This window comes from Wyeomyia smithii, chromosome 2 (assembly GCF_029784165.1).
Source record: "Wyeomyia smithii strain HCP4-BCI-WySm-NY-G18 chromosome 2, ASM2978416v1, whole genome shotgun sequence".
NCBI classification, from domain to species: Eukaryota; Metazoa; Arthropoda; class Insecta; order Diptera; family Culicidae; genus Wyeomyia; species Wyeomyia smithii.
The window spans coordinates 36,840,274-36,953,270 of NC_073695.1; the positions used below are offsets into that span (position 1 = coordinate 36,840,274).

At 38.5% G+C, this 112,997-nt stretch overlaps 3 protein-coding genes and 1 pseudogene across 12 annotated transcripts; 1 reads left to right on the forward strand and 3 right to left on the reverse strand.

Annotated features, from left to right (window-relative positions):
- The first annotated feature begins 6,496 nt into the window (after positions 1-6,496).
- Positions 6,497-8,141, forward strand: LOC129719562 (uncharacterized; annotated as a pseudogene).
- Positions 8,142-15,084: 6,943 nt separating this feature from the next.
- LOC129724695 (syntaxin-1A) lies at positions 15,085-103,991 on the reverse strand. 10 transcript variants are annotated; one of them, XR_008727943.1, is made up of 10 exons: positions 103,824-103,991; positions 102,641-103,323; positions 47,023-47,209; positions 46,858-46,931; positions 46,560-46,743; positions 46,400-46,473; positions 46,165-46,302; positions 41,433-41,543; positions 28,597-29,380; positions 15,085-17,757 (listed from the first exon to the last, which is right to left on the reverse strand). XR_008727943.1 is itself a non-coding variant. In XM_055679815.1 (9 exons), exons 2-9 carry the CDS (start codon positions 102,671-102,673, stop codon positions 32,054-32,056), a joined length of 879 nt encoding a protein of 292 aa, XP_055535790.1. In that variant the 5' UTR covers positions 102,674-103,323; positions 103,824-103,991; the 3' UTR covers positions 29,659-32,053. The 10 variants fall into 10 exon arrangements, 4 of the variants coding, with proteins under 4 accessions (XP_055535790.1, XP_055535787.1, XP_055535789.1 ...); XR_008727945.1 differs by lacking the exon at positions 41,433-41,543 and adding an exon at positions 42,723-42,833 and having other exon boundaries at positions 102,641-103,134; positions 103,824-103,990; XR_008727946.1 differs by lacking the exon at positions 41,433-41,543 and adding an exon at positions 42,723-42,833 and having other exon boundaries at positions 102,641-103,199; positions 103,824-103,990.
- A 3,530-nt stretch (positions 103,992-107,521) lies between these two features.
- On the reverse strand, positions 107,522-109,163 carry LOC129724805 (protein CLP1 homolog). Its single transcript, XM_055679974.1, has 2 exons — positions 108,800-109,163; positions 107,522-108,740 (listed from the first exon to the last, which is right to left on the reverse strand). The coding sequence occupies exons 1-2, from the start codon at positions 108,896-108,898 to the stop codon at positions 107,571-107,573; spliced, it is 1,269 nt and encodes a 422-aa protein (XP_055535949.1). The 5' UTR covers positions 108,899-109,163; the 3' UTR covers positions 107,522-107,570.
- A 1,739-nt stretch (positions 109,164-110,902) lies between these two features.
- On the reverse strand, positions 110,903-112,189 carry LOC129724806 (N-acetylneuraminate lyase-like). Its single transcript, XM_055679975.1, has 4 exons — positions 112,030-112,189; positions 111,577-111,968; positions 111,204-111,512; positions 110,903-111,145 (listed from the first exon to the last, which is right to left on the reverse strand). The coding sequence occupies exons 1-4, from the start codon at positions 112,089-112,091 to the stop codon at positions 111,054-111,056; spliced, it is 855 nt and encodes a 284-aa protein (XP_055535950.1). The 5' UTR covers positions 112,092-112,189; the 3' UTR covers positions 110,903-111,053.
- Positions 112,190-112,997: the final 808 nt, after the last annotated feature.

The window sequence follows — 112,997 nt, forward strand, 5'->3', positions numbered from 1 at the left end:
ATCATTCATTCGTAGTTCTACGATCCCTTTTTTGCCTAAAATTTTCTTGACAGAAAATAAATGAATTTTTTTTTCACGTTTGAAAAGCATAATGTTCGTTAGTTATATTTTATCGTCCATATTTGCTTATGAATGTCAGCGCAACTTCCTTCATTTCTTAGTTTCTCTTAATCGTACAAAAATTGTGACAAAACGTGAAGAAGAATGCTTGGCTATTGTAACATGTGGAGGTGATTTGGATTGCGAATTGATTGAAGAAAAGTAACTAAATATGGATTGTCTTTCAGAAATCTCCAATGATGTTGCAGTTACTGCTTCGGCTTTCTATGTCGTCGATATGCGACTCCAACAACAGAATCCTTGGACTAAGGATTGAACGCCTTTTCTAGTTATCTTTTGAAACCTTCTTTTCCTTTCAGTTAATTTTATTTTAAATTTGATTTCATCTTGTTCTTTGGAAAATTTCACATTAAAAACAACTATCATCCCGAGGTAATATAAGTCAATCTCAGGATATACCATTTTTCAAAACAAGTTTTGATTTTCTTCATATCATTAAAATTTTTCTGCTACTAGGCAAAACTGAAAATAATAATATTTTAATCTAATAATTGCATAATTGACCTGTTATCAGCGTTGTAAAGCGAGCGAGAAGCAAAACATTCCTTCCTGCTACGTTTCTCGAGTCTTTTACATACACGCTTTCGAGATACTCTTTATTCTTCATGCATTCCCCCGAGTAGCAACAAGCGCGCACCGACACACAAAAACTCTTTTGTATTGCTACTCAGCGACTGTAAAAGAGTACGCGAGGTCCTGCTTGCGAGTAAGAGTACTCGACTAAAATTGTTCGACCAGGAGGAGTGCTTGAAAAACTGTGCTCGAAAACGAAAATGCTTTCTTCCCGGGTTTGCTTCATGCACCGACAGCCGGCAGTGAGGCAACGTGTAGGGTATCGTACAGCAGTCTAATGCAAAACCAGCCGAATCAAACCGCTGCCGACGTAGTCCGATATCCTGTTATTATTTTTCCCTCTGCAACCATCGCAAGACATCTTGAAACAATTGTCTACGGCTGGTCGTTCTCGTGAGTAGGGGAGTAGGTACACACGAGGAGAGTAGACGGGGGGTGTGTACATATGATCTCGGGAGCAAATGCGAGCAAGAAAGTAAGCGAAACAGGACGAGCAATAGCTGGAATGGAGAATTCTCCAATGTGTGATATGGTCACATGAGGTGTTGCATGCTGTTCAACTGTGTATTATGATTTGTGCAAATTTCAAAAGTAACTATGAATTATGAGATGTGCAAGCTTTGAACGAAAACGACGATGTGCCAATTTTGTGACAATTTATTTGTATCTGTTTGGTAAAGTTACTGCGAACCAATCACGGGTGCTATATTTTCCTACTACACACTCAAAATTTATTGCCGTGTCTCGGTGATTTTTGCCGAGAGCGGCACCACTGAGTGCTCGGCTAAAAAATGCAAGGTAGCAAAAAATTCGAAACCGCTGCCTGAGCAATTCTTCTTGCTGCTAGTCGTCCATTTCGCAGTAAAACAAACTTTTGCAACGGATCGGATTTAACGCTTCTGCTATCCACTGCCATTGCCGCTACTGTTGCTACCCACTGCTACTTAGTTAGGACCGTCTTAGTGGCCATCCACTAGTAAACTGATTATTTTAAGCAGAAGCAGGCCTCTTCTAAAGTCTAGAGTGTCCTTTCGGTTAACTAGGTATAATATTCTGTCGACCGTGTTAGGGAGAGCGAGCATTCAACGATCAGTCAAATCAATCGAAATTGACGTTTCAGCAAAGCTTGATCATTTTCCATAGTACAGCGTTTGAATAATTAGGGCTTGAAAATTCAGTTTTAGCGTCATTGCTGTTGCATATTGCTGAAGCAAAAGAAAATTTAGTTCGTACTGAGACATAGAGATGAGGGCAAATTTCTCTCTTTCAAGGTGCTCTAACATTCTGAATGAAGTTTAATGAATGCACGAGAAAATATAGACTCTTTAATTAGGTTTTTAATTTGTCCTCAAAAGGACAATTTATTGTTTAAACTAATATCGGATATGATACTATAGTGGGAACTAGGCACTTTACTGCCAACAACCCCGTTTGTATGTTACTAAAATACGACAGCTTTTCACTTGAGAAGGTGCCTGCCAATGTAGCTACCACTCATGCAACCGCACCGCCATCTGGCTTTTTACGAGATGAAGTAGTTTCGCTGCACCTGCCCTTTGACGCTGTTACCAATACCCCAACTGGTATCCCCGCTGCTGATATGGTTAGAACCCGTGCTAGTGGCCATCCACAAGTAAATTGATAGGTTTGAGCAAAAGCAAGCTCTTATACATCCCGAATTGTGCATTCTCGGTTAACTAAGTATAAGCAAGCAAGCATTAAGCGACCAATCAGAGGTCGAATTTGGCGTTTCAATAAGGCTTGAAAATTTTCAATATTACAATTATTCTAATAATCAAACTACTTTTTATTTGCATTTGAACGAGTGCAAAGATGATTTTCTGAGAGATTGCTGTAAAAATTGAGGAAATCGGTTGGAAACTGACCGAGTTTTAAACATTTGAAAGTGGACAACATTTGGGACGCTCTCAATGTTTTCGGTTTTTCAATTTGTACTATATACGTATGTTGCCGTAAGATGTATTTCTACGCCAAAAATGCATTATACAAAAAAGAGGGAACCTAGATGAATAATTCCCTCAACTTTGAGCCTAATCCGCGATGGTCGTGTCCAAGTTGTTCGGACACTTCGTATGGAACGACCCATATACTGAAAATATTGAAGAACAAATGTAACAAAGTCTGTTTGATTCATGTTTTATTCTATAGCATCACTTCTCAAATCCTTCAAAAATTTTCACGCATTTCGAAATTTCCTACGCAAATAAAACTGGCCACGAGGGAAAGGTTGCTTCAGTTTATTTTCCCGTCCATGCAAAGCAATGCAAAATGATCGGAAGTTGGCTTTATAAGTGTAATTTATCAGCCCACCAGGCCACTCGCTTTCAATGGGCAGCAGCACATTTCCAGTCCCGAGATTTAACTTTGCATACATTATTGCGATCAGCTCACTTCGCTTGTTCGTTTCCGGTCTGCAAGCCTAGTTTGGGTTTGCTACCGACAATCATGGTCGGCATCGTTAAAATACAGGGTGACTATAGATTGGAGCAGTGCTGTCATTACTGAAAAGCAGACACTTTCTGCTTTTAGGGAGGAGAATCACCCTGTTTGATAATAGCATGTTATGGGCACATGAATAGGAGATGCAATAGTGTCCACAGCAGCGTGCTTTGGAGAGTTCATGATTTTTCTGTACTCCAACGGAAGTTGTACACTACAATGACTCAACTCCCGCCCTTCGCTGGTAATGTTACACTTAGACAAAGAGCACAAGGTTTATTTATATGCTAACGGTGACATTCTGATAGAAGCGTTTTCTCACACTTGGTATTATTACAGCTTTTTTCAGCATGAGCTACAGAAATAACTCATAACTGTATCAGTATAGAGCACATTTCCAACTAAATTGATGAACCACTTTGGTGATTCATTTCACCCCCCGTCCGAGGTAGAGAAAAAAAAACATTATGTATAATCAAACATACTCCAGTTGTCTCGGAATGTTGCATAGTTACCGGCAACGTACCATGACCAGCCACCAGCCAGCATTTCATAGGCAAAACTTAATTTTCTTCGGTGTAAGTTGAGGAACGTGAGTTTGCATTTAATGAAATTGAGCGAACGCCTGCCTGGTCAGGCCAAGAACCTCTGCACTCGGCTCTCGACTTCATGTTGTTTAAACCGCGAGCTGCGAAAACAAAAACACACCACCAGCGAATCGTATCGCATTGTACCTACAAGAACGGCTCCATCCCACTATGCGTTCGAGTTCAATATCTGGAGAGAGATTTGCAATTACACTTAATGTATGCGCATTATTTAACTCATCAAATCAAATCAGTTTGCCCGACAGGGAAACGTGGTTCATGGCCGCCAGTATGAGCAGGAATCTAAGCGCACACGCATCGCAGATTTACCTCTACTTGTATTTGCTCTACTAAACAGATTAGATTTAGAGGTTAAGGTGAATCGGGACGTGGTCGCGATCAACTCGAATTTTTCAATCTAATTTTTTCTTGATTTATGAAGACTACGTACATGAAACTTTGATCAATTGTTTTCACAACTGTTGCATGCCTGAAGTAGCAATTTGAGTGCTGTTTATTTAGTGGAAGCCGAATTTTTTACGATCAAAATACAAAAGTAAAAAGAACTCTAACCTCAAAATTGTGTAGGAAAAGGCCACAATCCCATTTCACCTTAAGCGGCAAATACATAAAAGAAATTATGCAAATCTAATGCTTGGAAAGTATCATCGCCAACTAGAGGCGTAAGTTCGTTTTAACAAAAAATATATCTGTACTCAGTTGCAGTTCTTAAATAGCTCGAAAATTATGGAAAACGTAACCTGAAAAAAATGAAAATTTAGCAGTTAGTTGGTGAAAGTTTTAACAAAAGTGTTCTTGGTGGTTTTGTCACATCGCAAGGCCAATAGAAAAAAGCAAGACAGGTAGAGACGAGTCTGAGCCGCCGCACTAATCCTCTTTTCATTTCAAACCATAAAAAATCAACATGTTACATACAGTATACCAATCTCTGAGCCTCATGTAGGCTACCGTGTATATCGGTGGTCGATAATTTTTTTTATATTCCAGTTCAAGTGCACTTGTGACCGCTTTAAACTATTTCCTCTCTTCACGTTCGCAGTCGAGCGGTTGGCATTCACGTTGCTTTCGACCTAATTAGCATACAAGCTGTGCTCAGCACGCACACGGCAAAAGCTCCGCATCGCAGCACGGTCATTTAGGGTGATTCATTGTTGCATTTGCGGTGGGGTATTTATGCTATGACAACAAAATGTTCAAACATAGACTCTAGGTGTACGCAATGCTTATGCTGCTCGGTTTAGAGGCAGTTCTTCGGTCAGTTCGCAACTTTCCAAAACAAACTACTTTTGGAGGAGACGCACCAATCAGTGCGGCAAGATGCCCGGGCAACTGTTTATTTGTTTCGTTCAAATATTTGCATTTCGTGCTAATTGTTTATCATTGCTCGATGGCTCAAGACAACCCAAAACGGCCCACCAGAGCGTATGAGTTATTGTTACCCTACCGCAAATGGATTTTGTGGCGACTTTTTTACATCACCTGTGTGACCTCCGATGATATGAATGCAAAATATTTAGATTACCGCAGCCTGTCCATAAACGCATGTCAGTCCCACTAGCAAATGCGCATCCGTGTATGCATCTTAACACTTGCAACATCTAATAAAATATACTTCTACAAAAAATCTTTTAAATCGTGTTTAAAAGAACATTCCCAACTTTGTGTAGGTATGCGTTTATTAGTGACCGTTTGAACAAGAATTAATGTATAAAAGTCACAGCTTGCTTGATGATTGACGATGTCAATGGTTCTGTATTTTACGGTCGAAGCAAAACAGTGTTTATTTGTTGTTTCAAGAATTCGCGTGCTCGGATAGTTTGTTGTGTGAAATGTTCTATACCTATGATAACAGTCATCTGTCGCAAAGAAAGTTGTATGATTTTCACTAAAAAGCAGCTAGATCAAATGGTGATATCTAACAGAATTGACCTTATAAACAGAAAAGATACGTTGTTGGATGTTATTCTACCAGTGACTGAGAACGAGAAAAGGGAATTCTGGAAAACTCGACGGAATCCGAGAATGTTGATGAAATTAAAGAAGACTACAAAATAATTATTTCATTTAAACAAATTGCATGCCTTTAATTATAGATTTTCTTTAAAATTAAATTGGGTAGAGAAGTAACTCATTAAACAGAACTAGAAGAACTTATTGCACAAGTAACTTTTAAGTTACTAATTACAAAATTTAATAATTAATTACTAGTAGTGATCTATTAATCAATGAAGTAAGTTATTCAGTTTTAAGATTATTTGATTGTTCTCAAGAATTACACTGGTCAACACAGGTACACTCCAGAAGCTTAAACCGAAAAAAAATGAAATTCAACCATTCCTGTGAATTTTGATGTCCCTAGCCACTAACTTTTTTCCAGAGACTTAAATGAGTTTTCTTGTGAACATAACGTTAAAGCGACGAACCCGGCGAGCAATTACTAAGCGATACTCTCACGTAAGTTGACGCGCTTTGGTAATCGCTAGGGGCAGGGCTGTTATTTGCACGAACTTTGTGCTCAGTGCGTTAATTGTCGGTCATGTCAAAACGAGAATGATACCTACATATTTTGACAACCAACAGGCGCATAGAGAAAGAGCGAAAACGGAGTGAGCGTAAATAACTTCACCAAGTGAGAAACACTGAAAGAGAGAGAGCATCAACAGCGCTTTGTGCTGCACTTTGAGAAACATTGTGTGAGAACAAAGTGTTTTAAATTGAGCAGTTTGCGTTGCAAAATGGCAGGTAAAAGGAATCAATTTACTATTGATTTCTCAAAATTTTTTAACCGGAAGAAGTGGATTTCGGAAGATGGGGTTGAGCAGAGTAAGGTTTATTGTGTGTTATGTGGCGATGCTAGTAAGACCTTCAAATGTGAATCAATCTTTAACCTGAGAAGGCACTTCATAACGAAGCATACGGAAAAAGCGAAAGAGCTTGGTTTGGATTGTGGAGAAAAAACCATACCGTTTGAGCGTAATGGATACATAAAATCCCTTGTGCAGTGGGTTACTGTATGCAATGTCCCGTTAAGTTTTTTTTTTTTTGAAAGAGGGTGTGTCCATGACGTTCTTCACCCGATCGAGGATGGGTTGAAACTGGGTCACACAAATCGCCACAACATCTTGCGGTATGTGGAATCCACTACATCTAAAGTGATCAAATTCATTTCATTAGAGCTGAAAGGGAAATTAGTTTGTATAAAGGCCGACATTGCCTCCCGTAAGGGTCGAAGTATCCTCGGTATCAATGTACAATTTATAACTAACGGAAGAATTGTCGTACGTACTCTGGTTATGCGTGAAACGGTGGAAAGAAATACTGCCGAAAACATTATGGAAGAGATTTTAAAAGCATTAAGTATCTTTAGCCTTGAACTTTCGCAAATTTACAGTATCACCACAGACAATGGCAAAAATATGCTCAAAGCTACTACACTTACTCGAAACCGCCAAGAAGCCACCGAAATTGCTCAAACCAAAGACAATGATGGCGAAGAAACTCAATCCGACATCGAAACGGATCAGGATGAAAATGATATTGAAATTGAGTGCTCTGAACAGTAAGTAGTTGTTAATCGCTTTTGAATTTTGGTAATATTTTTTAAATTTATTTGCAGAGAAAGTAATGAAGGGGATTGTTCTGAAACAGAGCTGCTTTGGGAAGACAGTTTTGAATTGTTATAGCCAAATGACGATTTACCGATAATTGAACGTGGAAAACTGATTGGAATCAGATGTGCGGCCCATACTGTTCAAAGATTCCTTGTGCAAATTTCTCAAGAAGACCAGACAGCTGGTGAAAATTTTGAGAGCGCAACCGTACGTCAACTCTTTCAAGCTTGATAAGACCAAAAGGTTACCTTTCTTCGATGGAGAGACTCGGTGGGGTTCTTCCTACTTAATGGTAGACTGTCTGCACCAACAGCATGATTTTATCATCAATTTGTTGGCACTAGATCAGCAGAAGCTTTAAAATATTAACTATTGGAAACGAGTCGAACAATTTGTTTCGGCAGCAAAGCAGCTTTTCATTTTAACAAAAAGAATACAAGAAGAAACGATAACATGTGGAACATTCTACCTCTATTGGAAAGAGTGTTGTTCAAAGTTGGAAGACAACAACGATACCCTTGCGAAACAACTACTGGAATCCCTTCTAAAGTGAAAACCATTGTGGTTTGATAATCCTGCCTTCTACGCTGCGCTGTATGTGGATCCTAGGTTAAACGAATTTGAGCCGCCTATCCTAACACTAGATCAAAAAGAGGAAGCTGTCGTAAGTACCCTTCAAACATACTTGGTTGAGTGGTATTTAATCAGGCAAGGTCGAAAAGTCTACAAAGAGGTAGCTCATTACCATACTAAAAAGCGAACTTTTTGAAAAAACTGCATTCAGTTATTCATATTTCACTTGTTTGAAAAACACTCTTACATAAGCGTAGATTATAAACAGATTCTGAAGGATAATTTAAGAGATTAAGTTCACTGGAGCCCTCCGAAAGTAGTCGATTATATTTTAGACATTCCAAATCATATTTTTCTGTTCATTTCCAGTGTAAAGCTGTTTGCATTTTTTGCAACAGACAAATATTGTATGCTTTTGTTGAGCTTCTATCTTGATTTCCTTAAAATATTTGTATCAGAATAATTTGCAAAGACAAACTTGAATAAGATATTTGACGAATATTAGGATGTAGGTGTAGGTTACTCCGTGTTTATAGTATTCTTCTCAACCTTTTTTCAGTAAAGCATAGATGGTACAGTAATCTGGTTTGTAGAGGTCCGAAATTCTTTTTTCTGGTTTGTAGAGGTCCGAGAGTTTACTGAATTCCTGGAACGAAAAACGCTACCTTGAGTGAAGTTTCGTAGCATATACCTACAGTACCGCACGAAGTTCTGGTTTAGTTTCTGCAAGCTTCCACGAAAAAAAAACTGCATTTCCTAATTTTCGTATCACTCGATACTTACTCTCGTAAGTACGGATGGAAAATATTTGACAGAAATTTTATTTCTTAGCAAAATCAAAGGTTACTGCGTTTTTATTAAAAAAAAATCTGTCGTTCTACATTGCATTTACCTACCTACAACCAATGAAGGTGGTGGTTTACACGTGCACGAAATTGATTGTGCGCACCAAGAATAAATGCAGGCAATGTATAAAGAAACCTATTTATTAAGTCGAATCCTTACTTTGATGACGTAGTTGCTTGTTAACCGTTGGAGTAAAGCAGAGACACAGCTGCTTACGTAGAGTGATGAGTGACGCTACTTCACCGTAACCAATTCCTTATCCGGCCAGATATTATGTTTTTGGGACGTACCGATATTCATATACAAGCGCTACATGCATCTCCTACTGATACTGTTCATGTTCGAGATATATTGCGGCTATCTCTGGGGACGAATCAATTTTAGGTTTGCAGCAAAACCCATTGAGCGGCATCGAAAATTAGTTTCAAAATTACTTCAGTAGAATCCAAATCAATTGAATGTTGAGCAAAACCCAAAAATGCTGCAGATACTGGAGAAGAGATTTTTAAAGCAAGAATAATCAGATCTCACTATGAATGAAGTCCCAAGTTTCGATTTTTGAATGCTTTTAGTCTGACAAATAAAATTCGATAACCATTGCCCTAACCAACGCACAAAGAGTGGCACAATGTGTAGTGTCGCTCAGTTCGGCAAATTCACATAGTGTACTCTGTCGTTTTTTTTTGGTGCGAGTAAAATGCGATAGAGCGAACGGGACGAAGAGAATACACAAATAATATCGAGAGCAGCAAACACTGTTTGATGGTTATTGTGTTGTGTGCAAACTTGTGTGGATCTGTCTGCACTGAGGTGAATTCCAGTCCTGGCTAGGGGCACCAAAATTCTAATCTAATCTTTCATTTTTCCGGCTCTAGCTTTTGGAGTGCACTTTTTGTCATTTTGTCGACTAGTGTAATTTTTTATGTTTAGGTAAATCATACAAAAAAAATAAGCTTTCGTGATTTTTTACTTTACATACGCTTTTTTTACATGTTTCTCTGTTCAAAACTTTTGAGATCCCGGTGGTATAGCACGAAAAATAAGTGAAGAAGGCGTATTTGAACATATAAATTTGCAGATCTGTCTGTCTGTCTGATCCATATAGGCTTGGCAACCAAGGTTGTTAATACGATAGATTATCGTCGATAATCATCATCGTCGTTACCGATAACGTATGGTATCGTTATTGGCGATGACGATAGCGTCTTCAAACATTACCGATATCGGCGATAACGATAGTCACTAGACGTTATCAGCTCACTAACGTCTTATGCCAGTTTTGTCTGCTGTGGTAGCGAATGGTGTAACGATTTGATCGAAAAGCAGGCACGGGGTGAGGAAACGTTTTTTTTACTTCGGAGGGTTGGAGACAAGACATCACTAGGCAACAAGTAAAAACTTTTCCTTATTTGTTTATGTTTCGCTTCTAATCAGAAAAATAAATGACTCAGTTTCAGTAGCTATCGTCTTTGACAATGACAATAATGTCTGAAGACGTATCGTTATCGGCGCGGCGTTTATGATAAATTATCGGTTAACAACCTTGTTGATAACTACTGAACCGATCGGCGTTTCTGTATAACTCGAAACGTAATCAAGCAAATGTAACTAAAGCTGTCAAGGGACATCCATGATGGTTCGACACCTCTCTTCTTCTGGAAGGGAGGGGTACATCACAGATGAAACACAAATTTCTGCACAACTCAAGAACTAATCAAGCAAATGGAATCAAATTTCTCATGTGAAGGTTTTTTTAGGGCAAAAATTCTTCCATAGTGAGTCGACACTCTTCCCTTTCCTGGAAGGGAGGGGTTCTATACAACTGAAACGCAAATTTCTGCACAACTCGAGAAATCATCAAGCAAATGTAACTAAATCCAGCAAGTGAAGGTTTTTTGGGGGTAAGGAACACCCCTGACACCCCTCCCTCTTCTGAAATGAAGGGGCTTTACACAAATTAAACACAAATTTCTGTATAACTCGAAAACTAATCAAGCAAATGTAGATAAAGCTAGCAAGGGAAAATTTTTGGGAGTGATAATAACCCTCCCTCTTCTAGGAGGGAGGGCTCCCATACAAATGCAGCATAAATTTTTGCACAACTCAAGAACCGGTCAAGCACATGGAACCAAATTTCGCATGTGAAGTTTTTTTTTGGGCAAGAAATACTTCCATGGTGAGTCGACACCCCCCCCCCCCCCCCTCTTCTGGAAGGGAATTTGTGCTCCATACATATGAAGCACAAATTTCTGCATAACTCGAGAAGTAATGAAGCAAATTTAACTAAATCTGGCAAGAAAAGGTTTTTTGGGGCAAGAAATACTTCCATGGTGAGTCGACACCCCCCCTTTTCTGGAAGGAAGGGGTTAATTACAAATGAGACACAAATTTCTGCACAACTCAAAAACTAATCAAACACATGGAACCAAATATAGCATGTTAAGATTTTTGAGAGTAAAAACATATCCATGGAGGTTCGACACCTCTCCCTTTACGGGAAGGGAGGGCTCCCATACAAGTCAAACGGTCTGCATGTCTCGGGAACTAATGCTAACGAAAACTCGACGCATACTTGAACCGAAAACCTATGCTGATTCAGAAAATTGCATATTATTTGGTGATTTTAATGTTTTCAATCAAAAAACTGTTACAAAAAACGCGAAACTCAAACAAATTCTTCAAAAATTCGTAAATTTCCAAAAAAAAATTAAGAGACAGAAATTTTGTTTCTTCAACAAAGTTACATAAAATTTTCTAATCTATAACTTTGTCGAAAACAGCAGAGCTCTAGCGTGTAAGAATAAAAAGTTGGTGTCGTAGCGCCATCTCTGCGGCAAAATCGCGAACTAAACTGAGTGTCAAGTTGAAGTTCTTATTACACTGAGAAACTTTGCTGAAGACTGCACATAGGTTGGATAGAGTATCAAAGTGCTGAACCGTGTATTTCATGCAATAAATACATAGCAATTGTATTTTTATATGAAACCTATGGTTATATTCAAACTGAAATATCACAAAAACACCAAAAAACATTTCTTTCAAATTTTCAGAAAATAAAGATTTTTTGATGGACAATTTTTAGAAAAAATCATGGTTTGCTAATACTTGCTACCCGCTGAGATATCTACTTCACAAAATTATGTATTTTTTTCAAATTGTGTGTATTATTTTCACTTAAGTACTTCAGAAACTTCTGTACTCGGATGAAAACGACGTAATTATTCAATTTCTATCGAGAAAAAATTTGTAAGAAATTAATTCGGGTGAACTCATAAAATTCAGGCAAATTTTACAAAAACCCGTAGATCTCTGAAACTTGAAGAGTTAGAAATTTTGTATATTCTGTAAAGTTTCATGGAATTTAGAGATCTACAACTTTGTCAAATACCGCAAAGCTCTAGCGTGTAAGGGAAAGAAGTTGGCATCGCAACGCAATTGACACCAACTCTCTACCTGTTTCAATTTTTAAGAAATTACAATTTTAATTCTGCATGTTTGATGGAGAACTTGTAGTTTGATTGCAAGTTTTATGTTCATGCAGGTCAACCCCTGAAATATTTCGAACCAGAAACAACAATATTATGCTTCTGTCCGTAATTTTGGTACCTCCTTACCTGGTCCTAGAATGTCAATGTGGGCCTTTTTCACCTGGAAAAAAATTATAAATTCTCAACTTTGCACAATAACATACGATTTTGGGACACAATTGACATCCAAACAGAGGGCATAGCCTAATCCGCTTCAGCTTTCAGACACAACAAAAAACGTGGACCTGTGATTGGCGACTAACGAAAGTAAGTTTTTCATCGTTAATATTTTCATCTTTATTGCAACGATTTCGTTTTCCTCTGGTTCTGTGGAATTTTATTACATACTATAATAGCATTGTTGTTGTTCTTTTTCCTTTTTTAATTTTTTTTTATTTTGAAGTAGATTACAGCTGATTACTTTTCTCCATTGGGTTTTCCATTTTTCGGCTTCGTTTTATTTTTCTCGAGTGTCAGTGTGAATGTGATTCTAAATTTTTTTTTCCTAAATTTTCGATCCATTTCTCTTTGGAATTTGGGAATTCAGCTCGTTCTATTGCTATCATATACCGAAGAGAGTTTTTTTTTCATTTTCGTTTGATTTCAATCTGGTTACTGTATGCTGTTGATGTTTTATAATTGTTTTTTTTTTTGTCTCTACGAGAAACTTTATCCCGAACCAAAAGGAAAGTTTCTTCGTGTTGCAGCTGCTGTTTGCTGTTGCTGTTACTGATTATGGTAGCAGTTTCTAATTGGTATCGTTTTATTTTTGGGTTTTAGTAGATGTTACTTCTGCGAAAATTGACAAGTTTACACACGGTTGCTCTCACTTTGTCTTTTTGATGATGATGTTATTCTGCTTCAATTTTTTGTGTTTTTAATTTTTGCTTCTGTTATATATTCTCTTATGAAGATTGAGTTCCTTCGGGGAAAAAGGAGTGAAGTTTCCTGTTGGTGGTTGAGCCTAAGTCGAAGGAAGGGGAAATAAGTTGTTCCAAGGGCTGGTGGGGTCGCTCGAAGTAGGCGATTTATTGGTGTGTGTATGTTGCCTTGGAGACGGAAAATTTCTACCAGGAAGAGTAAAACTGTGATTCTTTGTATGTGTGTTTGTGGTTTCCTACGTGTGCAGTATAGTTGCCAAAGTCTTTCGGTTTTCCTTTTATTCATTTATTTTTTTCAATCCGCCTTCAACCTTCAGAGAAACAGAGAGAAGAGTTATGTATTATATGTTTCCTATCCATTGCTGGTTGGCTAGCGTGTCACTTTCTCCTTGTGTTTGTGTTTTTAATGCAAAAGGCGAAAAATTGTTAGCTATTAATAACTTTATTTTTTTTTAGTTTTCTTTTTTATATAATTTTGAAAGCCATCACTTGATTTCTCTTTAATCTTATTAACTTGTTTTTTTTTCTTTATTAAATAACATGAAAACCAATGTTCATTTGTCCATTTTTGCATCTTGATTTTTTTGTTAGTCACTATTTTGTTTCCACTGTTATAGGTTATTGTTAATACATCATCTCTTGTTTATGTATGAGTGTGTCAGTGTCGATGTGTTTGTGTATATCTTTCGGTTTCTCTGCACATGCTGTGACATTTGTGGCTTGTGTGAGTTTGATTTTTCCTCCATTGTGAGTGTTTGTGTTCCAATATAATTGTTTGATGTTGTATTTCTGCAGTTTGAATTGTGAACTGGGGAAAGGATAGATTCTATTTATCAGCTGTTTTTCCCGCTGTGCAAAGAGAGTTGAATGTTTTGTCTATGGTTTCTTCAACACTATTTTGAGAGAGATTCTTCATTAACTTGTCAGTAACTTCAAAATGGACTTACGATTAAATGTAACAATATACACGATCCTTCTCTAAACATTTGTTTATTTCTTATGCTTTTGCCAAACGCTTTTCCGTTTCCTGCCAATAGCGACGATGCTTTGCTTTCGATTTATAATATTCTTTTTGTTATCAACATCAAGATTTCAAGAAAAAAATAAATGCCTTATCTAATACAAGAGAAAGGGTTAGGAGGAAAAATTAAAAGTAACACGTGTCGATCTTTCGTTTCTTGTTTTATATATATATTTATATATATCTCTCATGATGCTGCTGCTGCGCTTATTATAGATTTTGCTGCTGTTTACGGCCCTTTCGCATTCCCGCGGACGCCGTCGGTTCTGGAAGCACAGCTGCCAAGCGTATCGAAATGTCAAACGTAACATAAGCAGACAAAAAGACGATTCTCTTACATGATTTTATTATTCACTTACGTTAAGCAAGTCCAAGATCATTGCTTGTGTTTGTTTTCTGTTATGGTCAGCCGAAGAGCGGCGTTTCTATACACCTCGGTCACAGCTTACTTTGATTTTACGTGCAGCCCTTGCTCCCAAAATCTACAGGCTCCCTCTTTATTATTTTGCCCACACATCCCCATTGCGATTCGAATAGCTTTTTAAGTTATATATATGTTTGTTCTTATATTATTTCTTACCGCTTACTAACTGATATAGAGAAATATAGAGAAAAAATATGTACTGTACAACAGAGCGCTTTCGTCTTTATTAGGTATTTGTCTTTTTCCTAGATGTTGTGATATTTTTTTGTGTTTGTGTGTATGTGTGTAATTTTTTCCTAAGATTTCTTTTTACCTTATTAGCAACGTACTGCAGTTTTTTTCGCTGTCCACGAGAGGAAGAAGTTTGAATTTTAAATATTCACTTTCTCAAATGTTTGCTCTATATTTATCGCGGTAGTCTAGGTGGAATATCTAGTTAATTTTCTCATGTTGAAGTGAACAAAAGAGGTTTCAAATTTTAAACCAAAAAGCTAGCTGCTTTTGTGTTTTCGCTGAAGAACGCTACAATTATAGATTTCACTTGTTCTATTTTCAAGATGATAACATTTTTCCACTTCTAGCTCAATCAATGAATGAATAATGCAAAAGATATGATACTTAGGTTGAAGATATATTAAAAAGTTTTGATTACACTATACTGGTTTGTCATTTTGGTGTCGTTTAAATATCGTACCATATTAACTAATTGTTTATTCACCAGTTAATTTACTTATTTCAAATTACACCTGTCGGTTGCTCGTTTCTGTGTTGATTTTTCGCTAATATCCACGCATTCAACGAAACTGTTCGGAACCAATACAAACAGAATAGGTCCCCCACTATGTTTTACTTCCCGCTAGTAGAAAAATTAATCATTCTAAAAACAATTGACTCAACAGTTTACCGTTGCTTGGGTTTGCTCTTACAATTACTAACAAGAGGAATGCGATAATTAAAAATAGATGTAACGCTTATGGTACATAAGCTAGCAGAAAAATTAAACATGACTTCAACTTTTGAGTTGTCGTTTACTTTATACTTTGTTTTCATTGGTTTCCTACTAATGAAGAATCTTATCCTGAATTGTAAAATTCTTATATCTCACTTTCGTAAGTTTAATGTCTCGGCAGTATAGAACGATTCTTCTTTCTGTGTAACTTCTCGTCGAATTGATGTTTTTTTTTTGTATGTATAATTCATGTCAGTGTCTCAGTGAATGAATGACGCAAATGTACGTAAGCTCCGGAATGTGTGCGTTTTTATCTTCCAGCAAGTGCCGTTAGATAAATTTCTCTTGAAGAAAAAAAAATCAAACGCGTTCACTGAAGTTAAGGTCTGATAGTATATTTTCCGGAGAAATCAAGACGTACCCAACAAATTTGCAGAGGTGGATATTTAACGAAATAAACTACCGCTAAAACAGTAGATCAACAATTGAAGTTTCTAATAAAGATTGGACTAAAATCGAAATTTATATTTTTTTCTCTTTCAAAAGCATTGCGGTGAGCGGAAAAGCAAAGCTTTGATTAAGCCAACAGCCGATAGGCTGACGCCAGTTTTTTAAAGCATAAAAATAGCTTCCAGAAAATGTTGTTATACTGCAATCCTGCACAATAAACTTCAGCGGCAAACCAACCCTGAACGTTAGCAAATAAATAATAAATTTTCGTGTTTATAGAATTACTGCTGTTACATTTACCGAAAACCTGAACCATTACCACCTCCGTGAAGCTGGGTGAATGCAAGACACTTGACCTGTGATGTATTTCAGGTTCTCGTCGTTTGTCGAGCACTGCCAATGTCAACAACCGACAAACACAACTCGTTCCCGTCTATCCCACGTAAGCACGATTATTGTTCCGATGTTTTTTGTGTTATTATCTATCCTATCAAAAGCGACCAAGAGTGTCATCTCTGTTGCGCAAAAAGATTTTTTCCTTTTAATCGATTTTAGTGACTGTCACTCGATTTGTCGCTCGTTTCTATTCTTCCCTATTTTTTTTCGTATGTAGGAGATATAAATACGACACTCTGTTAAGATTTTTTTACGAATAATAGTAGTAATATATCTATAGGCTTTTGTATATTTTCATTTTCCCTCGAAGTAATGTTAGAGATTTTTTAAATATTATCACACATTTTCTTGAACATTTTTATTTTTTTCTCTTAGTGTCACTATTTGTCCACTGCTGCTGCTGTTTTCACTGCTGTTACTGTCGTTATACACTGTTCCAGGTGTAGAAAGATAGAAAGGATCTTTTTTCGCATCGCTTGTGCGTAACGCGTGCGCACGCACGTCTTTGTGTGAGTGTGTGTTTAGTTTAAACCTCCAAGTTACAAGTCCTATTTGATTTATCTTCTCTGACTGATTACTGGTGAAACAGAAAATATAAACAACCCTTTCCTTGTAGTTTATTGCTAGGATTTTCTAACCAAACTTGTAGCCTAGAGTGAGTTCGACTTTGCAAGCAAAAAACTGGCACGCTTTTGTTTATGCATTGGTTAAATAGAGCGCTTTTGGAATTCATATAGCTACAGCTTTCCTATATAAACATTAGTTTCTTAGCGGCATTCGTTTGGTTGCACACTGCACTTTAACATGCCCGTTTCCGGCTTTGCCCGAAAGGTTTTTGTCAATGTTAACAAAAGCTATTTGTTTTACTCTTAAATAGTGGGATTGTTGGCTGAGAGTATATTTACACAAAGTGAACCTAGGCTTGTATATGTATGTCTTTCTATGTATGAGTGCCATATCAATACGTAATCACTAGTAATTTGACTAGAATCAACGAACAAAAGGATCGAACCTATTAGCACATCGTTGAACCATTGAATGCGTTCAAACTATCTAATCTAGGACAAACTTAATAAATAATCAACAAGCGTAATTAACCGGGAATCTACACTTTCTACTGCTGCGTTCATTTTGCCCACACTGACTGATGGTCGATATGCAACTAGTGATCTACAAGATCCTAAAAGAGAAATGCACGGATCGCTGCGGTTTCCCCCGCGTACAGGCCATTTCTTACTGTGGTTGGCTGTGTCCTTCAACTGTCGGTTCGCTCGATCGATGTTCATATAAGTAGGTTGGTGATTGTAAATAACAGTTGCTGAAAGTAATAAAATCTTGGCGTAAATTTGGTTGGAAAAAAGTGAAATGATCGCAATGGAAGAACTGCATTCAATTGTAGTTTGGAAATCGAAAAAAGTCGAAACTATGATATTGAATATACTTTATTTCATTATCAAGTACTACCAAAACCCTTTTACTCTTTTAATTATATCAAACTAAAAGTGGAAGAGGTTGTTTATAAGAAACGACCGCAAGGTAAACGTAGAATTACGACAGCCTGTCTTAAGTCAATAATTTTTTGCAATAGCTTTGGAAATACACTCGATTAGGGTTAATCATTTTAATGGTGTGAAGCGATATATTTTTCCGTATTTGTTTCGTATATTATTTTTGCTTTAAAATAAACGGAATCCGTTGGAAACTAGCTGAGTTCAGAACTTTTGAAAGTGGGCAATATTCGTGACGCTCTCGATGCTTTCGGTTTTACAATTTGTACTCCTATATATGTTGCCGTAAGACATAATTCTACGTCGAAAACGCACTAATCGATGTGCTCAAATCGACTCTGTTGAAAGAAACATAAAAAAATCGTATAATCAATTCATAAATGTTTGATATTAGTTGTATTTACCAGACAATTGCAATAACAGTCAATAATTTCAGCCTTGTTAAATGTTTAAAATAAACCAAGCAGAAAGAATTTTAATTTTCCGAAAGTATCGTCGGAATCCTTGGTCAAGTATATGAATATGAAGATTGTTTGTATTTCATGATGCTGTGAGAAGACGGAGTTTAACCAGAGAAAGGCCGGAATTCTCAATCGGCAAAGATGCCCCTTCTGTAAATTGTTATGAACCTAGAGTATGATCGAGATGCTGTAAGAAGTGACTGGTTTGTGATGATGAAAACTTAGTAAATTGATATTTACGGATTTGTTTCGCATATACCGCTTGTGATGCACAGTGCTAATGAATCGTAATATACATCACACTGCTGCGCAATTGCAGCAGCATCAAACTGCAATCAAAGTTGCAATTTAGTAATAACCATTCATTATGCTCTTCCAAATATATTTAGCAGCCTCGAAAAAGACTGGTTGCTGCAGTTGCAAGTTTTATTCAATTATCGCATAAATGCTTCATGGTCCAGATAGCGCGCGCTATCCGCTCTAGTGATGGGAAATATCGCCCAAAACAGACATCGATAACAATCGATAATTCCGGGGCTTTTAAGTATCGATAATTTGACAGCTAACGTTTGCGGTAACAAAAAATTTTTCAGATGGTGATGAAAAAAAAAACTATTTCAGATGGTGATGAGAAAAAACTATGACATATAATTGAGTTGGATAAATTTCCCATGGAAGGTTATCATGTTAGCTTCCTCACAAAAAAATATTACGTCCTTGCGTGCAGCCTTCCGGCAGTTAACCGGAACATTCGCCATGGCGGACGAAAACATGCGAGTAGCCTTGTTTTTAAGCTCTTTCTTCGTTTTTTTTTTTTATTAATTCCTCCTCCGTTTTCGCGACAAAATTGTTGGAATAGATCTTACGCTTCAAGTTTGTCCAGAAATTCTCGATGAGAAGCAGGTGGGGAACATTAGGCCGATTCGCCGACTTCGGTACCACATCGATGTTCAGCCGCTCCATCTCCTCCAATGATCGCTTCGAGTAGTTGGCCGACGTCAAATCTGGCCAGAACACCGTGTCTTTGCGCTTATGGTATTTCTTGATGAACGACGCAACTTCTGTCAGGCACTTCGTACTATAAATTTCCGTGTTCACGGCCAGCCCGGAGTGAAAGAAGAGCAACTTTGACATCCCTTTCTCACTGATTGTCAGCCACAGCTGCACCTTCTTGGGGAACTTGGTCTGTGAAATAAATTTTACCTCGGTGCTCACTTCCTTCGTGGGGGAGGTAAAATACGAAAAGCCCTGCTAGTCGTTGCCATCCAGGGTGAGATAGGTCTAGTCGTCCAGTACCACTGTCGCGTCGCGATTCGCCGAGAAAATCGACTTGACCATTTTATTTCACCGCTGTCGCTGCATCATTGCCTGCAGCTCCGAGACCAGTGGACGGGACTGCCGCTTCCTGCATGTATGTCCATGTTCTCCAGATGCTTTTTCACTGTTTTAGAGCATGCACCAACCTCTCGGCCAAGTGCACGCAGCGATTTAGCCCATTTTCCCTCGGTCTTCCTCTTCAGCATCCTTTGAAGCTTCTTGTCGCTCAGGGTCGTTGGCCGTCCGGAACTGGGCTTTCTTTCGATGCTCTGATCGTTGTCCAATAGTGTCAAGATGTTGTAGATGCCAGAACCGGCATACCCGGCGTTCACAAAGTGCCGCACGATGTTCGTTTTTGACGCGGCGAGGTACCGTTTTTGAACGCGCACACTTCTGTACGGAGTAGCTTCACTTTTTTCGTCATCACAGTTAGAGTTTGACTGATAGAGCTGTCAATTTTTTTTTGCTAACTCATGGGTTACTATGATTGATGATGCATGAGTAGTTTCGTCAGTGCGATTGAAGGTAAACCCATGAAAAATCGGCAATTTTTGTCCATTTTTTTACCGCAAACGTTATTGGACAAATGCAATTTTACTATATAAATTTGTTAAAAACAGAGACAGAGATGGCCCAAACAGAATGGATACGTTTGTGTTGCGTTGACATCAATGTGACAGTAAGTGTATGGGCTAACTGTCAAATTGCCGCAAACGCAGCCGCAACGTATTCATTGTGTTAAGACCTTGAACGACAAATCTTACGATACTGCGAATGAAAATTCAAACAACCGGAGGAGTTAAACAGTTTGTTTTGGAAAGTCTTCGGGTTTTACGCCGGGAGTGCTTTCTACGGAGTAGTTTCAAGCCGAAGTTCATTTTGAAGGTTGTATAATAAGGGAAATAATTGAAGCAGGCAAAATTCTATAAATCTTAAATGGCCAGAACTTCACGAAAAGTTAATCAATTCTGACAAAACAGGTTTCATTTTACTGAAAAACAGTCCTAGTTTCCTAGTATTACTTGGATCTGGACGTGACCAAGGGTCACTGGAAATGTTTCGGATTTCCGGAGTGTGTGCCAAAGTGTACATTTTTGCAACACGTAGAACTTTTTCTGACATTCTGTTTCACCTAGGTTTATATGTTTTCAATAAATCAGAATTTATGTCGGGTTCATTGGTAACCAAAGATTGAAAATTCGCCAAGGAATCATCGAGGTATGAATTTATTAGGTATGGGTGTTGATTTTGGCGGTTTTTTCCCTGTTGGGTACTAATTTTCTTTGAGCTTGCAGCACTCTAGCAGAATTCAATCGAACATTGTGGGTGTGTAGGTCTTATTAAACAAAGCAACTTTGCAATCTTGCGTTTGAAAAGTTATCTGGATTAACATTTAAAAAGGTCAGATTATTTTCACGCGGATTTTCTCTATGCATGTTATTTATGCAGATTTTCAAATTTACGTGGTTTTTTACGCGAATTTTTGAATTAAAGCGGGTTATCAAGCGGATTTCTGTATTAACATGGTTTTTTCACGAGGCATGTATCCCCCGCGTAAGAAAACCTAACTGTATGTGGACCCTTTTCTTATGAATCAATATATCTTAGTAAAAATTATCTGAACTTTCCTTCAAAAATATAAAAAAATGAGTTAAAGATCCTACTCTGAAAAACATATAATTTTAAAAATAAAAAATTATTTTAGAAAATATCGGTGATCTCAAATTTTTTTTAAATGAAGTATTTTAGATAGACAATTTAGTTGCCTAAAACGTTCTATGCGTTGCAAAAATGTACACTGTGACACACACTCTTGAAATCCGAAACATTTTCGGTGTAGGTTGGTCACACCAAGTTCCCAAATAATACTAATATAATACTGTTTTCCAGTGAAATGAAACCGGTCATCAAAATTGATTCATTTTTCGTTAAGTTCTGGCCATTCGAAATTCGAGAGAATTTTATTTATCTCAATTATTTTGTCTACCCCCTGTATAAACCAGGATACTTTTTTGGCGCAACAATTTCGTTGATTTGGATTTTTAGTGGAACTAAAAATTGTTTGTTGGGTAACAGATACTTTAAACTTAAACAGTTCCAAGTTAAACTAAACAATTACCAGAGAATTACCAATAGACTGTCGCTATACATGTCCATCATATTATAAGACTTGGCAAGCCAAAGAAAATGCATTTTATTATAATTTCGTATCATTGCTTTTTATGAGATGGTGCCAAAAGTTTGGATATTTTTTTAAAGTTCTCCAGTACTAAGTTGTCGAATTCATCTGTTCTTAGGAAACTAAAAACTATAAATACCTTTTTAGTTACCATTATTTCTCAGAAACTCAGTGACACCCGGGGCTAACCTTTACACCACCCCCAACAATGCTAAATCTTGTCGAATAACAGCACCCAACAAATACCTAGCGGCAAAAGCAACTCCTGGGGTAGGGTAGGTGAGGTCTCCTTCTTTTGGGTCTCCTCAGTAACCAGCCGCACTGACTTGTGCTCACCCTTATAATATCGATAATTATCGTTAACGTCAAAAAATTAACGATAATATCGATGACCAGCATTTATCGATATTATCGATAAGTATCGATAAGTTTCCCATCACTAATCCGCTCTGACAAAGATTTTTTACGCACGTTGTGGAATGGGATAACTGGAAAAAATATTTCCAGTTATATCATTCTACAACGTTCGAAACAAAGAGGATGGGCTACGCTGCTCACAGTTTGTCGGTATATAAGCGAAATTTGAGCGTGAAAGCGCATTATTTTATCGTCAACTGTGTACCTGCCAACAAATGTGTCATCATTGAGATGGCACCAGAGACAAGCGACAAAGGAGCCAGGAAATTTGTCACAACAGGTCAAACCTCGTTGTAAGGAGAAACATTTTCGGTTGCTTCCCGGTTGGCGGATTACAACAAACGTTCTACTATTACACTTGCCGCAAAGTTCAGACCGCCGTACGTTTGCTGCTCCAAGTAAATTGTTACATTCCTCTTGTCAACCTATTGTTGCCTTAAAAAAGCAACAATATAACATGTATCGTGTGTTGCACGGCTTGAAGGAAGAAGATGTTCCCGTTCTCGTATCGGATATAAGGGTCGCAATTATGCTGTGATGTCAAGCAACAACCGTCTTCTTCAAGACGTTACATATTTGTTAATGAAGTGTTATGATTTTTTTAAAACGGACTCAGTGCCGTTAGCAGAACTTGCTGAACTTTTCTGTTTGGAATCGGATTTGTTTCGCATATACCGCTTGTGATGCACAGTGTTAATGAATCGTAATATACATCACACTGCTGCGCAATTGCAGCAGCATCAAACTGCAATCAAAGTTGCAATTTAGTAATAACCATTCATTATGCTCTTCTAAATATATTTAGTAGCCTTGAAAAAGACTGGTTGCTGCAGTTGCAAATTTCATTTAATAATCGCATAAATGCTTCATGGTCCAGATAGCGCGCGATATCCGCTCTGACAAAGATTTTTTTCGCACGTATCAACTCAAGTATCAACGCGCCCAGCGCGATCAGCCAGAAATTGAAACCCGGCTTTTCTTTCTTCTTCACGATCAGCAACCAACATCCGTGTGGTATCGGCACAATCATGGAATGAATTATACATAAAACACAAAGCGCGCATTCTTAGTCAACTAGGTATATTCTGTCGACCTTGTTAGGGAAGGAAGCATTGTGCGACCAATCAGAGGTCGACATTTGCGTTTCGACAAGGCCAAAATTGTTGACAATTTTCAATAGTACAATTGTTCGAACAATCAGATTACAACTTTCTGCATTTGGACGGGTGCTTGGTTGATTTTCCAATCGATTACTGCAAAAATGACAAAAATCGGTTGGAAACTGACTGAGCTTAAAACGGTTGAAAATGGAGAATTTTTGTGACGCTCTCGATGTTTTTGATTTTTGAAATTGGATCCCTGTAATGAAACTGGTCCCCTGTATATGTTGCCGTAAGACGTAATTCTACGTCAAAAAAATATTAGTAACAATCGTTTTTCTGTTTTTTTTTATGATTTCTTTTATAGCTGAGCAATTTCATGAAAAATGTCCCATTTTTGTTATTGTTTTTCTAATCTGCTGAAATTTTGTACACATGTTCCTATGATAAAAATCTGATGGAGATGTATGTATTGTGCTATTGTTTTTTTTTATTAACGACTCATTTTTGAAAAGGGGTTATCTAAAACTAGTACTAATGGTTACAAATATTTTATGAGATTTTTTATTGTTCTATCGGTGTGACGGTTTCGACGAAGTTGCAGATAATTTTTGTTTAAAAAAAAAAATACACAGTAAAAAAAATGTTTTTTTCAATAAAAAAATATCATACAGAAATTGAAATCTATTATCCCCAAATACTCTTTTGCACATATTCTTATAATTATTATAAAGAAGGTTGACTCGACATTGATAATTTTCTGATCATGGAGAAATGAGAAAAAAGTTAAATTTTCCAGACAGAAAAAATGTTAGAGCGGTTTGTTTGATTGGTATAATGTCCTTAACAAAGTTGTAGACAGTAATTTTGTCCTTCCAGAAAAAAAACACACCGTTAGACAAAAAAAGAAAAAACACAAAAATATAATTATAAATGAAACATTTTTTTACACCCTTTTTAAAAATCTGAATTTTTTGCTACGGAATCTACATAATGTAAACTAAACATTCATTGTTTTTTGAAGTTTTTTTCTACGGGGTTTTTTTTCTAAGGACAAAATTACTATCCACAACTTTGCCGAAGATGCTATAACGAACAAACAAACCGTTTTGGCTCTAGAAATATTCTTATAATTAATAAGCACTTGGCTCGAGAAAACCTCTTAAGTTAAATTTCCCGTATGAATAGAATTGACTGAGTCAGAATTTTAGAGCCAAAACGGTTTGTTTTATCGGCATAGTGTCTTCGGCAAAGTTGTAGATAATAATTTGTCCCTCCAAGAAAAAAATACACCGTAAAAAAATTATTTGTTGACATTTTTTTTCTCTAAGTTAAACAATGTGTAGTTTTCGTAAAAAATAAGATTTTTAAAAAGTGAGGTTTCAGAGATGATACAGTCAAACCTGTTATTGTGCGACGTTTTTTCATGTAAATTTTGTTTTGTGCGACTTTTTTATGCGGATATATTTTTTGTGACTTTTTTTGTGCGGTATATGAAAAAGGACCACATTTCCCAAGATTTCCAGCCATTTAGTTTTCCCGATCCTTGGATTAAATTCCAACGTATTACATAAGTTTTGCGTCAAAAAATTACTATTTGAGCCAGTTTTACGTACGAAAAGTCACGCATTACTAGCTTGCGAAGGAAAGCGGTTGGAAAGATTAGTATGTATAAAAAAGTTACGTTTGTCAATCCGATGTTTTAAAATTGTTCTCATAGGTATTCTAAATCAGAATCATCAATTTTCCCTATCCACCGCATCAAAAGTTTTTTTGAATAATGTTGTGGGAACATTGTTCGTAGCTGCAAGTGAAGTTTCAATTGATTTTTTTATGCGATTAATTTTGTGCGGTCCCTATCCTCGCACAAAAACAGGTTTGACTGTACTCACAGTTACATCTTTATTTTTTTCTTATGATTTTTTGTCTTACGCTGTATATTTTTCTGGGAGGACGAAATTACTGTCTACAATTTTGCCGAAGACATCATACCAACCGCTATTATTTTGTTTTGCTTCCTTTTAATTCTACTTTTTTTCTATTTCTCCATGAACAGATAACCAAGCTAACCTTCTGTAGTTTTTATAAAAAAAAATTGAAAGTAAACTTGACATAATCTGGTTATTAAGAATTGGTTATGTTTCCATTTAATTCTACTACTAAAAATCGAATACCCTTTAATCGAATGCCGTCCGCAGATACGTATTTCGGCTGCTACATGCAACCATCATCAGTGCTTATGTGGACTGATGGAAACATAACCAATTCTTAATGATCAATTCCATTCTACTAAGACGCTCAAAAAGAAATTTATTTGACATAATCTATTTTTGATTTTACATTTTTTGTTGTTGAAAAAAATTATTTGGGTGTATATTTCGGAAAGACAAAATTATTAACTTTCACTGTGTCAAAGACGTCACCCCGATCAAACAAACCGTTCCGATTCTAAAAATATTAATAATCATACTCTATTTTTACATGAGCCCTTTTCACAAAATAATCGCGATTCAAAACAAAAACTAACATCTGTGTAAAGCTTCAGCCAGATTAAAAAAGGTTGCCCGTTTTTTTTGTGGAATTGTGGAATCACATTTCCTATTTTTATCATTTTTAGTTTTCTCGCTGCGAAGGCTGCGAAATCTGTGTACATAAAACAGAAGGTCGAGTGCCGCATCGGAATGTAGCACCAAGGCTTTGCTTTTCAGTTGTCTCTCATATATGCTCTCACTTTCTCCCATTTTTATCATCTCATCTTTTTTTTATCTCATGCTTTATCCTCTCTCTTTCATAATTTAATGCTCTTTCTTTTCTTTCTCTTCATTTTCTCTTTCTCTCTCCTATTTTCTCTTTCTCTCTCTCCTATTGTCTCTTTCTTACTCTCGTATTTTCTCTTTCGCTCTCTTCTATTTTCTCTTTCTCTTTCTGCTATTTTCTCTATCTCTCTCTTCTATTTTCTCTTTCTCTCTCTTCTATTTTCTCTTTCTCTCTCTCCTATTTTCTCTTTCTTTCTCTCCTATTTTCTCTTTCTTTTTCTCCTATTTTCTCTTTCTCTCTCTCTCATATTTTCTCTATCTCTCTCTTCTATTTTCTCTTTCTCTCTCTCTCCCATTTTCTCTTTCTCTCTCTCTCCTATTGTTTCTTTCTCTCCCTCCTATTGTCTCTTTCTCTCTCTCCTATTTTCTCTTTCTCTCTCTCCCATTTTCTTTTTCTCTCTCTCCTATTTTTTTCTTTTTCTCTCTCCTATTTTCTCTTTCTCCCTCCTATTTTTTCTTTCTCTCTCCTTTCTCTTTCTCTCGCTCCTATTTTCTCTACGTCTCTCTTCTACTTTTCCCTTTTCTCTCTCCTATTCTTTTTCTCTATCCCCCTAATTTTCTCTTTTTCTCTCTCTTGTTTTAATTTTCTTTATCTCTCTTCCATTTCTCCTTTTATCTATCCTTTTTTCTCTTTCTCTTTCTCTTTTTTCCTCTTTCTCTTTTTTTTCTCTCTGTTTTTTCTCTTGGTCTTTTTTTCTCCTTCTCTTTTTTTTTCTCTTTTTCTCTCTTTCTCTTTTTTCCTCTTTTTCTCTCTTTTACTTTTTCTTTCTCTCTTTCCTATTTCCTTCTTCTCTGTCACCTGTTTTCTTTTTCTCCTTTTCTTTCATTCTTTCTGCTATTTTGTCTTTCTATCTCGTATTTTTTCTTTCCCTCTCTCTCTCATTTTTTTTATTTCTCTCTGCTCTTTTTTTCTTTCTCTCTTCTCTTTTTTTCTGTCTCTCTCCCATTTTCTCTTTCTCTCTCCCCTATGTTTTTTCTTTCTCTCTCTCCTATTTTCTCTGTATCTCACTTTCCTCTTTTCTCTATCTCTCTTCTATTTTTTCTATCTCTCTCTTATATTTTCTCTGTCTCACTCCTATTTTCTGAATCTCTCTTCAATTTTATCTGTCTCTCTCTCCTATTCTCTCTGTCTTTCTCTCTGTCCTATTTTCTCTGTCCTATTTTTTCTGTCTCTCATACTCCTACTTGCTCTCTCTCTCTCTCACTCTCTCTCTCTCACTCTCTCTCTCACTCTCTCTCTCTCTCACTCTCTCTCACTCTCTCTCACTCTCTCTCACTCTCTCTCTCTCTCTCTCTCTCACTCTCTCTCTCTCTCACTCTCTCTCTCACACACTCTCTCTCTCACTCTCTCTCTCTCTCACTCTCTCTCTCACTCTCTCTCTCTCACTCTCTCTCTCTCACTCTCTCTCACTCTCTCACACACACTCTCTCTCTCACTCTCTCTCTCTCTCTCTTAAATCTATCTCTCTTGATCTACCTCTCTCTGCTAGTTTATCTTTTCTCTTCCATATGCTCTGTGTGTTTCCTCCCTTTTTCGTGTACTATTCATTTTTCAGTCTCACATTGAATTTTCCTCGGCACTGTTTTTTTTTTTTTTAATCCTTCACTTTCGATTTTCTCTTTCCTCATTTTTATAATGTTTTGTTCGTTTTCTCCTTTCATGTTTTCTGTTACTTTCCTCCCTCTATTATAAAGCTCTTTCCACTGTTTCTCTAATGTCAAATTGGCCTCTCTTATCTTGCGTTGTTTGCAGAGCCGACTACGTGCACTACACCAGGTGGTGTATGTGGGGCTTCATGCCAACTCCAAAAATACGTCGAAAAAAATCAAAAGTTGAAAAATAATATATCAAACAGTATCAATGATCAACTTGTATTATACGCCATGTACCATTTCTAGTGCACAAAATGATAAATTCGTTAAGAATTTCTAAGAATAAATCAAGTGTTCGAAGACGATGTTTTCATAAACAAAATTTGCTTCTACGTATAACATATTTAATGACAAATTTTGAAACCGCACAAGAAAAGTAAATACTTAATCACCAGAAATAAATGTGAAAATACTTTTGTTTACATTCATGGAGGGAAGGGGGAAAGTGTTTGTATGGCACAACCTTGAGTGCACAGTCAATATTCAAACCAACGAGACGCCACTGGTTTTTTAAAAATTCAACTCGCATAGTTTTTACTCTGCGAGTTCAGAAATTTTCTTATGAAGCAGTAGTTTGATTCTGTATTTTAAAATTGTTTCAAAGAAACAGGTGATTACCATTCTAATTTTATAAATTTTATACCAACCCTAAAAATGACTCTTAACTAGTTTTCTTTTAAATAAATAACTGTAAAGGTATACTTACGAAAAATACGAAGAATGACATCCTCGTCAGCCAGACAAAAACTGCACCTCCCATTAGTGCATCACGTGCGTACAGGTGAAAAACGACGACGCTCATCATCCTCCGCTGGTGCCGTCGTCGTCGCCGTCGTCATCCCCGGTAATATGTGTAGCTAACTCTTCTAGGGGAAGGATAATGCGGTTACAAAAACATCGCGAGCACTCCTGAATTGTTGTGTATGATTGCCTGTTGTCGCCTTCTCGTACACCCGAAAAAAAACTAGCTTAGGTGCATGCTGAGAAGATAGGCGCGAAGACTTAATTTTCACATTTCCATCTAAGTAGGTTTTGCTTAGGTACTTTTTCAATCTATCTCGGTTGCTTGGCTTGCCTTGGGCATTATGTGATGTCGCGATTACGCGTGAGTTGTGAAGCGTTGAGTCGAACGAAACACGTGATAGATGATAAGATGCTAGGGAACGACGTTGACGAAGATGATGATGATGATGGTGATGGAAATGGGTGAGAATGGTGATCATGATGAGGAGCTTATGATAAACGAAACAAAACGATTCCTTGCAAATCGATCGCTATATTGCACGGTTGTATTTGCGGGGTATCCTGTTTGGCTAGTTGATGAGAATGTGGAGATTTATATTTTTCTTTGCTTAGCGCGTATTCCTGAATATTGTTAGTGTTTAGATTCGCTGACAATCGATCGATGATTAAAAACCGAAATATCCGGCAATTGTTGATGCAACCACTATTAAAAGGATGCTGACACATATCAGGATAATGATTTTCTTCTGCTCGAGGCATTTTTCAACCGGCAGTAAATATTTGATAGACCAGGTGGAAAAAATGACACAGAAAACGCAGGAAAAGAGAAAAATAACGTGAATTAGTAATGGCGTCTATAACGAGCTGCTAAAAGAAGAGAAACGAAACGATTTGCACTACAGATGCTGCTTCTGTTGCAGAAGAGAGCTTACAGTGTGGTGGAGAAAACACTCGAGACGTACTGATAGATAGAAAAGTATAAGTTAAAATTGAAACAGTCAACGGAAGAGGAAACAGAAAGAAATTAAAGCAGATATCAATCAATCATTCATTTTATTAGCTTTTTTTTCGCAGAGTTCAGTTTTGTATTATACATTTTCGCAACGCAACAGTTTTCCTTGTGTTAGATGGAAACTGTTACGGTGGGATTTTTGTTGAATATTTCATCATAGAACTTAGTAGCTTTAAACTAAAATCGCCGATAATGAACAAAATGGGAACTTAAATAGTACTAACAAAATGCTTCACTACAACATCGGTATGCCATTCTATCCATAATGGATAATACGAACTAGCGCAGCTCAGCTTTCCTTATTCGTGATGTCTAAGATCAAAATTTGAAAAAAAAACTGCATTCATCAGTCATTCGTACAACACGTTACTTACACGACCATTCACTTTTACACAATAACTATATAAATGTACGGTAACAGTAATTTTACAATGTACAGGCTAAGATTCCAGTTGCACCCAAGAAAGGTCACAAACTGAAGTAGTTATATAGGTTAAGTTTTGCTGTTTGTTTGTTTGCTCATGATTAAAAGGCTGCTTTTTACATAAAATATACGGTTTTTCCAATTGCGATACAGAAATAAAAACAACACAAGAGGCCTTTGCAAGCACAGACTGGATTCGACGTCTAATCGATTGCCAAACGCTCTCTATAATTCACATAATCAACGATAGTTAAACAAAAAGTAGTAAAGTACTCGAATGAATGATGCAAAATAGGTAATACTTATGAGTTTATTCGGTGTAACGGCCGAAAGCGCTTTGTCGACATGTTTAAATTTAACTGAAAAAATGCTATTACATAGTGAGCGGTTCACGATGAATTCTTTTTTCGCCCACAGTTGTGCAAACAGCCGCATTGGCTTCATTCAATTGCTGCTTACTTCGTAATTCTGCCATCCGCCTTTGTGACATTGACGGTAACTTCGTTAAGTGTGGCTGACAAAAATGCTACTCAATAACATAACGGTGTACTGTATATTGTCCAAGCCATTACCATAGTCAAACAGTGTCGAACTGCTCTAACAACATGAAGTAACAGAATTGTTTTGTTATCACATTTAAGGTATCTAGTAGAAAGTACTAAGCATAACATTTGCCTTTTTTATTTCTTCGACCCGCTTAGTGGAACTGAATAGAAATCAAGTTATTTCAATAAACTGAAACAGAAGAAGCGAACAATGTACAGTCAATGTCACAGAAGCTCAGCAAACGCGTCGTTTTACTTTATTTAAGGTTTTTTTTTTTTTGATTTACTCATCATCATCGCTTCTAAACTAACAAATTACAAACAATAGTGAGGTGAGGTATTCATTCAGTTAATATATATGTACCTGTTTTAATTTACACGGGTTTGCTCAGAGTGAAGGAGAGGTTTCACTACTTTGTATTATAGCTGGCATACTCTGGGTTGTTTTTTTTTTTGGTTTTGGAATTTGTAATGTTTGTTGCTGTTGATGCGTGGGAATTTTTTTACTTCTTGCAGTGTTGCTTCTGTTACATATTTAGTTGCCGGACAGACACACAGAGAGATATACACGGATCTATGAGGATTTGGTGCTATTATACATATGGTGTCCTTCTTTTGGAGGTGGTGGTAGTGAAAATGGTGGTGGCGGTGATGAACTACACTGGTTGCTGTTGTTGGATTTAGAGCTGCTCTATTTGTTTCTTTTTTTTCGGATTGCCGATCCCGAAATGAGCAGGTGGATGGTAGCTTGTTGAAATTTCAGTATCAATAGAGATTGGTGATTGGTGCGCAAGTATAGTGATGGTGAGACAGGGAGAGATTTTCTGATTTCAGTTAAGTATCGCGTAATACTACTCCATCACAGATATCGTGGTGTGGCTCCGTACTCTTTTCTGGGCTGGTAGGTCATTGTGGCAGCGAAAGTTGTTCGTATGCAGGTATGTGAGAGTAACAGTGTTCGAGAAATTTCGATTCCGTAGTCCACAGTCTAGGAATCCGAAGATGAAAAACAAAACTGAGTACCATAAACGCGCATCTAACAAAAACTGTTGTCCGCAACAACTTTTTTTCAACAACCAATAAGTTAGGCATACAATATCAACATAAGATATTCTAAGTAAAACCATTCGTCTAAGTTGTTGCGATTGATTTTTTTCTCAACTGGTAGCACTGATGATAGTGTTATTATTTTGTTTCTTTTGTATGTTGTTCAGAAGTTGATACATGTCTGGAAATGACTTCCAGATGGTGTTATTTACTATGAATCCACTCCTTAGAATGGTTTAACGTGTTGTTCCTTTCAGTTTGATTCTTCGTCTAAGTAACACATTTCTGCCGTTTTGTTTTTGTTTTTTTTTTTCTTTTGTTTTTCTTTCGATCAGGTCGTAGTAGTAGGTGTGCTAGTAGTAGTTACAGTTGTCGCTGCTCCTTGCACCTTTTACATAAAGTAGCTACTGACATACGAGGCCACAATGAGACCGAGTACAGTTAGACATATCAGGATCATGATCTTCTTCTGCAGGGTGTGCAACGAGAAAAGGGAGAGAACGCACGTTGAAGATTGAAGTGTATCAAACAAAAGGAGAGAAAAGAATGAAACAAAGAAAAACACGTGTTGAAACTTTTTAAATATTCGTGCAAAAATTACCATCCCAAGTGGGAGGTCATCAAATACAATAAATACAAATAAAATCAATAGCAAAACATAGTTAGTGCGTGAGAAACATGTATTCTGCACCAGGGATAGTAGTGACAGAACTGTTAATTCAATGTCTCAACGTGCAATTATTTAATGACTAAAACAACTTATTGGAAATTTGATATTAAGAATGATCTATAAAACAAATTTAAACGTTAAATACTGTAGTAAATGGTTACCAAAACGAAGGAAATCATGCATAAGTAGTTAATTAAAGAGTGATTTATAAAAGGTGGAACGCTGGCGTGCCCTTGAGAAGAGTAAATAAAGAAAACCAGAAGTAATAGAAACCAATCTAGATATAGAGAGATTGTTCAAAAACGTCGACACTCTGGAAGAGGGTAGAGGAGAATACAAACGAAGCTAACAACCTACGATGTATCAATTTGGTCTTTGTCTGAAGTGTTATGGTTCTTCTCGATTTTTGTCGTTGTTGGTGTTTGATGTTTGACAGCTGTTTTAAAGGATTGAATTATGGTTTGAATATCTGATTGATTGGTTGTGATATTGCAGATGAGGTGAATGAGTGCCAATAAGCGGAATTGATGACGTTTACACTAACTTTTGGTTCCAATTCTCAACGACCGGTGAATGTTAAATACATGCATTTGTTATCATTAAGTTGATATTACTAGATCTACCTGAATCTACACATGCATGGCGCATAGCTTCTATTGTTGGCTGAGTTATTTACTACTATAATATTTTCTCCCTTTACGCATTCTGTTTCGTGTCACTTAACAGCAATATAATATGAATGACAAATTCAGGCTCGGCTATTGGATTCACTTTTTCAGAACCAGCTATACAAGATGTCATTTTTTTACTTACGAAATATCATCAAAAATTCCAAAAATGTCAAACATACCAAACAATATTGTTAAAAAAACTCAAGAATCTCAAATATGTGAATAATATCATTAGTGTCTAAAGTGTCGAGAATGTTAACAATACCAAAAAATACACTATATTCTTCAAGCCGTGACAAATCAAAAACCAAATTTTTAATCAATTACAGTCACTCTAAGAAGAGTCACAGATTAGACGTAACAAGACACAACCCAATCAATGATAAGCCGAATTTGTAGGAAAAAAGGCTTTTCGAATAAACATGACCCTCGAACGATTCAATAATACTGAAACGATGTGTAACAGAGTAAAACAAAAAGTTTAATTAATTTCAAATCTAAAGCCCACTTTATACAGATAATACATTTAGTAAGTAGTAATAGTACTCAAATCTTAGAACAGCACATCTAGTGATAGAAATAAATGTCTTCAACGCACTTAGCGGCTACCATTTCGCTCGAGAAACACTGATTATATGGTCGGAGGAAAACTTTTGAACACAACATGTTGTTGGTGCCACTGTTTTTTTTTTTTGTTTTTTTGCCCATTTTCTCGGTTAACATTCTGCCCCGTATTGCGTGGCTTGGCTGACTAGTATATGTGTGGAATGTCTATATACTGTAAATTTCGATTCTTTCGCACATTTTAGGCGTCCCTAATTCGCAGAACCGTATATACACTATTGACTATTAGAATATAACAACACAAATATCAAGATAGCGGAACTCGGTCTAACTTGCTGGAACAGCGACGGTTATCTAATGTTTCATCAGTTCATCCATTTAGTGGGAATTCATCGCCATTGTTTTTTTTTATTTCGATACAGCTACTAGGAAGAGATTTTGAAAATCTCAGTTGGCGACAAACAACCGACAAAAAATACATTTCAAATAAAGAAAACAAACTTAAACGCATATTTGTGCGTATAACTTCGACCGCTTGCCGCACTACCCGTTCACTACGAGTACTACAGTCTGCTCGGATCACAGACAAATGCTGGGGGAGGGACAAAATGGTGATCTACGGGAAATTGTTCGTCCGATGATTTAGGATAAGTAAACTGCTAGTAAGACTATTAAAACGATCAGTGTTATTGCAACGCACACGGCTATCAAGATTTTTTTCTGTAAAGGAAAAGAGAGAAAACGAAGAATAAAGAAAAAACGAATGGGAAAATTCAATTAATGACTCGACAAGTGCTACAACACACACACAAGCACACTTTTTGTGGGTTTACAGACGTCAACGGCGTGAGAGATGGTGTGGATGACGGGATACACTGATGACCGCGATGATGATAATAGTGATGATGATGAAGATTATAGCGACAGCACCGGTTAGGACGACGACGTTTAACACTTATGAAGAAAAAAGTCATTGGCGTAACTAGTTCAAAGACGGATAGTAGGTTGCAAGCGGAACAACTCTTGGTTTGGTGTTTTTTGAGATTATTTTTAATTACAATTTAGTTTCCACTTTTTCATCTTTCGCTTTTCACACCCTCATTCTATGAAATCCTAGTTACGCCGAAACAACGAAACACACCATCGGAAAGACACAGCAAGGAAGCATACCAAAGCTTCATTTACAGCAACCACAAGCTGATATTCTATAGTAAGTTCCAGTCAAAGTAATGGGTCCGAAACGCTGTCTATTTACTCCCGGGTGGCGGGGCGGGTTCGGCTTGGCGTGAAAGTTATTAGCCGCACAGAAATATAGTACCTTCAGTGAGAAAAAAAAGAACAATTTGTGCACGCCAAGGATGGCAGAAGGAGACACATAAATGAGCACACAGGCACGTGCATACACAGATACAGCAGGGGTGGACAGAGAAAGAAAGAGAAGAGAGGGACTTAATTTACACAGGCCGCACGGTATCAGGCAAAAATATTTCCTCTTATCGCGAGTCATTTTCACACCACACAGAGAATGAATATTTTTCATGCCTGTCTATTTCACAATTTCGATTTCTTTTAAATAGTGGGAGAGGGCGGACAGGACCAGCCACCCACCAAGCTTATTTGGATAGCTGGGTGCCAACCCAAGCAGAAGTGTTCGAATCGCGTCGCAGACGAATTTTACAGCTCATCCGATTCCGCGAATCGTGAAAGTTTAATAAAGAAGGAGGTTAAGTATAATTTATGTTTTCATCGTTCAACAAACACCAGACATTGGCCAGCTTAATTACAGATGTGGAGATATAGTTTTTTTTTTTCGGATGTTCAGGTGTTACTAAGAGTATAAAAAACATTGATTCGAACAGAACTTTTCGAAAAACTAGTTTGTCGTTAAACTGTATGAAATCAGCTTTTGTTCAAGTTAGAAAACGGTTACTTGTTGATTCGAAAGTAAATCATTTTTCAACTTACTTTTCACCGGAAACATACTTTTTGAAAGCATATTGAACATTGGAGAATTTATGGTAATTTGGACGTAGAACTACGTCTATCAGGAAGTTAGGCTACATAGCGGATTAAAATGAAATCGGAATAAGGGGAAAGTATATCCGATTTCAAATGCTGCAAAGTCAGTATTTTTCAATGAGTTTCATTCGTTCTTGCAGCAATCGATTGAAAATCATCTATGCATCCACCCAAATGCAGATAATTGTAGTTTGATTATTCAAACTACTGCACTACTTAGAATTGTCAAGCCTTGTTGAAAGGAAGAAGCATTTCACTAGTAGATGGCGACTAAGACAGTCCTAGCGGGGGCCTAGTGTGGTTGGTAACGTCTCCGCCAACCACGCTCGACGCCTGGGTTCGAATCCCACCGCCGACATAGGTGTCGATGGTTGTGAGGTGGCGTGATCCACTCACAACCAACCCAAACTGGTCTAGATTCAATCCTAGCCGACACCGGGAGATTTTCTGAGGCGAAAAATCTCTGGGATCACGCCTTCCATCGCATGAGGAAGTAAAGCCGTTGGCGCCGGTCCGTTAATAAACGGGTCGTGAGTTAGGGTCCTGGGTGTGAAGTCGCCTCCCTGGGCGTCGGTGATTGGCCACAACAGTGGCGGAACTAGACCGACGGAAAATAAGCGAGAATAAAAAAAAAAATAAGACAGTCCTAACTAAGCAGCAACAGTAGCGACAGCGCCAGTGTCAACAGTAGTGGTAGCAACGTCAGCGGCAGTGGGAGAGCTAGCCGACCAACATCGCTAACCACGAACCACGGGGACCACAGCTGACGTGGAACTACATAAGGTTGTTTGTTACATCACTCAAAAGTTTCCTGGAAAATAGCCAAAGATGGCCAAATATTAGTTTATATGAGTATTACCAACCTGGATGAACAGTTAACGAAAGTTGGACAACGAATTCGGAAAACACCGAGTACCAAGAATTTTATAATAGATTCTGTAAACTTATATAAAAAGTACCCAAATTTTTATTTAACTTGTACGTCTAATGTTTAAATTTTTCTTGACATATTTCTGCCGAAATTTTATTGAAATCTATAGTAAGGATAAACTGAAGTGAAGTTTTTTGAAATGCCAAGACGTATTCAATGGACCAGTTTCTTCAATGAACCACTCGTCAAATGACCTCAATTTTACTGGAGCGCTTTCCTATAGTGGACCACTCGTGAGATTAGCTGAATTTCTCTTAACATAGGGTAAATAAACCTATAGTGGACCTTTTGCCTATAGTGGATCACCCGCAAGACTAACCCAATTTATGCGAAAACTCAAGGAAATTTCGGGAAACATCCTATCAAGCCAGTCTGCATCACAAACATTTATAAATTCCGATTTATGTTAAAAAAACTTGAGTTAATCTGATAAGTGGTCCACTACAGGTTAATGAAGCAAAGAGGTCCAGGTTAATTTACCCTAAATCGGAATTTTTCAAATGTTTTCTCGTGATTCTTAGGGACCATCCACATTTCACGTGGACAGATTTTTAACAATTTTGACAATATTTGAACTCCCCCTCCGTGGACAACTGCCCATATAAATTTTAAAAATTTTGTATGGACCGTGGACATAACACTGAAACCACCAATTATAAACAATGAACTTCAACTTGTTATATGTTTGAAAGCAGTTGAAGATGATACGAAGACATCAATACCAGAGATCTCGTGATCCTGCTTTGAAAATTATTTTTAAAATTTACATCAGATTCACTCTCTTGCAGAATGAAAATTTTATAAGAGAAGTTAAACAACTAAAACCATATTCAAAACCTTTCTGAAAGCTTTCAAAGGTTCTTAAGTAAGTGAGATGTATTGAAATAAAGTAGTCATCACAAAAGTATGATCAAATAACCACTTGGGAAAATTTGTTGGCGAGAATTTGTAACATTCATTCTGCTTTGTGCTATGTTTCTACCGCTCACAGAAAAATAATACACTCACTGCTTACACCACAGCGTCCCCGTGGTTCTGTGATTAGGGATGTCGGTCGGCTAGCTCTCCCACATGGTTGTGATATCGGGTTCGATTCCCGAACAGGTCAAGGAACTTTCCGAGCTGGAAATTTTCTCGACTCAGCACTGGGGCACGGTGCGTCGTTGTACTTACCCTACAACATGCAAAATGTGCCGAGAACAATACCGATAACGAATTCTCTCAACTAATCTAGTTGATCGAGACCGCATTAGCCCCCAGGATAGCGTGCGATATTGTTTTTTTTGCTTACACCACAGCTGAGCGAAACGAGAGTGGTTAATCACTCTAATGAGAATACACAGAAGTACACCGTGGTGATCACTGCGGAGTCGATAGTTCGATAGTATTCGAAGAGCAAAAAAAGATATTCTCCTACATGCTAGTGATTCTCTGAGGAGAAGTTTGCTTTTCAGATTAACTAGTTAGATAGTCTGACAATCTGATAGATTATCTGGTCAAACTAAAAGTATCTTGGGCTCAATCTTATATAATATTTTTACTTCTAATCTATCTGATTTAAAACCAGGATGTGAGAAATCACTGTTTTGTGACTGTACAAGTATTTCCGTTAAAGAAAAAGCCTTCGTGTTCGCAGCCGGCTTGCAGTGGAAAGATTTCTTATAATGCATCAAAAACACTGTAATTTACTTTTCCTCGTAAGCCAAGAGTTCCATTTCTCAGACCCACCAATAATCCCGTTGTTAAGATGACCGGTGTGGCGTTGAATTATCAGACCATTTTTTCACCAAGTAAAATACTTAGGACTAATCTTATCTTCAAGTAACACATTGAGAGTATCCAATCACAGGTGATATGTCCCCTATGTGGCAAAACACACAATTTGAACCATTACAAATTTTAAACACCATTTTGACCGGCGATAAAACCGGCTTAATTTGCCTTGTCACTGTCAACTCAGTGCAGGTAAACGTTCTTCTCCACTGCAAAATTGTTTAATCTTTTGCAATCAAAAAAGTTCTACCAACCGTGTTAGCTATTTAAAATTAATCAAGCAAAAGTTGATCGATTTCGTTACTGCAACTCCAGCGGTTCACCACTAATCCGAAACTCCACCCACAGCCAAACGATGTGCAACAGGCTCCGGTGCGTTCGTCGAAAAATCCGAACGAAAAAGCTATACATTCCACAAATCCGGCCCTTCCAGGAACCAGCACCAAAAAAGGTAGAAGAGCCTCACAGTGAGTGAAAATAATTACCACCCAGAGGGTCGTTTTTACTGCCAACGCCACACTTCTTTCATTGCACTGTGCACTGGTAGTGTTGGCGTACTGCTGCCTGCGCTAAGTGTAACGACAGAAAGACTCGAGTACGAGTAGGGTGACTCGAGCGGTGAGCTGCACAGAATTTATTTCCAATTTTAGCAGTGCACAGGACACGACCGGATCCTAGTAGGATGTATCCCCGAGGTTGCGGTTAAAATATGAAAACAGCTTAGCGTGTTAAAGAAACAACTTTATTTAACGATAGTTTTAGATCTAAAAATGTTTTAAGCTTGCAATCGATAGTAACTAAATTGCTGCAATTTTACGTGAACCTATCTATCTCAAATGTAGACCAGGGCTGGGTTCCATGCGGTTCGTTTAAATGTGAACTTAATGGATATACATTAATGCTGTCTGAAGAAATTAGCAAACGGATCATATCAGTACTCCCACGACTAAGCGCAAGCCCAGGCCACAAAATTTTGCACATCACAAACGCCTACATTATAGCAGCGCCGGTCGTGGTCGTAAATATCAAAAGGTCAAAGCTTCAACAAAGCAATAACAATTTTCTGCACGTTGAATGTAACGAGAAACTCGCATCATATTTTAGGCATTTCATTTTCAGTTTGTATTAGTCTTCAAATCAACCGCACCAAATCATGGCTCCAAAATTCTAGGAAATGAAAAGGAAATTCCCGATGCATCAAATGGTTCAGCTTTAGTAAGGTAGACGAAAAACCCGTATTATAATCACCAACATCAGCTGTTAATGAAAGGATGGGAAGCTTTAAAAGACTCCGAACGGAACGACGAAAAGCAGCCGATTTAGCAAAGTAAATCCCTCGGGCACTGACACCGATGATGATATTGTGTTGCTTTTCACTCGTGCTTCCGAAGATGGCTTCCCATGAAAAAGGTGCAAACCTATATAAAGCACGGAAATACGGCTCTGAATAAGTGTGATTATACTCTCGAACGAAGGACGCAATCCTTTTATTTCGAAGCTTAGCCGGTAAAACTGCTATCTATAGAATACATCTCAATCGATCATTATGTGGAGTAAATCTCTTCCCCGCGTTCGATGCTGAACAGTTCGTTCCCCCGAGCACTTGCTTGAGGGGCGCATCCCATGCCACAGGTCTATCGTTTTAGGAATCAATGTGAAAGGGTAATACAGCGGGAGCTATATTTCTCTCGTTATCGTAAAGGTTTGGGTTCAGTTTTCTTTAGAAACTTTAATTGAATTTTAACGGCACGTGCATCAGCAAGTTCTTGGAGTTTTGGCAGGTGAACGTTTTTAATCATCCAAATCAATTCACTGACGGTTTTTGATTTTTTTTGTGGAGTGTCAATTTTATAAAATAGATATTTGTTTCGAAATGCAGACCATTTCTCCTCTTTACTCGCTACTGAAACTGACCCAGTTGAATATTTCAACAATTCTATTGGTGATTTAGTTATTTCATTCGCCAAGCTGAAGAGCGTCTGTCAGTTCATTATCAAAACGTGCGTGGACCGACATGAAAGTTTTTTGTTAATCATCGTTTTCTGGGAAAAATCTGTTCCTAATAAGGTCTCAGTACCGTAGTTCAAAGCTAAATTTTATTATCGTCTTCAGAAAGGATGATTTATTTTCTCAGGTTTAGGATAACTTCCATATAAGCTAATCGATTATATGCTTCAGTAAAACCGTTACGAATATTTTATTGTTTTAAAGAATATATATGAGGTGTCTGAAACATTTCCATTCTTTAAAACTCTGTAAGAAACATGTTGATTGATAATAGGTTATTTAAATATTGAAAAGCCTTGATCCTGTTGAAGTTCAACAGACTCAACAAAAAATGTTGGCATCCGTACAACCCTATAACACAAAATAAGTTCTAGAACAAAACCAACAGATAAACTATTGTACAGTTTTATACTATTAACACCAATTAAGAGAATTTTGCAAAGCATTTTTTTAAAAGATGCAAATTAAATAATTTTTAACTTCGCAGAATAATAGATTCAAGTTTTTTCAACATAGAAAAAAAATTATTCAGAACAGAAATATTCTTCTAAAAAAATTTAATATCCCTCACTGACCAACGTACTTTAATAATTGAAACAGTAGATCGCAGCGGCTTTAAATAATTAAGCAAGCAAGATAATTGTTTTCATAACGAACACGAACCGATATCGTATTTAGTCAAATAAATTGAAACTCTCCCAATACCAACACCAATAATGCGAAGCAACGAACATAAGTTATTAAAAATTTTAGAAATTTTAAATTAGAAAGTTTATTAGCTACTATACAATCGATTTTGATATTTACAGTTTCCGAAATTATCGTTTACATCATCCTGAAGCTCTGCCAAAAGCCTTCAAAATAATGAAATAATATCAATAGAAATCAAATCAAAACGATAAATTCAACTCTCACCAAAATTATCAAATTCCACACCAGAAACTACACTCAAAGTTAACTGTTAGTCCGGTTAATAGTATATCATAGCCACCCTTAGATAGGGTGCAGTTGGTTTAAAGAATAAGAAAAAAGAACAGCTAAAACAACCAGGTTCGGGACTACCATCCGAGGGAAAGAAACCCACAGTGGCAATCCCTCTGCCTGGATGCGCATTTTAGACAAAACTCATAAATACCTTTCTTGCTTTGGACATATACCGTTTCGCAATAACCAGTTCCTGATGACCTTGCGCCACATAGTCCCTACTTTGCTCAACGTGGTACTCAACCCGGTCCACCAGCTCTCCCTTTGGTGCGATGTTGTTGTTCGGGAATGCGGTGGCGACGACGATGAAGGACCCGCACAGATATCGGATTGCAGATTCGACGCCGAGCGGGATTTGGGCCGCACAGCGATGATGTTTATTTTACGACGGTGGATTATGGGGGTTGAGGAGGTTTGTGAGGATTGTGACGGGTTTTCACACCCGGGCAAAGTTTCCAAGGAGCGAAAGTGGGAGTGTTGTTGTGTTTGCAGCGAATGAACGGCATTAACGCCAGCTCGGTTCGTAGCGACGGGTGAAGGATATTTACAGCAGCGAGAAGCAGCCGAAACACCGACAGCCAAACCAGAGGACGTCACGTGACCAGGCCGGTTTTCAGAAGAAGAAATACTCGCAAGGACCCGTAGGAGAAATAGATACAGAGAGAAAGTTGTAGCAGTTGTTGTTTCGGTTTGATTCAAACACCATTAATTTGTGCAGCATCCAGTAGTGAACGGGTTAGTCAGTTATTTTCGTTAGTGCGGGGAGCGAAAATTATCACGCAATGTTTATTACGAGGTAAGGCACGACGCCACGTGCATTTTATAATCAGTGATTGTTAGTTACCATAACCCGATGTAAAATGAGCAATATTATTTGTGTTCAGTGATACATGAAAACGGAACAGGGAGAGTTAACTCAATTCACGGTCATATGACGTGATACATTCACCGTAGGTTATTTTTGCCGAGCACCGAATTTGTCACATACAGCCGTTATTGTTATTAGCGCATAAAACAAACAAATTCATGTTCATAAATATACATAAACGGATAGCAGTAGTAGAAAAAGCAAGAATTGTACAAGCAAGCATGCAAGTTACATCGAGTAATATATGTGCAATGGTTTAATATATAGTTTAACATTAGCCAGTTCATTCATCATGCAGTAACATACAGCAGTAAATATTTATAAGCCATTTAGAAAAAAAAATGAATTAAAGGTTTTCACACAAACACGAAATTACAACACAACGGGGAAAAAGAACGAAAAATCGTTCACAGCGAGCGATTACGGTTGACGGAATAAGGATCATCGGGAACGGGATAATCAATGTTGGGTAACGTACGGATACGGTGGGATCCAAAACAAAAACGGGTAATGAAACGAAAAAAGAGAAAGAAAAAAACACACATTAGTTAAGAAGTCGTCATGTTTACTCACCCGGCGGGCTTTGCTTTGATATTTAAGCGCTTTCTTTGTGTCTTGTGTCGCTGTTTGGACATAATCCATTGCGTGTTCGACATGGTATTCTATACGATCAATCATTTCGCCCTGTGTGTGAGAGGAAGAGGAAGAAGCAACGTAGAGAAGAGACTGTTTGATGGTAATGATGGTTCTAATTTTTTTTGTAGTATGTTTCTGCATGTCTTTCCATGCGACCCATGACTTATCGTTTGTCCAACAAATAGCAGCACGTTTGGATTAAGAATTCTTTGGATTTTCCCGTAATCGATTTAGAGAAGCGTTTTCTTATTGAAAGGGGGCACGGAAGGGAAATAGGGTACGTGAGAGAGAAAAAGACAGCGGGTGGTAGATTTATGGTTGAATCGAGTTTGCCAACAGCTACTAACATCAAACAGAGAAGATGTCAACAGTTGTCTTCACAACACAGGAAGTAGAGACAGTTTACAACACATTTATAGCGAATTTCTTTATTCCACTGTGTGCGGGCAAAACTGCCGAGGAATAATAAAACGTCATCGCCATTTAATACGCAAGAGAGAAAGAGATGCCAGATAATTGTTTACGAACTTAGCACGTGCGGTGGTGGGTTGAAGCTGACAAATTTTACAGTGCGCTTCGGGCAGCACGGCAGGTCAAAACTGGGTCAAAATCGAGCGAATAAAGAAGGGTTTTGACAGCAGTTAGTGCGCTTCCAGGTCAAAACGAGGTGAGCTGGTGGAATAAAGAAATTCGCTATTAGGCAACGATATATTAACAGAAGTAACTGGACAAAAATATTTCTGGACTACATTTAAAGACGCGAGAAAAACAACGGAACTTTTCATTCAGTTTCAAGGGGAAAGGTGGAAGAGTGATGTCTCGTAAAGATTCTATAAACCTGTAATCTAACTTTCTGTATTTTTTGCAATTTTATGGGATTTTAAATCATCCCAGAGATCCGACAGAAATTTTCAGTGCTGTTCAAGTCGAGACACACCATGCGTCGCCTTCCATTATTTGAAATATGGAGGCACATGGTGACTTGCAGTATCTCCATTTTCGCAGTTTGGAGTTTTTCTTTTGGACTAGTCGATTCTCATGGAAGTAATGATTTTATTGCAACCTGTGTTTAAAAGGCACAAAGAAGGTAAAATATTTAACCTGAGGTAGTTGGTAATTCGAATAGAAACAAACAAAAACTACGGTTGCAACCTTCAGTTTGAGAAAACGTTCGGTTGATTTCATGAGTACATTTTTTCAAATTATGACCAGCTGGTAGAAAATAACAAATTGACGTTTCTAGACATTTTTGCATTTTTATTTTGAAATTGAAACTTGAGAAGCATGACATTGATGTTGGCTATTGTGAAACAGATAACGTCAAGCATGTGTAATCGATTTTTTTTTTTTTTTTTCATTTTAACTTGATGAGTAAGAATCGTAGTTCAACCATTGAAAACATTACAAAACATCACAATATTTGCAAACTTATTGCGATCAACTCATCTTTCCCAGCGGAACCCCCGTTGACGCTAAAAGGATCCTACAACATACACATTTACAAACACTTCCAACATCAAGTAGCTGATATATGAGTCATTAGACAGGATACTTATTGTAGTATTTACTTAAAATTGATAGGACACAATAAGAAAAGAGACAGAGACAAATATAACGGCGGTTACAACAGGAGACACAGTGGAATTCGGTTTGTTACTTTGTTTGGTTGTTAAACTTTCGACTTTTCGAGTAGCTACAGAAGACGTTGTTTTGTGCGTCGATTTTTTAGCACACATATATAAGAGATAGTGAAGGAGAGGGAGAGAACATTACGTCGAATCTGCTCGGGCGTTAGCTTTGTCCGGCGACAGGACCTCCGGTGGATGTCGATTCGTCGTTTTAAGCCTCCAAAGTAGCGCTTGAGGATCAACGCAAAGTCCTGACTGCACGCTCGAGTCGAGGTGCAAGTCGTGTACAGCATTGTTGCATCCCTCAGTTCGGGATGCTTGTTAGTACCTATCTACCATGGGTTTGGCTAGTAAATTGCTAGGAGGTAGAGAGGCCAGCTGTGTCAAACAACACCATCGAGGGAGGGATTAGCTGACTCGATGGTATTGGAACAGCTTCTTTCCTATTTCAGTTGGGTTTTGAATGCTATACTAATTGCCTAAGGGGGGGAAACTAGAAACACTGAAATATTTGAAACAAGATAAAGCTTAAAAAAGAACAAACTGTTGCATATAAATATAACAATAGGAAAAAGAAACAGAAAAGCTAGAGCAAATCTAGATATAAATACTCTAAACTATTTAAAACTTTCACTTTATATTTTATATTGGAATTATTCCCCTATTCAGCCGAGTTGTTTAACAGCACACGATACCGTTTTTCCCATTATTGAACAAATCAAATCGCAAAAAAAGAAATAAAATGTTGACACGGTATAAAGAGATAGTGCAATAAAAAGTAATCGTAATTGCTCACGTAGCTAGTTGGCAGACAAAAAAGATGCATGGTGTGTATTCGGTTTTAACCCGCGAAACCGATTGGCTGGGAACGGATGGCGACGAACGGGAAATGATAAATAACGAGTAAATTAAATTAAACTGGGATAAACCGTTGGCGAGAAAGAAAACGAATTGCTGGTGAAAATAAATTGGAAGCACCGTACACGTGGTCACGTCAACGAGCGGACCAGAAGACGAATTTCGGAGCGATTTTAAGCCGATTGTAATCCGGAAACAAGGCTAAGTGCTAGTACCCTAACTCATCGTCACAGGGTGAGGTGACTATTACCACTAATTGCTTGTTATTGACGTCCCGGTAGAGCAATCGTTTAAATAATTTACCGCTTATGTCATGATTTCAAATCCCGAGCACCGACGATTATTGTAGAACAGATAAACCGAGAAATAAAACATTAAAGCTAGGACGGCTCGACAGGTACCGCGAAATTCCTGGCGATATGCAACATGCGAAGCAACGGCATCATGCAGATTTTATGGAAAACCACCATTCCCAACAGCACAAGCAACGGGTTATATTTATCCTGAAACAATTACTTTTTCACGATGAAGGTGAGAGAATCTATCCGCTGAGAAAACGTCGAAAAGGAGCGATAGTAGGATACTAAACGAATACAGTTTAATCATTCAGGAAATGTGATTAGATCGGGAATTAGCAGGTTCAATTGCTGCTGGGTGCTGCATGTAACGCAAACTCACTTTTGTGCTAAGAACTCGACACAGGATTGGCTGCATTAAATGTCTCCCGGTCTGTTATTCTATGTTATAAGTTGTGGTTTCGGCAATCAGTAACCAGATTACATACTTTTTGGCCAAGGAGCCATTCAAACCAGAACTAGAAACGTCGTTAGCCGTGCCGTTTGTTGTTGATAACGGCTGATTAAAGGTAAACCAATAATTAAATTCCACATTACCTGGCTTTCGACGAGCATTGCCATATCCATGAACATATCGTGTAGTTCCCTAATTGAATTCTCCAATTTTATAATATCTGCATGCCGTGCCTCGATATCGGCAAGCGTTTGTTTAGCTTGTTGGGTTTCCATTATGATCTATATAGCGGCAGCCGGAAGAAAAAACAGTCAAATGTTGTTGAGATTAGTTTCATTTTATCATCGACACAAAAAGACGATAAACCGCCGTAATTACCCCTTGCGTGAATACAGCGGAATTGCCCTGCTCCAACATCTCCTCCAGCTCTTCGTTTGTAGTCGCTCTACCCGCTGTTGGTGGAAAACGTGAACATTATCGTTAATATCGATCGTTCCTGCCTGGGGCCAGTTTTTGCAGCAGGTCAAACGAAACTTACTAATTTCCAATTGTCGTTGTATTCTTCCTTTGCACCGCTCTCGGTAGTCAGTCTGGGTCCGATTATATTCGGTCATCACCTCGACGAATTTGCGGGACAGCGCCGAGTGCTGTGTCTTCCGTATCCTAAGATCGGCATTGGACTTGTTCGTCTGCTCCTCCTGCTCAATGTTTTGTTCGATACCCTGCGAGTGAGAAATTAGGAGTCAATTAAGTAGTGCAAGTGGAACAATTAAAATTTTCAGCTCCCTTACGTGACTCTATAATGTTCGTCCCGGATATATATAAGCCGTACTCACCTTAAGTTTCCCTCTTACTCTGTTGGCAGTTTTTTTAATATCGGCCATTAGGTCTTCGAGTTCTTGTTTGGTTTCTGAAAAAGAAAAGAAAAAGTAAAAAACACTCTGACAGCATGCCGGCAGCAAAACGCTCTCCGACTGGCTGGATTCTGTGCAAGCACTTACTCTCATCTGACTGCGGGGCCGACAGGATGGCACTGTGCTTTTTCTTCACCTCCTCCACGTTCGCCTGAATTTTGTCAATCATCTCCCGGATTTCCTCCACCTCGTTGAAAAAATCCTCCATAAAGCCGCCCAGTCCCTCCACTGGCACGGCCACATCATCCGGCATGTCCTCATCGTCGCTTTGTGCCTACAGTCCGAAAAAAAAGAATGCCACGAGGAGGAAAAAATGGCAGAAAGATAAATATTGTTAGTTTATTTTTGCCTGAAGAGGTCATTTCATAAAAAGCGAAAACATGCGGGAATAATGTAGAGACTGCAAAAAATACGCCGGAGAAGAAAACAAAAGTCAATCTGGAGTCGGCTAAAAAAACATAAGTCAAGTGGAAAGCAATTTGAAAACTAGCCAAACAAGCCAGGAAGCGGTACACAGATATAAGATAATGATTTACAAACTATCGTGCGTCTCCTGTATCGGCGCAGTTAGACACCAGATGTTCCGCTTCAGTTATTTTTATCAGCTTCGAAATGGTGAGCATTCTTTGAACCTTTAATAGAATAGCAGAAATAAACTGCTCTTTTTGGCTCTCAAACCCTCTTCCACTTGCAACTTCCTTTGATTTGAACGCAAACCCCGAAAATAAAATCAATAAATTCCATACTATCGCACAGTATGCAGTTAACACTAGGAGTTTTCTTCGAACAACAGCAATAATGCGCAAATTTCTACCTTTTGTTTTTTGCCACCTCTTCTTTACAACTCAAGCAATGGTATCATAAACCGTAAGCTCCTCGGTTCGGAATTACCGGCACACGGTTGAAAAGTGAAATTGAACATACTCAAATGTAGTTTCTATCGCAAGTTTCGGTAGCTCTTTTTCCCCCAGTTTGGGATTTGCTAGACCAAATATTTACGTACGGCTCAACCGAATTGTTTACACAGGTAAGTTACTTTTTTTCAAGATTGAATCTTAGAATAAAGCTACATTGGAATTCTTGACTTCTTTGAAAAGTCATCAAATTCATCGCATCAATCACCTCGAAAAGGACTGCAAAAGATATCCAATAAATTACCAGCAACGCTAAACGTGATCCCCAGCATCGTTTCGTGATCTAGTTAACGCAACGCGGAACCATAGGTATATCCAAAGCCGTAACGACCTGCCTGGCGACAGCGGACTTCATCACGTTCCCGTACTATACAACATGTGATATTTTTTTCTCGGTAGAAAGCTAATGAAAATTTCAGGAAACGACAAAAAATCTGCTTTTCTCACCCATTATATATGTCCGCTTTTGCCTTCCTTCCAGCCACTGCGGATGAACTCAAAGTTGGGTTTCCACGCTATCCTATACATTCAGGAAAACATATGCTTTTGGAAAAGAAAGGTCAAGCAGCAGCAGCATCTGCTACCTTTCATTCCAGTGCTACTAACAGAACAGTTAGCTTACGACACTGTCGGTATACACGTTGATACCGCAGTGTTATACCAAGAACCAAAAACGGCGCCATATGGACTTGCGGAAGGATTACAAAAATTACCCTGGTTAAAACTGGTCTTGCCTTGGAAAAACATAGAAGATTATAGAATTTTTACCATTCCTGTGAATTTTGGCGACAAAAGTGCGTCAAAATGACGTAGAGCAATTACTCGCCGGGTTCGTCGCTACTACGTTTGCTTATGGGAACACTTCATTTAAGTCTCTGAAGATTTAACGCACTTTCTGGCAGACACCAGATTTCACAGGAATGGTTGAAAAGTTTAAGTGGTCGACAAGAGCGAAAAAAATATATTCTAGTCCGCAAATGTTTGGCCTTTTGACGCACTTCTATTTTTGCAAGGAGCACCAAAATTCACAAGAATGATCAACAAGCTATAACCTTCCATTTTTTTCCTGTTTGAGCTTTAGGGCAATTGTTTTCGCTTTTGTGGACCAATGTTATCAATACAACACACAAGTTTTGATGAGGAATACAATAAAATTACAAAAAATACAACCTGAATTAATGGAGTGAATATGATTTTATAAATTCTTCTTCTTTCTAGTACTTATGAGGTCAGCCATATAGGCATATTCTGAAGTTCTGAACTATTCATCCAATCTCATTGTTGTCTTATAGAGCATTGTATAATAATAATAATACATGTACAAAAAGTAAATACAGTCAGGTTTTTTTTACACGGGGGTACGTACCTCGTAAAAAAACCGCGTAAAAAAACCGCGTTAATTCGAGAATACGCGTCAAAAAACTGCGCTAATTCAAAAATCCGCGTAAAAAAACCGCGTAAATTCAAAAATCCGCCTAAAAAACCACGTTTTTTTAAAAATCCGCGTAAAGTAGTCCAGCAAGAAGGACTTTAGAAAAAAAACCCTAGACGCTCTAGAACCAGTATTCAAAATTGTCCTCTTTGACGGTTGTTCCGGATCTTTCGGTGGGCGGAGAGTATTTTTTGGACTAAGTCTTTTACTAGATAAACACTTAAATGTTTCTGGTTCCAACCCACGTTAATTCAGAAATTCGTGAAATTTTTTTTGAATTAGCGCGGTATCGCGTAAAAAAACCGCGTTAATTCAAAAACCCGCGTAAAAAAACCGCGTTAATTCAAAAATCCGCGTAAAAAAACCGCATCAATTCGAAAATCCGCGTAAAAAAACCTCGTAAAAAAACCGCGTATAAAAAAAAACCGCGTAAAAACAACCTGACTGTATTGTGAAGAGAAGTAAACAGGCGGTGATTTATTTAGTTTGGATTTAATTTTTATCGTATATTTGAACAATTTTTGAAAACCAACTCATAATTATCTCCAGTGTCAATAAGCGAAGGCGAAGACGGAAAGTCATTCAGGAACAGGAGGGATTCAAAATTTTGTCTTCTCAAAAAAAGTCATCATGAAAAATTTGAAAGAAAAATCGCAGGCACAGGTTAAGGAAAAGTATAAAACGTAGAGATCTGGTGGTATCTGAAAAATTGATATTTTTTTTAAATACCTCGGACTTGGGGCTAGGAGACTCTCCCAGCACAAACATTTTATTAGTCTCAGAAAGTCGATTAAAAAAAATTTTTTTTTGTTTTTTTTTTAGGTAACACTGCATCTCGTCGTTTTAGCCATTTCTAAGACATTTGGCTTGAAAAAAATGTTTTGTTTTCTACGTTTCATGTACTTTCACAACCTGTGCCTTTTTTTTCGTCGTTCTTCGTAGAAAATATTTTCGCGGATCACGGAATTTGAATGACCATTTCCCGGGAATCCAGGGAAATTTTATTCCGGGACGTCGCGGGAAGAATGCCCCAATTACATTATTAAAAAATTACAAATAATGAAGAAATGATCTAAGTTTTGAAGTAAATTAAAATTTGAACGTTGAAACCCAAAAATACTCTGAAATTGGACCTTATAAAAATTATAAAAAAAAAGTGAAAGCCTTTATCACTCACAAGTGAACTATAAACATGTGTCGCAATCAAAACAAGCACAGCTGATAAACAGGGTAGGCCTCACGATGCCAAAAGAGGCACTCAAATGTTTGTATCACTTTTACGGTGATACGCTGTATTTTTTGTAGCAATGCATTATTGAGCGTATACTACAATCCAGCCTTTAAAAAAAAAACTCTTGAGTCTGGATACCTTGTAGAAAACTCGATTTATTGAATCTGTGGTTTTTGTTGGAGAATTATAAATAACTTCCAAAAAAAGCATATTTTCTGAACTTAATTCTACAATATTTCGAAAACGGTTGCACTAAGAAAGATAAACCTAGAGCTTCAAAATTTGAAATTAGGCTGATACAAATTTCGAATTCTTTTTATTTCCAAAGTTATCAAAGTTTGCAGAGGGGGTGGCAAAAAATAAATAACACCGAGACGAAAATAAAAAGAAATAACTTTGATCAAAGTTTGTGTGCAAGTTATGACGTTTGTAACTTGCACTCAATAAATATTGAAAAATAACACTTTTTTATTATTATTATTTATTTCGCTTGCCTTTCGACGATACTCTCGCTGTCACCTGACTTGTTTGTTGCTAAATTAAGCATTTATGCTGTCGGAAAACCAATGAAATGAACAAAACGGTTTGAGCTTTTTTTTCTTCCCCTTCCAATATTCGAGATTTTTGATTTTGAGACATAAAATGAAAATAAAATTTGTAACGGCCTTCCTATCAAATTATATTACATTATTGGAAAATTGTTATTCTGAAAAAAATGCTTTAAAACTTGATTCTCAAGTAAAAATTTGTCTTGCCAAATGTTCTGGAATAACCTACAAATTTCAACGTAGAAACTAAAAAAACCTTTTAAACTTGACCTTCAAAAAAAAGTCTCATAATCCTCCACCCTCGACTTTTTACCAAAGGTTTTGTTATATTTTCAAGTCTTTATCAACAAAAATTAAATACAAATTGAACGAAGGCGTATACTACAGTGAATACGGCCTTTTGAAAAACAAAAAAACTCTTGAGTCCTAAAAAGTTTTCAATCGTATGAAATATTCAATTTATTAAATCGAATACTCGTGCAAAATTTCATTGGAACCAGAGGAATTTCAAGGAATTTCATGTTCTCTTCACTTCGAATGGTGAATTCCGCTCCTAATCAACAAAATTATTAAAACCTGACGGCTGATATGGAAAGAATGCACCAATGACTACATTGACACGCTCACAAAGGCTAATTTGATAATGCACTCAATTTGCATTTTTTAGCATCCGTTCCACTTTGCGGAATATAGACCTATGTGTGTGTGAGTGTATCTCAAAAATAAATTGTTAGGATCTTCAAAAAAATTTAATCACCCTGCTTTTCTAACTTAACATGCCAACATGGTTTTCCTAGTCGATTATAATTTTTTGTACATAAAAACTTTCTGTGGCACCAAATCACTCTTCACTTCATTCATTTTCATGAGAAAATTTAGCTCCTAACAACAATTCATTAGTCAAATCGTTGAGAATTTGCATATTATTGATGATCAGATGCCGATGGTGAGTGAAAGAATGTGAATGGATCTGTGTGTCAGAATAATTTTACGGTCTACTCCAGGCTCTTGTTTCTTACTGTGTACTATTTCCCAGAAAAATAAAAAATCCAGTCCCACATCGCTCGCTCGAAATCGGTATCGTATTACATAGTTGCTGGACGCCAAGTCAAGCACGCGAAACGTCGGAAAATGAGTCGGACGACGGTTAATGCGATGCCGTACATTGCAATGCCTGAACGTACGCGGGGCGGATGGATGGGAATGCATAATCGATCGTATCATTCAATCTACTGCGATCCGTCAGCGGCCTGAAACTGGCAGCAATCGAATCAGAATCTAAATGATTCAATCAGCGCTCTGTTATTACCTCAAGCGTTCTAGCACTCTTTCTGTTCGGTTCCCATAGGGAACCGCTGCGTGCTACAACGGTTCTCAAATACTCAATTAGATTTACACTGCACAACAGAAGAGATGTGCGCGGTTGAGGTTACCACCGTCAGCGGCAGTTGTTTAAAGTAGTGTATCAAATTAAATCAAAACCTTCCGTTTCAATCAAGCTGCGAGTATAGTTTTAAATTGATTACGTTTGCAGATGCCGTGCTCTTTGTGCAAGAACGAAAGCATCATCCGGCTGTTTTGAGAGAGCGTGCCTAAACTAGGTTTTAAGTTGATCAACTACAGATTTAAAAGATTGTATATTGCAGTTACACGTGGTTGAAGCCGACATTTCCACAATGAGTCATGTCGTCTGCACTTTTTCCTCTTCATCAATAATGTATTGATTAGTGTACTTTTTCCCCTTGATTTTACAACCGTACCTTGGCAGGGACTAATAGAAAACCTCATAGACGCCGTCCCGATGGTTCGACATATGTTGCAACGGTGTGCAACGTATGACAGGAAGGAAAACCCAGCATACCACCCACATGGTTGCGAAAAACGCTACCGAACGATTAAGTTTCAACAGCATAGAGAAAGAAAACTGATAAGTACTCTTTTTTTATCCGCGACAACGTTCGTGTTAGGGTGGAATTGAAAAAAGCGGAAATCCTGATTCGCTATTGGATCAAACCAGACCGCCATTGAACCGCACTGTGCACCAACATTGGCACGTTCTCCGGCACTACATGTTGAATATCGATTAGCTAATATAGTATCGTGAAAAGCCTGAAGCGAAAAGTTTCTTGCGAAGGCCCACAGCTGGTTAACCAGCTTGAATGAGGATAAATAGCCTCACAAGTAGATGAGGACAGCATGCGTGTACCCTCGAGACCACAAATCCTAACAGCTAATGTAAAAGTCTGGTTTTCGTCTACCGCTATTTGTGAAACATTACATCAGCACTACCTCCAGCGCCTAACCAGGATAAGATTATATCCATGGCCATATAGTTACAGCACATAAAATCCATATCTTGCCGCAGTGTTGAGGCATGTCTTTTACGGCAGAACCGCATGTCGAAGGATGATGCCATTGCTTTTCTTTCGCCCTATCCTGCTCAACGGGATGCTTTCCCACGGTTGACACGAATTGCAGAAGAAAAAAAAAAACAGGATACACAAGCATACAGCAGGTGCAAATACTTTTCGGTTGCTACCATGTTTCCTTCATTATAGAGCTAACAACTCCAAACCAGAAGAGATTGAATAAATGATTTATCAGAAAAAATATACATCTCAGTCAATTATCAAAAGATATTTTTACTGACAAACGAAGCTAAAATTAGATTTCCCCGTATTTATATTGATGATATGAGTAAGACGTAAGACCATTTTCAAAAAGCATACCAGTCATTGAATATCAGGACAAACCGTCAGATTGGCCGAACAGTGGGCACACTCAATGACGTCAGTGAACTCACAAAATGATGCAATCTCACTTGAGCCATTATCTGTAGCATCCTCGGCGACCGGCTGGCATTTTAGCTGTGTATATAAATAAAGTACATGTTGTTCTGAACAAATGAGGCGCAGCGAACCACACGACTTATGCCGGGTTTCCAGTTCTAAAAAAACTTATCACTAGATGTCTATCGACGGGTTGCCTCCGGACAACAAAGATTTTACCGATAGCTTTCTCACTAAAGCATGCGTTCTTCCAAGTTGAATATTTTCTAAAGTAAATTTATATCATCGAGCCCTAAGAAGCAAAGCCTTGGTGCTACATTCCGATTCGGAACTTGACTTTTTGTTTATCATACACAGACTTCGCAACTAACTGTTTTAGTGTATAGGATTATTGCGGGGCTAGCGCTACGATCCTACTGGCACTAACAGTTTTTCCCGAGCCGAGACTCGAACCTACGACGACTGGCTAATCAGACCAGCATCCACATCCACTGGGGTTGGTCCCTGAAACAAATGATTAAACTGTGGTATTCTTTTTTTGTGTGGAGCGGAACTAAGTTCTCTCTGTTTGTTAATAGATGGCGCCAACAGTGGGTCATATATTTTTAGTTGTAAAAAAATGTCTGATGTCGTGCCAAACAATCGTCATTTGTGGGAAGTGTTACTTTTCTCATTTCATCTCGAAAAAACGGTGGCTGAAAAGCATCGAGAGCTGTAAAAAGCGTCAAGAAATACTGTTCTAAGAAAAACAGTGCTCTAACTTTACGAAAACGCAGCTCCAAGCGATTCCGTAGCATTGAAGACGTTAATTTCGATGTTAACGACTATCAACATGGAGGAAAGCCAAAGACCTTCTAAGACGCTGAGTTGAGGGATTGTTCGATGAAGATCCATGACAAACGCAGGAACAGCTTGCTTCGGTGTTATATAAAAAATACATTTTCATTCAACAAAACAGCGACAACTTTCTATCATTTATGTTCTGATGGGTTTTCTCAAAAGTAATGGCTCATAACCAGTGGTGGGCACCGCTAACCGAAAATTTAGCGACGCTAATCGCTAAGTCGCTAACCGGGAAATTTAGCTCGATAATCGCTAAACGCAAAACGCTAAACCCACATTAGCGGAACTTTCGCTAATCGCTAACTTTTTAATATGTAAATAGTTATATCGCTATATTTATTGCTCGTGTTCTGTAAGGTTTGGACCACTTTGATCTGTTTTGGTTAAACAAATGAAAACAATTACTTTTTAAAGCTATTATTCACGAAACGGTATTCATATTTGATTTTGTAAGAACAAGAATAACAAAAGTTATTTAGCTTGCATTGAAAATAGATACTCTTAGGAATGTTTTCATAAAAATTCAATTATTATCTGAATCGAAAATGTAGAACCAAAGTTGTCATAATTTCAAGCGCATTGCAATTTACCAAAGTTCTTGGTGTGCCGAAAATTCAATCTAGACCTTGTGCTTGTTCTTCAAAATGCTCCTGTGGCTTGTACGATAACTGGACCTCCATTCTAAGGTAAAAAAAAACTGACAAAAGTAACTTTCGCAGTAAATTATGTTCATCTTTCGAAGCAGTTTACGTACGCCATCAGTAATTCACAGTTTTTCTAAATATTTCTATTGTCGCTTCTCTACAAAATTTAGCGAATTAGCGATTAGCGTTTCGAAGGCCAAAACTTTAGCGACGCTAACAGTTTCGCTAACCAGCTCAAAAATTAGCGAAATCGCTAAATCGCTAACTGATTTTTAGCGTCGCTAATTAGCGAATTAGCGGAATGGTGCCCACCACTGCTCATAACAAACAAAATTTTCAAAGACTTTAATTTTTGTTTGCCGTACCTTTTCCCAGCAAATAAATCTTTAAATTTAAGTCCTATACAGTGGATAATGGCGAAAGTTGTACCATAAAATCAGCAGAGACGATATTTTAGATGAGCGCCTCCGAATAAAACGATTTAAAAATACGGAAAAATCAAATCAACTATTTTTTCAAAGTTCAGAAAACAATGGTTGTGCAGAGATACTATTTGAAAACATATTGTAACGCTTTGCAAAAAAAAGTACACCGACAACGTTTTTTAGAACTTAACTCAGATACGCATTTCAACCTCTACTAACTTCTTTTTAGTGCTTAGGGCTCTCACAGAAAATGCCAAATAAGGTAACAACTGCCTAACTGTCCTTTCAAGAACGACCATTCATTTTCAAAGTTTTTGCCTCTAATTAAAATTTGAAACAGCATTTTTATATAACAGAATACAGTGCCACAAACGTCAGACTTCAAGTTACTTGAACAACGTTTTTTTTTCAAGGGTACTAATCATTTAATAAAAAGAGAGTTGAATAAGTATTATTACTGAAATGCGAAACCGAAAATCAAATTAATTAACCCTCTCTATTTAGGAGCTGCAACTGAAACCAACAGTGGGTCGGGGTAAGAGATACCTATGCTGCAGTTTAAACAGATTATTCTAGTTTTTTTCAAGTGCCAGTTTTTCTATATTTTTGCCATTTTATCAGCTCAGGCACCCAACGTTTTTGTTTATTTTGAAAATATTTTATTCGCAAACTGATTTATCCTTAAAAATTCTTCAAGGAAGTTTTAATTGAGTTGAAGGATATTCCATGTATTTATCCCTTCTTATCTTCTTCTCTTATGAAACTCAGCAAAATTGGTGCCAATATGTATGACATCGAATTTCAACAAAAACATTCAAAATAACCGCATGTATTTTTGATGTCTGCGTTAGGGAAAAAGGAAAAAAAGCTGCGATCGCACAAAAAATCGTTGTTTATTTTTATTAGGACATTTTTGCAAACAAATCAATAGTCTCGATAATGGATGAAACGTTATCAATTACCAAATGGGTGTGAAATCAGATATCAACTTGATTTTAGTGAAAACAAATTGAATACCAAACTATTTGAGTGCCCAAGCTTTTACTTATAAATTACTCATTGATTTTTCCACGAGCTGTTGATAGAATCTACACACTTTTACACTACACTTTTATTTCACTTCACTTTTTAATTCTATCACATTTCACTTATCACTTGCAAATGCGCATTTCAACGCTGACATAGTGCCTTCTTCAGTGCTTAGATGGACTGCTGAGGAAATAGCGAACTCTTCAAATTTTATTGCTAAGTAGGTAAATGAATGGGACAAATATTGAGTCAGAGAAAGTTGAGTTAGGTAGAGGATCGTGCGGCCTGGTGATCCATGCCTTGTCGGGGAACTATAGGTAGACATTTGAAAAGCCATGAGAAGTGATTACCTTGATCTCTGTTAAGGAGAGTAGCTGGGTTTTGTTTGAAAATTTCCTTGCTTTCTGCGACATCTAATTTCCAAGAGGATGTTACGGATCGAGCTAGACTAATGTTGTCGGTGGTCATAGGGTGATCTTCATCTGAAGTGGTGAGTAATTCCCTTTTCCGAGTCTTTTTTAGCCTTTGTGAGTTCTGAAGTATGTTCCTTAAACCGGATATCCAAATTTTCTTTGGTTTGGCCAATGTAAACCTTATCACAATGTGAACATGCAACTTTATAAACAGCTGCCCTATGTAATTTATCAATGGTGTCTTTAGTAGAACCCAATCTTGTTCTACTTGGTTATTTCTACTACTGTAGATAATATCCATCCCAAATTTCTTAAATTTTTTACGAAGTTGACGAGTAAATTACATCATATTCAACAAATACCCTCTTCCGATTTTCTGTTAGCGGTGTGAGTGTTGTATAAGATTTCCTGTGTTGGCTTTGTTTCTTTTTATCACAAATAGCTTGGATAGTTCTTCTATTATATCCATTCTGCTCACCAATTTCAAAAATATTTTCCATTTCATTTTTCTTTCCTTCATTACTGAGAGGTAAAGATTCCATCCGGTGGATCGTATGGCAAAAAGCAGCCATTTTATGCTGGAAGAAGTGGTTCGAAGTGCTAGGTATTGCCCGTTTTGTATGCGTGGGCTTCCTAAAGATTCCGAATTCGAAATGGTTGGAGTTTTTCATAACAACCGCATCGAAAAAAAGAAGCCGTTGTTCCAACGTAAACCGGATGTTTTTATGAATACCATTCAAAATTTCTAAGAAGTCCCTCTGTTTTAGAATGCAAGAAATATCATAAACGTACCACCACCAACGATCTGGTAAGGAGTCTTTTCTTTTAATTTATTTTCCAAATGTGTCATAAAAAGTTCACATAGGAAAAGTGAAAGAGGATTCCCCTTCGGTGCTCCTTTTGTTTGTTTGTAAAATTTCCAACGAAATGAAAAACAATTATCTTCCATGCAAAGTCGAGTTAACTTCAAGTAACTGCGTAGTTTAGTTTTCCATTGATTATCACATCGTTGGGAGTGAAGCCAATCTTTCAAAAGATTTATAGCTTTTTTCATTGGAACACTTGGGAAGAGTGCTGTGACATCAAAAGAAACCATTATCTCGTCAGTATTGATACCACCCGAGGATTTTAAATTTTCAACAAACTCTCCTGTGCTCTTAACAGATCAACTAGGAAATTCGTTCGGCATTGATTGAAATTCCTTGACTAACCATTTTGCCAATTTTTCGTTGGTACCCCCACGGCAGAAACGATCTCACTCATTTGATTACCAGGTTTATGTACTTTTGGAAGGCCCTTTATTCTAGGGAGAGAGGGGTTTGAAGCATCACCAAAAATAGGTTGGATTTTCTTTAATAGTTTTTTCAAAATTTTTCACCTTGTCGGCAAGAGGGTTGACTCTCTGTTGTCTGTATGGGCCATTATTAATTTTCTCCAACATTTGTTGATCGTAGTCATTTTTGTTCAAAATAACAATTTTGTTTCCCTTGTCAGCTTTTAAATAGAAGACAGGTTTATTTCGTAATTCTTGAATTGTTTGTAAATCTGTGTTATTCTTTGCAAGACGAGGAACTTTTTTGAGATTATCCAAGAAGGATGTACGCCTTTCACTAGCTTGTGCGGTTGAAAAATTGCAACTTCCCATCCCACTTTCAATGTCAATGGTGGCCTGTTCAACATTTGGTTTAGAATAAACGGCAAAGTTAAAGTCTTTGTTCAAAAGATTTTGTTGCTGGTGTGAAAATTCGTACGAAGAACGATTGACCACAAAATTTTCAATATATTTTTCCCTAATTGTCTTTTTACTACTCTTATTTCAAGTGAAGTGAAATAAAAGTGTAGTGTAAAAGTTATAAATTACTGTTTTTGAATCCACACTGATACAATGATTGCACGAATTCACATGCTTATCTTACAAGTTCACTGGCAGACTCCAACATGGCGAGTAAAGCACTTTACTCAATTTGTGGTGTTCCTCATTCAGTACGAAAAAATATACGCAGGGGCTTTTACTCTTAAATATTTCGAAGAAAAGGTAAAGATTTATCTTCAGTCTTCAACTATCATGAGCGCAAAGTAATGCGTTTGTGTTTTTGTATATAAAAAACATCGCGAACTATACATAATCAATAACGAGACGGTTTTAATATCTGTATTATTCCATGATATGACATTCCATGTTGCAGCTAACCAACATTGTGGCTTTGGTATTCTTCCATGTTGTCAGCTCGGGAAAATACAAGACCATTAAAACTATTGTCTGTTCAAAATTTCGTTTTATGCTTCTTATCGACTCTGTGTCGCTATTCAGCAACATCTCAACAGCAGCAGGATCATTTGATTCTAGTATAAATTCGAAAGCAGCATTGGGAACAAATTTTTCCCAGTTTACACCGCACCTTTGCTCGGTAGCACCCGAGGGGATGACGGGTTCCGGTTGGATTATCGATCCTGACTGTCGGCGATGTACACCAGCTAGACTACCATCCGTCTCCGCTGGCAGGATCGGCAGCAGATGGTGCCGCCAGTGGCACTCCGGTGCGTTCGTTCAATATTAAAATCTAGCCAACATAAAACAACTGCTGACTGACGCAGGAATTCGCTTTGCTACTAATAGCGCTTTCATTGAGGGACTTTTACTTCGCTGTTTTTCCTCCGCACTGCTGAACAGAGCCAGCAGAGAGGCCGTTGGTCTGAGTGCGAGGTTTTTCATTCAAATATTTATCAGCAAACAGTAGTGATGAATAGTGGAAAAGGATGAAAGAGCAATTGCGACACAGGAATGCTTTCCTTTTGCCTGATACTCGGTTTGAAAGGTTCAATTTCTTTACAGTTTTAATTTGGAATATTTGTAAAAAAACCTGCTACGTAATACTTGTTCCTAGGATAATCAGCACACTCTAGTGTAGCAATTGTTCGTAAGAGCATGAATAGTGGGCTTTTTTTCAGCTGCTGAAGAGGAGGGGAGAAAATTAAATTGATCTTTGCCACTCTTTACATTAGTGCTTGCGCTCTAATTCGCGGTATTTCTCGTCACTTTGTTACTAATTGTTTCTTCCCAGTGCACTGTATACGGAAATGTTCGTGATCCGGCCACGTTGAAACTTTTTACCTAGGTTTACATAATGAAGATTGACGTTAGAAACATTGGCGGTGGTGTGGTTCAATGATAGAACAACATACTGTCAGTTTTCTACGAAATGCCGGTCCTATTTTAAGCCATTAATCCACGCGCTGTTGAACTAAGTATCTCTCAATGAAATTCCCTCCCACAGTCGATTTTATATACGAGTATCTCTGCAGCCGTATAGTGTTTGATGACCAACTCTTCACGGTGGCAATAAAATAGATGACATAGCACCTTGGGTGAAGAAAAACATCGCTAACGATTCAGAAATCCGCTGACACTTCTCGTGTCAGTTTGAGAGCCAATAGGACGTTATTATAGTACAAGCAGCATTCTAGTACACCTCTTGAATAAGATAATTAGTATCCCGCAAGGGATAGCTCGAATGTCTGCAGAAGCTGCAACCAATTGTCTTGTGTTTATTTTCCAAGTCCTTAAATTATTTTCCAAGTCCTTAAATTATATTAGAATAAGTGGTGAAAAGAAACATACGATACGTAATCCGTTTATATATTTTAACAGTAACCTCTGCCACGACTCTACCACGAACAGTGTATCGCAGAACAAAAGGAGCCAGACGTACGTACGGTAGTGTCAAAAACAATAACCATATATATGCTGGTTCTACACTACCCGCAGCTAGGCATCTGCCGTAGAAGTGGTTTTGATTCTCTCGAGCTCGCACTAGAAACAAGAAATGGAATAGAAGCAATTTTCCTGACAGTTGCATTTCCCGGTAATGTCTGGTGCAATTTTCATTGAACACTGGGCTAAATTTAATGTCAATTTTCTCCCGGTGTCTCGTTTTGCTCCCAGCGTTTTGCGAGCTAACGTAGAAAATGAGTTTTGTCATGGGAAGAAGATTCAGGAGGTTGAAGTACTGCTGAATTCATTGCCGGACCCCTTAACACACTCTCATAACGAACTAGAAACGTAATCAGGACTGTTGTCAGGGTAAATTAGAACAAATAGTATTGGCTCAAGGCAACGGATTGTTGTATTATACGAAAGTGCACAGAGATGAAGTGCAAATGAATAAACATGTTCTAACTCAATGGTTTCATCAAATCATCAAAATTGGAACGAAGAAATCAGTCGAAAAACGTGAAACATACAAGACCATAGACAATCAATGTCTTAAAATAATATTAAATATTTCATTTGAAAAATATTAGTCAAAACGTCAGAACATCGTAACAAATACTATTTGTAATTTTCATTTGTTTTGTATGCCTACTTTTTTATGCTTGCCCCCGTTTTTTATTTAATCATGAGCGACATTAGCAAATAAGAAGTAAAGCGAATATTGAAATAAAAAATCACGTCCAAAATGGTGACATGCATATGTATAAAGAAAAGCACAATGATCCAGTGCAGATGGAGAATATTTCACGAAAAGGAAAAAACTACCATCAGCGGAAATCGAACTCGATATCGATACTGTGTGAAAACTAGTCAGCAGATACTGCTACAACTACAGAACGGATTGCATTGATCAACAACAAATCTGTTCATTAGCATACTGATTGGTATGGCTGTACCGATCAATTAGCATTGTTGCGTGATGCACGACGTATGCCCGAGCTAAGCATATTTAGTATAGTAGGTTTTAGTAAGTTTTCGAATGATTCCGTGCTGAAGAAAACACACGACTAACATTCAAATAAATTGAGGTCAGTTTCTCAATTACAACGACAAGCGACAAGCAAGCGTACAGTTGATAATTTTTGTTTTTGGCTTGAAAATCTTGAAAAATACCAAATCATTTTATCCAATTATTATCTCGTCGATAAGTAGGTACTGATTTGTTAAAAAACCCCAACTACCGTTCAATTAAACGGTACTTAGCTCAACGATGCGAACTAATAGAAATCTAAATCGCATTAGACGGTATACCGGGGAAAGTGTACATCAATGAACGACCACGCCACACACTAATTCTTCGCTAGCTTTGACATTTTGCAACTCACTACCATCGTTCAAACCTCCCCAGCTGGTCTCGAGGTACGATGCTGGCCTAACAAGCCAGTCGTCGTAGGTTCGAGTCTTGTCTCGGGAGAGACTGTTAATGTCAGTAGGATCGTAGCGCTAGCCCCGCAATTGTCCTGTACACTTAACGGTTGGCAGCGAAGTCTGTGTATAGTAAACAGAAGGTCAAGTTCCGAATCGGAATGTAGCACCAAGGCTTTGCTTTGCTTTTACCATCGTTCAATATCGCATCAAATACTCCCACAGTTACCCAAAAAAAAAATCGTTAAGGTAGCAACAGAGTGCATTACATCGGCCTAGTGATTCAGCGTATAATTAGCTTCCACGGTGCGATTGCAACGACCTTCCCCCTTCGGTGCAGGCTAATAACCGTAACGTTCGGTAAAGCGTGCGAACTACGTCTCGGAGTCGGAGTTACCATACTGTCACGTATTATCGTCCTCCCACACCTGCAGGAAGTAAACTGTCGACGAGCAGTCAATTGCACACTACTAGTACATTAACGGTAGTACTGAACCCTATCAGGCACAAATCAGCCAGCAGCACATCGACATGCTTCAGCACTTTATTGATGTTTCCAGTCTACAAATCATACGCGGTTCTGATTACAGATGTGTGGTAATAAAAATGTGTAAATAAATATTCAGCGCTGTCAAAATAATTATTCAATTTCCATAGATGGCTTCATATTCCCCGCTGTAAAAGTACTTTGACGCTTCGAAATGAACAATTTGTTGAACACCATATGACTCCTCCTTCGGTTCGTATATTTATCCTATTTTTACGTTAAGAAACCAGAATCAACTCGTTAGATTGGTAGCGGAACCGTGCTCATTAACTCGTGATTTGGGTATTCCTGACAATCACGGAGGCAGGAGGGGACAAAAACAATCACAACCATTGACACTTTGCTTGCGGCAATGAAAATTACGTGCGAAGAAAAATATATGCATTGAAAACAAATTGCCGGTTTCTCTTTCAATTGCATGCCGCCCGCTCAGTTGCCGGATTGTGTTAATGGCCATGTGTCAGTGCTTTCCTCCAGGGCTAATTTTGAAATGGAAATTGTTTACCAATCAATAGGCCTGCCTTCATGAGGCCCCTAGAGGGGGGCTTGCGGGCACACCGTGTACCCGAATGGATCGTCAGGGAAATCTGTTCAAGTTTGTTATTGCCATCCTCGCTAATTGAGTTACCTGTAGGACAAACCGACATAATACAGGAACCCCATTAGGCGTATTGCCCTCGGTTAGCATCCGATAGCCCCTTGTTCAGTGGAAGATTAATGACCGAGCCATCGCTGGAACCGTTGAGAAGGTGGTAACAGTGATGATGGTTGAGTGAGTTATACGGTGGGAAGGGATTCTCGGTAATCTGTACAAACCCGTGTATGGTCAGAATTTATTGATTTTTCTAATGTTAAGAGCAACGGTAATGAAATCGTGTTTGTAATAAATCGATCATCCTTAGCTCATGGGTCTCGGTGTATGGAGTGCTCGCTAACGCTCTTTATTGTATGTTAGCTGCAAATAGACCTAGAAATGGATTGTTGAGCTTGATTGACAAGCAATTAAATCGAGCAATGGAATGTGAGATTGAACTTCATAAGTGTTTATTTCTGGTTGAAGTTTCCGAGATACTGAGCGTCAACTCCGAATTAACATTTCGCTCTAAGCAAGTCCTATGAAATGCTTGAAATGCGAAATTCTAACACATCTTGTTACAAATACAGCTCGTATGAACCCAATTTTTGCTGGTCTTCATGAAGTTCAAAATTGTGGTTGCGTGTTCACCAAAACTACGCAAAGTTGTCATGATACAGCCATAGTCTTATGATGAATTTAAAACGGCCAGGATACATGCTGTAAGTAAAACAAACTACTGAAATACAGCCCTAGGCGTTGTATTGAATGGTGACGTACGACTAAACAATGTAATTAAATGGCTTCATAGTTACAAGGTTAGGTTAGGCGCGCAGTGTTAGGTTTGAATCTAGATATAATCAGGCCATTTGTCCAGTAGCTTACGTATATTTACTCTCAGGTCTCCTAAAAATTCTTCTATTTATCATATTTTCAACAGCACTCGAATAAATTTCATTCTTTTTCTTTCAATATTGTGCCCTTCGTAGTTTTTAAATAAGCACCAAGAATTTTATCCAATGCACCCAAACAAGAATTTATTCTGTTTCCACAAAAGCCAAGAGCTCATATAATCTTGAAATCCACCGTGATGAACGATATGATCTTATGTTGGCCTGATCAGGTGCATTACAGTTTTGAAATGTAACCATTTGGACAGGAAAGAAAATCAAAAAAAAGAGCAGAAAGGGGCCGTTCCCAAACCACGTGGTCATAAAAAGGAGGACGGGGGGGGGGGGGGGTTGTCAAAAGACCACGAAAGACCACACACGGGGGTGGGGGGGTTAACGAAATGACCACGTGGTCTTATTTCCTGATTTATAATTTATTGTTGCCACCAAGTCAAGAATGAATGAAGCTTTTGCATTTTAGAAATATAGAATGTACTGAAAGTTTAATAATAAAAATGTAAAAAATTCAAGCGATTTTTTGGCACTTGACAAATGAAAAGACCACGTGGTTAAAGTCGCAAGGGGGGGTTGGCCAAAAGACCACGAAAGACCACGGGGGGGTACGGGGGGTATAAAAAGTGTTCAAAATATGACCACGTGGTTTAGGCACAAAAGATATCATGAATTTTTTAACACGAAACATATTTGCTAATTAATATTGAAGAAGTCTAATTAGTTTATTTTTCAACATTACCATTGTTTGTTTTTTTTTTTTTAACATTAACATTGTTTACAATGTTGCATACGTTTACTGTCGTACAAAAATCATTTTTCACTTGACCAGCATTTGTATGAAGTCGCCCTCACTGTTCGTCGGCAGCGGCAATGTTTCACTTGGTTGCACACAGATAAACTTTGATAGACTATGAGTGACCAGCGCTCTACTGATTCATTGCTCGGTGCAGAACTGTTGCCTGTGGCAGCATGTTTTCCTTTAAAACATCAGTTTAAATAACATCCTGACAGCAGATCGTGAAAAGGTCTGATAAAGGAGTTTGTTATGATCTTCTTAGAAGAGCTTTACTTTCAAGACATCATATCTTGATCAGTAGCCTGGAAGCAACATTAGTTGACCTATTGGGACGGAAAAATACTGTAATTTTTTTCCATCGTTAGAGAGGACATCACCGCAGTTGGTATCTTCTCAAAAAGTCTGTGCCAAGCGTGCTCGTGCGTGATTGGTTCGTTGTTCGTGGATATTGGACCTTGAAACTTTTCATAAATTTTTACTGCTGAACAATGAAGCAATAATGACAACTCAAGCATAACCCAATCATTCATCATTTTAATTGGATATTGGATAATGTAATCCATCAAGAGGTTACACAAGTACTACAGTTTGAAATATTTTCTTCCGTTGCCACACCTTGATTTAAGTTTCCGCAGAATGTACCCGATATAATGCAGTAAAACGTAGTTCTACGCCAAAAATATGTTAAGTATTGAAATAAAAATGGCTATGTTCTGCCAATACCCGAGCTATCATAACCATATTTAGAACACTTTTCTGCAAGCTTGCGAGCATTTCGGCATGTTAGCTATAACGGCATTTATTATAGAAAGGAGAAAATCAACTCTTCAATTTCCAATCCTATTTGTCCTGTAGATAACAGAGTGCCAGAGTTCGTGTTATTACCACCACAAAAGAAAGAATATTTCTGTTAGCTCGTGTCAGTTTGGTCTTTTTTTTAAGGTGACGGGAAAATCTGCGAACAGACACCTGAGAAAAGAACTCAGGGTGTGGGAATGAGACTAGGGAAGAGATGCTGGGGTAGTTACACTCCCCCAAACACCTACTGGTCCCTGTCCCGACCCACTAAAACCCCTCCAGTCTCCAGCCCTGCTCTTCCCGGAACGACGGTTAAGTAGTATGTCGGGGAGTGGCTTTTGTGCGTGATGCACCCTCTTTACTCTTATAACCTCCTAGCTAACTACCTGGAGACTGGCGTGTTGGTGGTGGACCCGCCACTCACGTTGCAGCTCCAGGACAATCTGGGGGGCAGCTGCACTGGCAGCGCTCCAGATGTCCGGGTCGTCGCACATCCTCCGGACTAGATTGTCCGGAGTTGTGCAAGGCCAGCTTACAGCCATCATGTCGCTCCTCGCTCTTACGAAACGGGGGCATACGAAGAAAACATGCTCAGCAGTCTCCTCCACCTCCACGCACTCGGGACACATGGGGGACCCCGCGTGTCCGAACCTGTGCAGATATTGTCTGAAGCAACCATGGCCTGACAGGATCTGTGTCAGGTGGAAGTTCACTTCACCATGTCGCCTCCCGACCCAGCCGGTCGGTGCGTTCATCTGCTCTTTGTGGAGTTAGACCATACCCGCTGCCAGCCTCGTATGCCCCTTGTGTCACGTTGGTCGAAACACTCTCTGTCCTCCTTGATGGCGATGCTGATAGGCATCATGCCGGACAAGACACAAATTGCATCATATGACACCGTACGATACGCACTCGCAACTCTCAGGCACATGAACCTGTAGGTACTTTCCAGTTACCTAGCGCTTTGGACCACACTGGCCCACCATACCATACCACCATAGTATGGACGAAACCACGCTGGCAAGAAGTCTTCGCTTGCTGCCATAAACCGCTGAGATATTTGACATCATACGAGATAGTGATGCAATAACCGATGAGGTCCTCTTACAGGCATAGCCGACGTGACTCCCGACCGTGAGCTTATCGTCAACCATAACCCCCAAGAGCTTCAGAGATCGCTTTGAAGTGATGGTGCAGTCTCCGACTCTGACCACCGCCTGATGCTCCGATTTCCGGTTGTTCACAACCGTAACCTCCGTCTTACGGTGCGCTAGCTCCAGCTTCCTGGAGCGCATCCAGTCCTCGACCTTGCGTATACAGTGCGCGGCCGTCAACTCGACCTTCTCGATAGACTCGCCGTAAACCTCCAGCGTTATGTCGTCTGCAAAGCCGATTTCTCTTTCAATTGCATGCAAAGCCGGTTTCTCTTTCAATTGCATGCCGTCCGCTAAGTGGCCGGATTGTGTTAATGGCCATGTGTCAGTGCTTTCCTCCGGGGCTAATTTTGAAATGGAAATTGTTTACCAATCAATAGGCCTGCCTTCATGAGGCCCCTAGAGGGGGGCTTGCGGGCACACCGTGTACCCGAATGGATCGTCAGGGAAATCTGTTCAAGTTTGTTATTGCCATCCTCGCTAATTGAGTTACCTGTAGGACAAACCGACATAATACAGGAACCCCATTAGGCGTATTGCCCTCGGTTAGCATCCGATAGCCCCTTGTTCAGTGGAAAATTAATGACCGAGCCATCGCTGGAACCGTTGAGAAGGTGGTAACAGTGATGATGGTTGAGTGAGTTATACGGTGGGAAGGGATTCTCGGTAATCTGTACAAACCCGTGTATGGTCAGAATTTATTGATTTTTCTAATGTTAAGAGCAACGGTAATGAAATCGTGTTTGTAATAAATCGATCATCCTTAGCTCATGGGTCTCGGTGTATGGAGTGCTCGCTAACGCTCTTTATTGTATGTTAGCTGCAAATAGACCTAGAAATGGATTGTTGAGCTTGATTGACAAGCAATTAAATCGAGCAATGGAATGTGAGATTGAACTTCATAAGTGTTTATTTCTGGTTGAAGTTTCCGAGATACTGAGCGTCAACTCCGAATTAACATTTCGCTCTAAGCAAGTCCTATGAAATGCTTGAAATGCGAAATTCTAACACATCTTGTTACAAATACAGCTCGTATGAACCCAATTTTTGCTGGTCTTCACGAAGTTCAAAATTGTGGTTGCGTGTTCACCAAAACTACGCAAAGTTGTCATGATACAGCCATAGTCTTATGATGAATTTAAAACGGCCAGGATACATGCTGTAAGTAAAACAAACTACTGAAATACAGCCCTAGGCGTTGTATTGAATGGTGACGTACGACTAAACAATGTAATTAAATGGCTTCATAGTTACAAGGTTAGGTTAGGCGCGCAGTGTTAGGTTTGAATCTAGATATAATCAGGCCATTTGTCCAGTAGCTTACGTATATTTACTCTCAGGTCTCCTAAAAATTCTTCTATTTATCATATTTTTAACAGCACTCGAATAAATTTCATTCTTTTTCTTTCAATATTGTGCCCTTCGTAGTTTTTAAATAAGCACCAAGAATTTTATCCAATGCACCCAAACAAGAATTTATTCTGTTTCCACAAAAGCCAAGAGCTCATATAATCTTGAAATCCACCGTGATGAACGATATGATCTTATGTTGGCCTGATCAGGTGCATTACAGTTTTGAAATGTAACCATTTGGACAGGAAAGAAAATCAAAAAAAAGAGCAGAAAGGGGCCGTTCCCAAACCACGTGGTCATAAAAAGGAGGACGGGGGGGGGGGGGGGGGGGTTGTCAAAAGACCACGAAAGACCACACACGGGGGTGGGGGGGTTAACGAAATGACCACGTGGTCTTATTTCCTGATTTATAATTTATTGTTGCCACCAAGTCAAGAATGAATGAAGCTTTTGCATTTTAGAAATATAGAATGTACTGAAAGTTTAATAATAAAAATGTAAAAAATTCAAGCGATTTTTTGGCACTTGACAAATGAAAAGACCACGTGGTTAAAGTCGCAAGGGGGGGTTGGCCAAAAGACCACGAAAGACCACGGGGGGGTACGGGGGGTATAAAAAGTGTTCAAAATATGACCACGTGGTTTAGGCACAAAAGATATCATGAACTTTTTAACACGAAACATATTTGCTAATTAATATTGAAGAAGTCTAATTAGTTTATTTTTCAACATTACCATTGTTTGTTTTTTTTTTTTTTAACATTAACATTGTTTACAATGTTGCATACGTTTACTGTCGTACAAAAATCATTTTTCACTTGACCAGCATTTGTATGAAGTCGCCCTCACTGTTCGTCGGCAGCGGCAATGTTTCACTTGGTTGCACACAGATAAACTTTGATAGACTATGAGTGACCAGCGCTCTACTGATTCATTGCTCGGTGCAGAACTGTTGCCTGTGGCAGCATGTTTTCCTTTAAAACATCAGTTTAAATAACATCCTGACAGCAGATCGTGAAAAGGTCTGATAAAGGAGTTTGTTATGATCTTCTTAGAAGAGCTTTACTTTCAAGACATCATATCTTGATCAGTAGCCTGGAAGCAACATTAGTTGACCTATTGGGACGGAAAAATACTGTAATTTTTTTCCATCGTTAGAGAGGACATCACCGCAGTTGGTATCTTCTCAAAAAGTCTGTGCCAAGCGTGCTCGTGCGTGATTGGTTCGTTGTTCGTGGATATTGGACCTTGAAACTTTTCATAAATTTTTACTGCTGAACAATGAAGCAATAATGACAACTCAAGCATAACCCAATCATTCATCATTTTAATTGGATATTGGATAATGTAATCCATCAAGAGGTTACACAAGTACTACAGTTTGAAATATTTTCTTCCGTTGCCACACCTTGATTTAAGTTTCCGCAGAATGTACCCGATATAATGCAGTAAAACGTAGTTCTACGCCAAAAATATGTTAAGTATTGAAATAAAAATGGCTATGTTCTGCCAATACCCGAGCTATCATAACCATATTTAGAACACTTTTCTGCAAGCTTGCGAGCATTTCGGCATGTTAGCTATAACGGCATTTATTATAGAAAGGAGAAAATCAACTCTTCAATTTCCAATCCTATTTGTCCTGTAGATAACAGAGTGCCAGAGTTCGTGTTATTACCACCACAAAAGAAAGAATATTTCTGTTAGCTCGTGTCAGTTTGGTCTTTTTTTTAAGGTGACGGGAAAATCTGCGAACAGACACCTGAGAAAAGAACTCAGGGTGTGGGAATGAGACTAGGGAAGAGATGCTGGGGTAGTTACACTCCCCCAAACACCTACTGGTCCCTGTCCCGACCCACTAAAACCCCTCCAGTCTCCAGCCCTGCTCTTCCCGGAACGACGGTTAAGTAGTATGTCGGGGAGTGGCTTTTGTGCGTGATGCACCCTCTTTACTCTTATAACCTCCTAGCTAACTACCTGGAGACTGGCGTGTTGGTGGTGGACCCGCCACTCACGTTGCAGCTCCAGGACAATCTGGGGGGCAGCTGCACTGGCAGCGCTCCAGATGTCCGGGTCGTCGCACATCCTCCGGACTAGATTGTCCGGAGTTGTGCAAGGCCAGCTTACAGCCATCATGTCGCTCCTCGCTCTTACGAAACGGGGACATACGAAGAAAACATGCTCAGCAGTCTCCTCCACCTCCACGCACTCGGGACACATGGGGGACCCCGCGTGTCCGAACCTGTGCAGATATTGTCTGAAGCAACCATGGCCTGACAGGATCTGTGTCAGGTGGAAGTTCACTTCACCATGTCGCCTCCCGACCCAGCCGGTCGGTGCGTTCATCTGCTCTTTGTGGAGTTAGACCAAACCCGCTGCCAGCCTCGTATGCCCCTTGTGTCACGTTGGTCGAAACACTCTCTGTCCTCCTTGATGGCGATGCTGATAGGCATCATGCCGGACAAGACACAAATTGCATCATATGACACCGTACGATACGCACTCGCAACTCTCAGGCACATGAACCTGTAGGTACTTTCCAATTACCTAGCGCTTTGGACCACACTGGCCCACCATACCATACCACCATAGTATGGACGAAACCACGCTGGCAAGAAGTCTTCGCTTGCTGCCATAAACCGCTGAGATATTTGACATCATACGAGATAGTGATGCAATAACCGATGAGGTCCTCTTACAGGCATAGCCGACGTGACTCCCGACCGTGAGCTTATCGTCAACCATAACCCCCAAGAGCTTCAGAGATCGCTTTGAAGTGATGGTGCAGTCTCCGACTCTGACCACCGCCTGATGCTCCGATTTCCGGTTGTTCACAACCGTAACCTCCGTCTTACGGTGCGCTAGCTCCAGCTTCCTGGAGCGCATCCAGTCCTCGACCTTGCGTATACAGTGCGCGGCCGTCAACTCGACCTTCTCGATAGACTCGCCGTAAACCTCCAGCGTTATGTCGTCTGCAAAGCCGACGATCACAACCTCTACAGGGAACTTGAGTCTCAACACCCCGTCGTACATGACATTCCACAACACCGGACCCAGGATGGAACCTTGCGGAACTCCTGCAGTAATTGGGATGCACTTCTGACCGTCCTCCTTTTCCAGAATCCTGTACAGCGATACCGGTACATGGATGCTCCTGAGCGCGAGCGCTATGGAGTTCCAACTGACGCTATTGAACGCATTCTTCATGTCGAGCGTGACGATTGCGCAATAGCGTATTCCTCTTCTCTTGCGCTGGAGTGCTACCTCCACCGTCTTGGTGACGGAGGAGATGGCATCCAGCGTGGACCTGCCTTTCCGGAAGCCGAACTGGTTACTTGCCAGACCGTGTACACCCTCTGTGTACCTCACCAGTCTGTTGAGGATAATCCTCTCAAGCACCTTGCCCGCGGTGTTCAGCAGGCAGATGGGTCTATATGCCGATAGGTCCCCTGGCGGTTTCACAGCTTTCGGCAGTAAGACCAGTCTCTGCCGCTTTCACCTATTCGGAAAAAGACAGTCATCCAGGCACCTCTGCATAACTGCCCTGAATAGCTCGGGGGCCGTTTTCATCGCCAGCCTGATTGCCAGGTTAGGGACACCATCCGGTCCCGGTGCCTTGCTCACCTTTAGGGATTTGGCGATCACGATGAGTTCCTCATTCGTAACCCTTGCCTCCTCCTCAACCTCGACACGGCTGTCGTCGCTCACGAATTGGATGTTCGGCAGGCTAACCGACCATCCCTGGTCTGTGTCTGAGATACTGGAACATCGGACGTGAGACCCAACCGCCGGAGGCCAAGGGCTTGGCTCGTGGCGCGGAAAGAGTCCCTCGTTCTTTTTATGCCAGTATTTTTAAATTTGTTCATGCATCCACAGTTCTGTTTAAAATGGCGTCGAAACAGGAAGCATAGCGCAATTTCTAACTGAGATGCACGAAAATATTGGTAATTTTTTTACCCTACGGGAAAACAATTTTGAAGGCGAAAATCTTCCGGTTTCGACTGAGTATAATTTCCTGCAAACCTCAACAACTATACGCCAAGGAGGCATTGGGAGACCGGCCAAAATTTTGAGCAAAACAGGAACTTTTCCTGCTCGTCTGAATCATGGTTTAAGCCTTGTGGTTTGGCTATCAATCAAGAAGTATACCATAACGAATGTTTGAACAAAATTTTGATTTCATTTTCTGAGATTTTGAGTTCCTTGGTGTATAAAAACAACTGAATAGCAAGGAACTGTAAAAAGTTCAGGGCGACTCGTGGCTTTTGAATCTGCCTGTTCAACTACAAATTCTGAAAATCGCAGTTGGAGGAAGTTTTCACAATCATGTCCGCGTAATCACTCAAGTCATTCTTTTTGTTACTATTTGAAAGTGAAACTAAAAACCAAAAAAAAAATATGATTATAAATTTGCGTTTGAAATATATTTTTTGCCTGGCGTCCCGTGTGCAATGCACAGGTTGCACCTATGGACGAATCGCCCCTGAAAGTTAATCGGTAAAATCAAGAGATGCGTCCGAAAAGTCGACGGGAATACCATACAACGCTCTTGTTTCGGCATCCTGACAAAGCTTCGTCGAACAGCCGATTCAGGGCCTTTCTCAAATACTCATTCATTGAGTATTACAAGTTTGTCGAATAGTGTAATGCTCTAACTCTTAAACCTGAAGTGTGAGAGCCCATATCCAGTACAATATACTATATACTATAATATTCACCGCGAATAATGGTTGGTTGAATGTCCCACAGAATATGGGCTCTCACGCTTCGACAAACTTGAAGCATTACTTAAGGACTGCAAATTTGTCGTACATCATGTTTCAAGATTGTTCTTGTGGAGTTAGTTTTCGGCACGCAACCCATTGAATAGAATTGACACCCAAAAACTGAATATGCAACCTTGTTTCCAGATATCAAATTTTTAGATAACTCTAGATTTTTTCAGGCGTTAAACATATCACAATTTTTTTTTTTCATTTGGACAACCTAACTACAAATTTATTCGAAAACGTATTGGTCACGGAATACCTAAAACTTCGCAGTAAAATAGCATTCACGATAATTTCAAATAGATAGCTGTTACAGCCTTTCCGCAGATCATTTGGCTACAATTATTTTCCCTTCAAAAGTTACAAAGCCAAAGCAAAGCAAAGCCTTGGTGCTACATTCCGATTCGGAACTCGACCTTCTGTTTATTATACACAGACTTCGCAGCCAACTGTTAAGTGTACAGGACAATTGCGGGGCCAGCGCTACGATTCTACTAACACTAACAGTCTCTCCCGAGCCGAGACTCGAACCTACGACAACTGGCTTGTTAGGCCAGCATCGTACCTCGAGACCAGCTGGGAGGCTTCAAAAGTTACATAACATCAAAATAAACTATGAATGATCATTACCTCTCAAATCTCTTTACTGCTAATTTAATTTCAATCACCAAATGACATTCGATGATTTTTTGTCACAACTTCACACGCGACTACAATGCTTCTAAAACCATTTCACGCAATACCAACAAAAAAAGAAACAGAAAGCGATTTCCGCGATAAACCGGAAACATATTAAGCTAGATAAACGACATTTAGTCGGAACCGATTTTCGGTTTAATTAAATCGATTTTCTTTTCCTTTGATTTGGCAGACACATTCCTAGAATCTATTTTCACTCGTAGAAACAGGAGGCGGAGAAGGTGACCAACATTGCCTCGTCACACCCACCACGGTAGGCTGGCAGGCTGTGAGGGGAGGAGCGGAAACAAAAGAAAATTACGGCGACGAAAAAAAAGGCATACATATCTACCGTAAAATGTCGTTGGCTAGCGCGCTTGGGTTTAAGGAAAAGCCCTTGCCTATACCCATACCCACACCACGCTAGGGCCGCTAATTCACATCGCGAAAAACCGAGGGAAACAATTTTCTTACGTTTAAATAAATTTCCACGATTTATTAATTTTCGAGCCTTTTTATGAGTAATCACGACTTCTTGCCTTTTTACCGCCAACCAGTCCCACCAGGGTAGGCTGCAGATTGCGAGAGCATAAAATGCTGTTGCATATCAACCGAATTCAAGGTGTTGTTAAGAGTAATTCGCTCTTGCTCTTTTTTTTTCTCTTTCTCTCCTCTCTATCTCTCTGCTATTGCTGATTCCATTGATAGCGCGCCTACAGATGACTGGCGTGCAATATGAGTATCGGTATGCGCCACCCATACAGTGAAGGACACATGTGACGTACGAGCCTCACTCTCTTTCTCTTTTTATCACGTTCTAAGCAGGCAATAAAAACAATACCTAAAGGCGATTTTATCGCAAGCAGAGAATAGTACGATTGCGTGCGATTTGAGTTCCTTCTGACAGTTGAGTACCAACGCCACCCAACAGTTCTCCCCCACTCTCCCGGAAGTCGGTTGTCGAGTGAAACCGAAGGAAAGAATCAGGGAGTTGGGAATGTGAAAGAAAAAAGTTACGGTAGTGGCGGGTGATAAAAGTGTGGCACAATCCTCCACAGTCTGACTAACGGATTTCAGCAGTGGCAGCATGCGAAATGATGAGGCAGACGCCGAGTGCGCATGATCCCGGCCAAAGATGCAGACAAATTTTCAAAAAAATTGTCTGCCTCTGCGGTAGGTGAAAGACAAATATACACACGTCAGGTTCTTCCCGAGCGAAAGAAGCCAAGAAATATGACAGTCCGACGGTGCTCTCTATTGGTGTGCGAAAAGGATTATTTGGATACCTAATGCGTCGTATCATCGTGTTGTCCTTCGGTTTCCGCCAATACGCCCGTTCCACCCACACGGTGAGGTGGTGTAGATTAAAAGCGAACGGGACCCACCCATCCGTCTCACTTACAGACACACACACTTCCCCACGGCACGCAGTCTTTGTTCTAGCGGTCGGCGCCATGGGATAGCGTGTTTGTGGGTGGGAAGGCTAAAAATAATTTTCCTAATATGGCATCGTTGCCACGGCCATTGGCTTCATTTTGGCACTTCGAGCGATTTCGATGAAGTTTAGTGTTTTTTTTTTTCTATTTCATGAAAGCAAATGAAAGCGCTGGTCAAATTTCAAGCAGTGCTTCTCATAGTACGCAAGGACGATTTCTAAGAACGTAGCCCAATTAAGCGTATAATGACACCACCATTTAACTAACCGTTCGCTTTGGTTGTGATATTCTAGATGGTGTCGTACGAGCAGCATTTGTTGTTTGATATAATTGACGGTTGTGGCAGCATCGTCGTATTTAAAAGGTTAGCTTAGTTAGCTTACTTACAGTTGAAACTGCCTAAAACGCCAACAATAATCTTATCTTCAGATAGCTGGTCAGTCAGCAAAATACCCGACTGCCCTCATCAAATAGCTCGAGCGAGTCACAAACATTTTACTGTTTGATATATGAATCACCAACCAACCTAACATTACAACTCTTCACATTTATCTGAGCGCGGTGTTTTCAATGCGGCAAGTGCAACACGCATGACCAAGGTAAAATGACTCACTTAATTGAGGCAGCGGTGGGTTCCCCGACCCCGGACAATCATCGATATATGCCAACCAACTATTGTGTACGATAAAGGTTGCAGCCAATCGTTTAATGGTATTATAAACACAGCGTTCATGAACTTGTAGATAAGAAGCAGGTTGAATAACAGCCGGTTTTCCGCAACTGTGGGTGCGCTTTGATAGGCGAAGTATCATCTGATATGATCTTGCTAGTACTCGCACTTGACACTCGTGCCTATCGTTGCCAAAATGGAACGTGCGATTTTAAGCAAACCATACAGTCTATCTGACGCTCAAGGTTTATGTAAATCGTTTTGCTTGAACTATTCCATTCGATGACTCGATCACAAATACAGATAGCATCGAACCGCCCTGTTTGGCTTTGGTGGTGGGAGGAAGGTGATTAGATAGCTACGAGCTTATTAAATTGCAATATACGCATAACTGATTGCGTGGTACATTATTTTTGCTCGTGCGAGTTTTCGTTCATATGCAAGGTTTTACAAATAGGTTTCTGTTCCGGAGAAGTTTATTGTTGAAACGACTTTGAACTTAGTGTGGGAAAGCATTGTTCAAATTGCGTTTCAAGTGTGACACGATAGCATTCGATGGGTTTATTGAACAAGCGATTCTATCGAAGGTGATCTCAAGTGAATCAACTAGATCAGTAAAGTTGATCTGTAGTGATATTGCCCGGGTGTCTGCTATGGAGAATAAGTGATATGCTCATTATTTATCCGTGCTTGTGTGTTTCTCATGTCAAGTATCACCAATTATAATTCCTGGGAAAGGTTTCAACAATGTGTTCCTCTGGCCAGTTTTATCATAAGGAGGACTTATTTTGTCGAAAGGAAGAGTATTGTTGAGTTCAACGCAAAGAAAGGACTTATTGCATGATAATACACCCATGCAATAAGTCCTATTACATCGAATTTTACTACTTATTAATTGAGAATAATACAGGAAAAACTTCGCCCCTCTCCTAATGACAACAACAGTCAAAATATCATTCCTTCTATCCTCCAGGCACACAACGTTTTGTCCATCGTGAATATTCGTTGACAATCGCTCTCAACACGGCAAGTGATTTATTTTCATGTTTCACATTTGAAAAAAATATCCCATTGGAAATTATTCTAATTACGACATCGACCTAATCACAATAAGCAACGATTGCAGAATGCTTCAGCTGTGATGGTTCGAAGAAAATTCATTTGTTTTAATTGTATGACATAAATTGAGTGTATCACTTTCACGGTGACACCCTGTTTATTTTTTGCAAAACATTCTTAATTCTAATTCTCTTAATAAATTAATTCTTAATTCCAATTCTCTTAATATGCATTTATGTTCCCCGTTCACAACAAAGGAGATCGGAAGGATGTCAATAACTATCGAGGAATTTCGTCGTTATGCGCAATATCCAAGTTGTTTGAGCTTGTGAGCATGGCTCCGTTGCTGTCTCACTGCAAACAATACCTGAGCGATGATCAACACGGGTTCGTCTCAGGTAGATCTACCAATACAAATCTACTGTGCTTGACGTCATATGTTGCGGAAAGCCTGGATGATCGCGCTCAAACGGACGTCATATATACCGATTTATCTGCGGCTTTCGATAAAATCAATCATGCCATTACGATTGCAAAGCTCGAAAGACTCGGTCTTAGCGGCAGTATGTTGCGTTGGTGTCATTCCTACCTTGTTGGTCGTAAACTGATCGTGACTATCGACGATCTTCAAGCAGAGCCTTTTTCGGCCTCGTCTGGAATCCCGCAAGGCAGCCATTTGGGACCGTTATTCTTCCTATTATACTTCAATGATGTAAACTGTGTACTTAAAGGACCCCGTTTATCCTTCGCTGACGATCTGAAGTTATACTTGAAGATTCGTTCGATAGCGGATGCCTCTTGCATCCAGCGCGAGTTTAACACCTTCATGAATTGGTGCAATCTATACTGCATGATTGTCAATCCTGAGAAATGGTCGGTAATTTCCTGCAGCCGTATTCGTCAACCTGTTATTTTTGACTACAAGCTCGGTGATACCAAAATCCAACGAGTCGACCATGTGAAGGATCTAGGCGTTATATTGGATAGCCAACTATCGTTTAAACGGCATGTTTCTTACATTGTGGATAAGGCATCCAGAACTTTAGTTTATTTATTTTCCGCACCACAAAGCATTTCACCAGCGTGTATTGCCTCAAAGCATTATACTGTTCATTAGTACGTTCCACGCTCGAATACTGTTCCGTTGTCTGGCACCCACATTACCAAAACGGAGCGGTAAGAATTGAATCGGTTCAACGCCGCCTCTTACGCTTTGCTCTTCGTCGTTTACCTTGGCGAAACCGGTTCCGTCTGCCGAGTTATGAGAGTCGATGTCGACTGATCCACTTGGAGACTCTCCAAACGCGAAGAAACATCGCAAGAGCTATGTTCGCTGCCGATACGTTGAAGGGTTTCTACCCGATTGTCCTGCTATTTTGGGTGCAATTAATCTGAACGTGCAACCCAGGGCACTGCGGAACCACTCCATGCTGAGGATACCTTTTCACAAAACCAGGGGCGACTCGTCCATAGGTGCAACCTGTGCAATGCACATGGGGACGTCAGGCAAAAAATGAATCTAAAATCCAAAATGCTCTTATTTTCTTGTTTTTTTAGTTTTATTTTTTATAGTAACAAAGGGAATTACTTGCTTTTATTCGCGGATAAAATTGTAATTACTTCCCCAAACTCTGATTTTCAGAATTTCTAGTTGAACAGGTAGGTTCAACAGCCACGAGTCGCCCCTGCACAAAACAGCGCTTTGGTCGTTATACAGCGAGTTTTCAACAAGGTATCTTCTGTTTTTGATTTTAAATTATCACGTGATACAATCCGCCGTAGATTTTCTGTGTTTTTTACTACAACTTGACGAATAAGGAAGTTTTTGTTGTTTTTATCGTATTGTACCTATTATATTCTGGCTAACATAACTGTTTTTAGTTTAAGACACTTAACCATCATTGGGTGCCTAACAACTGTCATTTGCGGTGTTACTTTTCTCATTTAATTCAAAGAAAACGGTAGCAGAAGTGCATCGAGAGTTAAAAAAAAGTTAGCGGAAATGCTGCTCTAGGTAAAACAACGTTCGGTATTTGATTTCGTCGCTTCAAAGGCAGTCATTTCGGTGTTGACGACAGTCTGCGTGAAGGAAGGCCAGAAACCTTCGAAGGTGTTAAATTGAAAGAATTTCTCGATGAGATTTTATGCAAAACGCAGGAACAGCTTGCTCGATATAAGAAGTTATCCACCTTGCCATTTCCCAGCGATTGCATGTTTCGGGAATGATTCGAAAACAAGAAACTTGGGTTGCTTATGGTTTGAAGCCAAAAGATATTGATCGTCGTTTTTTTGCCTGCAAACAACTGCTCCAGCGGCGAAAATGAAAGGATCTTCATTGTCACATCGTGACGGGTGATGAAAATTGAATTCTTTACTATGTCGTCGGTTCGTCCGAAAATACACTCTGCGAAGTTTATGCCGTGTATATGCTGTTTAAATCGAACAACACCATCACTCAGAAACGGTATCGACTTCAATTGATGCGATTGAGTCGAGCCCTGCGCGACAAACGGCCACAATACAAGCAGAGGCACGAAGAATTGATTCTAGGGCATGAGAACGCTCGCCCTTATACTGCCAAAGTTGTTAAAATGTACATAGAAATGCTCAAACGGAAAGTTATCCGTCACATTTCCCAGATAAAGAGTGTTATGGTCAAAAATTGGTCAAACAAAAATAAGTGTGTAAATCGGTCATTTTTTTAATCAAATCACGTTTCGTTGTCAATTTCGATTTGAACAGAATAAAAGGGAAAACATTGACTCAAGCTTCCTTTTTAGCGAATGCGAATTGCCGGACCTTCCTCTTTACTTCTACGCTCAAGTTTTGTACAGCCTTTATGGTCACTTTGTTCGCCGCAGATCTGCATCTCGTTGACAAATGTCTTTCGTGTCTTCTTGAGGTTCCGCTTGACGATAGCCCAGTATTTTTTTTATAGGGCGAAGCTGTTGGTGTGTTGGAAGGGTCATGTTGTTTGGCACAACCTGCACGTTGTTCGTGGCATACCACTCCCTGGCCTTTTTTCCGTAATGGTGAGTTGCCAAAATATGTTGTACACATATTTACTGGTTAACGCAACCTTTCGGAATGAAAATCTTGATCCTCAAACCAAAAGAACTTATGGCCTGCCACACGAGATATTTCTTAGCAAACTTCGACAGCTTAATGTGGAAATCTCTGCCACCTTTCCTTTTCCAGTTACCGTATAATGTTCCTGTCCACAAAGCTGTTTAAAGTATTTTTGATGTAAGTTTCATCATCCTGTACCACGCAATCAAACTTCGTCAGCTTCTTCACGTACAGCTTTCGCGAACGTTGTCTGGCCGGCCTTGTTTTGCTTATCGTCACGATTTGGAGTCACCATTTTTTTGGAAGTCGACAGTCCGGTTCATTTTTTAGGCCGGTTCACAGTTGTCGACAACACGCCCAGCCTGCTAACGAAATCTCGGGCGGAAAAGTTGGCCACTTTTCCATCGTTTTTGCGGCCTTCGGATTTCGATTTCTCACCGTTCCTGTCTTCCTGCCAGTCGATACACGTTCTCCAAACACTTTTTTTACTTTGGTGGCGGTTGATTTGGCCACATTCAACAATTTTGCGAACTTGGCGTGCGAGTAGTTCGGATTTTAGCGATGCGCGAGCAAAATTCTGATTCGTTGCTTCTCTTGCTTCGACGCCATTTTCACAGCTGACGAAGAAATCAATATTATGTTTCAGTGTTTAGAAAGTTATATTCAAGATGGCTAATAAACATTAAAATGATTTACATGTGGTTTAGTGAATCGTTTTAACATTTATTAGACATCTTGAACTCTGATTTTTTATTAGAATTATATTTTTGAGGGTCGAAACATCAAAACTTTGAACACTTTGACACATCATTCAATCCAGATATGAGCATTTGTCTCTCGCTGTCTCCTGTGTATATATCTGTGAGTAAATTGGTGCACTATTATAACAGAAATTTTTAATAACTAAATAATTATAAGAGATAAAAATAAGCTTCCTTCGGTGAACACATGTGTTTTATTTTACTGAAAAACATTGTAGAACATTGAAAAATTTTAGAAAATCACTATAAAAAGTTTTATAAAAAATGATTTTTAAGGGGCATTCTAAAGAAAACTTCACACTAGTTCATTTAAATTGGCAAAAAGAAATATGGTGTCTTCGACAGAGTTGTTTCTTATAAAATGTGCTGAAACTTTACTCAGCAAAGTGGATTTTTATATGCGCTTTGGTTAGATTAATCACAAAATTATAATTTCATAGAATGCAGAATAATTAACAAAACAACTTTGCTGAAGACACTATGGCTCCAAAATAATTTTTTTAGTAAAAAGAATTAGTGAATTAGAATTAGTGCAGTATTTAAATAGAAATCGTAGATACCGAAAAAAAAGTGAAATAAAAATACACTTCCTTCGGAGAAATTGTTTATTTTATTATAGCAAACAATGTTATAGAACATTGAAAAATTGTAGAGAATCACTAATAAAAGTTATACTTAAAAAACTGATTTTTAGTGGCAATCTATAAAAAACTCCACATAAGTCCATTTAAATAGGCAGATAGAAATATGGTGTCTTCGACAAAGTTGTTTCTTATGAAATTTGCTATAACTTTGCCGAACACGATGAATTTTTATATGCAAAAATGAAAAAAGTAAAATTCGCTTTTCACTGTTGAGTGGATAAATCACAAAACTGTAATTTCTATAACATGGAGAATAATCAATGGAACACCTTTGCTGAAGACACTGTGGCTCTAATATCAAGTTTTTCGGGTCATAATAATTTCGATCACGTTTTTGCCGCTTTGGAAACAGTGTGGGGTGTTCAGGTGTTTTTTTTTTTCAATACACGATAAAAATAATACGGCGAATTAAAGCACCTATTTTTGACCGTATCACTCTTTATTGTGCTGCAATATTGAATGGTTTATAGGCAACTTTTATTTTCAGAACAGAGTACAGTTGAAATCCTCTAAAACGACATTTTTTACAACGATAAATCTCGCTATAGCGACATTCTCAAAGGCCCCTCGTTTTATACTAAAATTCTTCGTTTTATTGCGACATTTCGCTATTACGGCCTTCCTCTATAATGGCATACCAAAACTCATACTTGCCATTTTTTATTGCGACAATAGTACAGTCGAATCTCTCTATAACGACATTGCTACATCTATAACGACATTCTCAACGGTACCTTCTGTTCTATATACACAAAAATTCTTCGTATTATTGCGACATTTCCCTGTAATGACAGTCCCTTGCGATGTCGCTATAAAGGGATTGTATCTGTGGTTAGCGATGTCGGGTCGGCTCTTCCACACATGGTTGTGATGTCGGGTTCGATTCCCGATCAGGACGAGGATCTTTTCGGGCTGGAAATTTTCTCGAGTCAGCACAAGGGCACGGTGTATCGTTGTACTTATCCTGCAACATGAAAATGTGCCAAAAACAATACCGATAACGATATCTCTCTTCTAATCTAGTTGATTGAGACCGCTATTAGCCCTCCAGGCTGGCGTGCGATACTTTTTTTGTGTTTATTTTTTCAAAAATAGCCAGCGAAAACTTAGTTGCGCACCTAATGTATACGATCTGCCGTGTTGAAAAATTACTCTTGAGTCTAAACAATATTTCAACCCCTGAAAAATACTCATTTTGCTTTGTCAAATATGTATGCAAAGTTTCTTTCGAATAACAATTGTCTATTATTGTCTATGCGAGAATGCGAGTCAATTTAAGAGCTCACCCTCTTATCTAGACATAATGGATCGCTCTCCTATAGCATTTATATCAATACGATAAGCAACAATTCTGATATGATTGTTTCTCGCTAACAACTGTACACATTGCGACAAAATATCCATCGCCGTGAGTCAGTGAATCTAACCGTTCATTGATTGCAGGAAACTTTTTTTCCTTCATTTCTGATCTCAGCTAATAGAAACTTCAAATTGAAAGTGTTCTATTTCAAATTTTTTCGACTGCTTGTACTCAGAAATGTCGTTGTATCGTTAATTCACCATTCTCATACCTAGCCAGTTGCTGTTGAAAGCGACGTCATTTCGAGAATCAGTTAAAACCTGAAACGCCAAAACTCATTTCAAAATTAGACATCAGATCACTGGATACAATTCGTTGTTCAACGTCTGAAACAAAATGACAGTGTGAGTCCAATTTAACCTATTAGTTTTCGGTAAAAAATCAAGGCGTTTCGTATGACCAATTTAACTCAAAAAGTTTCTCACGTTTCGTTCGGTTTTTCGAACAAACCTACGTGCCCGTCCAAGCCAACACAATGTAAACCATTCATCAATGTTCCCAGAACGCAATCTGACATTGTACGGCGGTGGGGTGACAGACATACAGATTGCATCCCATCCACTTGACTGTGCAAAAGATCATCCAGTGTCAGCAGCAGCCGATCTTGCTCAAATTGGTGATTCCATTTGCACTCCTTGGCGCCTAGTCATACACATATCGCAACCGGTCGTGCATACACCAATCAACTCGACAGCTAACGGTAATGATGTCATCGCAATCGTCAGTTCCGTTAATGAATTTGTTCATCTCTCTTTGAACCCGGTTCTGGTTACAATGCAGCACAATATGAATCAGTGTTTCAACGCTTAGTAGCGAACTCATTTATCACCGCCTTCTAGACTAGACTAGTGTGGATTCTACCAGAGGTGCATGGCGTGAATCTTCAACGATCGAGAAGACTTTAGCACTGCTCTTGAAGCTATTAAAAGTAGAGACGAGAAATAAATAAAGTCGGGAAAGTTATTACCATAATCGTGAACACTGTCTCCAGTTAGCCTCAAAACTGTTCTTGTTGTTTCCGCACCAGGCGTGAGTAATAATGGGCCGCACCGAGCGGTCACGTAGAAAAAAAGCTAAAATTAGATCCCGCTGGATCACAAAAAGAAAAGCCGAACCATTTCAGGTGGAATCAAATTACAATCAATTTTCCATTCCAACGTTTTGTCCCCATTTCTTTTGTTTCGCCGGCAACGCGACTTCGGAAGGGTTTATGTATGTATATATGTATGTAGCGCAATGGCTGAAAAGGCCCTCGGAACAAAAGAACCCACTAATAATGAATTTTTCTCCACTTGTGATGGATTAGCCAATTTCGAGAACATGTCGATTGCTGGTGTATTACAATTTAACACTGCTGAATAGCTGGAAAACGTCTACTTAGTCGATCACATCGGAAGCCATACCCCATCATTGCTTGCTTACGTAATAAAGCACACGGGGCACACGACGACGTAATTGACCCCTCACAGAATTAGTGTCAACTGTCGTGTGACGAATCACGATACCACGCGCGTTCGGGGACAGACCTGCCTGCGGTTGCAGATGAGAACTGGGCTCTCGTGGCTGACTTAGAATTACAATGAGTCTTTGTTTTCTATTCTTTAATCATGGTCTGTACCATGAACCGGTTGGTTCGGATAATAACAATACAGTGTCTGAAGAGAATGATCAGGTACCCGATAAAAACTATTAAAATTTTAACGAAATCAATTTCTTTTAATTTGCGCATTTCTAGGACTACTTCTGCAGCCAGAATAAAAAGACTGAAAAACAAAAATTTGAATGGTTGGCAACTTATAGTGACGATGTCTTGATCTACTGAAAAATAAATGTCCGATTTAGGCGATTTTAGTCGTTGCTTTGTGATATCTAAAACTTCAGTGGTAAATAAACTGTGCGAAAAATCCGCTAGGTGTGATGTTTCAACATTATTTGTGATATTGCACAGATCCGGCATCCTGCGGCAGAAACTTTGCTCAATTTATACCCAATCATTAAAACGGTACACGTTTGTATAAGAAAAGTTCCAAAGTAACAACAACAAAAAAACAGCGTTTAAATTATAATATCCTGTTGAAACCGAAGGCCAGCAGAACTCACCTGAAGCGGAGCAACTATGGGTATAAGGGTGGGGAATCGTTATATGGAAAAAACGAAACTTGATAGCAGAAAGCTAGAACCAAGTTTTTTTTTGTTATATTTGGGGCCCCAAACAATCCTGAATTTATCGAAAGTCGATTGGTTTTGTCTTCGCTTGGCGCATTGCATTGCAAATTTATATGGAGATTTGTATGGAAAAACAAACTTTTTTGCATTTTCCATTCTAAAGAGCTTAAAATGGTCCAAACCATAGGTTTCATGACTTCAGACGGTAGGTTTTTTAATGCCTAACAACTTCGCCGAAGACACTAAAGAGCTGGGGTGTCCCAAAAAATACTAGAGCTGTTCAAAGTAGATTATGTTGAAATTTATATTGCAAATCATTTTTTCTGCCAACACTGCCAGTGTACCGGCGTCAGTGAGATTTCCATCAGAAGTGACCTCTGAAACACGTTGTAGACTCTACCTACGCCTAGAATATTGACCCAAATTTGTTAGCTTGACCCAGTTTAGTGTATAAACTCGTTACAACAGGTTACTTCTGATGGGAATCCTACTGACACCGGTGCATTGGTAATGTTGGCAGAAAACAAGATTTTCTGCATTTAAACCGACATACTCAACTTTGAACAGCTGTAGCTCATTTTAGGGATATCCTAGCTCTTCAGTGTCTTCTGCAAAGTTGTTGGGCATCTAAAATACTATACTTTAACATAATGTAGTGCATTATTAGAGCATTATTGAGCTTTCTAGAAAGGCAAATGCAAAAAAGTGGGTTTTCCCATATAAATTTTCATACAAATTTGAAATGCAATGCGCCAAGCGAAGACAAAACCAATCGACTCCCGGTAAGTTTAGGGTTGTGGGGGGCCCCAAAAGGAACCAAAAAAACTTGGTTCTGGAAAATCGATCATTTTTCCCCACCCTAAATGGGTATAAACTTTATACATGTAAAATGCACAAAAAAGCAACACCTGGCATCAGGAACTCTCGTTTGTAAAGCCAAAAGATTGAGCGTTATCTGATACTGATAGAATCTACTACCTGGCAGAGGGTCAAAAGCAAGAACGAAGATAAAAAAGCTGATAATATTCTCGCAGTGGCGATACCAAACGAAAGCGTCCAACGAAAGGAAAAGCTTGGGCGTTTAGTATAATGTAATTCCGTGTGCGATTGGACGACCTTGGACGGGTCTGGGATTGGCTAGTTCTAGTGTGTTTTTGTTTCTCTCTAAATAAGCATCGAAAGCTACTGTTGGATTGCGGGTGGTTTAGTGGTTACAAGCAATAAGCGAAAAAAAAAACAAAGGAACGAACAAAAAAGTTACGACATAAGGGCATCTTCAGCGGTGGTCCAAATCGTTGTTTTGTTCTATTTTTTTGGAACAAACTCAAATTCACTGCTGCACTGGTGGTGTAAATTTTGTTTTATACCAGATCTAAATTGGAAAAATTTGAAACTGGTATACGTTTTGGTCTATTTTTGTCACTTTTTGGAACAAGAAATAGATCGTTCTAAAACCCTTTGTACGCTGCCAATAGGTGGATAAAATGCCATATTTCAATTTTTGGCTATTTTCATATAAGCGTTTTGCGAGTGTTGGGGAATAAACAAAACAAAGATTTTTTATGACAACTCACAATTCATTTTTGTGGCTTTTCTGAAGCAGAATTTGAACAGGTTGGTCGTTTTTGGCATCAAGGAAACCGACCAGCAAAAGGGGGGATTCTGAAAGACCATAACCGTCGCCTTAATTGTATTGGGACTAAAGGAGAACTTAAGAGGCCAGAAAAATGTTCCTCGAAGACACTGAACTGAAAACGTTCAAAATGCTGGGGTGACATTGCGCATTTCGTTTCGAGCAACTCGAAGAAAACTGAATGATCGCCGGGGGGCGTTTCGTTTTTCGTATTTTTCGACTTTGCGGGTTATGAGCCGCAGGACAAATGACAATGACTGCTCCTTTTAAGCTTGAAGCATAACTGGCAGTATATGACCTACACAAAAATAGCGAAAATCGTTCGAATCGAGCTGCTCAATGCCACCCTATATCCTCAAAACCCAAACCAAGTTTGAAGAACTGCAAGATTTTAAAAGATTGATGAGACGAAAACGGAAGATGAACATCTACGCGATCAAATATTTTTCGCTATCCTCCGAAACCCTACTTGTAGCAGAAATTTTAGATCATACCAATCCATCCTGAGAAATGTCATTGACGCTCGGGCCAAACCGTCAAATCCATAAAGTCTTGTGGATATAAAGTGTCTTGCCAAAGTAATCGTTTAATGTGCGTAAAAATTATCGAATTTCCGTTTGTTAAATATTGAGTGTTTTTTATTATAACAAGTCTCATTAACTGATAGCATGGGGTATTGAATTGTTGACAGTTTGACAGATGTCAGCGGTTTAAAACAACAAGATTTACAACACCGGTGCGGAGAACGAAAAGTTGGTCTATATTAGCTGGTTCTATTCAGGTTTCGCTGGTGTAAATCTAGTATAAAGTTGTTTCAAAAAAAGACCACCGCTGAAGATGCCCTAAATAACGCTGGCTAGTTTCAATACTAGGAGAAAGAAAAACTAGGCTATCAGTTCAGTTGGGGTAACAATAGAAGAGTGATATACTAACCGCTATATCCTGCGTTCATTGTTTTTTGGCGAGTATTCACAGTTTTACATTGCACAACGAAAACACATCCAAAACCAAACACGTTTTACACATTCAGATGATGCGGTAGACATTTGTTATTTGGTAGCAGGAGATGATGGTTGGTGGTAGTACAGTAGTAGTAGTTTTTTTAACAGTAGTAGTAGCAGAAGTGGTGATGTGGTGGTACAGTAGTAGTAGTTACAGTAGTAGTACAGTAGACAGAGACAGTTATGAAAATAGAAAATCAAAAAACATATATTTTACATTTATTTACAACAGTTATAAGTAATATATAATTACGGTATATTTGTAAACGAAACGATACAGTTTATGCTCAGCAGCTGGGAGGAGGACAGGAACAGAAACGGGGGAAATAAATGGATTTACTACTGAATTGTATACACATTTCGCAGGAACTTTATTTTTTCTTGCCGCATTTCCATCGTTCACGGAAACACACAGCAGTGGCGCACTTCTGGCGTGAAGCCACAGCGCGCCGAAGGAAACAAAATGAAATACGAGACGAGAACAAGTCGGCAACTAGAATGTAAATATTTATGAGTGGAAACATATTTGTGGTAATAGGGCTTGAGGGGCGTACACGGTATAAAATCGTTAGAAAAAAACAGACTAAGTGCAACAACGCATTAGAAGTCTCAATTGGTGATGACTCAGAACAAGTGTTTAAAAAAAAAAAAAAAAAAACAACTAAAACTGTTTTTTTTAGTGTACGTGTAAGCCTACTAGACCTGTTTCGTATTTCAACTAATGCGAAATGTGACGACTTAACAGGAAATGAAAACACGGGAATGAAGGAATCTATAAATGTAGCAACGCAGTACAATGTTACTGCATCCTTGAGAATGTATAACAAAAAAAAAAAACTTAATCTCTAGACAGCAAGTGGAATCAAATGTCAAATCTTTAGCTCGAGCTGCCAATTCTGATCATTGCTCACTAATTGCACAAAGGGAATTTCGCAGCTGAATGGATCAAGCATTTGTTATGTAATTTCCCGCCGGTAAGTCGTTGAGTTTAGATACCTTTTATAACTAACGTACTGTGGATGTCAACATGTGACTACAACCTACTAGAAATCCTACTTGCTTTCTTACTCAATATAATGGGGGTATGATTTTCATACACCACATTAAGTTTTTCTTGCTCGTATAATTTGTAAAAAAACATCTAGCCAGAAAAGTTGAAATTGTGAAATAAATCCACGATATTGTTATAGCTTCGAAAGTAAAAAAAACTGATAAGAACACCTTATTAAATGTCGTTGAACCCAGTAAAAATATCAAAAATGTTGAAAAAGTCAAACATGTCAAAAATGTCAAAAATACCAAATATGTCACAATCCTCAGAAATGCATTTTTTTTCGTTAACATGGCTACACTACAGCTAGAGTTTGCAATATTCCCGGGAAACGGGAATGAAAAATCTCAGTTTCATTAATAATTCGCATGGAAAAAAAAACCAAAACTTATTCAAGTTCACATAAGAAATTCACGATCGATTTTTGTTGCAAATATGTGCAGAATTTGACTGTCCAGCTGGTCTCGAGGTACGATGCTGGCCTAACAAGCCAGTCGTCGTAGGTTCGAGTCTTAACTCGGGAGAGACTGTTAGTGTCAGTAAGATCAGTAAGATTGTCCCGTACATAGTAAACAGAAGGTCAAGTTCCGAATCGGAAGTTAGCACCAATGCTTTGCTTTGGTTTGCAGAAGAGTAGATTTCGAGTTTTCATGTCGTCGAACAATCGCTTCAGATCCGCTGACAATTTTCCGTTAAACCCAAACAATGTCATCTCCTTCTCTAAAACTTTGCTTAAGTTCGCTGAATCACCGCTGGTGTTTGATTTCTAGAACACTTTTTTTTTCTTCATCTTCTAGAACACTTCTAAATCACCGATTCCAGCTCTCGCTACATTTCATTAGAAACTGCAGTGTATAATACTTTCTGTTTGTTGAAAAGTAAGCTAAGTTTTAGGCAGGTATTAAACGAGGCAAATATTTGCTATGATCGATATTGAATTTTTTTGGGCAAAATATTTTTTCGGGCTTGGTTTTTTATGTGACACTGACTGAGTTTTATTCAATTTTTTATTTCTGGTCGCATAGATTTACGGGTTTCAATTTTTTTAATGAATTGAAAGTTTTCAAAAGTTTCTATCAATCAACATTTAAATCAAGCAAATATTCGCTCAGTAGTAAACTAACTAAATTAATAGTAAATAACTACATTAGACGAAGCAAATATTTGTCTGATTTTTCATTTACTGAATGCGACAGCAAATATGTTTGACAAATTATTGAAGCAAGAGATTTGATGTTACACGGCAAGCGAATATTTTCGTCATTTCAAGCAAAAATTTACTTCGTATTATGCCCACTTTCAAGCTGCACTTTGACGACATAAGTTGTGCATTTTGATAGTATGTTAAGTTTTATTGCAATATTGAATGGGAAACTATATTATATCTTGCGAAAATCTTCGAGAAACTCGGGAATCCCGGGATCCCGGGAATCAATATTTCTATTCCCGGAATTGCAAACCCAATAACACCAATTACAGTTCCCTGGAGAAGAGACTTCACGAGTATTCCATTGGCCAGTTTTATTATAAAAGGGGCTTCTTTTGTCAAGAGGAAGGAGTCACTATCGAAACCTCGTTCTTCCTGCCAATACAGTTAATGACAATTTCTCGAAAAGGACTTAGGGGCCACGGTCCATACAAAATTTTTAGAATTTATATGGGCAGTTGTCCACGGAGGGGATGGGGGTCAAAATCATTGAAAATCTGTCCACGTGGAACGTGGAAGGCCCCTTAGATTTCTTCGGTCAGTTTTGTCATAAAACTCATTTTGACGAAACGATGGAGTCATATCGAAACCTCGTTACTCCTGCAAATATCGTGCTATGATTACAATTCCTTGGCACAGTTTCACTATAGGAGGGACTTATTTGGACAAGAGGGAAGTAACCAAGGGTACTATGAAATTCACCATGAAGCAAGAAGCCTGAGACTAACCCAGGTTAACGTTTTTTGACAGCCATAAGACTTGATTCTACAAAGATTCGATCCCACCATCACCCGCTTGACAAAGTGGACGCTATAACCGAAGCTTCCATCAACCATTTCTATGAACTTTGGTGCCCCTAGCCAAAACGCTTCAACTTACGTGAGAGTGTCGTATAGAAATTGCTCGCCGGTTGCGCCGCTATGTTTACGAGGAAACTCATTCAAGTCTCTTAAAAAATGGTAATGGCTAGGGACACCAAAATTCACAGGAATGGTTGAATAGCTATAGTCTTTCATTTTTTTCGGGTTGAGCTTTTGGAGTGCACTTGTGTTGACCAACAAACCCTGTTGCTGTTGGTAAATACTTGGGCCCCCCTCATTACCTTTCAAGGGAACAATATTAAACATTACCTTTCAAGGGAACAATATTACCTCTACATTTTTCACAAGGAAAGAGGGCCCCTCAAAAATATCTATCCCGGCCCCCAACACTCAAATCTGTCCCTGGGGAAAAGACATGTTTTATGGTGGCTTGATACCCGTCTATCTTCTGGAAAGGAAGTGCTTCCATACAAATGAAATACAATTTTCAACATAGATTTAGAACCAATCAAGTAAGTGGAACCAAACTTGGAATGTGAGGGTTTTTGAGTACAAGAAATGTTTTTATGATGATTTAACATCACTCGCTTCACTGGAGGGTGGGGGAGTCCCACACAAATGACACATATTTCGATTTTTCTGAAAAACAGCTCAAAATGGTCGTAATGATAAACAGCAGCCAAACATCGACTCTAGATCCCCTTCAATAAAACTGTAGACAGTAGTTTTATCCTTCGAGAAAAATATACACCGTAAGACAAAAAGCAATTATAGGAAAAAGAAGAAAATAATTATAAATTAACCCTCTAGCGCCCAAGCTCGCTTGTAGATGGACTTCAGTAAAATCACTATAAATCTTTCATGAATACTTTAAAAATGTTTATAAAGATTTACAGTAATTTTACCGAAGCCTGTCTAAAGGCAGGCTTGGCCACCAGTGGGTTGAATATCTCAAAAGAATATCATTTTTTAGAAATCTGAATTTTTTCTACGGAAACTACATACCGTAAACTAATCGATATCGATCTAAGTTATCTGATCTTGTCCAAATAAAAAATGAAATTAAGATTTGTCATAAAAACAATTTTCAAATTTATTTCAATGTTTTTTCGTTTTTTTCTTTTTTCAGGACAAAATTATTATCTACAACTTTGCGGAAGACACTATATCGATCAAACTTGGGCTTGGGTTCTAAGATTATTATTTTCATTATTAGGCTGTCGGCTCAGGAAAATCTCCTAACTTCAGGAGATTTCCTGTTAGCAAAAAGAACATATGAATCCAATTGAATGACCCGAGAGCCTCTTAATGACAAAAATATTTTTAAAGCCAAAACCTTTTATTTGATCGGCATAGTGCTTTCGGCGAAGTTGTAGAAAATAGTTCTGTCCTTCAAAAAAAAAATAAGAAAGAAAATTTACATTTTTTTGAAATTTTTTTCCAAGTACTGTCAACTGTATCATTATTAAACTACTAAAGTGCAGATTTCTCAAAAAAATCAGATTTTGAAAAGTCTTACGGTTTACTTTTTATGGAAGGAAAAAGTTACTGTCTACAACTTTGCCGAAGACATTATTTTTCAAACCATTATTATTTCTGAAGCTTTTTAATCGATTAAAATGGTTACTCGTTTTTGTAGAATTGGACACTTGTTTATTTATGCAAAAATTAAATAATTACATTTAAAATAACAAGCGTAATACTTCCGGTATTATTATAAAGATAAGTAGACTGTGAGACTTTTTTAGTGACTTTTGAATAAATGATTAGTAAATAACGGCTAGCTTTATTTAAAATTTTGTAACAAATAATGACCACAGGAGTGAATTTTCTGAAATATCTTTTACTTTGGTGAGGATAAAAAATACCAAAAAACGGAAAGCACAACGCCTCGCTCAATGACACCCAGCAATAAGACAAGAAGAAGAAACCTTGGTAATGATTCTTCGTTGAACCTTAAAACAATATGTCATTTTACCATAAAACTCCCCCTTCCTTTTTTTAATAATTTTATTTATTCGTAAGTTACTATTGGACTGTGAATAACCAATATTTCAAAATCATCTCTTCGGTGGTGCCTCAACAAGTGAACGTCGAGCAACCTTCTTCTGCAGACAGGACACCGATTACTGCCAGGAATAAATTTGCCCCCGTGTCACGTGAAATAGCTTAGCCACTTTTTGTCGGCTCAAATTTATTTAACAACCACTAATAAATCACCGCAGCTGTCAAAATGGCCAACAGAGCCGCAACAACTGATACGCTACTACCAGGAAGCCACTTTTTATCCCAGATGAAATGAAATCCGCAAGCAGCCGCCCAGTACATTACGGCTTCGAACGGCCAGAGAAGGTGGATATCATTGTGTTACTATTTTCTCCTTCATCTGCACGCACTACCTTCACCACACACAGAGACACACAATACATCCTGCCGCATCGAATTAATCGCTCGGTTCCACCGTACTTAGTGGGACAAACCATAAGAGCGAAAGGTGTCCTTGCACATATACCGCACACACCATCAGCTGCAAACCCACACAGTCAAGCCCGAAGACGTTTTTTTTTTCTTCACTGAAGAATAATCGGCGCAAGGGCAAGAGAAAAGTTGTTGCGAACCAAAAACCCCAGCCCACTCCAGAACGGAAGAAAAGCAGGAAAAAAAAGTTGAACAGGAAAACTCCTCGGGACCATAAGATGATAGACGGAGGGTAGTAGTAGCAGCCAGTAGTCAACAAGCATTCAACTCAGCCATCGAATAGCATTGAAGCAGGAGAAATGTTTTGCCGGATCGGTGCGCTACTGACAATTTCGGCAAAGGGTGCGCACCGAACAGGAAAAGATTGGGGTCTTCCTCTTCATGCCACTTACCGTGCAGCACAACATTTTTGGGCCCATCCTCCAGAGGCTTTCCTCGTGGAAGGTTAGGGATCGATCGGTCTGTGCGGTTCGCAGACTCACACGCCTACACAGTCATACAATCTCAAAAAGATAGTCATCCTCTCCTACGGTGCTTTTCTTGTAGATTTCATATTGGAGAACAAGTATATCATGACGAATGATTTTTTTACGAAAAGTTGAAGAATAGAATCGCCGTTACTTGAATAATGCAAAGTCACGAGTGCTCTCGCAAGTCGTATAACAGCGGCAGTGGAGAAGAACGCTGCCAGGCTTCAGAGAAGTGCCGGACGAGCTGTGGATGCGATAAACGATTTTCTGTTGGAATAGGTTCAATAAATATAAAATGACACGGGCCTAAATTCGATACGACAGGTACATGCAGACCGGGAATATGGCAAACATACGATTTTCATAGTCTGGACAGATTTTAAACAAGGATTTCGCAGTGCAGAGTTAGCCGGCGGAGAAAGTTTGCGTGTCCTTGAAAAGGGTAAAAACTCGAATTTTCGCGAAAAAGTCAATTGCAGCCGGTCTGGAGATAAAGTAGAAACTTTAGACATGATTTAATTACAATCGGTTGTGTGATAGAGTTAAAAGCGGTTCGCCTTAGAGGACTGTGAAGAGGATTTAATGCGGAAGTTGTATGGAACGTTGCGGACGTCGCATCGTAAAATTGACAGTGAATTGTCCAATTTTAATGCAAGAAACTGTTCTCACAACAGGAAGTATATTCGATATACAGAGTAAACTAAAAAAATTGTGCCTATTGTTCAACTTTGAGGCAGAAATGGATAACAATTTCCCTAGAAATTACCATCAGACAAAAGTTTCGAGCATGGATTTGTCGTTTCGTTAGAGCGCCCTGACTCATGAGATGGTTCGAGAGATTGGAATAACTATTTTTTTTATTCGAACCCAAACATAGCTTTGTGAAAGTGCATCACTAAAAATTTTTCAAAATTCAATCAGTGAGTGCTCAGGATTCGGCATTGATTTTTGTATCCGTAGGTTTTTGGTGGAAAAATAAATGTTTTGATTTGTGAGTTTTTAACATTAAACAATCGGTGGGGTTTAAATACCAAGTACAAGCAAACGGCACATGAACAAGAACACACAAATTTACACAACGACCATCAATTAAAACACCAACAAATACACGAAATACAAACTTAGGAAAAAACACCAAAGAAATAAATCGAAACAGTTTTATTTAAATACACTGCACTGACGAGAAGACACAAACACTGCACCTGAAAGGTGCAGCCTGGGACACGGTTTTACATTAAATTATAACAACATCAAATAATGCTAGTAGGTGTAATCAGGTTCAGTGTGGAGTAGAGATCTTTCTCCTCCAACTCACTTCCATATAGCCCACATGTCATTTTCCCCAACCAATATGACGATAAACTTTTCTACTGTACCCGACGCTTCCCAGACAACCGTAAACGACGTCTACGAATGTGCAGCAGACAGCACAAAGGCAGCTACCTGTCACAACCAGTGAGGTTACCTCAAACCTTTCTTTAGTGGGAATCTCTCCCAAAACCCATTGGATTAGCGCAGTTTAAGTTTCGTCACAGTACACTAACCATTAGCAAAGCTGCCGACGAGTGCCAGCATGTTCCACTTGACGAAATGCCAGGTACAGTTACAGCAGACAAGCATTACCGGTTGTACGGTTCTCCCTCGGAAGGTGAACTTACAGACTGCCGGGAATGGCTTTGTTGACGATAACAAGCGAGTGCTTAGCTCAGGAAAACATGTGATGCAATAATCAACTTTAATTTGCATTGCATTAGAAAATGTTGTAGAGGGCTTAAGCCGAGCTTTGCAACTGTGTTTCCCTAATAAGCGCATGTTTTATGTCAGAACATAATTTTAACCAAGATGCTTGATTTGATATTCATAAAACATTGACAGTAAATTCAATTAATTTCAATGCTTGGAGTGTTCTCGTGATCAAAGAACAGCATCAACAAATCATTTTATCACGCGAGAGTCAATATTAACTAACCATCACTCGATATATGACACAACCTACCAGCGACTTTGCACATAACAGCGAAATCCGAAGCCAAAATTGTTATCGAACGGTCTTGCTTTATCACCACCACAACTTTAACGGGCACAGATAATAGGCCTATCGTGAAGGATGTTCTCGTTATGAATATAAACATCCACGTCGCTACGTGCCAGCATCGTCATCAGTATCATCATCATCAACGGCAGCAGTGTCGCTATCAATTTGGGTACGACTGCCATCACTCGGTAACACTTTTCAGGAAAGTAATGTTCATCTCCTCGTTCTTTAGTACCTAAGCTACGTTATAGAATCGGTTTCCACGCGCAAAAATATGCTGTTTCGAAAATCTTCGTGTGTGGAATTTACCTATCTGGAACGATTCTAAAAACTGATAATTAACACCAAATAATCTATCCAAACAAAGTGCAATAAATATATAAAATGTTTGTATCCTCTTATCATCAGAAATTCTAGACTTTGTCTCAAGAATAAACTGTTAATTTACAAACAAATATTTAGACCAGCAATGTTATATGCAGTCCCTATCTGGACAAGTTGTTGTACAAGCAGGAAGAAGATGCTTCAAAGGATTCAGAACAAACTTCTGGAAATGATATTGAAGGGTCCTCGCTGGTTTAACACGAATGAATTACACAGGCTTACTAATGTGGAAACATTAGAAAAGATGTCAAACCAAATTATCAATAAATTCCGACAAAAATCGTTGCAATCCTCAATTACAACGTTTGGCTCACTTTATAGTCAGTAAGATAGGTGTAAGATTAGATTAAGGTTTCACTTTAAATCCCTTTTTTTTCTTGACAAGTAGGTTTACAATTTTCCTACAATTATATTCACTTAGCTGCGGAAGCAATTACAATCTTTAAATGAAATAAAGTTGAAATATATGCAATAGTGTTGATATGTCACCGTTTGTGGCAGAACACACAATAAAAATTCTGAATAAATATTAGAAAATAATTAATTCATCATAAAACATCCCCCCCTATTAAAAAATAATAATAATCGGAGCGACACGGACATAAATCGTATGGGGTTAAACGAAACTTTATTAGTTTTTTAAAGTTTATTAAATCATCAAAAAGAAACCAGGAGAAATTCTTTTTGGAGCACCGTGAAAAATCCGGTCGGCCACGATTAGCTAGGACTCCGCAAGTAGTTCAAATCAGGGCCAGATTCGGGCGTTTGGGGGCCGGGGCAAATTTTTTCGTGGGGCCCTTTTTGTTTAAAAAAAATTTTGCTCGCTGGAAGGTGACACGAGCAAAAAAAAAGTCTTCACTCCGCCCCTCGAGTCGGGAGGCCCGGGACATTTGCTCCCTTGCCCCCCGCCCCCTCAAATCTAGGCCTGGTTCAAATTATAAGGGAGATTTTATTATATCTATTGGATCTGTTTTATCATATCTTGAGTAAGAAAGTCTCAGAAATCGAATGGTAGGTGTCTGATCTGGGTGAATTGGGGCAAAATCGACATTTTGCTGACATTTTACGTAGATCAGACACCTACCATTCGATTTCTGAGACTTTTTCACTCAAGATAAGATATAATTTGACTACCACTTTAAGATATTAGCGAATAGATATTAGCAAACCATTAATGCTCAGAAATAATCGATATTATTTTGCTTTGTGAAATACACTAAAACTATGCCAAAACCGGTTTCGTAGAATCACCGTTTTGAGCTCAGTTTTTGTCCGATTTAAGATCTGTTTTTTTTTTTCAAAAGATGGGTAAAAAGATGCTATAATATATGGACAAACTCTTAGAATTTTGATATTTGGTCTTAAAACAAAATGGCGTCGAAAAAACATAAAAAATTTCCAGTTTCTCAAAAATTCAAAATGGCGCCATTGTTGCCCCTTAAGTTGATATATGTTCAAACAAATTTATGTTCGCATCAAACTCAATCAAAAAATCATACATAGAAGCCAAAGCAAAAAAATTGTTGCGCTGTGTAATGTTCACCGGAACTTGTTCCGGTTATCTCCCCAGAACCAGCTGACCGACAACAACCAAATTCAACAGTAACATGCAGAAATGTAAGATCTCTCATTTGGCGGTTTCCGAATTCAAATTGGTTCAGTTAATTTGAGTAAATTCATGAACAAACTTATGTGCCGGTGTTACCCCCAAGGGGTGCCGGTTTCACCCGCACTGGTTGCTAAACGTCGTTTTTATCTTAGTTTCAAAATTTCAGTATTCCTTGTAAAATAACAGTTTGAAAGTACTGAAAGCTTCCATTTCTTGTAAAAAACAATCTGGGCAATGATTCTGTGAAAGAAATATGACAATATTTGCCATCGAGTCCTACTAAGGAATCATTTTCCTAAGGGGGCCGTGCTTACCCCCTGTACCCCTTGTGTCAGTAGGATCGTAGCGCTAGCCCCGCAATTGTCCTGTACACTAAATAGTTGGCTGCGAAGTCTGTGTAGAATAAACAGAAGGTCTAGTTCCGAATCGGAATGTAGCACCAAGGCTTTGCTTTTCTTTTTGAAGCTTTTTAGAGGTTTGACTGAAGCCCGCCACTGAAGCGGCGGCATTGGGCACTAGAAAGTTAAGCTGAATTTTGATGGGATTATTTCATTTAATGCCTTTTCTGGTCTAGGTGGTTTGACTTTTTGAAATTATTATTTTCATTCTTTTTGTTGACATTTTTTAATGTTTAATTAATAAATAAACCACAGAAACAAACGTTTTTCAATTTATCTTTGTAAAATGTCCATACGAAAAATAGGTGGGTGTTTTGTCAATGTATACGGTTGTGCACGGAGGGTGCTCATAATTCTCATCTAAATTTTGTTAGTCCAGTTAAAAATCAACTCCCACAAGGTAGCGAAAATGTTTTCAAAATTAATTCCCTGATTTTAACTGATATTCCCTGAAATATATCCTTAGTTTCCCTAATATTTTTCAGCTTCCAGCCAAGAACAAAAAAATTTAATGTAGATAAACTTTGATACTCCGATGAGAAACTGTATTCAATCAGATACGGAATCGAACAGTAGGGGGTTTTCCCTGATTGTTTTTTAGTTTTCCCTGATTTTTATGGTCAAAAATTGGCTATCTACTAAATTTTGTAAATTGCTTAATTTATTCCAATTTTGAAGCCTATTGAGAATTTAGCAGAAGATTCAAATTACGACCAATCCTTTTACTTTCTACGATTAGCAAATTGTTCGAGAAAATTATTCTTAACAGGATTATCTCACGCGTCATTAAAAGTTTATTATTTGCAAATGAACAGTTTGGGGCATTCCACTCAATTGCTCAGAGTTACTAATATGATATGAGCTAACAAAACGGAAGAGTATGCTGCTAAAGTTGCTCTTCTAAGCATAGAAGAAGTTTTCGAAAGTGTTTGGCTTAAAGGTTTGATTATGAAATTATTGACTTTCGATTTCCAAGCTCTCTTTATAGTCAAAAAATTAGCAGTTGAACTAATTGTAAGATTATTTGCTCTTCAATATCGGTATGATTAACTTTTTTTTCCAATTTATTAACTTCACTGGCTGACTAGCACAACAAGTGTCAACTTGGTGATTAATTAATTGTGACCATAATAACCCTAGGCTATCTTCAATTACCGCCGCTAGCAGCAAGTAACACACTTTAAATGGCGGAAATACACATCGCGGTGAGATGTACATCACAGGCAGAATTTTTATTAGATTAACCACTTGTGCGAGATTGTTTGTGTTTTATGAATGCGATTACACGGAGTGGCCTCCGCTCCCACGACACTTTACCGTCACATGCAAAGGTATCGCGTCTCCCGTGCCGTTTGAGTAGTTGAATTACAAAGAAAAAACGCTTTGAATCAGGATAATTTGAAAACCTAAGCTAGGTGACGTTCGATACCGTCACAGTTTAATATTCGTAACCACGACTAGCATCAACTTGAACAGGATAGCGATTGACCCAGAATAGTTCCCGGCAAACAAACCCATTCAATACCCCGTTTCCTGGCAGCCTTGAAGGTGACATTACCGCTCCCGCATCATCCTTTGTCATGGCCGAAATTACGTTCGACCCAAATCATAAATCGCACCAGCTTATCCAGCATGAATGTGCATTATATCGACGTACGCACTATAGTCGACCACGAGCAAACCATGCAAAGTTCTACTTTCCCTCAGCTTGAGTCAAGCGGTTAGTGTATTGCAAATCATGACCAGGCTTCTCCTAGTCAAACCACCGCAAGCCCACGCAGCCCACAACGCCTACCAGTCGGTCGATTGTTCTGCCTGTGTGTTTATGATGACGTTCTCAGCGGGAATGTCCTGCCACCTACACTGGAGACTCAGCGAATGCACTATTACTCTGCTAACATTGCGGCTTCCCACAAAACTGACCGAACCGGAAGGGAACCCACCAGCCGCTGATTGCCACATAGAAAAAAGGACAACCGCAACAATATTCCGAACCCACGCAGACAGAAGTTGCACGGATAAACGGTCGATGGTAATGACATCCGTTAGATACCCCCCGGTGATATACCGTACGCAAGGACTAGTCTTTTTTATTTCTCTAAATGCAACAGTTTCCGCACGTACGTGCTGCTCGTTGAAAGCATTTCACGTCCCCAATAACTTGCTTTTTTGCTTTGAATCGAAATCTGATTGGAAAAAAAATGTTAACCAGAGATTGGCACTGATTTTGGTAACGTTGATTTCACGGAGTAAAAATTAAAATGTCTAAATTATCAATGAGTGCATGAAAGGTTTCTAATTCCAATAAAATTTCAGCAAAAACTACGAGAAAATACAGTACACTAGACCAGAGTGCACCCCAAACCCAACGAAACCATCATCCATTGCAAATTTGAGAGAAGGCGAGGCCATTTTTCATTCATGAAAAACACTGCATAGGACACGGCCAGCATGGCAAAGCACCACCAGGCAATGAGGAGATCCTTACCCGCTGAAGCAGAATGGAATCGCTGTTCGGTGTACGGTTCCTACGAAACATGAAACACGCCATTGCGTCACGAATTTTTCCCGGAATAGAAGTACCCAGCCTCCTGCATGCACCGAGGCGGTAGCTCATTTTCCACCCAGTCGGGGAGAAAGAGAGGCTCCAAGTGCAAAAGATCTCACCAGTTTCAATTATGTTCTGAATGTTGGTGAGTGTAACCGCAGGAAGGCCGAGTATATCACACATACAAACATTCGACAGGATCAGTTGGTTTTCCTTTTTCCGTACATTTTTTTAGATAGTGAAATTTAAGTTTTTTCTGTTCTTTCTGGAGTACGGTGTCCGCGTGACATCGGCGGAAAACTCAATAACTGCTAGTCCAGCGAAAAGAGAAACCTTTTCCTACACGTCATCCGTCGTCTGGGACAAAAAAGTTGACGCCAAACTAAAACTAGATGAAATTGATAACCTTCGACAGAAACGACAGTACTGTAAATATTCGCATGAAAATAACTCGGGCGGGGTCAGTTACGAGAGCTATTTTCCAAGGTTGCACCTGAATCTGCGATCGATCTGCTCTTTCGGGTGCTCCCGTTTGTGCGTTCTGCTCCTCGTTGTCAGACCAAAAAGATTCTTCGATAAGACTCGGGAATGGGTTAGCCAAGTCTGAATATTTTTCTTTGATATTATTCTGCGACAATTGTACAATGAACTTGAACTTTGAACTAGTTTAGATTTCCCAAAATGAAGGCAATGAAATACGTGCACTGGGCTGATCTTATTTCGAAAATAGTCGACATTGTTTTGGGTATGTTACCCAAGAGATGATTCAATTGTCACAGATTTTTGAGTTTGATAGAGATACCACTATATTCTAGTATCATAGTTCTGTTTTAGAGAGTCGCAAAAATGGTGCGGTTTATAGAACTCTCTTCGGCAGAGTTATTGACAGTAAAATTGTAGTTCTGAGAAAAAACATACTTTGACAAAACATTGTTTTCCGTCAAAAGATATAATCACCATCAACTCGTTTATTTTTCAATTTAGAAGTGCCAAATTTATGAAAAATCAGTTTGAAATTCAAATTTATTATTGAATTTTTTCTTACTGCAGCTTTGCCGTCACCATTCCAGTCAAACTCACATTTTTTCCAAGTGCTTCATTTACGATTGCCACTTTTGTGTAACCTCTTTCGGGAAAGCAATCATGATCTTTCATAATGAACTATTAGAACCATACAATCGTACAAACCTGGATTTATATCGGCAGTGATAGGTTCGAATCGAGTCACGAAGTAGCGTGGAATGTCCTATCGAATATAATTGTTACTAAATTTTCTGATGGGTAAAATTTATTCTAAGACATTGAAAGGTCTTGTAATAGGTTCGATTGTTAACAAAACCGTCGACTCACACATCTAAGATGACCTGTCATGCTAAAATCCAAGTCATATGCCCAGGCCAGCTGCTTGAATAATTCGTGTTTGCTAACGACTTAACAGTTGGTCTCGTTAGGCAAACTAATAATTCAAAACCTTCCGGTAAGCGTGTTCTTCATGCAGCGATCAGACATTTTGCGAACCGAAAAGAACAGTTGGTCTCTTATATGATTTTAAGTATAACATTTAAGTTATATTAGCCGATGATTCTAATCAGAAATTTTGCCTGTTTTAGGTGCAATGTTTTATTATCAAGACCATGCTGCTATAATTATTTAATCCTTGAATTTAGACAATTTAAAACATCACGATTTGACATTCAATAATCCAGCAAGAACACAAAACAAAAATGAACTAAAAACTAAACAAAAAATCACACTGAGCTGAGGGGAAACACCAAACAACGAACAACTGAAGACATGAACGGAAGTCTCGATTGGGAGAGGGCAATTGGACACTAATGATATCAGTACGAGACTGAAACCAAAAATTAAATCAGTTTTCAGGTCCGGAACTGTCGTTTCCGACTAGTGCAAGTACGATAATACATACCGCCTGCAGGGCTGCTAATCTATCCTTCGTCATCTTGGCGGCTTGGGATCGTTCTGCCGGGAAACACTACTCCAGCGTTAGCGTAAAGATAACACGACTTTATTTTTTGTTTCTTCTTTTTTCTGCGCTTCGAGTAACCCTTGCAAACAAGGAAGGCCGAATCACAGACCCAAGGGCCTAGCGCTAGCTTTCTTCAGGCTGGATAGCAAACACTTTATACACTTCCGGCTTGCTCCTCGACGATTCTGCCAGCAGTTTCGCGACAAGCAGCTACACTGCCTTTCAGGAACCGGGTTTACTTTCCTGCACTTCCAAAACCCAGTTACCCATTCAATACAAGCTTCCCATCTAACGAGGCAAGACTGTCTAACGTTATCCTAATTATGGACAATCACTTTTAACAAGTAAATCTATTTGCTTGGTCTGAAGCAGGAGTTTGGCCTCTGCTTTCTCCTAAGGTACTTCACTTTGACCTAACGAATCCACTTTTTCATCTGTCAGAACCAGCAAAATTCTATCATGTACACTCTCACCGTTCCGGCCAACTTCCAGCTGCTTCCTGTTTTTTGAAATACCACAGCCACTTTTTAAACTGTCGCAGTAAAATAAACGAATCAAAGCTTGGAATTGAAAGTAAATGACTCCAAGTTCCTTTCTTTGGATGACTCTCCAGCCAGCAGCAACTAAATGTAGTGAATTGAGTGTATGAAAATCGATATCTTCACGCGACGTCGTTATGCAGCAGTGTGTACACTCTGCGATACGGGAGATGCTCGTAATCTCTCGATATCTCTTGACCACACACAGCTACACAATGGACTTGCGTACAATTAACTTTCATTCATAGCAGTGGCACACACGAAGGCACTTTGAAAAAAAAAATCTCATCAGCTTCCATGGGTTTGACAGTTACACCGCTGGCAACACGGGCGCTCATCGCTCATACACATGCAATTTTACGAGACAATATTACTTTTCCCTTCATTTGACAGTACGGCAATTTTTTTGGGTTTGGTTCTCTCTGAGAAGCAGCCGTCACTGTTTGCTTGAGCATAAAGAAAAAAACGCGAGAAATTATTGATTTTTCACGATTTTCCTCCTGGAGCAAACTGCCAACTACCGTCCAAGTTCAAACAGTTTTGTTGCCAACTCTGACACGTTAAGTTGGTTTTAATTAGCACACCTGGAAGTGGGAACTCCGGAACGCACGAACTGGTTTGCCACAAACACGATGGGAACTGGTAACCACCAGAAAATCCGGGGCGTACCACCACCACGTACGACACTGGAGAGACACCGAACACAACACCACACGTCCTACTCGCAAGGGCGTCAAACTGCGAATGGATGGACATTATAAAACTTGGTAGTGCAACACATACACCCCCTGCACACTATTTATCTGCAGCTTCAGGGGAGAGTGAGTGTAGCGTGAGTCTCGCACACCTTTGCAATGTTCGAACTGGCTCACCAACTCACTACTTGCAGCACGCTGACCAAGTATGATGACAGTTCTACAAGGTATGCTATTCACGTCAATGCATTAGTATTAGTGATCGTTATGAACTTTTTCCAATTTTGTATGAAATTTGAAATGATTTTGCTTTTTAAACTAAACTTATTGAACATTCTTTCCTGAAAAGTTATAGAAATGATGTTGAAACATGTTTTATTTGTGGGGAATACATAAACATGCTGCGGTTTAGGTAAAATATGCTAGTTTTCATCAATTTGCCGGTAACCTTTTTGCACTTCTCGTTTTTTTCTTGTACTCTAATAGCGCTTCTAAATAGAGTCGCTTATGTTTCATACAGTAACAAAAGTCATGAGCTATGACAATGACTAAGATTATGCTCCAACTATTAGAAATATAGCATTTTTATATATTTTATTTCGACATATTGTCGCAATTTTTCACACTAAATCTAAATTAATATAAATTTCTAGTGTGTTTCAACTGGAGATTCACTCTCCAACCACAAAAATCAGATATAAAACAACATTAAACAAGAAATTTCCAAAAATGTTTTGAATTCCATACAAAACGCGAAATTTTTCATAACGAGATTTGTTTGTGTGCGTGGATAGACAAAAATGTAGCATACCTTGTAAAACTGTCATCATACTTGGCGCTGAGACGGCTGAGACAATTCTGGCGGAGCCATCAAAGAACGTACTGCTAAGATAACATAATGTATGCATTATGCACTGTTTCTTTGCAAATAGGAATGTTTGAGATAGCATTAATAAACTAACTCAGACGAGTTAACTCGCCGTTAATTATTCATTTTTGCAAAATGTTTTTTTATTACAGTAATACAGTAAAATGGTCGGTTTTAAATCAAATAAAAACTTTAAATTTTTGTTCAACAAAATATTTAGTTTCAAGGTTGGTTGTTTAATTGATTGATTGATTTCTTTTTAAAGGGACTTAAATCCCAAACGACAATTCGTCTATAATTGGTTGTGTGACATTTTCCCGAGTTACCGTCTTCCCGAATATAACAATTTTATTTTTCGCGTAAATCATTTTCCCGAAATCCAATTTTATTTTTCCCGAAATCCAAAAACACTTTCCCGAAAAAAAAACCGTTCAAACATTCTGTGATTTCGGTGACTTATAATTTCTATGTAAGAAACAATGCATTACCAGGAATAAAAAATACACGTATGCAAGAAAAAAAAGATGATAAATTTTGTCCAATTTTTAAAAGATATGAAATGAAGTGGGATAATGTCATTTCAAGTGTTTCCAACCTCAATTTATGATAATAATTCTGAATATTCATAAAGCATCTATTTCTTAAAAATATTTTTTTTAATGCAATATTCGTTTGAGAATAAAGGTTTTTAGTACATATTGCCCTTCGAGCAAAATTTGAAATTACACGCTTGTAATATTCTTCTAGATGATAATGTTCTCTTAGATTATTCAGAACGAGTAGGCGAAAGGCAGCGAGTATGCGCCGACGGCCCGCCGTCGGGAACGCCGGCCAATGCGGGGGTTTCGAGCATGTTTTATAATTGTGATTTATTGAAGCAAAAACTATAAGAATCATAAACTGGATCAAGCGATTGGTGTTTACTCTTGACGATTGAGTATAACATACTCACCTGTCATTGTTTCACTGTATGAAGAAATTCGGACCATGAACATGAACAATACAGAAACCGAGAAAAAATTTCACATTCGACGTTTTTTGATTTTCGTTTTCACTGTTGGACCTCAATGTAAATGACTCAAACGTAATCCTGCGTAAAAAAATGTTTGTTGGGAGTTTAACAAATATAAATCCAATTTACCATAAATCATAATTACCAAAGTAATGGAAATGTTTTACACAGTATGCATGATGAATTATTTGAGTGCCTTGAGTATTCCATACAGTGTTCGAAATTTTTACTATCTGAGGCTTTCGAATGATTAATCATCATTGATTCAGTGTTTAGGCAAAAATATCATATCAAGAAGACTGGAAACTCCGCCTGAGATTGAGCGACAGTTTTGGCAGCGCAGTCTTTTGAGTAAAAGTGGAACTGACGCATGCTAGTGTGTGTGCTGGCGATGCGAATGCAAGCCGAACGCACAGGCTGGACCACACATACGCACACTCTGTCTTCGCAGCAACGTTGCCAGTATGCCAGATAAATCTGGATTTTGCCAGATTTCTGTTTGCGAGCCAGACAAACAGATAAACGTCAGAATCTGACAGATATTTGAAAATAAGCCAGATATTTGCCAGATTTCATCCGCGTCGTCTCGCAAAAAGGTCATTACTGCGAGATGAGCCGTGGTTGCCCTTTACCTACCTACGCCCGGCGAGAGCAAAACAAAAAGGTTATCACTTTTAATTCTGCCAGGAATTTGCTCCAAAACTGAAAGCCAGACTTTTTATTTTCGTTTTGCCAGATTTTATTTGAAACTTAGTGCCAACGCTGCTTTGCAGCGATGTAATGGGACACCGCCGCTAATTTTTGCTAATAAATCACACCAGTGAGCCAAACTGTTTGTGTATTGCCATCTATTAAAAAATTGCTGAAACTATCGATTTTTGCATACACACCAGAACTAGATGTCGTTACTTGGCTAAGAGTATTAAAGCGGTTCATTGTCTGATGTACATATTAAAACTTGATAGCAAAGAGCTAGAACAAAATTTTATTGCTTCCATTTGAGCCCTCAAAAATCCTAAACTTATCGGAAGTCAATTACTGGTGACTCCGCTTATCGTATTGCATTTTAAATTTGCATGAAGATTTCTAAGAGATAACTTGCTTTTTGTAACTTTGAACCACCTTAATGAGTAATGTGTGCATCCGCTTTCAACCACACGGCTCTCGCCCTAATTTTTATCTGTTGTCAAAATCAACACAACGGGCTCATGGACGAATGGTAGTAAGACTCAATGGAGTTATATAGGAAAAACATGTATTTTGGTGAAAATAGATTGCGTTTAGTGAAAGTAAGTACCAGAAAGATAGAATAAAATGTATAGAAGACATTTGATAGCTGTATTCTCGGTCGATGAGTAAAATACTCGGAGAAATTTCGATTTTACTACCACTGAAAAAGCGCCATCTCTTGCCATTGGACATGTTTTCAGGTGTCCTATTACCAGCATTTTCATAGCAAACTTCCGCACCTTTAATAGATGGAGTGCGCTGTTTGATTTGACCCTTGTCATTTGTATGGGAGCGATCCAGAGATGCCAGTCTTCTTGATATGATGTTTTTGGTTTAGGTGTGTTGCGAATTATACACTAAACACACTATGGTAGCTAATTTTTCATTATTCAATTGTAAAATATCACATGTTTTTTTCCCCGAAAAAAATCTTTGGGTAGTACTAGAATTTCTTTCCGATGCAAAAAGGGTACAAGATTTAAGTTATACATTTTATTAGTAAAATAATTCTCATTATCAACATTCGTCAATGACTATCCATAAACTGCAATTCGGACACCAGCAGAATCGTCTGAGGCAACGGTCTCGGCTGTGGTGATAGAATAGTTAACACTTCCTTCTCCATGTTAACGTTTGTAACGCAGATAAAACCAGCCACGTTGGTTTGAATGACATTCTCTTCGGTGCTTTCGGCAAAGCTGACCGCTAGGATGTGATGCAACAACTGCGGACCTGGTTGTACCGGGACCAACTTGGTGTAATTGTCTTCTTTTTTCATTCCCAATGGCAAACAGGAATCGGGTAAAGCTGGCGAACCTACTTTGAACAGTTTCACATCACTGAATTTAACGTCGAAGGAATGTGGGTATAGGGGCATTTTAGAACCGTAGAAATATTCCCGTATGCGATTATCTCGCGCTTCAGTTCGTTGCGATCGAGTGCGTTCTACGACACCACCGCTTTTGGGCAAAAAAACCACTTGAACATTTCGATCCACGTCTCGCAGTAACTCGTTGTATAGTCGTTCTTGGTCCAGCACAAATACTGCATTCACCTCAAATTCTTTTACTGCATGTAAAATGTGCTTATAACCACCACCTTTTACCCAACCACAAGTATTGATAATCATTCCAGAATATTTAGCCTTTTTGTTAGCCTGTAACCGCTCCAATGTTGTTTCCGCCAATTTCGAAATAAGTACATTGTAGAAAACATCATTATCCGATGGCGAAGTGTGTCCGAAATGGTAAACCAGCGGTGCCTGCTGAGCAAATCCCTCGGCTACTGGAGCCGGTCGCTCGACTAGCAGCGCTCCAATCGTTCCAGGAATCGCAATTGCTCCTTGACCAACATCCAAATCAACATATACCGGCCTTCGACCTAGTCTAACTGCATAATTCAAAAATATTCGACATAGCGTAGTCTTACCCACGTCCATCGGACCAACAATCATTGCGACCGGTCCCTGAACATCATCCTGTTCTGCCTTAACTCGAAGCTGCTCTAATGCGGAATTACAATTCAAATATTGAACCATCGGAGTCTCACGTGCAACATAAGCAACATCGGGTTTGCCTCGCAGCTCCAGCATACAGCCGTGATAGGTGAAAATGGCCACCTTCGCACCAACTCCGAACACGTAAGGTTTTTTCATAACCATTTCCGTACCAAACAGTTCAGCATAGCCGCTAAGTAGCTGGAAATTGAAATGATTTAAATCGTAAATGTACTTCACTAGACGGGTGAATTGCTTACCATTACGGTCACATCGTTCTTGTTTTCGATTTCAAAACGCAGCTCTGAATCTGTTTCTAGTTTGTACTCCGTGCGAGGTCCGTCGTTTTCCTCCGTCATTTTATGTGAGACTTTGCGATGCTGGCTTTAGAATAAAAATAACATACGTAAACTACATAAAACCGTGTATTTCCTCGATTTCCTTTTAAAAAGTTATTTTTGTTTTGATGAGATAAATATACACCTATATGTAAATATACATTTACGAACTTAAAACTTGAGTGACAGTTGCACCCACAGTTTCGTTTACACCAGGGTTGTCATTAGGTTTTCTTTAAAGTCTGACAAGTATCTGACAATCATTTCGTGTGTAAAATATATTTTTTTTGTTTTTTGAATAAACTCCCCTATCCAGCATTTCACGAGCGGTAATTCGGGTTATTCGCGTTGAAAGAGATTTTAAAGGCTGTTCGCACCTACGTGAACACTCATATGTAATTGTCAAAATGTGCGTGATGACAAAAGCAAAAATATTTCCTTCCTTCTTTTTCGCATGCAAAAACCAAACAAATATCAGCAACACCGTCAACGCGAATGGCGGATGGATTTGACATTTGATGTAGGTTGTCAAACTGCTAGTTTATACACGCTCCCTAAAATGAATTCAAAAATGATTAGAAAACAATTCATTTTCATAAAAAGTGGAACAACACGAAAATTGAGTAACTCTGTTGTTATTCAAAATTGTGTAACCATAGTATGGGCAAATACTGTGTATTTATTATTCAGAATGATGTATACAATTGAACTCATTTTTTGTGTTTAATAAAACTCATTTAGTTCTTAAAAAATATCAGTTTATGTGTACAAAATTATCCATTTATTGAATTTAAAACTACTCAGTTTTAAAATTGAAACCTACACAGATTTAGATTTTGAAACTATCAAATTTTTGAATAGAAAAATATTCATTTTTGAATTTAAAACTAACCATTTTCAGAATTTAAAAGTACTCAGTTTAAGAATTGAAAACCACTCAGTTTGAAATGCGATGTTAGCGTAGAGAGGGAGGTTTGTGCCGGTCAGTGCCAGTCAGAACAAAACAAACAAAATCTGAACGGTGTCTAATTATATTTATTTTTTAAGTATATTTTGCTCTTTTTTTTGTGATGCATAATCACTTGATATTTTACTCTCCCACAATTTTCCTGATGACACGAACAACCTGAAAACTTTTGGTTCTTTAGAATGAATAATGAAAAAAGTTTATATGTGTACCTTTAAGCTTTTTAAAATGTCCGTGACCACCTTCCCAGCGATTTTCTCATTTTTTGGAATCACTCAAACAGCCACAAGAATAGATAACACGGCCGCAAAGGCTAAATAATGGCGCACAAATGTTGAATCATGATGCCGCCTTTTCACTCGTGTCAAATAATGGTGTCGTTTTTTCATGCTTGCTACTCAAAATTGAGTTATAGTGGTAAATTCAAAAATGAGTTATTCTAGATTAATCTAAAATCAGTGTAAAAATTACACAGAATCACCAAATGCGGTATTCATTTTTTGACGTTTCCATGCAACTTATGAAATTGAATTAAAACTAATTCATTCGCCGTGTTACTTTTCACGCGTGTGTAGGATATTTCCATTGAACTGAAACTAGTTAGATGGATTTGATATATAATGGAGGTTGTCATACTACTAGTTCAATGGATTTTTCCATTGAACTAGTATTATTATATGTCAAATCCATCCAGTAGGTTATGTACAGCCGTAAGTAAAGCTATACATTAACCTACGGCAGGGCAAATCGGTTCGCGTCCACTATGGCCAGGGCCTAATTGTATCGTGTACCAATTTGGTTGAGTAACAGCTTATCATGCTTTAGTTTAGTTAAAATCCTTTTAATAATAGCTTAATAAGCGGTAAATCGACAAAATTGTTCATAGGTTAATCTGCCCATTTTGCGGGTGCCAGTGCCAGTGATGTTGGTATCACGTCAAATGCTTGGTAAGTGACAGCCAAGTAAAATATTACGAACTTTTCACCATTGTATTTTCGTGAGTTGAAATTATGAGTGAAGAATTGAAATTATTGAGCGAATAAACGAGACTACAGTGGTACGTCTGTTCGAATTGTGTTCCAATATATTTTAATATGAAATTTCGAAAAAAATATATCGCCAGTCAATTTACGCTGTCGTGGTGTATAATCGATATGGGTAAGGCTTCGGCGAATATACCACCAACAAATGTAGATATAATAAAATTTATCAAACGTCGAAACTTAATGGAGCACGTGTTTTGCCGAGATTCAGATCACATCTTTCATTAAAAGCTCTTTTCATGGCAGTCACCCAGTCACCTGTTAAAAAACAACTTTTCAGATTATTTCAATAAAATAGTTAACAGTTCTTGCATACCGTATTTTAAAATTTCGTAAATTTTTTTGTTCAATTCCTGTTGCACACTGCGAGCTTCTTCAACATCATTATTTTGCATGCATCTTACAATCTTCGCTGAGAGCTCCGGAAATATATTCAACGTAGTCATAATAAAGGAATCGAAACCAGCTGCAACTGCTGGACATAAAATTGAATCTGCGCCCAAGAAAATTGTTCTTCCAGGCATAAGACAGCTAGAACCTTGATCCAGCTCTGCACTTGTATATTTAATTCCGCCAAAATTGGGAATTGCCTTTTCAGCTAAATCCAAGAATTTTGGCATATGAACTGCAATTCAAAGGACGTTATCTAGGTTGCAATGTGAATATATGAATAACACAATGTAACATACCGTTCACGTCAGTAAACATCGGAATATGATAATAGAAAAGCGGTATCGTCGGGCAGTGTAATGCAACATTTCTGAGATATTCAGTTAGCTTTTCTGGTGAGTTTGGCTTAAAGAACAGCTCTGGCAAGCACAATATAGCATCAACATCGGCTTTTTCAGCGTGCTTCGCGAGGGTGACAACATCGGGAAACGGAGCTCCGCCGATTTGCACCATGATAATCATGTCATTCTCTGTGCAAGCTTTCTTCCAGACATCGGCTACTTTAATTCGCTCGTCTACATTCAACAGCATTCCTTCACCTGAAGTTCCATTCACCAGAACAGCATTCACACCTTTTGCCTTTAAATACTTGGCGTAGGCAGGAATAATTTCATAATTGATGGTTTTTTCTCTAAAAAAAAATTTTTTTTTAATTTAGGAAAATAAATCATACATTTTTCACGTATGTATACTTATCATCGTGATACGCCGTAAAAACGGGTGCCATGAAACCCTTGAATAGAAACTTCTTCATCGCTATGTGGACAACTTAAGACTAAAGTTGTTATTTTCAGAATCATCTCCTGTTGACTTATTGTTTGTTATCTCTGCAGATAAGCTTCAAAAATATTTTATGAAATAAGTGTCCATAAATTACGTCTCAGCTGGATCAAACTAAGTGACGTCCATAAATTATGATACGTTCCTTTCATTTTTGAAAAAAATTAACCAAAACAAAACGATATTATCTGTCTTTTGTAACAAAACGCGCCTAATACGATTTCAACGCATTTTGTTCAAAAAGAAACAGAAAATATGTCCAACCAAATGTTTACCCCTACAAACAGGAACCATAAACGGGCGATAATCTGCCCATAATTCAAAAATTGGTTAATATGCCATAGGCATCAATTCGAGAAAAACGCATTTTAAAGTTCTTTGTCGGTGCAACACGTTTTGACTGTCCATGTCAACATTTTTATTGAGTATATCACCCTTCGTATATGCTGGAACCTTGCCGTTGAGTTGAAACAGGGAAATCTGCAGGAAAATTCCATTCGCCAAGTATTTTTCACGCAGTAGCCGTTTTTTTTTTCAATTATTAACGAAAAGTCAGTTGACAAACCGGCGTGCAGTTTGGCTTATATCCATATGATGTGAATTATATCGTGCTCGTTGGTAATAAAAATGGCTTTAAATTAAATAAAACAATACGAAAGCACAAGTGAGGACGAGAAGCACGACGAGACAATTGTTTCGTGCAACAATGTAACAATATAACAAAAAAAATATTAATTCATGATAATCACACAACCCACTTTTCTATTTTTTCTCATCAAATCCGAAATCCGATCCAATCTTCTCTTTGTTATAACCTCTAATCAAAGAGCAAAATAGCATTTCTAAGAATATAAATATTTATGACAGAAGGAAACAGTCA

Excerpts from the sequence above, each read along its gene's own strand:
- LOC129724695 (XM_055679815.1), bottom strand. The coding sequence starts at position 102,673 with ATGACGAAGGATAGATTAGCAGCCCTGCAGGCG. Across the intron at positions 46,932-47,022 it reads GGCCCCGCAGTCAGATGAGA|AAACCAAACAAGAACTCGAA; the intron begins GTAAGTGCTTGC and ends TTTCTTTTTCAG. Across the intron at positions 32,132-41,432 it reads ATATGTCCAAAGCAAGAAAG|AAGAAGATCATGATCCTGAT; the intron begins GTATTTATGAGT and ends CACACCCTGCAG.
- LOC129724805 (XM_055679974.1), bottom strand. The coding sequence starts at position 108,898 with ATGACGGAGGAAAACGACGGACCTCGCACGGAGTACAAACTAGAAACA. Across the intron at positions 108,741-108,799 it reads AGAACGATGTGACCGTAATG|CTACTTAGCGGCTATGCTGA; the intron begins GTAAGCAATTCA and ends TTCAATTTCCAG.
- LOC129724806 (XM_055679975.1), bottom strand. The coding sequence starts at position 112,091 with ATGAAGAAGTTTCTATTCAAGGGTTTCATGGCACCCGTTTTTACGGCG. Across the intron at positions 111,969-112,029 it reads ACGGCGTATCACGATGATAA|AGAAAAAACCATCAATTATG; the intron begins GTATACATACGT and ends ATTTTTTTTTAG. Across the intron at positions 111,146-111,203 it reads TTACGAAATTTTAAAATACG|GTGACTGGGTGACTGCCATG; the intron begins GTATGCAAGAAC and ends GTTTTTTAACAG.